At 33.4% G+C, this 121,896-nt stretch overlaps 6 protein-coding genes across 18 annotated transcripts; 4 read left to right on the top strand and 2 right to left on the bottom strand.

Annotated features, from left to right (window-relative positions):
- Positions 1–836: 836 nt before the first annotated feature.
- On the bottom strand, positions 837–5,850 carry LOC131848485 (NECAP-like protein CG9132). The gene is made up of 5 exons (XM_059198365.1): positions 5,472–5,850; positions 5,184–5,389; positions 3,705–3,886; positions 3,097–3,287; positions 837–1,592 (listed from the first exon to the last, which is right to left on the bottom strand). Exons 1-5 carry the CDS (start codon positions 5,555–5,557, stop codon positions 1,520–1,522), a joined length of 738 nt encoding a protein of 245 aa, XP_059054348.1. The 5' UTR covers positions 5,558–5,850; the 3' UTR covers positions 837–1,519.
- A 411-nt stretch (positions 5,851–6,261) lies between these two features.
- LOC131848395 (peflin) lies at positions 6,262–21,821 on the top strand. The gene is made up of 5 exons (XM_059198226.1): positions 6,262–6,448; positions 6,679–6,714; positions 19,663–19,897; positions 20,515–20,658; positions 21,413–21,821. Exons 2-5 carry the CDS (start codon positions 6,703–6,705, stop codon positions 21,634–21,636), a joined length of 615 nt encoding a protein of 204 aa, XP_059054209.1. The 5' UTR covers positions 6,262–6,448; positions 6,679–6,702; the 3' UTR covers positions 21,637–21,821.
- Positions 14,348–18,250, top strand: LOC131848394 (leucine-rich repeats and immunoglobulin-like domains protein 3). Its single transcript, XM_059198225.1, has one exon. It carries the CDS (start codon positions 14,565–14,567, stop codon positions 17,247–17,249), a length of 2,685 nt encoding a protein of 894 aa, XP_059054208.1. The 5' UTR covers positions 14,348–14,564; the 3' UTR covers positions 17,250–18,250.
- Positions 21,822–22,725: 904 nt separating the features above from the next.
- On the bottom strand, positions 22,726–28,313 carry LOC131848476 (DNA primase small subunit). Of its 2 annotated transcripts, none has more exons than XM_059198353.1 (7): positions 28,013–28,313; positions 26,977–27,236; positions 25,767–25,936; positions 24,920–25,118; positions 24,264–24,474; positions 23,050–23,389; positions 22,726–22,794 (listed from the first exon to the last, which is right to left on the bottom strand). In XM_059198353.1, exons 1-7 carry the CDS (start codon positions 28,013–28,015, stop codon positions 22,775–22,777), a joined length of 1,203 nt encoding a protein of 400 aa, XP_059054336.1. In that variant the 5' UTR covers positions 28,016–28,313; the 3' UTR covers positions 22,726–22,774. The 2 variants fall into 2 exon arrangements, with proteins under 2 accessions (XP_059054336.1, XP_059054338.1); XM_059198355.1 differs by lacking the exon at positions 28,013–28,313 and adding an exon at positions 27,939–28,000.
- A 4,397-nt stretch (positions 28,314–32,710) lies between these two features.
- LOC131848550 (trafficking kinesin-binding protein milt) lies at positions 32,711–75,435 on the top strand. Of its 12 annotated transcripts, none has more exons than XM_059198461.1 (15): positions 32,711–32,749; positions 33,139–33,228; positions 42,121–42,225; positions 50,369–50,473; positions 63,331–63,407; positions 63,745–63,909; positions 65,087–65,288; positions 67,874–68,004; positions 68,616–68,705; positions 69,615–69,820; positions 70,367–70,564; positions 71,082–71,224; positions 71,633–71,788; positions 72,501–72,651; positions 72,971–75,435. In XM_059198461.1, the coding sequence occupies exons 5-15, from the start codon at positions 63,357–63,359 to the stop codon at positions 73,659–73,661; spliced, it is 2,184 nt and encodes a 727-aa protein (XP_059054444.1). In that variant the 5' UTR covers positions 32,711–32,749; positions 33,139–33,228; positions 42,121–42,225; positions 50,369–50,473; positions 63,331–63,356; the 3' UTR covers positions 73,662–75,435. The 12 variants fall into 12 exon arrangements, with proteins under 12 accessions (XP_059054444.1, XP_059054437.1, XP_059054435.1 ...); XM_059198454.1 differs by lacking the exon at positions 32,711–32,749 and adding an exon at positions 36,321–36,365 and having other exon boundaries at positions 33,210–33,228; XM_059198452.1 differs by lacking the exons at positions 32,711–32,749; positions 33,139–33,228 and adding exons at positions 36,033–36,145; positions 38,857–39,044.
- A 954-nt stretch (positions 75,436–76,389) lies between these two features.
- On the top strand, positions 76,390–94,876 carry LOC131848415 (intraflagellar transport protein 81 homolog). The gene is made up of 11 exons (XM_059198259.1): positions 76,390–76,595; positions 78,150–78,355; positions 88,449–88,636; positions 88,845–88,966; positions 89,441–89,572; positions 90,318–90,449; positions 91,560–91,760; positions 93,285–93,404; positions 93,498–93,671; positions 93,753–94,139; positions 94,595–94,876. The coding sequence occupies exons 1-11, from the start codon at positions 76,449–76,451 to the stop codon at positions 94,760–94,762; spliced, it is 1,977 nt and encodes a 658-aa protein (XP_059054242.1). The 5' UTR covers positions 76,390–76,448; the 3' UTR covers positions 94,763–94,876.
- Positions 94,877–121,896: the final 27,020 nt, after the last annotated feature.

The following is a 121,896-nucleotide window of genomic DNA, read 5'->3' as shown; positions in this document are numbered from 1 at the left end:
ATAATATTAATACATAAAAGAATGTTAATATAATTGATATACTGTGCAAGTTAAAAAAAAGTATGTTATACATATATTTAGACTGCCTTTATTTCATCGGATACTCTTGCGACATCATATTGCTTGGTTATAGCAACCACGAACATCTCTTCTACACCTATACGAAAATATATTATAAGCATATTTGTACTACAATGTTGGTAGGCATGAAACATATTGTCCGCTCATAGGATCAAATCTTTACATCTTTACTTGGTACATGGTGTTGCTCCTAAGAGCAACACCATGTACCAAGTACTAAACGTATTATTTGAGACTGAAAAAAACTTATTAAAAAACCTTCTTGAGAAACTTCAAATACCTAGTCTTTAGGAAAGAACCACGCCCATTGCCCTGTGTAGTAATTTAAATTCTGATAAATTTGCACAAATAATTCAATATGTATGATTTTTACAGTATAATTCTTGGTATTATTATTTATAGGAGGTAAAGTGGAACTCTAATGGTATGCCTGTTCTATTCGTCGTAAATAAATAAATTATTATGAAAGAAAATAAAAACATTATAATTTCGGAAACTCTTTGTGCGAATACTACTTTTTAACACACGCAATGTATGTCCATTGTGGTTGACTGATAGAAAATCTTTATTTTAATATCTTCCTTTAATACCTTTTTCTAATATATATATTTAATACAAATTAAATGTTTTCTACTAGTTATAAGTACTTTGCTTATGTAGATTAAAAGCAAATATTGTTACCATTTGTTATTCATGAAGATAGTCTCTTAAATTATAATTAAAGTATAAACAGTAAACAAATAAAACGATTGAAAAACACTAAAAATACTATTATTCATAAAATAAAAAAAAATAAGTACGAATCGCCTCTGTTTGTATGATACAGAAAACGACACTAAAACAATACAACAAAGTTGAAAAAAAGTGTTTTAAAACCTAAAATAATCAACTATAAAACCTATCTGTTGAAATTTATTACAACAAGAGTTTAGTAATTTGTACATCACTCACGAATGTAAAAGCAGATCTACTGTAATTAAAAGCAAAACAAGTCGATATTTGTACACGTCTCAACTATTAAACATTTATTTTTATATCAGTAACTATTTACATAGAAACTATGACATGCTTTTAACAATACTAATAATTCTAACTACAATATAATTAGTAGAGCCAAAGATATTCTAGTTTAACTATGGTCTAAATATAATATAGAATTATCATATAAGTATTACAACATATACAGACAATAAATGTTACAATGATGATAAATATTATTGCATTAACGTGATTGTGATCTGGTGTCTGTACTTTAACACAACTAGCCTCACACAATGAACTAATGTGAATCATACTATCATATATCTAGTGATACTGATTGCAAGCCGTTGGTTCCTACTCGTATAACATTAAGTATATCTATGTAAGTAATGTGCACACACTGACACACACCAGACATTAGAAACCAAATCACAATTGCACAGTTTCAGAATAATTTTCAGAACTGCACCCAATTCTGTTGATTAGCTGGCGTGATAGGCTGTTGTTGTTGTTGTTGTTGGTTTGGAGTGCTGAAATTAAATCAATAAATTACTGTTAATATAAATGATAATTCATAACTATTCTAGTGGCCGTAAGTGGTAGAACACGCAGTAGGACCACTTTTGGTTATTATATAGCACGAATGGGCCTACTCGAACAAGGACCGTCTTCAGAATACGTGCGTTATTCTGAAGATGACACATGCATTCGCATCGTGGTCCAAATTCCGGATGCTTTACCTACCCACCCCCTATTAAAACGCCAGGCCTTCCCCAGACGTTTCGGGTGCCTGTAATGATTTACCATCAGCTATGTTTTTTTAACATAGCGTGCAAACTACGCAAACTACTTCATGGTTTTTTGTGTGTTGGTTCCAGGTTACTTCACCATAAGAACCATTCTAGATTTTTTTAAAATAATTTACATGTATGTTGTATATTGATACCATGTTACAATTACTCTTACCACATTTATAATTTTCAAAGTTGTGTGGTTAATAAATCGGTAAAAATCATTTATACCTTTGCCAAATATCGCATTGCTATTCCCTATTGAGAACAAATCAAAATTTATTGTGTCAATATGTAGATAAACAGTGCCTTATTAGCGGCGCTTACGGCGAATAATGTAACTATTATATGATAGAACCATAATTATTACGAAATAACCTTGGTACATTGTATAAATCGTGAAATCTTTCAATATGTATATATATATATATATATACACTAGCTGACACCGGAAACCTTTTTTTGCCATATAAATTAAAATCGCTATTAAAAGATAGGGGTTGATAGGGGTAGGGGTAGAAGGGTGAAAATTTTGAGTTGTATGTAAATTATTCCTAGAACAAATATTCACCTCAATATTGTTGATTATGACAATGAGAAAAATATACATCGATGATAGAAAAAACAAATAATGCGTTAGGTAGCCATTACCATAATTGTTGGGTGTTTAGCGGCAGTCAAGATTGCAATAATTAAATATGAATAAGCAAAAATAAGAACACTACATGATTATTATTTTACTGTATTTAGGTATTGTTTGTTATTGCATAATTTGCTATTATGCTTCTATATTTCTACATACAAGTATGGGCCATAGTTTCTTCAAACGTTAATAAAATCCATATGGTATATGAAATTTAAATTGTGTCTCTATTATATCATTAGCATATAAAAATAAAGCCAATTTGTCGCCACAGCGACAATATCTATAAAAAACATAATAGACGCTTCTTATAAGCCCGTTCGGGACTAAAGTACAGTATGCAATACTTCTACTTTCTATTATCAGGTATTCATCTCCAAAAATCACTTCCTCTAAATATTGCCTAAAGTTCTCTTATCCTCTGATTCCATCTTAGCGTTCTGTTTATATTTTCTACTGCAATCTAACTTTTTCCTTCTTTATCATACATTTATTTCATGATTATCTATTAAAATATTATTTCTTTTCTTTAGACTTTAAATAACTGTTTTATACACTACAATTCTAAATAAAATCATTTAAATCGACTTATTTCCTCACCTTGCGGAATTGAAATCACCCCAATCCGAATTAGCCGTTCCAGGGACCATGGGAGCAGATGGTGAAGGTGCATGCTGCGGCGATGGTGGCGGAGGAAGGCGGGATCCGCCTGGTGGTGGCGGCAACAGTCCTCCTCCTCCACCTATGCCTCCACCTCGACGCGTCTTGTTACCTTCACTTCCATCCTTCTTCTATAATAAAATAAGATGATATATTTTTATTTCTTTGATATTTAGGGGTTTTTGTACAAACTAAAAACACATTCCAGTTCCATTGTACCTTAAAATTAATAACTACATGACTTCATCAGTGAGCAAATTGGTCATAATTTGCTCTGTATGGTATATTGGAATGCAATGTGGCAGGGAGCAATTATACAGTAAAGAACAAAGGCATTACATTTTGTAATCAATGTTTCCACTTTAGACACAACTAGGACTATGTAATAGTCTGATTAAATAACCATTGTTGGCAATATAGTTCCACATCCATTTCTTAGACACAATATGTTAATAAAAGTAGGTTTTCATTACATAAGTACTTATTTTTCTTTGGGTGATTATAAATAACATTATATTATGATTTTTTAAATAGTGTAATTGACTTACAGTTATTTTCATGTTTATTTTTATTGTTTCTCCTTCTTTGAAACCCAGATCAAGCTGCTGCTGAGGAGTCTGCTCACCTTCTTGCTCTTTCCGCAACCATTTAAAATGATCTTGTAGAGCAACATTGAGATCAAATGAATCCGATCTGTCCCCAAATCCTAAACCTATATAAGCACTTCTTCCTGGAAAATAAAAATAAAACATAAAATATTATCATTTCATAAAAAAATAGTTAGTAATTGAAAAAAATTTTTTTTTAATAATATTAAATTTAAAATACTGGCTATTAAGTTTAAAATCAATACTGAAGTATTGGATTTAAACGAAATTATGAAATACAGTGTAATTAGAATATCTATCAAAAATAAACTTTTGTAATCATACTCATACTTATACAATTTATAATCATATATGACAAACATGGGCACTCGCAACAATACGCATCAATAAAGTTAAACATGTCACAATCCTAAGAAAATGAGTATTACAAGGAGAAAGATTTATCTGATGGAATATAAATAGAAACTATTAAAAACATACAAAAAAACAAAAAATGTCATAAGAATAACAATAAAGTTAAAATGAAAGTTGTCCACCATACAATCAGAGGGGAAAGAAAATGTTCAAAACTCATCATGAACTGGTTTAAAACTCACAAGAAAGGAACAAGTCACAATAGGAAATGAAGAAGACTATTTAAGATGGGTTGATGAAAAGCTATAGTGTAATGCATGAAGAAGAGTAGCTAAGGATAATGGAAAATATTGAAGGAAACCTTTGCCAATTAGTAGCATACAGACAGGTTGTCAATGCATAAGTTTTTAGATACATAATGATGTAAAATGTAAAATGTATGTTGGACTCCAGTCTCCGCAATTAGCCTACATAATGATGTAGTTTATAATGTAAAAAAGATACATACTGTACTTAAATATAGGCTTATATTTATATTATTATTTAGCAAATGAAGGTCTCAATTGGTGGACAAAATGTAATGGACAAAAAGAAACAATGTACTGTTTAACTAAGGGGCTACCCCCTTTAACATTACATTGTTTCTTTGTCACATTAAAATTTTTTTTATAATAAAGGAATGAGAAGAATTATATGCCCTGCATTGTAGTTGTACATTGTATGAAACAATGTACAACTACACATCCATTTCATTTTGTCCACCAATTGACACCTTACAATGTTAAGAGACATGTACAACGGTGTTGCAATGGGATTTTGGATCCTGGTCTTCAAAACCACACAAAAATAGGTGCATTCACAATTTAAAAAGAGCATATACAGGGATATAAGCAGGATTAGACAATATAATTTCACAAATTTACTACTATTTATAATTAATGTAAAGTTTAAAAAAATATTTCTAAATGGAAATGCTACATTTAAGCTCTTTCAGAATTAAATATATTATGTGGCACAATTAAATAAGTAATCCAAAGGGAAAATAATAGAACATCATATACCCACCATTGTCATCTTGAATTCTGACAACAAAATACCGTGAGCTATCGGTCACGGCTTCCAGGGCCACTCCAGGGTACTTGTCTATAGGACATTTAGCAAACAACTCGCCAGATGTCTTATCTTCCAACTTCATTATTAATTCCTCCCCCTTCGCCACGAGCCTCATGCGACCCGTCCATTGAGGTTCTTGTAGATTCCAATCAGCAGCCCTGAAAACGCCTACTTTTTAATACCTTTCACATTTTAAGTATCAAATCGAAGTATTGTTTATAATTGTAAAGTTTACTTTACCTATATCCTCTGTTAGATGTCCTCGGTGGTATTTTGAACACAAACACCTCATTTTTCACAAGTAAAACACTTTCATATGTTTCCATTACTATAAATAAAATCAACCTCCCATATAATTTATAATGTTACAAAATAAAAAGTTAAATAAATGATAGTGAAATCTTGGTATGGGTTGAAAATTAATTATAGAGTAATACTGGTAATCGTGCGTCTAGAAAGTAAGCTTTGTATATATATATTCAATTTCACTCTTGAATTGAATTATCGCTCTTTCGAAACGAAAATGTGATTAATTAGTTATTATGACGTGACAAATCCATTTGACTGACTTGACAAGGATTTCATAATGGATTTAACGTAACAAAAAAATATTTGACAAATGTTGGCTTGCAGCTTCACATCCAACAACACAATATATACAATATAATAAGCAAATAGTCACTACAACATTCTAGCCAACGAATCTTTCAGTGATAATAGATTAAAAAATGAAATGTGTCCAAATCTTTATAATCCGTAGAAAGAATAAAAATAAGAGTGTCTTTTTCTACTCCTTGATTTTTTATTTTACTTTATGGCAGGTACTACTCTTACTTCTTCGACCTATACAGTGCAATTTGTTTTACCAAAATTTATCATTCACTATAAGAATCTTCGTTGTAAATTATTACTAATAAATTCAGTTATTATAATTCATTAATAAATAGTAAGTATGCCAAGTATACTTCCAATTACGTAAAAATAAATACTCGATTAAGTGTCAATTTCTCTATCTAGTACACAGAACACATTTCTATGACCAAGTGTATGTCAAATTTTTGACTTTTGTTGTGTGTACATGTACATTTTTAATTTTGTTTTATTTCCAATTAGTATATTTCAAAAAGTATATTTGTCTATCAATTACTGTTCTTATTATAAATTCATTATTCTATATCATTGGAAGCGACAGAATATCCAATAGTTTCTCGTGGCTTGTGAGTAATTTCATTGTTTCTAGTTTTTCTTTAAATATGATAGATTATATATTAATTTTGTTGTTAGAGAAGTTAGTTTTTAAATAAAAATAATGAAAAGATAAGTGGTACACATATCCCGGTTCTTACTTACCAAATATTTATTTTAGTTTTGTTAAAAATAACTAGTATAAGTAATTTAATTACATCACTATAATATTTTATTATCCAATTATATTACTATTTTACAGGCAGGACTATTTATACTCCAAACAATGGCATACAATGTAAGTAGTTTTTGTATAAAATATTTAAAATGTGACAAACAAATACTTCAATATTGTAAAGTGCTAGCTGAATGGTCCACTGATATTTACAAACTTTGCAAATCCTATTGATATTGTTTATGCAACTAGACAACTAGCTATTTATTACCTACAACTACGTACCTACCTACAACTTTATTTATTTTTTACATGAAAGTAAACCTATGTTTGTGTTATGACACCATCTATATTCATGTCAAACTTAATTAAAATTAATTTTTTATTAATTTTAATTATTAGTATTATAGATAATTTAAATAATGAACTTTTAAATAGACCATTTTCTCATCTTTGTTTGATTTGTTTATTTCATGATCCATATCCAGGGGTTAGTTCTATATTTATCCTAATATAAATTTGTTACAATTTAATAATAGATCACAGTATTTCGGCAACCATCTTCATATCTCATGTCCATGGAATATTATAGAAGAAACATAAATAGTATCCCTGTATTCCTTCTTGCTATGTGTCTTGTTTCTTTGCATATGACATTGTTGTTTTGTACTTGTATTTATATATTTATATATGTATGTATATATTGCTTGTAATTATTGTAAATTTATATTTTTATATCTATGTATGTATATATTTTATATATAGTATATATGTGTGTTATTTTCTAATATTTATTGGTATTATTATCCTATCCCTATTATTACCTTTATATATATATTCTTCCATTCTATTCATGCGCCACCTACCACTTTTGTTATATTTTCTCTACCTAAAGGTTGTCTGGAAGAGATTGCTTCTAGCGATAAGACCGCCTTTTGTACTTCTATATCTCTTTTCTGTCTAATTCTCTTATGTATTAATTCGATTGGTGCAATAAAGAGTTTATAAATAAATAGGACAATATTGGTGTTAAATCAGAATAATTAGTTATGTATATATGTTCTTCAAAATATTAAGTGATTCATGTTTTTGCAAATCATGGATATTGTTTTATACCCTTTGTATAATAGTTGTGCTGAATTTGAGGCTGTTTTCTATAATTGGATTGCATAGGTCCAATCTACATGATTTCAATAAAGTATTGTATCTTTTGTGTTTTATATTCATTTAGTCTCCTTATAATTAAGTCGCTTTCCAATTTGTTGCTTGTTGAGTTTACCGTTGGTCGTGTGATCCTCTGTGAGATTCCGGTCCGCCGTCGAGTCTCCAGAGTGAGCCCCGCAACTGGTGCCCACTTGCGCAAATTGTTGAGAGCGATACAGTGCGTAATCCAGCTACACAAAGTGTACTTTGTCTAGCGAGAGAACGCGCTAGGATTGTAGACCGAATTTGTTGACGCAAATTCGTTGCTGCAATCCACTTGCGACTGTCTTACAGTGCGATCTCCTGCCCTTTCAGGGCGGAATTCCCTACTTTTCGGTAGGTTCGTCGTGGGGTTCCAGCCCCCACACCACCCTCTTCCACCCCTCCAGTCCCCTTTCCTAGTACATCACCCTTTCGTGTCGTGATGTCGCAAAGGGGCAAAGCCCCCAGGAAACCTCCTGACAGGGGAGCTCCCCGAACTGTTGTGCGTCGGGATTTAAGGAACCCGACCAAGCTGGTCCCCGCCACTGAGCTGGGGACCTTCCACGCTCGCCCGGCATCCAAGGGCACCCCCTCTGCCCTCGCGGGAAGCGGCAATGATGCCGCCGACCGGGAACCAGGCAGAGGGGAAAGATGCGCACAACCCGGCCCGTCTAAAAGACGCGCACCGCCGTCGCCGACCTCGCCCGCTAGAGGCGACAAACGGAGGGACGTAGAGGAGTCCCCCCCCCGCGACCTCGACCTAGTGAAGGCGCCGCCGACGCCGAGAATCCGGCTCGTGGACAAGGGCTACCAACCCCTACCGTCCCAGTCGGGTACCGTGCGGCGAAAGCCCTCACCCCCTCCGCGCTCACCCTCCCCCCCGCCGGATAGCGGGAGCGAGGAGGAAGGGGAAGACAGGCGTTTTTACGGCGACGTACATGCGTCGCCTGCGACCTCGCCTGAGCCTTCGCCAGCACCCTCGCGTGTGCCCTCGCCGCTACCTCGCTCCTATACGCTAGATAGGGGCGAGTATGACGCCACGTCATATGCGGCACTCGAACCGGTGCCACAATCGCCCGAGCCGATGCTCCCCCCCGTCCCCTCGCCGCGACGACGAACCCCGCCGTCCTTTGCGGCAGTAGTGGCAGGCCCCGCCACCCCGACCCCCGCCACCACGGCTCCAGCCCCGCAAATGCCCTCACAGAGCAAGGTCGCCGATACAGGCATAGAACCCGCCACAGGGCGAGGCAAATACCCCCCCATAGTGGCAGAACGCCTCCCTAACTGGACGCGCCACTTCGACCAGCTCAGGCGCGTACTGGGGGAGGCACCCAACGCAAGACCCTATGGCACGGGGGTCAGATTCCTGCCTAGGACGGACGAAGAATTCCGTGCCGTCCAAAGGTATTTAATAGAGGCCAGCGAAAAGGACCCAACAATAAGTTGGTACTTTTATAGTCTGGCCTCCGAACTGCCCACCAAGGTGGCGATAAGGGGACTCCCAGCCGACACGCCCAACGAAAAGATTGTGGAGGCACTGCAAGAGAAGGGGTTCGGAGTGCGGCTAGTGCGGGGCATACCCGCGCGTCGCGGCCGCCCCGGCTGCATTTTCCACGCCCAACTCGACCCCATGGACAGGGACGAGCTCACACGCTTGTACGCGACGGATGAGCTCCTGTACATGCGGGGCGTCGTGGTTGAGGCGTGGAAGCCGGCATCGGTGCTGCCACAATGCCACAGATGCCAGGCATTCGGCCATGCATCGGCCAATTGTCACCGGCCTGTAAAATGCGTTCGCTGTGGTGGGGAGCACCCGGCGGCGAACTGCGACAGGCCGCGTGACCAAAAGCCGACCTGTGCCAACTGCGCAAAGTCACACACCGCCAACGACCGGAAGTGCCCGGTTTATAAAAGAGAGGCCCGGCAGAGGGGAATCAAACCCCGTCCCCCCGTCCCCACTGCGACGTCGACGGCGCCCACGGCGCAGCAACGGCGGCGCAACAATCCCACCGCGGCGCCTCGTACATACGTCGCCCAGGCTCCCCCTCCCGTAATAACGGTCGAGGAAACCGCTGGCGCCAACCTAATGGCGCCGGCTAACGAACCGACGCAACGAGGCGCCGACGACGGTGTAACTAAAAAGCGCCGCCGCCGAAGACGCGGCAAGAAGAGGCGCGGAGATGAGCCCGTGACGGCATCAACCCCAATCCCCTTCCTACCTGATCCCACCCCAATATTTGCGTACAACGCACCCCCCTCCCTTCCCATGCATGCCGTCCCAAATCGGGGCCCGCGTGCAGCGCCACGTCGCCGCCAGGCGGCACCACCGGCACACAATGTGCCGAGAGTGGCATTCAAGCCGCTTTTGGCGGACGTAAGACGCGCACCTCCCGCGCCTCCCACATACACCGCATACCCCGCGCCGCGTTCGGCACACGCCGCGCCCGCGCCCTTCACACAAGCGCCCGTCGACAGAGCACTGAACATGCTTATTAGCCTGTTGACGGAGCTGCTAACTACGCTCGCGGCCGGCGCGGACACAAAGTCGGCGGCATTAAATGGATTGGCCAAAATCCAACAGTACACAAATGGCGGGTACTAGCCTGCGCATTGTGTACTGGAACCCCGGGGGAATAAAGGATAAAGTCCAGGACCTCCGTCTCCTAGCTCGCACCCAGGATGTGCACATCATACTCCTGGGTGAAACGAAGCTCACAGAAAAGGAGACGTTGAGGGTGCCTAACTACCACGTGTATAGACGCGACGAAACGTCACCGGCGGGCATTGCGTACCGCGGTACGGCGGTACTAGTCCGTCGGGACGTGGTCCACGTGGAGTTAGAGCGCCCCGAGTTCCGCGTCATGCGCTCCATAGGAGTCAGCATCAACGTCGACGGCGCGGAACTGAAGGTCCTGGCAGCTTACCGTCCCCCGGGACTGGAATTCAGCCCCTCCGATGTCCGGAACGTTCTGGATGGGAGGAGTCCCACCCTGCTTATGGGCGACCTAAACGCGAAGCACACGGCTTGGGGTTCCCGTCTGTGCTCGCCGATAGGTCGAAGACTCCTCCAGGATTCGCAGATCCACGGGTACGAGGTGTTGGGCCCAGCGCACCCAACACACGTACCCTCAAATCCCACACATAGCCCAGACGTTCTGGACATTGCCCTAGTGCAGGCTGTGCCTTGCCCGGTCTTACTGGAGGTGCTGTATGATCTAGACACACAGCACCTCCCAGTTCTAGCCACGCTTGACCTCTCCATCACCACCACACCGACGAGACCGTCGAGGCGGCGGATGGATTGGCGTGTTTTTCGCGCAGAATTGGAGCATCTACACCTCGACGGCGAACCATCATCGCCAGCGGGTGTCGAAGCCGCCTCCACACTCATAACGGAGCGAATTCGCACCGCAGTGGAGGCGGCAACTACCACAATAAACGTGGCTTCTCGCCGTCGAGAGGAATTGCCACACCATCTGCGCGAAAAACTCGCCCGGAAAAAGAACCTCCGTCGCCTATGGGCCCGAACCCGCTGCCCGCGGGTCAAGCGTGAGCTCAACTGCCTGGCTGCAGAGCTGTCGGAGGGAGTGCGGGATTGGCGTGGAGCCGCCTGGGAGGGTGTCATATCCCGGGCCGGCGAACACGATACCGACCTGCACAAACTCAATCGACAGCTCACCAATGCACGACCCCCCGTCTGCCCGTTGCTTGACGAGACGGGCAGACGTCGTTACGCAGCCCAAGACCGGGCAGAAATCCTGGCACAGCACTTGGAGGGGCAATTCACGGCCAATCCAATCGCCGCCGACGCACCCAGCACTGTCGTCGAGCACCACGAGCGAGTCGTACGTCGCGTAGGTGAATTCCGTACCGCTCCGTCGCCGGACGTTACCGAGGTGAACTTCGTCTCGCCCGGCGAGGTAAGGCGGCTCGTCACCCGCCTACCGAAGCGCAAAGCGCCCGGAGCGGACGGAATCAGCACCGCAGCGCTCGCACAGCTGCCCCGTAGAGCCCTAGCGTGTCTAGCGAGGCTCTACAACGGCATACTCCGGACCGGCCACTTCCCTACCAACTGGAAGTTGGGTAGAGTCATAGTCCTCCCGAAACCCGGCAAGGACAAGCGCCTGCCGGCAAGCTACCGGCCCATCACTCTGCTCTCGCACGTAGCAAAGTCGTTCGAGCGCCTCCTGCTCCGCCGCCTGAGACCGACTCTGTCGCCTCGCGACGAGCAGTTCGGTTTCAGAGGCGGACACTCGACGACTTTGCAGCTGACGCGCGTGCTCCACCATATGGCTGTCGAGCACAACCGCGGCCACTACACGGTCGGCGTATTTCTCGATATAGAGAAGGCGTTCGACCGTGTGTGGCACGACGGTTTGGTGTCGAAGTTGCTCGACACCAACACGCCGTCAGCATACGTGCGAGTAGTGGACTCGTTCCTCTCGGGCCGGAGCTTCTATGTTTCGGTCGAGAACTGTGACTCTACCACACGCCCAATTGCCGCCGGAGTCCCGCAGGGCAGCTGCATTTCGCCAGCGCTCTACGCGACGTACACAGACGACATCCCCACCTTGAGGGATGAGCTCCGAGAGGGAGAGAGGGATGTCGTCCTCGCTCTTTTCGCCGACGACAGTGCCTTTCTTTCGTCGTCTCGCCGAGCCTACGCAGCCGCTCGCAAAATGCAGCGGCTGTTGGACCTGCTCCCCGAGTGGCTGGATAAGTGGCGTACCACCGTTAACGTGGGTAAAACGGTGGCGCTGCTTACCCGCCCCGGGTGCAAACGCCCGCCGCCCCTCTTACTGAGAGGCCAGCCCATCCAGTGGGAGCGCACAGTGCGTTACCTAGGGGTGGAAATCGACCGGTCGCTGCGTATGACGCCGCAGGTGGACCGGGCTGTTACCCAAGCCAAGGCTGCGCGCGCTATGCTGCGACCGGTCTTGCAATCCAGGCTGCAGCTGCGGACGAAAGTAGGCATTTATAAGACCTACATTCGTTCGCGGCTCACATATGCCGCCCCCGCATGGTACGCACTGTGCTCGGCCTCACAGCGGCGGAGACTGCAGGTCCAACAGAACGCCGCCCTCCGTCTGTGCACAAATGCCGGACGGTACGTCCGTAATGACGTGATCGCCCGCGACCTCAAGGTCCCATCGGTGGAGCAGTTCGTCGTCCGGTTGACGCGCGCGATGTTCTCGCGCGCGGACAGCGGGCGCGAAGCGCACCTGCGCGACCTCGCCCCTCTCCACGCGCGCCCACCGGACGCCACTCGCGCGCTCCCGCGCGACCTACTCTCCACCGAGTGATCACGTCATTCACGTGACGTGGCGGCGTTAAGCCGGCTCGGCGAGCGACATAATGATTCCTGCCACACAACGCCCACAGGCGGCTGCTGGGAAGCAGCCGCCCTCCGGCCGGCCGGCAGGTCGGCCGGTAAAAGAACGACGCTGGGGTGGTTCACCCCAGCAGAATGCCCGGGCAAGGAGCGCAAGCTCGGGGCCCGTACCCAGCGGTCCAGTTAGGACCAGCGGACGACCCAATAATAAAAATCCTTATAATTTTATTATTTTTCTTGATGGTTATACATTCTTGGTGGTTATACATTTGAAGTATACCTCATAGTATTCATTATGGGGTAAATATTAGCTCCTTGCTTATTGTGGGGAAGAATTTTTAAAAAAAAACAGGATTGCTTGATAATATTTGTTAATATATTTTCAAAAATTGAATCTCTATCCAACTTGTTTTCTTCATATATTTTCAGTGGTCTAGCGGTTTAAGACACCACCTTTCCCATGACCATGGATTCAGTTCCTCACATGATACAAACATGTGTGTATAAGAGCATGAGTGTCTGTATTGGTCCGGGTATTTTATATATATAATCTTTTAATGTAATTTGAATGGCAAATAATCTGACAGCCACTCTAATACTAAGCGGTAATGAAATTAAATTAACACACAAACAGCACTATAGACATCACCTTATGTGTCTGACACATGATACAACTTATATTTTGCCAGTCAAAAGTACTAAGAAATTACATTATAAGGGCATGATGCTACTTATCCTGCAATTTCACTACCTATTCGCTTCCTACTACTGAAACAGCTTATGCAAGCAGGGTGCTTGCTGGTTGAAATAAGTGAAATAGATGAATCTACCCATGCAGACGATTTTTTACAATCTTTTTACATCTGCTATGTGTGTACAAAAAAATATATCTACATATTTAGTATTTCTCTTAGATTGGAATTGGACGGCTCGGCGCTGTTTGAATTCTCATGTCAATTTGTTTACCACTTTACCATCCAGTTACATAAAAAAAAAAGCTACTTGATAATTGTGATGGCAACTCTGCCTAAACTGTTCTATTCAAGACTATATAAATTTACTTCCACCACTGTGAAGAAATTGTGATTGTTTTTAAGTTTTTGTACTTTATGTTAGGCTAAAAAGGACTTTTATCCAGAGCCGTAAAAGATTAATAAAAAAAAATTAACTTTGTTACGCTTTGCATGTGAACGATTGAATGAATGATACGAACGGAACGAGTGGAACTTGATTATTTGACCGAAACTAAAATTACAAAATAAAATGGCGACCTACTGTAAATTCGGTTGTTTCTTGTTAAAAGCACCGTTTTTGTTATTAAAATGCTCAATATATATGAAGTAAAGTTAAGTGAAGTGAAAATTTACATGAACTCTCTATGTATTTCGTTATTATTTGGAATTATGTAAGGACAAAGACACAAATCCTATGTTTTCTTCAATGAATCTGGCAGCTAATGAGTATGATAATGGGAGACTCGCATTTGTTATTGTTTATAACTATTATCTCATTGTTTCGATATACTCTAAATGCTGAAAGTTATGGGTGCCCACAAAAATGTGATTGCCTGGAGCAATATGTGGATTGTTCTAAAAAGAATTTCGCTTCTGTGCCAAAAATTCCTAAGTGGGTGGAACAATTGGATCTCAGCTACAATAGATTGAGTGAAAATGTAACTAGAGGATTCGACAAATTGTTAGATATGAAAGTATTGAAACTTGATAAAAACTCACTACAACACGTACCTAACTTTCTTCAGCATGATCAAATACAAGAAATAAGTTTCAATAGAAATAATATTACATCTATAGACAGAGGTCACTTTCCAGCTAATTGTTCTCTGAGAATATTAAATTTAAACAGTAATCATATTAATGTAATAGAAGATGGAGCTTTGGACAATTTGACAAATCTTGTTAGTTTGAAACTGAACAGAAATGAAATAAAATCCCTTCCTAATCACCTCTTTAAGTACCAGTCAAATCTAAAGATATTGGAACTCAATCACAATAGACTTCATGTTATTACTGGGTTGCTTTTCCAAGGATTATCAAATCTAACCACTCTTAAGCTGAAGTTTAATAATATTGACAACATAATGGATGGAGCTTTTTTTGGATTTAAGTCTGTCAATCAACTGCAGTTGGATCACAACAGAATAAAAAGCATTTCTAAAGGGTGGATGTATGGACTAGAATCTTTAGTGACATTATCTTTATCAAATAATATAATATCTGTTATTGATATTGGCAGTTGGGAGCTGTGTTTGAATTTAAAAGAATTGGATTTGTCACACAACTACTTGCTTGAAATAGAAGGCCGTACTTTTCAACATCTGAATAATCTACAAATTCTAAATTTAAGTAACAATAATATCTCTTCAATTCTTCAAGAAGCTTTCAGTCACATGGTTCTCTTACAACGATTACATTTAAATAACAATAAAATTTCCTGGACAGTTGAAGATATGGCAGGACCATTTTCTAAATTACATAATTTAATCACTTTCAGTTTGGCTGCTAATCACATAAAATCTATAAATTCAAGGGCATTTGAAGGACTAGGTAATTTGGTGGAATTGGATTTAAGATGGAACAATATTACATCAATTCAACAACATGCATTTGATTCTATGCCAAAACTCAAGAAGTTCCATTTAAATAGCTCATTGTTATTATGTGATTGTAACATACTGTGGTTAGTGAAATGGATAAGGGAGAAGGTTGAACAGAAATACATTACCGCAACTTGTGCCTACCCTACTGAAGAGAGAGGGGTGTCAATATCCAAACTTAAAGAGGACAGTTGTGGTGATTCTCCAAAACCAAGAGTAGTTGAACATCCCAAAACACATCTTGCCATAAGAGGCCATTCCACCAATTTAGTATGTTCTGCAACATCAAATCCTTTTAATACCTTAACATTTTTATGGAAAAAGAATAATGGTAATATTAGTAATCCTACAGTTTTTGAAAATATTACAATGTCTGTGAATGGTCAGCCGCGTGCTACATCAGTGCTTGTGATACCAAATGTAACACATTCAGATTCTGGTAAATACCAATGCATTGTTAGCAATAATTTTGGTACTACATATTCTTCGAAAGCAAAATTGAACATAGTTACTTTTCCTCGATTCTTAAAAACACCTACTAACATTACTGTGAAAACTGGCGAGACTGTGACATTAAACTGTGCTGCTACAGGTGATCCAACTCCTGAAATATCTTGGAAAAAAGATGGTGGTAATGATTTCCCTGCAGCAAGAGAGAGGCGTATGAATGTTATGCCAACTGACCATCTATTTTTTATAGTAAATGCAAAAACTTCAGATATGGGTGTTTACAGTTGTGCGGCTAAGAATCCTGCTGGTACCATAATAGCTAATGCCACATTGTCAGTATTGCAAGAACCATCTTTTGTGAGAGTTATGGAGAACAAAGAAGTGACAAGTGGAGATTCTGTAGTATTACAATGCATGATATCTGGTTCACCAAAACCAGTATTGAAATGGTTAAAAGATGGTTCTCCAATAACTCCAAAAGATCGACATTATCTGACAGCAGATGATCAGCTCTTGATTATTATAGGGGCAGAATCAAGTGATGCTGGCCGATACGAATGTGAAATTACTAATGAGTTGGGAACAAAAAAAGATATGACAGAGTTGAGAGTGTTACCCCCAGTTGCTATTATGGTGAATGAGGAAGATATGACTGGAATTATTATTATAACAGTGGTTTGTTGTGCAGTTGGAACTTCTATAATTTGGGTGGTTATAATATACCACACAAGAAGACGCACGGCTAGTGCTGTGCGATCATTTCCCACCGAAAATATAAAAATGACTCAAGTTGTGCATAGTGATAGTGAATCGCCCCAAATGTTCTCAGACAATTTATCTGAGCATTCATCATGCAAAGATAGTGGAACAGGGGATTCAGCTCAACAAACAAGCTTTGATGGTGTGCCTACAGATAAGAGTGATCAAATGCATTTTGACCCTGTTTGCCGAAGTTATTCTCCAGTGCCAGAAGGACATAAACTTCTTCCTTCCTCATTTAAACCGTCTACTCAAATATGTGTAAATACATCTGTAACACCAGCTACTTATTTTTCTAGTCACAGTGGTAAAATGTAGGGTTAATTTAAAAAAATATTTCTGATAGTGATATAAAGATTTTTACTATGCATTTTCACTAAGTTACAATTTTTTCTTCTAAAAACTGTATAATGGAGATTCTATGAATAGATTATTTAAAAGATACTAATATGTATTGTACATTATTGTATTTATATTTATTTAGACATAAATTACCAGGATAAGTGATTTTATTTAGGTGTGTATTTAGTGAAAAAGCATTGTCATTAGGCATCTGTAGACCTACTTGTTTGCTTAGTACAAAATAGAACAAACTTGCCAGTATTGGTTTGATGCAAAAGACTGAATGTCATTTAAGTGTATGTATACTGTAATTTTCATATATGTAAAAAACACTATTTATAAGGGATGATTTGTATGCAAGCATTTCTTTCATCTTTATTCAATTTGATCTATATGAGTATAAAAATGTAGTGTCTGGTACTTTGAGATTTTGATGTTTATAAAACTGTTTTGTATGTAATTAGTATTATCCACTAAATATTTTCACTTTATTTTCCTTAGAAAATTATAAATGAAAAATTAAACAGGATTGTAATTTAAATAAATAAATAATTCTTAAGGAACGAAATGTAAAACTGAACAATAATTTATAGACTCAATATTAAAATGTATTTGTACTAATGTAGTGCTTAATATTACTGTCTAGAATAAGTGTTAGCTACTTAAACATGTACACAATGATAGAATGAGAACAAGTTAGTTTACATTTTAATGTCTATAAATGTAATGGTGTTGATGGCAGTATCCTATAATTGTAATCTAGATGACATTGTTTTCTGTGAGCTTCGTAATTAATAAATCAACCTTAGTTATCTATCAATCTTATACTTGGACCTACCGTAAACTATTTATTGCATATGATAATATTGTTCATGTTACAATAATTTATATTTTTTGTGCACAATTTATCTTACTCGGGATGTATCTAATTAATTTATTAGCTGGTGTAGTGATGATTTTTACTCTGAACACCTATACACCTATAGTTATAAAATATTTTCTAGACACTAATTATGTGAACTAACTGTTATTGTGAACAATAATAATATAAGTAGTATATTTCTGTGAGTACATATATGGAGTGAGATTAGAGAATGGTGGGCACAAATAAAAAACTCAGATACCTAATTTGACATTTAAAATTATCTTCTCTTTATATTTCATTTGTTACGTCATATCATCAGCAACAACATTTTATGTTTACAATTTATTTAAAAAAATCTCTGTATTCATTATTTAAAATATGAATTCGATGTTTATTTACCTATTGTATGAGGCGAATGTTGTATCTATCGAGACGTAGCATCACCAGCTCTAAAATACAATAAAATTTGTAATTCGAAAAAATTACTGTTAAACATAGTAGCTTCTAACCTAGTATAGTCTCTGGGTATAAATGTGTTAATATCTCCAGTTCATGATATTATATTGTATACCTATATTAATAAAATAATATTAGACGTTCTATGTAAAGAAAAAATCTATGTAAACAAATTATCGATACAAAAGTTTCAGTAACTAAACAGAAAAGTTTGATATCATATATTGACACTATTTCTACAATGTCATTTAAATAAAGCCACTATTTTAACCCATTGATATGCTACAAGTCCATAGTGTGTTAACAGTACCATCCAAAGAACTATTGCCCTATTTAATTTATAAATTTAGATACTTACCTTTCTTTAACATGGCAGCTATTTAGAATATATCATTCAATTTCATGGGTAGATTAATTTGATGTATGTAACACGGTTACAGTCGTCAGATCTCTAAATAGATATGTAGGTACGTGTAATCCAATGTGTCTTGTCTTGTATTACATAATTTAAGCATATTTTGCATGATGTGAAGGTACTAAAAATACGGTTTTATAATGTTTATACAATGTATATATACGTAACTATTTAAACTTTATTGAATAAAGTTATCATTAAGAATATAACGGTAATATTATTTTTTAATTAACGGCATACTGTACACTACCTTTACCGTTACTGCACCTTGTTCCTTATGTTTAACTAGCTGTATCTGCAATTTTATTCCCATGTATAATTTAAATATTATCACAAAACTGTAAGTTGCAAATAGCTATTATTCACATTGAAAAAAAATCAATCATCTTTGATTCAATAACAAAAGTATTGACTAAATAATAATAATTACTTATACCATCGCTGTTACAATGAATTATTGCCTCTGATTAAATTCCTTTAATCACGGACATATTAGAGGATACAGTTTGTTTACTGCTATATCACATCTCAATATGCCATGCTCATCTCAAATGAAACGCAACTTATAAAAGAAATCTACAACGGGTGAAGCATATAGCTAGCCTAAGTCTTAACCAGTAACTGTATCATAATTTAAATGTATGTTCTTCCAGCCTGGTTATGGCCAACCACAGTACGGCGGGCAACCACCAACTGGCCAATTGGAAATGGGTCATGGGCCATATCCCAACGTGCCAGTGGGAGGAGGAGTATCTCCCCAAGTGCAGCAGTGGTTTCGAGCTGTTGACAAAGATCAATCTGGGTTTATTACTGCTCCTGAACTAAAAGGCGCTTTAGTGAATGCACAAGGGCAATCTTTTTCAGATACTGCTTGTAACTTGATGATTGGTGAGTAGAATTCTGATCTATGAGAATAGCAATATTATAAAAGAACCAAAACATGGTGTTATCAAAACGCTAAGAAATTGAGGTGTTAAAGTCTAACTTCGTATTAATTTTTATGATTATATGTCCGGTAATAGTAGGTACCTGTGTCCTGTTTTCGTACTAAAGTTTAACAATATTTAATTTTACACATTTTATGAAAATTCATAGCTAGGAACTAGATCAAGTTAGCTTTCAAACAGAAAACAACTCTTAATATATGGTCCATTGATTTAGGAGCTACGATGCCACAGGCAGGCAAGTCAAATTTATATCATTTCATTTTGCTAAGGAGTTTAAAATACGAGCAACAGCCTGCTGTTCTTTTAAACAAGTGGGTGGGAATCGAACCCCCGACATTCGGAAGTAAGGCGGCATGCTAAACCACTAGACCACCGTGGTCGACAAACAATATATCCTTATAGCTGTAAATATTATAATAAATTGTGATTTATCTTTCTTTTATTGAAATCTTAAATGTTATTACTTAAGAAATGGGTTAGAAGTCTAGACTAAGCTGGACTGTGATGTTAGGGATAACCTTGCTACGTATTTACTTTGACTATTTGGTAAAATTTCAGGTATGTTTGATAAAGATCGTACGGGTACCATAAACGTGGAAGAATTTGACAAACTGTATACATATGTAAATCAGTGGCTTACAGTATTTAAAACATATGACCTCGATCAGTCTGGTCATATTGAAGAACATGAACTTACCAAAGGTATATATATATATATATATACTAGCTGTCCCGGCAAACGTTTTTGCCTTAAATAAAAAAAAAATTGGGGTAGACTACATTACATCCCTCTAAATGTTAGGGCATTTAGGGGGATGAAAAATAGATGTTGGCCGATTCTCAGACCTACTCAATACGCTCACAAAATTTCATGAGAATCGGTCAAGCCGTTTCAGAGGAGTATGGGAACGAAAATTGTGACACGAGAATTTTATATATAAGATATTTTTAATATAATTAGTACGCAATGTATTAATTCTGGTAGATCATTGTCTTTGAAGATGAGTACATTTCGAAAATTTCTTCTAGGTCTAGGAAAAAATGGAGATTGTAATAATTTTTACCTGCGAAACTCTTATTGATATTATATTTTTTTTACATTTAAGGTGCATTTTGTTTAAATTGATATTTGCATTGAATTAATCCGCAAAACAAATCACTACATGGAGTTAGCGAAGTTTATGTTTTTAAAACGTAACGCTACTTTCAAACTCTTTCCAGTTCGTTATGTAACATCTGCTATTTTTGGGATAAAATAAACCTATGTATGGAATATAATTTATCTTTAGGGCAAATTTCATCAAAATTCGTTCAGCCGAAAAGATATCAAACAAATAAACATCCCGAAATACTTTCGCATTTATAATAATAGTATGAAATATGATGCACTAAAATATGGTATATCTCTCATTCTCGTTGACCTTTGTTGTTCTACATATTATTATATTTATTTCAGCGTTGTCACAAATGGGTTTCCGGTTCACACCAGAATTCATATCGTTCTTAACAAAAAGAAGCGATCCAAAAGACGGCAGGGTGTCTGTTGACCAATTCATCGTGCTCTGTGTTCAAATACAACGCTTTACTGAAGCATTCCGAGTCCGTGACACTCAACAGAACGGCACTGTAACTATTGGATTTGAAGATTTTCTAAATGTGGCACTGAGTTGTTCTATATGAGGTCGTTTTAAATAGATAAGATTATAAATATTACAAGTTGCATTGCTTTTCTAGTAAGAAATATTAATTATTTTGTATAAACTTACAAGTTTCATGTTGAGGTGAGATCTTAATATTTACGGAATAGTACATTTTATCGACAACATTACAGAGCAAATCGTATTATGAGTCGTGCATTGCACGACTCATAATACGCTACTCACAAAGAAATATTCATATATATGTAGACCATATTCGTTATAAATGGCGCTTTAGCAAATGTTATTTAGCTTTTAAGGAACTTTCAGACATGCCAATATTGCTTGTTTAAAAGCATTTTTTTATGTAATCTCATTATAATTAAATGTAAATCTAGTTGTAGACAAGAAATAGGTTTACCAAATTCACCTGTATCACCTATTATTAGATATTTCATACGTTGACCTACTTTGCATCCATAATTCATATTTAAGTACTATGTATGTACTACATATTATTGGTAAAAAATACACGCAAATGAACTGAAGTGTTCATCATTGAGATGAAAACCCTTCAGTGGGCTTCACCAGCAATATTCTCCCAGCTAAAATATTTTTTAGAGTCGCCTTGGTCACTCGTTACATATTGTACCTCTTGATAACACAAGTAATTACACGCACAACGGCTCAAATGAGAGGCTAACTGCGGAGAATAGGTCCACATTACATGCACTAGCAATACGACTCAATGTCAACATGCGATTTACTTTTCCTTTGTGATGGCAAACTTTCCATCAGAGCAGCAGTGACTTGACTAGTGTACTGTTTGTTTCATTAAACATATTTAGAATGCAATAGCTATGAAGACTTGTTACCTGATATTATCACAATAATTCCATTTAATGTAAGAGTATAAAATATTTTTATAAGAAAAAAATTAAATGAATCGTTGCTTTTGTTCTGAGTATTATTTTTCAATCTTCCTACCAGAGGGCTGATTATGTAGTTCAATTAAAATTTTGCAATTATGTACCAGCTACTAGTATTAAGCAGTGCATAACCTATATATATATATAACTGGTCCTGCCATATTATATGCTATTGTAGAGTTAATTAAAACAACAGTATTTATAAAATTATTTTATAATATATACGCGTTGGAGACGTACATTTGTGATTTTTCAAAACTCGATAGATGTATCTGTAACAATTGTAAAAAATTAAAATCGATAAAATATTAATAATATATATTAGACCGATTAATTTAATTTGACATCTTCATGTTTAAAACATACATTCAGAGTATGATGATGGCAAGATTAAATATATTTTTATATATAAGAGAAAAAGTAGCATAAGGATTCTTTGGAAACAGGCTGTTCATTTTTTCATGTTTCCATAATGTGCCTGCAGCATTTTACATATATCAAAGTACCATCCATCCCATTCTACTTACTAGCATTATTTCTTCTTCTCATGGCTCCAGTTTTCTCACACAAAAATACAACTTCTTGAAAATTCTTTATTGCCTCTTTCATATTATTTTGATGCAGAGAACTATTTGGAGACATATCATCTAACAATGTATAAATTGTAGGGACATCATCCAACTTGAAATTTTTAATATTACTAGACTTAAATACAATGGACACTTTCCCTGTTTTAGGATGTATACTGAATGGAGACTTTAACAAATGATTAAACCCTGTGGTAACATTCACATCGAGTCTAGGATAGCAGTATTGTGTTTTGATTTCTTCTATCAGATATTTCAATTTGCGCATAGCATTTCCATTCTGAAACAAATTATTCCATTAATTATTTACAATTTGATTTTCATTAGACAACAATGAATATTACGTAATATTTCAAAATCCAATGTTATTGTTTTGCAGACCAGTGACGAGTTAACACATCTCACATCCAAATATTGCTGAACGGTGTTGAGTTTTTGCACTTTCATTATCTATTTCAACGACAGTCACCATACAAATATCCGGTAGCCATAATAATAATAATAATCTCAGGACAATTCACACAACGCCATCTAGACCCAAATTAAGATAGCTAAAGCTTGTGTTATAGGTACTAGACAACTGATACAAATACCTAGATTTTTTTTCATAAATACATACATATTATTCATAGAAAACACCCAGACTGATACAAACAATCAACTCATGAATACAAATGTTTGTGCCGTGCCAGGAATCGTAACCGGTCGTCAAATGGTAGGTAGTCATAAGGTAGTACAAATAAGATTTTAAAAGTAAAATTTACAGTTAATCATTGTCATGTTGCAGTATTAGTAAATACAGACTACTAAGACATGGCACTAAAATTGTATGAGTATTTGAATGTAAATACTATGATGTAATACTTTATAACAGGTTCAGAAGATTAATGAACTTACTATGTTTTTATCTTTCACCATAATTGTTTCAACTTTAGCCAGGAGTCTTAAAAGTCTGCTACTATGTTGACATCGCGGGCATTGAGAGCTACAGCAATTATGGACGAGTCCTATAAATAGTCCTGAAGAAGACAGGATGCGATCGAAACAACGAAAGACAAAAACATTACTATATTAGTAGTTCATTAAATTCCCGTACATAGTTTAAATTATTAGCCTAAAATAATCCGATTTTAAAAATACTATGAATTACTAACTTCTCTACAATATGCTTCATAAATACTAATGAACGAGGTCCACCTCTCGAGTGAAGATTGTGGTAATTTATCCAACTTTTTTCCTACTTGTGACTTCAGTGTTTCATCAGGTATTAGTTTCAAAAGACCACTTAAACCTTCTGGAGTTGAAAAAAATTCTTGTTCTTCTAGCAGTTGTAGGAAGTAATTATCAATGACAGTCAGGGCTCGTCTGAAATTATGACATCTTAATTATTGAATCTGGCGTTCGCCACAAACTTACAAACAAAACAAGTATATTATTAAGAACATACTTTTAAACAAATATATCAACAATTTATTCCATAGTTATTTGTGAATACAGGTATGATGAATACTTTTTTAATTTAAAAAATAAACATCTAAAATATTGTAGTACCTAAAACTTTTTGGGAATTATGATGAACTGTTACTATCAGATATATAAAATTATTGACTTTATTGGTTACTTTAATGTCAAGAGGTATCACAGAAGGTAACTGTTGGTCATATTCGAAATATTTTCGTAACAGAAGTTGCACTAATATTACAGATTATGATAATATGATATAAAATCCTCATGGAATAAGCAACAATAAATGAGCTATTCTAGAATAAAGAACTTCCAACTTGACAGAAAAGTAATATCAGTGACTTACTTAATACTTGTGTGTAAATTTTCACTACCAAAGTGCACCTTTTTACTTTGGTTCTCTCCACCTGTTATTAGACACAGATAGTCAGCAACTGCTCCTCTTCCAGGGCTGTCCAATACTCTTGCTTCATAATCAGAAACCCAACAATGTATACCACGTCTTCCAGAAAATACCCATAAGATGCATTGAAAACCAAAATCCTCTAAAACAATAATCAGATTACACATTTTGCTTCCTTATATTCTTTAACTCGCGACCCGGCTTCGCACGGATGCATTACTATAATACACATGTATTATACATATAAACCTTCCTCTAGAATCACAATCTATTAAAAAACCGCTTCAATATCCGTTTAGTAGTTGAAAAGATTTAAGCATACATAGGGCTGTCCCAGACACCGACAACTTTGTGTTATACTCTGTAATAATGATTAGACACTAGAAATATACTAATTACATATTTCTTATTTAATTACAGACAGAAGTTTAATCTTTTATAAAGAACAGTATATAAATGAATATCATAACAGAAGATTAATTGAAATCAAAGTTGAGATTCTTCATATCCTATGCACTGACAATGATTCAAATGAGTGTAAGATTTTTAAAAATTTGCATTGGTTTCAGAATTCTGGAGAATACTGCCATTCTAGTGCTTTTCTATTATAATATTAGTGTAAAGTAAACCTCAAACTCATTTTGAAAACAGTCCTTGATTACTTAAGTGAATGAATTTTGGAAGTTTTGTGAGCTTTATTTGTTTTGCACCCACCCTAATATTTTTTTAGACTACTGTAACTAATTGGAGTTATTATTACTACTTAAAATATTACACACAAAAAATATACCTTTTAAAGCTTTATCTATGATTTCACAGGCAATAACCATAAAGAGCCAGCATTTTTCACACACGTTAGCCTCTTGACAACAAGTTCTGACTTCATCATAGTCAGTTAAATCAATATCAAATACCAGTTCTCTAGCAAGTACCACAGCATCATAACGTCCCACTGAGGGTCTGGAAATACAATTACCATGATTTATGTAATATGTACTAAATATGTAATATGGATTGTGTGAAAGATTAAATGAATAAAAGAAGTGTATGCTCAGATATGACGACCGATAGAGAGCAGTGGAAGAGAATGACATACTTCACCCAAATAATGGGACTTTATCCCATTATTTGGGTGCAGTAGTGTACAAGCTATATAGCTTGTATCAGTTTATATCAAGAACATATTGTGTCTGCCTACATTATTAGATTTTATTAATAAATAACTTATGTACTAACATTCATATACTTTACCAAAGCTCAACTACACTTTTAATTTCATATTTGTAATCAATAATTATATAAAACTTACCTTTAATAGCTAGGCTATTGACACTGATATGTAATTAGTCTCTATATGCAGTGATGAAAAATCATACATTAAAATTATTATATTAATTTAATGAGGAATATAATTATATATGTAGCAGTATAATTGTAAATAGATATAGAAGTAATGAGGAAAATATTATAACTGTAATTATGGTTTTATAATGAAACAAACTTCTTAGCATTCCATTGATTGGTGTAGGGGAGCCACGCCATTGAGAAAGAAACTTGCAGCAGTTCCCGGAACTTGTGACCCAGGTGTATATTAAGGGGCTGCACTCACCTTCACCTTCACCACTTGTATTTCTCTCCCTGCCCATTCAAGTATGGTACCAGCTTTTGATACTCAGATTACTCAATACTACTCCATAATCAATTAATTATATCAGTAACAATACACTACATGTTTCAGGCACCAACTGAGTCAACATCTTGAATGAATTCCATTTATCAAGCTGTGATATTGTTTCATTCATACCATCTGTTGGCATAGTTCCCAACATTCCAAGACTAAACCAGTTAATGTCAAATATAGTAAATTTGTATTTAAATGTTATTAACAACATAGCAAAATTGTAATTACAAGTCTTTGTAAATCCAAAAAAGTTTTTACTGTTATTCAGTACCTAAATGTAAAAATTGGAATTGCATACATAACATTAATAAGTCCTTACTTTGTATTATACACAGCACCAATATCCAACTTATGGGGACATTTTTTCTGTAACAAGTCTTGCAATTCTTTCTGATTGTTTATAGACAAATACCGCAGATACACATCATCTGCTAGTGTAAACGACATTTCCCTATTTGAAAGTGGATGAGGGCTACATCCACAAGCTAGCCATCTGCAGAATACTTTTTGTGGGAAATGTCTTGTATAATAAATTGGTAACATATCTGGTAACAGATTAGGATCATACTGCTGGTTTACCTGTTAAATAAAGAGATTTATTTATCAAAATTTATGTTATGTAGAGAGAATTATTAAAAGATTCTAACTAGAGTTGCATACAGATGTTGAAGGAATATTTTATTTTTTATTATTTTAATTAGACCGCTGCAAAATTTACAAATTATTTTCATTGTATAGTTGTTTAATTAAAATACGTACAAACAGTAAAAAGATGTGAAATTATTCTAATTGCTGTAATAGCAATAAAATGTATTAAACTTATTTGCTTCATTTATATCTATGTATATATTTATATGTTATTCGCCGGTTCGCATCAATCAATGCCTTTATCAGCATCAACCGGCTTTCCCCAGGGTGGTGCATCTTCGACATCAAAATTTCCAGATTGAAATTTAGCTAACCAGTTCTGGCACTGGCATACTGTTCACACACATCGGTCAATTTCTTTCTGGCTTGAACAGCATTTTTAGTAAAACAGTAAGATATGTCGAAAATGCTGCTTATGGCTCTTCATATTTAAAAGGGCACCAACCAAAAACTACTGCGTATCAGTAATTGGAATTTTTCACACACAAGCCTCGCTATATGAGCTCTCAAAGCACATTAAAATTATACGGTTTAAGTGTGAAGTTGAGTGCAAAAAATACAATTAAATCCTAAGTTAGGAAAAAACTAAATTACTTTCCGAACAACCTAATAGTATTTGATTCCATGGTAGACCTGTATTTAATGACGTGCAGAGACCAATTCACTAGAATTTGTTTATAAACTATATGTTGTATAAGTATACCAACCATGTTTCGAAATTTAATTAGATGTTTTCAGTCAATATAAACTATTAGAAAACAAATAACAAAATATATAAGACAGTAATTTTGTATACACTTTAGATTTCACTTTTACACTTTACAACATTCAAAAGCAATAAACTTTCTCATTTGTAACAAACACAATACACTGTAAGTGAGAAATTAAAACAAATAATAGTTCACGAAGTATAACAATATACAATATACATAAATGTTAATTAAGAAATAAGCATTCAATAGGATGTTAAAACAAAAAATAATAAATAAATAACGCGGGAAACTGCCTAATTGTCTATGTATGTTTTTTTTTTATTTGAACAAAAGATGAGTGTTGCCGCTAATACCACAAACAGTGCCACAGATTAGACAATCTAAGGTTATTTGATATTTAGTAATGTGATTACAGATTATATTTACAGGTTAAAGAATCATTTACCTTAGAATTGACGTATTCTTAAGTAACGGATTCGTTTTAGTTCGTATAAGTGTAAATAAATATATTTTAATATTAAATTATTTATCAATTTACCTAAATAAGATGCTCTACTCGTTAAATTATTCTAAATAACTTTACAGTTATGTATGAATTGGTGTCAATAATTTCAACATTACAGATTTTAATTTAATCTGTTTACAATAAGAATATATTTCTAAATCGAAATAGGTACATAAAAAGGGTTCGGTAAGCATTTATTGATTCTAGGGATTTCATGCATATCAACAGTTTACTATCGATATTTATATTATCGAATATATGACGACAAGAGAGACATAAGAAGAGAGAAGAGAAGACAAAAATAAATTTGTAATTAATATTATATTATTATTTTGACCCGACCCTGCATAGTTGTAACTATACAGAGATATTATGTGTATAATTAAATATTATATTAAATGTCGCTGTTAATGTAAATAATATTCTGTTTAAAATTACAACAATATTTAATTTTGGTAATACTGGCAAGATGAAGGGAGGGGAGGGGGGATTGTTAGCCTGTTGTTCAGGCATATACATTTTACCATTTAGTACTTACTTCCTACCCACTTTATAATCCCTGAACTTTCTCAGTAGTATTTAGGTGTTTATTGTAGAAAGAAAGTCGATACATACTATATACATACTTGCTAGAGTATACCTTCTATATATAAAAATATGGAAATAGATTTAAAGAACTCGTTTCCTGTAGCTATAAAATATACTTGGAGTAAGTACTGTGATCTACTTTTAGGCAGTTTCATATATACGTGTATTATGCACTATATTGAGGTTATTTTATACTACTAATTAGGTACACCTAGTTTCGCCATAAATATTGTAACAAGGAAATATATTTATGTTTTCCATTGCATGTAACATTTATTACTGTAATGTTTATGTTAGTTTAAACATTAAAAATATAAAAAGCCTATTGGAATTTATTGGCTGCAATATAGTCCTTTAAACAGTGAGGCCAGTTGTCAGTAGAAGCATACACTCTTTCCATGGGAAAATTCTTAACTGCCATCTTGTGGATTGCTTTAGGAATTCCAAATTATAAAATAATATACAGTACATCTTATAATTTGCATAAACCTAACTAAAACTGATCATAAATCATAATCCAGTGGATTAAGGTTGGGACTAGATGTCGACCAGTCTTCAGCTTTGGTGAAGTCTGGAACATTCGGTTCGTTTTCTATAAACTTGGGTGCTAGCTACTATTAGTATTAAAAAATTTAAAGAATCTGATTTGTTCACAGGGATATTTTGCACCGGTTTCTACGAAGTCTTCATTAACATTGAAAATGTATTTTATGCAGTAATACCGTTTTTACTGGATAACCCACTTTTTACATCCTCACTTACTTTGGCATTGTTTCTATTTCTTATAATTTTACTTATGATTCCATTAATCGCTATTATGAGCGTGTTCAGTTTGATTTTGATTATACTATTATTTGAAGGTTTGTATATAATTGTGAAATTCTTTAATAGAAAACATATATTTTAATAATAATTTTGTCATAGGTGCAATTTTATTTAAGTAATACCTTGTTTTTATTCCAGGTTACATTGGTATAATTATTGCACTTTCTATTTGTATATTGATGTTATCGTCAACATTTATTTTGATTATTATCATTATATTTATTGACGATAGATCAATGTAATTGTTAATTATCGTGGTAAAAGCTCAATCACGTAATGGTTATAACAAATAAGAGTTAAATTATTTTTATAATGATTTAGATGTTTAGAAACCGCATACCTAATCATAATTTTGTTGAAAAATAAAGATGTTGGATTTATTTACTGTCGTAGTTTGAGTATGTTGCTGTAGTTGTTTAATTACTTACAATACATTATCTATTTAATTTTCATAGAAGTAAGAGTTTAAGTTATTTAAATAAAACTTTATATCAATTAACTACATGCTATTTTATTTCATACGTTATTGATACACACGTACTTTATATTTCCTGTTCTCATACAAGTAGGTAAATATTGTTTAAATAACCGTTATTATTTAGGATTAAATTCGAAAGACCTGAAATTTTCATACATTATACCTACTACAAATGGAAAAAGAGAATTTGTACAAAGAGTGCATTGTCAATTATTTAGCGCTATAATTTATAATAATTACATTTAATAGAATTGTACAGAATTTCTCATTATTTTTCAACACATATAATAATAAATTGGTTTCAAAGCCAACCGATAAATATTGTTGATGTCGATAAATATTATTCATCGACATCATGAAGCACTAAGAATAGTGACCGCCATTTTGTATTTGAAGTATATAGAATAGAAGTCAGGCTTTAAACAAAAATAGGCCTTTATTTTATATGATGTTGTATGATTTCTAATGCTTTCTTTCTATTTTTTTTAACCAAATTGTTTTTTGTAGTTATATTAAACTAGCCAACCTGCTCAACTTCGTTTGCATTACACTTATTTGACAGTATATTTCGCCCAATTCACATATTATTTTTTTAAACTATAGCCTGTGCTTTATTTGTCCAACCATCCACACAAACTTTCGCGTTTATAACATTGGAAAGATAGTAAGTTTTTTTTAGCAAGACATATTTATATGCAATTGTGTGCAGATTTAATTTGATTTGCCCGCCTCAATTAAGAAATCAATTTTTTGTATTACTTGTAAACTTTTCTTCTTTAGAAATAATTTATTTAATTCAGTTTATTGACACAATTAATGACACAATTGTTTTTGAATATCGTTCTATAAGCGATCGTTGATATTTGCTTTCTATAAGACTGTTACTGTTTGAATTGATTCCTAAATGTTCATTAATTTGTTTCTCAATATTTCCCTTCAGAGCCGTTAAAACCTATTAAAAAAACCTTCTCCTTGTCTATGTTTTTAAACTGTGGTTAAATCATCTGTTCCTATGGTCTGTAATCTGTCTTAAAAAAAACTAGTAAAATTATATTCACTTATTTATTTAGTTAATTTTTTCAAAGCTCTGTAATATTTTTTTATGTGCCGAATTTGTGAAATATTTTTATTGACAAAATAAGCGACGCAACTCAACTGATATGTGAACTTCCTAATACGTTTTTTACCTTACACAATTAGTGAAATTATGGCCTGGAGACTCGAGGGCCAAACGTATTTTTGATTTTGGTGACAAGGTCATATTGTTTCAGAAATGTTATAACAAAGTAAGTAATTTTCTGTCATAAAATAAACCAGTACATTGTTTGTTGTGAATAATTACTCAAAGACATGAGTCTTTATGTAATTAATTATAACTAAATAAATTATGATGTCTTGAAGTATATCTTCAAATTATGTGCAAATTTGCGATACTGCCATAAGAAACCTCATTCATCGAGCTTGTTATAAATATTTTGGGTCTGACCCAGTGTAATTACACCCATTTCTGAACACCATCTATTTAATATAAAAATCCAAAATAGTTTAATAGTTTCAGATAATTTATTCTGATGAAAAATGAAATTTATTGTAGTGCATAAAGTACTACAATAAATTTCTGTTTGGTATCCTAATATTGAATATATACTATCATCTGAATAATTGTATGAGCTTTTTTTCTTGATATATCTTTTTTTTAATAGTAATTTTTGGGTATCATTTAGACCAAATGGTGTAGTTTCATCCCATTATATGTAATACTAGCAGTGACAGTGATTGCACCGATAATAAATTTCAATAAAAAATATAGCCTATATATATTATATATATAATATTCTGAAGCATAGTAGTTTTTGTGTGAAAGAGTAACAAACATACATACTTACAAGCTTTCCCATCTATACATATAAATAATAATATACCAAAATAACATTTTTTATAATTTTTGTCTGTCTCTCTGTTTGTTCCGGCTAATATCTGAAATGACTGGACTGATTTTGACGGGATTTTTATTGGCAGGTAGCTGATGTAATAAAGAGTAACTTATTTTAGAAAAATAAAGTTAAATTCTATAAGGACAAAGTCATGGGTACAGCTAGTTTATAATAATATTAATATGAATGATTAAGACTTGTAGTGTAACAGCTAATTGCAACTGGTATTACGAATTTTGACTTTCATATCTATTTCATAAATGATGTCTAAAATATATTTTAGTTTATAAAATACATATAAAATTCTACATATTTTCATGTCCAATGTTGGATGAAACATTTTGTTTTCTTTTCAGATTACAAAATTCATATTTGGACAGAAAAGTGCACTGAATTGACCTGTAAGTATAATTTTAAATGTGTTTTTGTTGCCTAAAAAAGGTTTCAATGGTTAATGTAGCAATTAATGTATAAAACATGACATCGTCTATAACTTCCTATGCTTTTTTACCTACTTTGTCTTAATATATAGTTTATCTTTACATGAAATGTCCTTAAGATCTATTTAGTTGTCTTTTCACAACTAATACATTAATGAAATTTGATCTGAACATAGATTGTAATTTGACTCATGTTGACATGGACTTTGAAAAAATGAGATATGAATGAAACTGTGTGGAAGAGGTAGTAGCTTGTATAATAAATGTAACAAAATAACAAGCCAGTTCCAATCTGTCTTAATGGGGCTATAGAGAATCAGCTTTGATTTATATTATTATTTTGTTTATAGGGCACTCCGTCAAGCTGGCGGCCCTCCAGGATGCCGTTCGCGCGCCCTCGCTAGCACCGCGCGCAACTCGAAACGTCGCAACACTTACCGGTTAGTAATAATTACCAGTATAATTACATATCACTTATGATTATGACCACTAATCTTATCTGATACACTCTCCTGTAATACTTTACAAATTCATAAAAGAGGAAATAATGATATCGACTATGATTACAACTATACTATGTTGAATTATGCAAATCAGTTTCTAGTAACATAATAGGAAGTCTTTCAAAAACATTTAATTTGATTTGGTAACTTAAAAAACCCCATTTCTCATGTAACCATAACTCATTACGTAAAGAGAAATGCCTAAAGGTAAATCACTCGAGTAAGTAACTTAATTCATAATATTATGAACATTATAGTATATACTCATTCATATACATATTAAACAAATTTTATACAATGTATTGAATGAAATATTTTTTGACGTCATCGACAAAACAGGCAGACAGATGAACTGGTCTGTTTTTGTATCTACAGTGCTGGTAGAATGCTATTTGAAATGAGTCATTTGGTAGTGCTAAATATACATTAGACTAAAAAGGACTACGCAGTTTAATACCATACAATGTAATTAGTATCTGAAGATCTACAAGTAAGACGGTAGTTTGCTGTCTTTGAAAGGTACGCAGGGCTAATATCGTTGTAGGTGATATTCATTCAACTCATGCAAGGTGTTCTGGGCAGATATTGTAATAATATATTTCGGAATCTATGTATCAGCAATATCGGTCACATGTATACAATATTCTGATAGACCATACTGATATAAAGTGTGAGTAACCGTTACTGAGTACTACTGAGGCAATGTGTCCTTAATTCACACATCACTAGCCCAATGTATCCTTAATATGATGTATGGTGTCGCACGATGGAGGATGTTTATATATTATCGTCACTTATTGATACGCATAACGCATCCTACGTTATAGAATTCGCGATTGGCGTATCACTCGATAATTAGTTAGTGTTAGGACAGATACTTAGCTTTTTTAAGTGTAGGTACGATTTCTATACCTAATTTAAAGTACTTAGATCATACACATTATTTCATTAATAACATGAGTAATATTTGGTTACATGCTTAGTTCATCGTATGGGTATTTCCTATTAAATAAGAGTGTTTGTTAAGTTTATGTGATAGGAGAGTATATGAAATGGACAAACAATAAATTTTGCAGCGTCATCTAGTCCCAAACTCAGACGAGCTTGTGGTGGATTGATTTAAATATATACTACATATAATATATATACACGGAGAAACACAGAAACCAATTGATGGTTACAAATGTATGTACGTATGTAAATGTATTGTGTAGACATCGCACCTTCGGTGTGCAAGTCCGGTTGCACTTTACTGGTTTCCTCTTTATAAAATAAGTATGTAGTTATTCATACAAGCGATTCTAATAAACTTATCTTCAAGAATAATGACATCAGATTCTCCTTTGTTTATCTCACATATGTATTCTTAAATATTCACATCCAATGACTTATATACAATTATAAGTCATTGGATGTGAATATTTAAGAATTAAAATACATAGTTTATGGAAATTGAGAAATCTTATTGACTAGATGTTTACTGTTGATTATCATTTATCGTAGTCACAGAATACATAATATATAATTGCAGACTTCTCCGAACGACATACCTATACAGATAGGTCGAAAAACACTTAATTCCTCAATATAGATCGAGGATTTAAGTGCTTTTTCGAGGCCATACTGTTTGTTTAATAGACAGCGGGCCATTATTGTACTTATTTTTCCCTATCTAGCATTAATAGTAGTCTAGATATATGTTGATTTATCTTTTTTTAGAATAGAATAGAAATAGAATTATGTTTTGGTTTTGTTATATAGTGAATATTTATCGAATCCATAGAAGAGCAAGGAAAGAAGTGAATAGAGGGGTTTCGCTACCATTTCTTTGTTAATTTTCGTTAGCATTAATCGTAAGGAGTAAATTAATCGTAATGATTACGTATTTATTTACGTTTATAGGCCGAAGGTACAGTGGTAGACTAAAACCGTATAGGCCTACACAAATTCTGATGCATACCTCATTTACCCCATTAATATTTTGCCTTGACCAAAAAATACACATGTACAGCTACACAACATTATATATTGTAAAAACTGAACAAATATTGTCTCTTTAGGACCTTGGTAATACAATAAATTTTAATTACAACGACATCCATACGACTCTCTATCCATGCATATAATGCACATAAATTTTTATGAAAGTGAGTAATGAATACAAGGATGATAATTAATTGAAGAAAGTCAGTTGCATTTTTATAAAAGTATATCTTAAATATGATATAGAATAATTTGTTATTACAAAACTATGATTATATCGTTAATATGAGTAGATTCATAAATTATTAATATTAAGATAGCTTATGCTTGTAGATTGTGAGAATTTAGAAAATTAGATAACGTAATAAAAAAAGTAATAGAGATGAGTCTTCGTAGCTCTGTGCGAGAATCATGTGACTAAGAAGTTTCAAAACGATATAACGAATATTTGAGGAGATATATTTGAATTCTGAGAACGACAATTGTTAATTGTATGATAAATTGAATGTCTGAATTAGGATCAAAAGAGAAAAAATATGTTTTAGTGACTCTATGTTTTGATGATATGTAATAAACTAATGGAGTAACATAAAATACTATGTATCCTGAACAATGATGATAGAGAAGATAAAATTGTAGTATTCATGAATGGAGAGAAATTATCGTGATGCCACGTGATTGGTTGCGCGCGAAGTTGGTGGTTATTCTGGGCGGGCGGGCGGCGCATGCGAGTTGCGAGCAGTATTCCGCCGCGCGTCCGCCGGTTAAAAGTCGTTTGCGAGACTCCCCTGACCACGCGCACGTCACGCACACGGCCTCATTGTCTTTATGTTTACTGTCATATCCTCTCGTTGATCTTGTCCTTATTTTGGTATTAGTTAAGATTTAAGAAAATAACCACACATTATTACATAATTCTGTTATCAATGAATGTCTGGTAGATTACCTACAATTATATGTATATAGAAAACAAACTACCAAATTCTTATATAAGTTGAATTCTTATACGATGTAATGTAATTAATAGTGATTATTTATTTGGCAAGGTCCAGTTTGGAACAACCATCAATTACAAGACTAAGCAATGAAAGGTATTGCATCCTATATATTTTATGGAATATGCTAGTCGGGCTTGCTACATAAATGTACCGATACCTATTTACATACAATTTTTTTCTTGTAAACTTTAATATAATAAAATGGTGGTAATACTTTTTAATTCTGCACCGATTATCATATTACAATAGAATAATTATGTACTTAACACTATAATGTTGCAATTGTGGTTCTGGGTACACATACATAATCAACTACTTACTAGGTTCCTATTCTTACTAACTAACCCACTTATTTTACGGTCCATGAATCTTAATTTTGTATGTGGAGAACTAAAATTGAGTGACTTATCAAAATTGTGTACATTCGCATACTTATTAATTTTTTTCATTTGTAATAACATTTAAACACCTTTGTTTCCTTATGATATATTCCTTATCAACTGATTGTGATTTTGTTAACGTCTGTTTTAATAGTAACAAGAGAAGACAAGTTGGAAACGTAAACAGAAGCGAAAGTGGAGCAGGTTTTGTGACTGACATAACAAGAAACTATGAACACTATTCATTTGGTATAATCTATAGTCGTGACTTAGGTATTATGTAACGAATTAATATTGACTATTACTGATTAGTAACTTGACTTGAAATGATTGTAATGTGTAGAAATTATAATCATTTTTACTATTAAAAGTTGTGAACAGATCTTTGGATCTCCGGAACAAAGTAATTGGTGTATATGCTACGTGTGAATAAAGTTCTACGCGCTGCACTGTTATGTAACTTAAAACGTAGATATTATCAAACGTTCCAATTTACAATCTAGTAAAATTCCCAATTGTTGGCGGCGCGTCAGTGCAAGGTCACGGATAATTACGTCACAATATTCGCCATCTAACGGTGGCATTCCATAGCAGGGCAAGCCCGGAGGTGACCCTGCTATGGTAGCGATGCCAACATATTGACGACATCCTTATTTTTATTGGTTATTCGAACGAGTGCGACGACCGTACCATCTCCGCTGGCGAACAGTGCGTGTGGCCTCGTGCTGCTTCTATTTACAGTCGTTTGACAAAACGAAAGCCCAAACGTTATGGTACGTGATAATTTCTTAGTCGACGCTCAATAAATAGACAGTTTAGGTGATAATCTGAGCAAACATTGGTTAAATATTTAGATTAGCTTTTAATAAAAAAAAAAACTATCAATGTCCCGCTGCGTTATCTGTGGTTCATAGGACTCTCTGATAATCTGTGTTTTAAAAAGGGTCTAATAATATTTATTTGATCTGACAATAGCATACACAGATAACTTCTATGATTACTTAGTTTATAACAAAATTATCTAATTATGGTTATCTACCTACAGAAAAAAAAATCTCTTGTTATTACATTACTAAAGTTTTGGTAGATACATAATATTGTATATATTGTTATTTCTTTATTTAATTTTCTACAAATAAATATACTTTCACGACTGCTATACTATGGATAGGGTAGTGAGATGCACTGTTGCCTTTTGCTAAGAATATTTGAAACTAATGTGGCAGGGGCCGAGCTCTACTTGTCTCTTATTCTATCTGCTGTATTAGTTTGATTCCGTCACTGGAGAGTTAATCAGAAATATAAACTGACATTCATTTTTTTTTTGTTGGTCAGAATCTAACTCATGGCCAATATTATGGGTTTACGGTTTAAGTTTATTTTTTTTTTATGAGGTTTAAAAAACAAATAGGCCTCTACGCTCTATAATACTAGTAGTTACTTTTAAATTGAATAAAAATTTAATGTTATGTAAAAAAATGTTAATCTAGTGCATATTTTTGTTAAAGTTTCTAAGTAGGCCATGAATTGAGTATCATATATGTACTCATCATATTATCCTACTCTAATGTATACATTGTCTTTATAGTACTTTCTAGTTTATTATAATACGGTATTGACTTCTGGGAGTAGGTACCTATCATGTTTATTTTATTTTAAGATCATCGATACTAAATGTAAGCAGTAAAATTACTATGAAATGTTCCATTTTTGCATACATATCTGTAGATCTTAAAAAGTATATATGAATCAGTTACGTAAATACGATAGCATAAAGTGTTTGCATTAACTACAGTAAAAAAAGCAAAGTATCTGACGCAATTTGAATAGCTATATCTATAACCACAAACGGACATTTACCTACTATCAGTGTACTAATCCCGTCTGGGCCTTTGCTAAATTCACTAATGTAAGACTGCTTTATGAAATAAATATATAAATATTCCTTTGTAGAAAGCATAGAATGTGATAATTTCAAGACGTCGACCAAGTATTTGGAGTACTGCGAGATGGACGATACATCATTCTTTTACTCTGTGTTAGTGTCAAATGTATAATCGCCATAGAGAGAGATCGCGATGTTCGCCACTGACAAAGACCGTTTCTTATCGATTATAATATATGACGTTTAGTATTTATCTACCTTTATCATTTGACATTACACCGTTTGTTATTACGAGTTCATTGCTTGTGCACGTACACAGGTCTAGGTGAAAGTGTTATGTTTATATATTTGTTGTGATGTGACTTTTTATCTGTGGCGGTTTACCGGTGAAGGTTCAGTTTTATATTGTAAAATTTGAGAGGATGAACGAGAAAAAACGAACGCGCCCGCGGCGACGGGAGACTTTCCGCGAACAACGCCAGGACTTGCTGCTGGCTTGGAACGATGGTAAGTCCGGCGTGGTTATAAAAAGCTATTCATCAAAAAATATCATAGTAGTCCATACTAATATTATAAATATGAGAGTAACAATTTTAAAGATTACTTCGTTTTCTCTACTAAGCGGTTCAATGGATTATCATGATACTGGGATACGGAACCTTGAACTCTGAGATATCCTTAGGTTTAACACGAACATTAGTATAACGAAGTGCTATAGTATTTACGATATTTTCAAAGGTATAGATAATTATATTATATAGGATTTTGTCTTTAGCGTTAGTATTATAATCTGGAGAGAAATAGATTCTCTATCACGATTTTGAACTTTTTCTGTAGGTATTAAGTTAAATTGCTGCCAGAATCGTTATTTGGATACGTTTTTTTGGTACTTTTTGTAACAGTATTGTTATGACATGTTTCTAGAGTTTCAATATAACTGTCAGAGCTACGTGGGGGATACTCATTGCGGTTTTACATGTGGCCGCATATGGCATGCTTTGTTTAGATTTGAGAGTGTTCATGGGATTCTGCAAAACGTTCACCATCACTCGGGCATAACTATTAATACGTGAAGAGTCATAATCATAATTATCAATCCATTAAAGTTTATTTGCTTGAGACGGCTTTCTTAAGAGAAGGATCTAGCTTACTTTATGTTACACCATAATCTACTTATTTTTTTCTAAGTGTTTACTTAGGTTTTTATCATACCAATTTATCTGTGATGTATTTCCGTAGTCGCTTTTTACCACGTCCTGGCAATGAAGATGGTGACATATTGTATTCATACACCGTCGCTACACAGATGGGTAGAGAGTAAAGAGGGTGAATTACAACTAACGTTACTTTACATATTTTATGATTGGGAACGCTAAACACCTTAATGTTCCACTTGGTAGAAAGTTGTAATGGCCTATAGATATGAACTGCACTTTGGAATGAAAGATTAATAAAAGTTGCTACTTCTAATGAATAAGGGAACGTATTATGCTTCCGTTTCAGTAATTTCTGTGTCGCTAATATATCTACCAGTCAGTGACAGATATGCACGTTTTTATCTGCTGCTCGAACTTATTGGTCATCACATCAGTTAACTACGTGTACTATAGTAATTGTTAGTGCCAAAATACAATGTTTGGGAGAATAATTGATAATGGTTTAGTAGATTTGGATTGAAATATAGGAAATGGGAAACAATAAATTCATGTTTGTTTGTACTTTAAATTGTTTCGGTGAAGACTTCTTTACGAGCATAGCTTTAGGTTTTTTTATACTACTATGGTCGCAAACCAGCATGCGGCCCAACTGATTACTGTTATCGTATGCCTCAATATGGATAGGTAATGTGTGAACCTGACATTTTCTGTTCTATTTTGTTACGGAGTATAATAAATATAATTATACAACTCACAATATTAAAAACAAGATATTATTGTGATTAATATTAAATAATCACAACAATTTTACAAACTGCTCTACATTGATTACAACGAAACAATATTTGGGGAACCTAATTGTTTCTTATAAGTATAGTAAGTCACTAAACTGAGTAGGTTACTTCTATGCATGTATAGAATTCATGTAATGTATTTATCACTATATTTATACTATATACATCATGTCATATGACTCCCGTCTTTCATTGAGGTAGGCATGCATATATTTTGTATATGGGCGCCAAATGCATTTTATTCATTTCTCCTTTGCTTTCTCTACATTCATATAACCTCATAAATTACGAGTACTTTTCTTACAATATCGTAATTTCGTAATTCGTCAAATATAATTTCTGTTGGTATTATACTTACATAGTATTACAGTAATATAAGTACGTAATTATTTAAAATGAATTTGGAAATAGTCCAACGGATATATAAAAATAATATTGTGTAGAGGACTGCTTTGAGTATTTGCGCATCTTTCTATTTTCTCTTGTCTCTTGATTGGCCACCGATTGTCTTACAATGCTATTGACTAAACGTCTCTTGGCTCACGTAATCCACTATTGAAATATAAATTCGCGCATCCTTATCAACAATATTGATCGTTCCAGTCTTGATAATAACTTTTATTTCATTCAGTGGAACTTTCTGTTGATGTAATTACGTAATTGAATTATCAATTTAATGTACTTGCTGCCTTATTGGTTGCATAGAGTGGAGGATATGACTTCTAAAAACATCATACATACATAATTATAAGAAGGATTAACTACGTCTACCCTAATTGCGTTCTCCATCTACATCTCACGTAATTGTCGATGATCGACTAAAACAGCGTCACTAGTTACGTCACATATTTATAATAATTAGCGACATCGCATATTATTTTATCCAAATCAAAATTTACTGATAACATTATACATAATTATTATTATAGACTGCGTCACTGACGTTTTTAGATCCTGCACAATTTAAGTACAACAAAATGTTTAAGCGTATATGAACAATTTTACAAGTGTGAACTATTGATACAGAATTAACTAGACACACACATGACAACCTTACACTTATGTATCTAAGTACTAAAATCAAAATTTGAATAAAATATCGTTTATTAACTTAATTTTGTTACCACGAGTTAAGGCCATCAACATATTTTGACTGATTTTCATAGGGCAGAATCTCGTACAAAATTTTACAAAACGAAATCGTCCACGTACCGAAGGCCAAATATCTCGTCTTTGTACGAGGATCCTTATATGGTTGGCATTTCTGCATATGACATGTTGATAGTAAGTTTTCATAGTGTGTAGAGCACGAAAATTGTCGGGGTGCATGCCCTGCAGATGGCGCAGTCACCCGCCGTCGGGCAAGGATCGCGAGGAAGCTATTGATTCTGTCTGCTGTCTCGCCTCTCTTACTATATACGGAATGTAGACACAGTGTTTATACACTATACAGTTAAATACCTGCATTGCGTTCAAGTTCACTAGTCACGACATTACACTCTTGTTGCTTTCCAACGAATATTTATAGCAAGGTTCTATGATTGTACTTAGAAAGTTTAAAAGATATTTCTTGTTGTACTTACCTAATAATAAAATTTATTTATATTAATGTAGTGTTTCTTTTGCCGACAGAGGTGTGCAATAGCGAGGAGGTGCCCGAGGTAGAAATTGTTAGTCTGCTACAAGAACATATACCAAAATATCGCCTGAGAGCCGACAGTCTTACGCAGTTTGGAGGTAATTATAATAGTTATCTATTAAATTTTTCTAGTGATCCAAAATGGTTTAAGGGGGTCTTCCTATGTGACGGCCTGTTTTTTAGGGATATTTTAGGATTTTTTTTCTACGACCAGTAAATATTTAGAGCTTCAAGTTTTTTATCATTTATTAACACATATTTGGACAGTATAAATATAAAATTTCAGCTAAAAATATTCAGTCAAACTAGAGTTACAGCGCTCTGAACACCCCCGCCTCGAAAAAAAGAGCTCCCACTTCCTCCACGATTCCGGCTGATCGGCTTATCTGAAAAAAAAAAAAAAAACGGCGTTTTAATTTGTAGGCTTAAAAGCACGGAATGACCTATAATCAAATGAATATAAAAAAAATTGGATTTTTGATAGACATTTGAAATAAAAGTTGCAAATTAGGCGTTTTTTTTTGTTTTTTGCTATAAAAAAATCGAAGTTTTGAAAATTTTCGATTGATAATAGTTCATTCCATGCGTTTACATATATTGAGTGTGCCCTGTAAATTTCAAGTAATTCGGTCCAGCCGTTTCTGAGATACAATGGAGGAAAGTTTGAAAAACACAGTTTTGAGAAAAACGCGTTTAAAGTTTCAAGTCCGTTAAAAACTATTAAAATATCAACTTACTCTCAATCGGCGATGCCTGGTCCATAGAGTATTCCTTCCTCTTCCTCGTGAAACTCTTTTAAAGCAGATTGTTCAGCTCTTGAGTCAATCCTGGCTTGTTTAACGACATCACTTACGCGCCGCTCAGAGCGTAAGATTCGCTTTTCATCCCGTTTCTCAACATACGCTTGGGCTTCACGACCAACAGGGCATCCCATAATCGACATAACTTTTAAAATACCTTGAAAACCTTCATTAAAGATAATAACTGCTAAGTAGCTAGCAATTTCAACAACTTTGGGACCAGAATGAAGATGTTTAGGAGCGAAAGTCCAAATCAAAGAATTCAAAGATTCGTTATTGTTTTGTGTCTCTGCTCCTAAACAACGAATTAATAATTCGTCTTTCGATAAATCTTCGAAAACCGGTTTGATAGCTTCTTGGACTTGCGGAATTAGAGGTGGTTTATCGTGATGAAATTGGTCCAGTTCATTATTAGCTTCAGCCTTACGCCATTTACACCAACTGTCTTCGCCTTCTGGACAAAATTGATGCTGAGGGTTTTCATCAGAAGAACATTTGTGATAGTACGTTGCCCAAACTTCCTTTCTCATATCTTCAAGCGAATCTGGATGGCGTCGAATTGCTAATCCGTAGAATTTTGTAATTTCTTGGATAACTTTATCAGTAAGTTTACCTGCTCCTTTTTCTCCTATTCCTTAATTTCTGTTTAAGTCTGTAGAAACGTGTCTAAACTTGTATAAACAAATATATTAATAAAAGGGAGGCCAGGTATAAAGCCGACGGTACACAATAGGCCCGGTCTCTAACTGCCAACTCACCGCTCCGAACCGCTCTTTCTTTTACCTGCTGTATCTTTAAAACGACTTCGAATTTTCTAAAATCGCTTTACTACCGTATTCTAGACATGTTAAGGGAGCAATTTATGAAAAAAAAAAAATCGATTATTTCAACCCATCACATAGGAAGACCCCCTTAAAGTATATATCCATATGCTGCAGTAATTTTAACATCACCATGAGACAATGTTATTCATCATCATTCACAGCCAATATTAAGTGTATTAGCATTATAATTTTTATAATACTCCATTAATGTATTATTATATCGTTTACTCAGTATATTTACGTCAATAAAGATATAAATACAATTATATCAATAGACAATAGCAAGAATAGGATTTAAGATCATGAATCTGTAAAGAATGGAATGCTATTTTCATACTTCAACATTTTTTCACTTCCTATATATAAATTGCGACGACCCGACGCCCTACTTGCATGGTTGGCCACAGTGGTTTTGACTCGCGTAAAAAATATCTTTTATTTATTTTGGATAAGATAAACAGTAATGGAATCTAATTTAAGAAGTTGTTCCAAAATAGCACGAACACGGTAAACTATACAGTTACCAAAATCTGTGTGGAAATGTTGAAAAAAATCTGTATAGTTTTTGAGCGTATAGCTATACACTCAGATGTATAACCGCTATCAGAAGATTCTATTTGAAGTCTGGGAAAATCTTTTAAAGCATAAATAAAATCATAAACATACGTGATAATATAATTTATTTGGTATATAAATAGTTCAAATTTTTAGCTGGAATAATTGTTCCAATTTTCTTTTCAGCCAGTTGTAAATTATAGCAGGTCAATGCTCACATGAAGTAGAACGTGGTCTGTTTTTTCAGTCTCCTATATTTTGTGAAGAGAGTCTTTTTTTAAATGTAATAATTCTATGCACAATATATGCTTATTATACGAGTATGATAACGTCATACTTTCTATTATGACAAGGATTATTTTGATATTACAAAGTCAAAAGGGTATCTGTCTGTGCTTTTGTGTAGCCATTTAGTCGTAACAAGGTAACAACGTTTTCGCGCTTAAACTGTTGAAGGAATATTACGGAAATTTGATATGATACATTGTATCAGCAAGAGTACATATTCTAATTTTTATCTAAAAAAAGGGGCATTTTCAAGCAGACTAATTCGCAGGTAACATCTACTCATTGATATCTACATTTTATTTTAATATACATTAATATACTTTCGTGTTTAATATACATTATTTAAATTATTAACCGGGTTATAACACGAATAATTTTATGGCAAATAAAGGTATTTATCTCTCTCGACGTTTCCACTAGGTTGCACTAGCCGTGGTCACGAACTGACCACGGCTAGTGCATGAGCATAATCTACAACTTATACATTATAATTAGAGGCATTATCATTTGTCGACGTTATGGTGAGTGTAACACTTGATATGCTCACGTCAATGAACAATATTTGAATATGCAATACTACACAAAACCAAAATATTATATATCGGGTTAATTTGCTTTGATCAGACTTTCTATCACTACAAAGTTTCTTATAAATAAAAAATTGAATAGCAATAATATTTGTGTCAGATTCGAACTCATGGCCTTTGAGCTCTATAAATCAAAGTAGTATATGACGCTCTTTTAGTGTAATGTGGGACTAACTAGATAGTTATACCTAAGTACGCTCACGTGAACTCGTGACTTTTAATAAACGAAAAGTTCAACACGATCTGTTGCGAGATATGTATGTATATGCAAATGTCAACTATCAAGACCGAATCGGCGAAAGAAATGTAGATCTAATTGCACGAGTAAGAGAGAAATTCAATATTAGAATTCAAACGCTCACAGTTTTAATTAAATTTTAATAGTGAATCTCTCTACTAGTACATGTAGGTCTAGATTTCTTTTTATATGCTATTAGATTAGATTTTTTTAGGCTTTCATGATGAAATTATGATTTCGCCTGAAAAATGCATGTACCTATGCTATAGCTGGGCACTAGTGACTTTTCACTTTACCCTTCATGATTTACCCGGAATCAACAATTTATAGTTTTCAGAGTGTCCTTGAGTAAGACGACCTGACATTTCTAGCAATGAAGTACATCACACTAGTGATTAATACATTTTGATGTAATAGTATTAGTGATATTGATTTCTCATATCCGTTAGTGTTTATACGTTTATACCAATAAACGTATCATATTATCTGACTAATATGTTTCGGGGATGACTGAATTAGCAGCTTGTTCATACCAGCACTTTTATCTATACATATAAATAAAACTGGAGTGTCTGTTTATAACCGTTTTTTACTAAGTACATGCATATGAATATAAATACGTACACCAAAATAACATTTTTTACAATTTTTGTCTGTCTGCCTGTTTTTTCCGACTAATCTATGAAATGGCTGGACCGATTTTGACGGGACTTTTATTGGCACGTAGCTGATGTAATAAGAAGTAACTTAGGCTAATTTTATTTTAGAAAAATAAAGTTAAATTCCACACGGACAAAGTCGCGGGAACAACTAGTAATAAATAAAAATGCTGGTGTCAACAAGGAGTCAAAATCCTTTTTATACCTAGGTTCTATGTTTTGTATATTGTTTCTAAACATAAAGAAATTCTAATAAAAATTGTTAAGAAATGGGTACATACACATCAAACTCGCATAGGCATAGATACACATACTACTTTATATACATTTCTTTATTTTAAACAGCTTAAAAGTGTAACATTAAGAATAATACCACATACATCTTAAACAAGCTATATGCATATATACAACAACAACAACATACAGTTATTACATTAAAATATACACAAAGTAAAATTAAAAACCTATATAGTTTGTTGGCAATATTATATTTGTTAAGGTTCATAGCTTTTTAGGTCGTATTGTGTCTTTCGTAACCTGTTTTTTAGGGTTGTCTATTTATTGATAATGCCATTGCATTTTAACTTATTTTGCACTAAGTTAAAATGTTATTGTACTCATACAATTGACACATTTAAATTTTTACTTAATGGTCACAGCAGGAAAGTAGTATCTCCTCTACAGACTCGACCTATTTTAGATGTGTAAAAAGTGGTAAATTCTGTGAAATGTGTGCTGCGTATTTAATACGAACGAAATACTTTGTGAAAATGACTTCTGTAAATTTGCCTGTCAATATTATTATTATTAGAAATGAGAGTATCTATGTGAGCTAACATAAATATTTGACATAAATTGACAGTGAGTGAGCTATAGTCTAAAAGTTGCAGAAGCTACACTGATCTGTGCTGTGTGTAATGCTGTAAATTGCTGACTGTGCATTAAAAAATAAAATTCTACTATATCTATATTCATTTTCTAATTATCACAAAGAAATATCTTATTACCTACTATTATGACTAAATCTATGGATGTGAAGTTAGAAGAAGGTTTCAAATATATGGTAATCAAAATGGACGAAATAAGTAAGAACATTGAATTAACTGATTCACAAATGGAACAATTTGCGCTGCGTACTCGTCATATCTAATCTCTATCTACTCGGAACAAAAACTTGTGAATCAGTGAGTGGTGAAAAGAAATGTGATGACTCTTCTTCTTCTTAAAATCGAGATACACAGTTAACAATATAGACCAGTGATTTCGGAAAAATCAATCAGTAATTAGAAAAGAATTTAAAAGAAAGTGAAGATAACATTAGAGAAATGGAAAAAGCAAAGTGAAAAAACCAATTAAGTAATTCATATATGCATGTAAATATTTTTACAGTAAGATGGCTAATAAATATTCTTTTAATTTTTTTTTATATTTAACCCTCATGCTTCTACCATGAATGATATTTAAGTATGTAGCCTCCAATAAAGGTTTTAGATATTTATTCCCATTGAGAATTACAAATAATTCCACTAAACACGATAACTAAAAATATTGACTTATACAAAATGAAATATAAGTGAAAAAATTAAATAACACCTATATTATATACTAGCTGTTTCCGCGACTTCGTCCGCGTAAAAGTTAACTTTATTTTTCTAAAATAAAATATGTTTTCTGAAATAAAAGTAGCTTAAGTTACACCTTATTACATCAGCTACCTGCCAAAAAAAGTCCCGTCAAAATCGGTCCAGTCATTTCAGTGATTAGCCGGAACAAACAGACCGACAGACAGACAGGCAGACAAAAATTGTAAAAAATGTTATTTTGGTGTATGTACCGTATTTATATTCACATGCATGTAGTAAAAAACGGTTATTTCAATATTACAAACAGACACTCCAATTTTATTTATATGTATAGATTTATAATGAAATCTGCAGCAAGTACCCGCATAAATAATAATATTTATTTATTGGCTTAGATGACCAAACATATGTAGATGGCCTTAGCGCTAGCGGGTTTATACACATATGCATGTACCAATCTAGATATAGCTTGTTAGTTACATTATTTTTCTTATTCATTTTGAATATTATAAATAAAAACAAAACCATTATAAAATGCATAACATATACATATGTATATTTATAGCTATGTATTTTTCGGTGATTTTACTGGTATTATATATAAGAAAGCTGTTCATTATATGTTGTTTAAATATATTTTTAAAAGTAATTACTGATTGAGATTCTTTAATGTCTTTGGGGAATTTATCTGTGTGCATATGAAAATATACAAGTTTTCTTCCATAGTTAGTTCTCAGTGGCCCTAAAATTTGATTATTTGCGTTTCTCAGTTGCATTATTTACACTTGCTGCTTATTAGTTAAACTCACGTATGTATGTAAATTTTTGACAATATTTTCGTATTAATAAGCTAGTGTAATATTTGTATGTTCGTGTGACATTTCATAATTTTGTTTCTTTGTATATTTCATGGGTATATGTAATGAAAGCTTGTACTTTGTAGTATGTCACAACACGCATAGCTATCTATTAGTAAAAAAAATAATTATCAATCACATTTATTATACTTGAAGCATTATAAATTTTAAAAGGTCTGTGCTCTATTTACATTTACCATTGCTCTTGTCTATTGTTACATAATAAGTAAAGTTTGTCCAACCGTAGCGTGTATGACCTTCATAATTATAGTGAAACAAGTGTATAAAAAACATTATTTCGTTAATGGAACAGTCTCTCGACTGCGGTCTCTGTTTATGACTTATTGTTGTTGATGACATCGTATGATTATATAACCTCATCGTTATCACGATGAACTATATCCTCAGTTCTTACTAGACCCCACACATACTCAGAATATCAGAGAATTTTTGTTAGATTATTTCTGGCAATGTGCGTTTTCGATGAATTATGTTACATGTCTACTAGATGCCGCCCACCGAAAGCTGATTTGATTGAACCTTTCTGACAATGTGCGACCTTGTCAATAACATTATTAAGTTAGTATTTTGGAGTATAGACAAAGTTTACCGAAAAAGGCAGATACTATGTGACTCGTACGCATACATTTATCAGCTGTATGCAGTGAATAACAATGCTTTTTGAAAGGTCGTCAAGTAAATGATAATATTCTAAAAAATCCTATTAAAAATGGTACTTGAAAATAATACCTTTATAAATTCTATATAGTTTACATACAAGTAATGTGTATTTATTTAGATTCAGTCAATTGAAACAATAATTAAGTATTTATAAATGTGTGTACCTTGTTCCGTCCCAATAAGTGTGCGAGGCGCGGTTTCCGGCGCCGGTGCTCGGAGACGCTATAAATAATGGTGTCTCATCGCTCGAGTCATCGTCCGGCGACCACTATGCGCCGTATGCGTCCCCAACCAGTCTCATGCATTCCATCTGTCAGCTAGATGCACTAGGCAATGTCTTTAGCAGGGTCAATACCTTAGGCCAAATCTATACAACAACTTATAAAAAAAATACTACCATATTTTTATGTATGTAACGCTATCTAATCTTATATTCTGAAGATACCTTTTAAAAGGGGTGCTTATTCCTGTGTTGTTTGGTGCAATGCTAATTTTGTCTGTGTTGCTAAAATTATAGTACTGCTAGGATAGGGAAACCCATTATAGTCAGTACTAATAACATGTACAGATTTGTGAAATTTCTTAGATTTAAATGAAAAGATCTAAGAGACTATTGTATACTACGTAAATTCCTATTGTAGAATCTAGTATTCTACATTAAATTACAATGTCTTTGACCCTGGTAATAGGTTTAAGTGATATATTTTATATCCATCGTCGTTGACTACGTCATGAGTCACGAGCATGTACCTACATGTATGTTTGATAATATTCCAAGTATTAGGTATGATATTATATATAATTATATAAAATAGTTACTGTGCATTTTATAAATAAAGTAATATTGTAAGTCTTGAATCGTTTATTTTCTGTTGATCAAGTATCAACTTTGGTTGAATCTAAAGGAGCAATTTAGTGTGCAAATACAGTGTGTTGCCGAATTGAGTGTTCTACGCTTGCGGTTGTGGAATTTGCTGGATATGATTCAGCACGCACATTCAGCACACACGTCCCGTGACATCAATCATCCAGCCCGGGCCCCTAATAAATTGTTTTTATTAACAATTCCTCTTTGTTGAACTACAAACGATGTTTGTTGAACATATCTGTATCAGCTAGCTATATTTGTGTAAAGCGTTTAACTTGAAATAAGCATCTTTATGTTTCAGGGTACGAGAATCAAGACTGGTTTATTCCATCGCCAGCGCTACCCTTGAGTTCGGACGATCTTGCACTAACGCCTGACCAGATCAGGGAGACGCTGAATTACTTTCGTGAGTACTAATTGTAGACGCATATTATTTTTATAGTGTTATAAATAGAATTACTATTTCATTCATCGTTGTACTGGCCAATCGAATCATTAATGTATGTATTGAATACATGTTATATGGAGTACACGGAATGCATCTGTTGTGGGGAGTTCATTGTGCAGCCAGCAACTTTGCTTCTTTACACGCTTGTCTTTTATTAGTGTCAATATTTTTCCTTATTAACGGAAATTGAAGTGAATTAATATGTAGAGATCACGGTACGTACTGACTATTGAGATTTGTGTGAATTGGTGATGTTTAATATTAGACGGTATTCGTTTAAACAAATAAATCATTATAGTAAATTTAATAAAATAAATCATTATAATAAGTTATATTCACTAAAAATATATACAAGATCTTTTAATATATACTGTACAGATATAGTTCAGTGTATAAGTTGGAAATTCACTATAAAACGAGTTCATTCAATTAATTATTGCTACTTTTATTAGTCTGCTAATTAAATGTATAGATCATATTCCGTATTAAGATGAGATCTTATACGTTCCTAAATACTTATAATTAGTTGCTTACATCCCAATGTTAGACATAATTAAAATACAATACGAAGTGTCTATTTAAATGCTGCTTGGTTTTATTTCATTTATTTCATATGTTGTAGTCCCTTGTAACTTTTTCTTGTATATATATATATATATTATTGTATTCCGTTCCCCTAATCGCCTTTTACGGCATCCTGGGGATAAAAATAAAAAATAAAAACAATATTTTTCATTGACGTTCTGCACTGTATATTGATAGAGATATTCAGTGGATTACTTATACAGTTGTAAATATAATTTATTTCGTTCCGATTGCAGTTGCACGTTACACACAAACTGTTACTTAGCAACAATACTTATTTTAAATGTGATGGATTATACTTTTTCTACTTCAATCAATGTGCCTAATACGGTCCCTTAATCCATTACATTTAAGACATTCTACATCTCTACATTTAAATAACATACATAATATAAAACAATATACAGAAGAGTAAACAATAGAACTACTAGCAAAAAACATATCCAAAATTAAATCTGTTAAAATACTAACAATTTCTGTTGGACCTATACCGCCCCCTGATAGAGATATTCAGTGGATTACGTATACAGTTGTAAATATAATTTATTTCGTTCCGATTGCAGTTGCACGTTACACACAAACTGTTACTTAGCAACAATACTTATTTTAAATGTGATGGATTATACTTTTTCTACTTCAATCAATGTGCCTAATATATATGACTTACTACTATATACGCTTATGGTATTGTCCGTATTGTTATTTAAATGTTACACAAGTGTACACTACGGACAATGAGCAGCTGTTGCAAATTTGCAATCAGTATCCACATTAACTACACTGAAGCATTTCGCAAGATATGTGCCTATCAGACAAATTATTAATTTATCACATTATGTTTGTCTTACAACTTTGACCTATAATGATTAGCTAGTTTCATTAATGTCTACGATACTTCACAACAAGCAACGGTCACCATCTTGTTTTGACCGGTTCATAATTATTAATTACGAATAGAAAAGTGTAATATTATGAATATTCAGGCAATTCAAGTTTGATAGATGATTAAATAATTATATAAATATTTTAATGTATTTGGTATTTAAATTTATGTATTATACGAATACGAAGTGGTAATTTAAATATTATTTAATATGAATAAAGCAAGGTAGGCAAAATGTTATGGGTATATTCTCTAGTCTAAAGAGGTGGGCAAGGCGCTTGCGCGAAATGCAGACGGCCAGTATCGGTCGCGCCGCGCCGGTAGCCACGCGACACGCGTGCTCCTTCAGTACAAATCGATACCGAGACACCGCGCCCGACCGCCCGTCGCCGCACGCAACGCATTCGCGCACCCACTGCCGGCGGTCCGTGCTAAACTTAGCAGAGGTGCAGCGCTGCACCCAACTCAAAGCACACTCGTCCATACCGCACGTGTCCTGATCCGCTGCCAAAAGTATACCATCGCGCTCATTATTCCAACAATTAAAATATCGATCAAGTGCTTCTAATTATGTAAGATAGTATAATGCATTCCTCGTATCTACTAGTGTTAAGTTATCTAAATATATATACTTACTATAAAAAGCACGTGTGTTGGTATAGAATCGAATAGGGTGTAAAATCGGTGTATCGATTAGGGGGTGGCTTGGGCGAAGAGAGACGCGTTGCGACGGTGACGCGGCGCCGCATCGCGCAACAGCTGTGAGCCAGATCTGTTATCTTGACCGTGAGAATATAATTATTACGTTCGTTATTATCTTTGTACTTACCATACAATTATTGAGTATTAATTACAGAAACTATTACTTGATTTTTCTAGAAGATATTGCTTTTCAGATTTGCAGTTTTTACTTGTGTAGAACTTATGTACCTAGCGTTGTAACTGCTGCTACTACTACTTTTATTAAATTATTATGTTTTAAGCTATGTTTGTTAATACATCATAGTCTTCAATTAACTACTGGCTATAATAGTTTATTATTATAACCACTCGTAATTCTTATTATTTTGCTCATGTACATGTATTCTTATTAGCTTTTTTTCTCGTCGGCAGCATTGTCTGTAGAAGAGTACTTAACAATAAATATGTATTTTTTCATAAACTAAATTGTGTACTATTGTGCATTCTGTGGTACCTGCTTACTTACTTTAGGCAAATAATGTATGTTATATTTAAGAGTACAAAAGTTCTTAAGTGTCCCATTACGTGTATAATGAATGTATATTTAACCTGTGACCTACGTATCTTGAGACTATCCGTGCTCACAATAATGTTGAATATTGAATACTCAACATCACTTTGTTAATAACATAAAGCAAACATTATACAAGATTGTAGATTAGTACAATAGTGACGCCATTGAAGTTTTTAAGATTACAATTGTAAGTGCCACAACTCATCCCGGAGAAACAAAGCGAGGGTTGTTGCAGATCTTTGTCTGAAAACAAGTTATTGATATTACCGTTCATGTGTTCCAATATACTTTTTATACCTATATTTATTTCCGGATGTGGTGCTGTAATGTTATATCAAGGGTAAGCCACGAATCTTCTCATATTGCTTTACAATTGATTTCTCTAGTAATTTTCTTTAGTATAAACCATTATTCACAACTTTTCGATCTTTATTATCAATCCGTTAGGTAATTTGCGACAAATTGTAACCCTATGTATCGTAAAATAAAACGTCAGAATGAAATTGGAGTCAGTTTGTTATATAGTTGAACTGTTCGGTATATTTTGCATTTGAAAATACATGACAGAATTAAATTTAAATTATTTTGTTATTTGATTCGTTGAATATTTTAACTGTCGCTATATGTCAATAGATGACGTAATGCGTTCTCAAAGTGATGCCACGTTTGGTAATATACTATTTCGAGATGTCATATAAATACTAAAGGATGAACATTTCGAGACGAGGGACGAATTTAAATATTCTGGTCTCTGTGAAGCAATGGCAACGAAGGCTTTAAATTCACTGTTTCTGGAAGCAATGATTTCATGTGATGCAATGGCTAATGTGTTTCCTGAAGAGGTTCTACTTGATAATTTCTGTTGTTATGTTATTGTAAATGTAAATACTAGAATGCTAAATTCTGAATAAATGTAGTTACTAGTTTTATTTACATGCAACGCCATCTAGCGGTATGATTTATAATCACAATTCAGCAAGTGTCACACAAAGATAACGTCAGAATGTAAATACTTATAGTACTTATTTGCTGTTGTAACAAATTTTATACAGTGTTAGTTTTTTTTTTCTTTCGATAACCAAGATATAAAAAAAATTCGTATGATAATTTTTGCAATATATAAACTACATATTTTCGCCATATAATTTTTGTGCACTACACAAAAATCAGGGAAAATATTCTAAATGGGTTGTATGTATGTTGTGTGGTCTGTGATTGTGCCTTCATATTAAGTAATTGATCAGCCTGTTCCCTATAGTATATAAAAATAATTTTATATAGTTATTATATTATTTTATATAATTACTAGGTTTATTATAGTTTTACATTACAAACTTTTGCAACCGTGTATATAAACAATTATATAATTATTTCTTTGCCTTTTGTAATTTTTAGTCAGTTTATCCGGATTATACCAGGTTAATGTAATGTGTTATAAAATGCGTGAATGGTTACCATTACAGCACGGAATGTATTAAGAGTATTGATAGGAATGTTTAAAGATCAGTCAAACGAATGAGTTATCCCTTGAAAGGCGTGTAAAATCCACACAGCAGCATAGTGGCGCTTTAAATATAATCACGGACATCCGCCTGTGGCCGCCTATTTTTGAACTAAACCTAACACTGCTATTTTTGTATGTCAAAGTGATGTATTAGTAGTTTGGCGTTAAAACTGTTCAGTTAAATCAATCGCGTATAGCGCCTATAAGAACACTTTGAGCACGTGCTAGTTCAACAGCACCCATGAGTTACTACTGGATCCGTTTTAGTTAATGCTATGGTATCGCCGGCAGTGGACGCGGTGAGCCGGACGCGCGGGCCGCTCGCGTCGTGAATTCTTTATCAAACACTTCGCGTGTGTCGTGATCGGACTAAACTAATCGTGTAGTTCTTAGTGCTACAGATGCTTGCACTTGATCGTGAAAGTTTATCACTGGCCTCAAACATTGGACCGTTACTAAAAGAAATCGCATTACCTTTACTGAAATATTATCGTTTAAGTGTTTGTAACATGTGATTAAAGGTGTGATTCGTATACTAATGTGCCGTTAATTTTAATGTGTTACATTAGTATGAAATTTGATAGTGTTCGTAATTAAGAATCCGGCTGTTATCTATGGATGGCATTGTAATTCTAGTGTGTACCCAAAATGGTGACTTATCGAAATATGTGTTTTCGTCTTGGTTAAAATATAATTGTAGCTCTATCGAATAGCCGCAAATGAAGGTAGCCGGAATAATAATCACATTTGGACCTCTTTACACAACGTAACAACAGTGTGTAATATTATTCAATTTATTTATATCATCGAAAACATGTTTTCTATATACCTGGGGCGTTATTGGTAGAACGAATCATGAATGTACAGGGTCGACTTTACATTATATTACAGCGGTGACCCACTTTCATATTGAGTAGTATTAGCATTCTTATCGTTAAGGGCAGATTCGGTTAAAATAAACAGCATATCAAAAATAAAATTATAAAAATATTAATATAATACTATAGGCATTGGTATTTTTAGGGTTCTGCTAAAAGGTGTAACGGAAACCTTGTGGTGGTGTGCTTTGCTCGTTTATCCGTCAGTAAAAATAATGTTGTCTATTTGGAATAATGCACACACCTGCGCTAACGGATTATGCTGACTGGGGGTACCAATGGAAGATGATAAAAGAACCATGAGGTCAGGTCATTTTGTGCCCATTGTGACAAATTCAACAGAAACTTATCATGATGGTTCCAAGAGGAACCGCGTGGAGGTCAACTTGACATGATATATTGTGGGTTTGTATGGTTATATAGCTAATGTGGCTATCATCCACATTCGCTATAAAACTATTATATAAACACTTAAATAAATTATATAATAATAATACGAATAAAAATGTTACGATCACTTTTGTGCGACTGAGAATTCCTTAATTTCCTTCAGAAATAATTGTAAAAAATATTAGAATATTGTTGCCCTTGGAAATAGTTATTTAATACCATGAATACTGTCGCGTAATTTTTGGTTATTTTTTCCGTTTTAGTCACACCCTATGTCCACATTTATACGTAGGTAATACAACAATAATTTTAATGTTGAATTTATAAGGTACAGCATGCACAGCTGCAGCACAAGCATAATTTTTTTTTTAAATATTGTGATCTGAGTAGATTTAAGAACTTTTATACTTTAGTTTGACTCTATACATCTTTCTCATCTTTTCCCTGTGTATTGTAGTAAATTTATCCTTAAGTAATGGATTGTGACCAAGGTCATTGGTACTTGGTTCACTCTGTCTACAACGTAGGACCTGCCTTGAAATCGAGTGGTATATTGGCGTAACTCAAAATGCTTTACTGACTTTACTTCGGTACTCTCTTGTTATTGTAGATACCGTAAAACACAACGTGATATTGCATTTTGTCCGTCATTCGCGAAAGGAGAACGAATAAACATTGTAAGTTTCAAGTAGGTTAAGTAGAATTTTTTTTCGTTTCTTTACCATACCATTATATATACATATATTTATCTACGTATAGAGCTAATATATCTAATTTATGTAAGCAAATATTATATTTGTCTATATAATCAATTACATGCTTATTCAAGTGAAATTGATTATGCAGATGATTAAGTTGTTTTATTGTAATCATTCCATTTAATAGGTAAAGCTATTTACGCTAGTATTTCTAATTGTATTGTGGCATTTGTAATAGTTTTTGTGACATACTTACTTATGTGTCTAAAATATTCAATGTCATGAAAATAGCAACAATGTTGAACTCGAGGTTACATTATTTTTCGAAAAACATCTGCGACTTTTAAAATAACGAAGGACATGTAGAAGTATTTTTGTGTAGTTATCATCAACATATTAGGTGTAAACTAGACCTATTGTTAATTTTTACCAAAGAACACGTATACAAAATATTGATTCACTCATTTTGCTGACAATATCACCAATTTTAGTTGCTTGTAGATTTATTATTTATCTAACTTGCAAGGGCCTTTTGATAGGGAACTTGTAAAAAATTGAAGAATTACGGATTATTTTTTACAAGTTCCCTACTTGTAAAAAATAATCCGTACTAGTAATAAAAATAACCTTGGTGTAAAAAAAGAATCCGTACTCGTAATAAGAATAACCTCGGTGGTCTAGTGGTTTAGCAAACTACCTTGGTCCGAAGTTTGTGGGTTCGATTCCTCGCGCGGTACATACATTTGTGTTCCTGAGTATGATTGTTTGTATCGCTCTAAGTGTTTTCAATGTATAATATCTATGTATTTAAAAAAAATGTGTTTAAGGATTTGTATCAGTTGTGGGTACGGGTACTAGTACTACTATCCATAACACAAACTCTGCTTAGCTTAGGACTAGATGTGGCTGAGTGAATTGTCCTGGGTTATTGTATTATTTATATTATTATTCATAAAAATTGGTTACATAAATGCCAAAGAAATTATACATAACAATTACTATACTTAAATAAATATAACAAATAAAAGTAAGTCTTTTAAATACCTGTTAAATCGGTTTTCCTCTAATGTCTGATACATTAGAGGGTTATACTAATTTATTGCAATTCTTTTTATATATGTTCTTAATTTTTATTCGAGTGATCTTTTTTGCCTTTAAAATTGCAAAGAATTTTCAGCCGTATACGAAATAGAATTACTTATTTGTGGGAGGAAATAACTTTCAATGTGTTACCAAGATACATGTCTTGTAAATGTATACTACGTACAAATATTTCATACGTAGCTTACGATTGCGAATCTGGTATGTGTTAGATACGAATAACCTTGGACGGAAATCTTTACTTTTAAATAGTAAATCTTAAAAGCGTTTGTGAATGTCTTAGCGTAGTAGGCATTTATATAATCAGAAGACTCCATAGTCCGAAATGTGCTGTGACGATTATCGTTTTTTTATCAATGCGGTCATATACTCTTAGATACCTGTTTAATATTCGTAGTGTCCACGAACTGAAATTACTCTGTAGATATGAGTCGAATTGAAAACCTCGTTCTTTTTGTAGTTGGTAGAAAAAAGTAAACTAGTTACTCATTAAAATATTAATCATGGTATTATATAGCACTTGTATTGTAATGCTTTTGTGCTATTAGATAATGCTATTTATTGATAAACAAAATTTATTGGCGTGTGTATTACTACTCATTTGTCATGGTTATAAAAAAATTAAACAAATCCAATTTAAATGAAAAAAATATTATTTGATGTTATCCTCGGTTAAATAACAATACAACTTCATATTTAAAATAGCGTATCCTTTTAATATTTAAATATATTTCGCGTAACCTCAATCTGTTAAGTATTCTGTGCCTCGACGCGAGGTGATTTGACGTCACTTCTGAATCACGTGCACAACGACCTAGCGAACAGTTGCGTTGAATTATGACTTGGTCATGTCAGTAAAGTAATTACAGATCTATGAAAATTGACATTCTATGTAAGTATCTAAGTTCCGTACGTCCTATCAGACATAATGGTGGCATCAATACTTAGAAACTGTTTCGAATTCCCGATTAATATAACTGTACATGACTAACTACTTTTAAAATATCGTGGATAATTGATTTTGTACTTTCTTGTTTCGTGTTAGTGTAACCATGTCGACTAATTTCATGTTTAAACATAAATAGTAATCTTACTGTATCTAGTTAACAGGCTAATTAGTTTATGTTTGTATACTTGTTATTTTATGTTAAAATTAACCATGACGAAGACAAGTAGATTGCGACGATTTACAATCCATTCAATATGATCTCAGCTTTAGAATGTAGTTAGAGCATTGATTGAATAGGAATTGTCTTTGATAAAAATCTATTGTTTGTAATGCTGTATTTATTATACGGTATTAGGGGTCATTATGCATTTATATAAGTATAATACAAGGGGATTTAAGTGGATTGAAATGTTAACACTTGTTTTTTCAATTTACTTGTTTTTTTCAAACGTCATGTTAAATATTGCTAATTATGTTACTTTCTGAATAGTAAATATTGAGTTAATTTTCTACTAGGTACCGTTAATTTTAAATTTAGCCATCTCGATATCTCATAATCTTTATATCAGGCTTATATATCTACATTTACTCAGATTATAACATTATGTTATTGACAATAGTTTATAGTGACATAAAGTACGAATGCGAAAATATTTACATGTAACGAACTCAATTTTTTCTTGTTTTAAACACCACAAAACAGGCATAATCTAATGGATTTATAGATATAATGTACCACCTACTTTTAACTTTAACGTTAGTTTAAATTTTCTGATAAATTTGTTTAATCTCCTTTCTGTTACACGGATATCGCTGCGTTTTTCTTTCGATTATCTGAGTAGCTGCACTAATGGTCTAAAAGCCCTTGCAGTAAGTGTACACGTTTCCGAGTAGTGTTGCAACCTTGTTCTTTTTCTATATGTATTCAGTGTTCCTGGATAATCAAGAGTTGTTAAAACGTTGTGGTTTAAATTCCATTTATAAAAAAAGATAGTAGATGTGCCGTTACTTGACTAGGTGTGGGCAAAAAAGGGGCGCGACTAGCTTTGCCCTCAATCCTGCGTAATCAATATCAGGCTTAATGGAAGACTGTCCCTTTTCACCATAATTGCATGTTACTTTCACTGAAAAAAATAATGTCATAAGTACATATTTAACGTATAACGATCATTGGTGGTTACGTTGTGGATGGAGTTCGTGCCAAATTCATATTTGCGATTTCATGTGAGTTAATTTAAAGCAGCTCACTTGGTCACCCGAGCGTACGGAGTTTTTAGTTCGCGTGCTTATTATTAGGTATGCCACGTCAAACGTGTTTATTCTATTACATGAAATATAGTGGCACGATTCTGGCGGTTTTACAGGTATTATGCTAAAATAAATATTGGACTTGGCGAAGTGTAAAATGAATTGTCAGTTTATTTCACGATAGACGTCGCAGAGAAGAACATTTTTAATAAAACTCAACTGAAATAGTAGTGGAGTATAAAAATTGGAAGTGTTGTTGCGCGTGAAAGGATATTGAGGTATTAGGCGGGCGGAGCCGATGGTCGCGGCTCGGGCACGTCACGGAGGAGGCCTGTGCGGGCTCGGGAGCGGGGTGCGCGAGCGGCTCGCGTGCCTCGCCACCGCCCGGCTTTGATCGCGAGCTCTTCCAGGAGTTAAGCTATCTACCCGACGCGGAACTGCGCGAGTGCCTCGGCGAATATCCCGACTTCTTGTACCACGTGGCGAGGGACAGATTTGGCCGACTCTACTTTCGCGTCATCCGGACTTTGCTCCTAAATAGAGGTACAGCATTCTCCAGAACGTGAATTGTATTCGCGATCACTGCCAGAAGCTACGATTCTCATATCTTGTCGCTCATATTGCTTCTTTATGTAATTTTTCCTGTCATGCGCGTTTGTCACCTTTCATGTCATGCTTTACTCATGCTTACGAATTTTTCCAGAACGCTTATCAAAGCATTAATGCTGACCGACAATCTTGTTGTATAATGAGATTTTTATTTGAATTTGATGATACCATATCTAACCAAATGTAGAAGTTACATGATGGTTGTTTTTCTATCAAATATTTTTTGTATAGTTTACACCACTAACATTTCACAGATAGAGGAAATGTGCGTAACAAAACCGAGAAAGTCTTTCTGATTCGTGTGAGAGAGACGTAACTACGAGCACAATCAATATCCGTTGTAATCGTTAGGTAAGAGTGGGAAAAAATGCCACCCACCATATAGAATGCAACAATTGTTTACATTCTCTCAAGCCATTTTTTATCATGACTGGAAAGCAAGCGCGGCGTATTCTCGTGTAAAAAATATTTTATTTTAAATTGACTAATTAATTAACCTTTATTGATTGACCGAAAATATCGAAATAAAAGAATAAAATACGATATGTTTTTTGCAACCTAATTTGTGTCCCTAATATGTTAGGAAACTTATTACTTAAAAACCAATTGATATGTTTTATACATATATACCGTATATTTTATATAATACCAATATACATAGTTTTAAATAAAGAGTAAAGAAATCAATATATCGATAGCTGTACGGTTTCTTTTTATAGTAAAATATTAAATAACGCCTAATGTAATAGATTTTTCTAGACAGCCCATGTCATGATAGTACTGGCGGTACTTACTGCTGTAGTGATATGTGAAAAATTATTACATGAATAGGATAAATTGTCTATTATACTCCATTTTCCCACATAATGAGTGTACAATGGATAGTATGTTTTGCGTGCCCTCCATTGAACCGACATTTAACCTGAAGTTCTCTGGTTGCGTACGTTACGCAGTCGTTGGCCCGATTGGTTGATTTGCACTAGTGTTTGTCGCCGGTAACTATACGCTTCGCTACTGTTTATTGATACAACTCTGTGCCGAACACTATAACGTTCCTCCGAAAATTTGTGTGTTCACATAATGCTTAATGACCTCGCATTCATATAGTGATTCAATGAACGCACGAAGGCTGGATAAGGTTCCGTTTGGTCAGTATTTTTGCATAATAATAATTGATATATTAATAATGTCCCTTTAACAAGATTATACTATCTTATCATTGTTAGTAGCCGGCGAGCTCGTACTATTTTGTCTTTACAGTTGAGTGCGTTTCACTTATACGCTGTTTTACGACACAGCTTTGTGGTCGTCTAAGTGTTCATTGAATTTATGTATCTATTGTGTCGAGTAAACCCCTGTACTATTGTATATTGCTTCATGGACTTTCAAGTGCAATATAAATTCAGTTTGTGAAGTGAAAGATCGTTTGGTCGAGACTCGTGTATACAGCTTACAATCCACCACAGTTAATCGATTATAGTGTGGACGAATAAAATGGATTTTTTTTAAAAAAACAAAATATATAAATACTTGGTTTTAAAGGTATGGGTAATTTTGTTCTAGGGAATGATTCTTTTTAAGGCATAATTGATATAAAATATGTAAAACTTTGTACGAAATAAATATCTTCAGTATATCACATAGTTTTTGAAAATATGAATATATATTTATTTAGTTTTGTATATATACATAACTTACTCTAAATGAAATTTCGTATTGCAATCGTTGCTTATTGTAATCAATAAAATATATTTTATAAAATCAAATAAAATATATATCATTTTGCATAATATTTTTTTAATTTGTGATCTTGTCTTTTTATTCTTAAGTTTTAGTAGGCTTCATAAGTCATAATTCGCTTTATTAAGCATTTGATAGCCCGATTAAAAAATAAATGAAAAAAAAAATTATATTAATAATTAAAATCTGACCTTTTTGTTGAAAGCAATACATTCAAGACATCCGTAAGAAACAACTTATGTCTTACTTACTATTTTTACTTTATTTTATTAAAGTTGTTGTGGTCACACAATGTAGCGTAAAGGTTTAATAATCATATTAATTAATTATACTAATATAGAAAATGTATTTTATTATGCCGACGAATTAAATTCAAAATTGTTTAGGTTTGTGGGTACATACTGTAATCAATAAAAAATGTTTTTAAATATTTCAAATGTATACATATATTTTTCTCATAGAATCTTCGTTGTCACTTTAGCTATATTGTGTTGCTGGCTATGATCATGATCGTGTTTTGTTTATTTCTTCAGATGGTGTCATACTAGCATAGTTATAATGTATATGTGTACATATACAATGTTCATACGTACAACATTTATTTTGTTGTAAATTTTAATATGTTTTTTACTCATTTGTGCATGTTTTTTTCACTTAACAAAAATTATGTTCAATGTATATACATATATTATTTTTTACATATTTATTCGATTGGCCATAAATCGAGTAATAGGAGTTTAAAGCACTTATTACGGATTCAGGATCTAAAAGTAATCTATTCGTGAATCACGCGTTTAATATTATTATTTCCAATAAGATTCATTGAAAGAATATGCTATGAAAGTTACAAGTTAGTTGATATCTATCTACTTTCTTATCGAATTCCATTGTTCCAACATTATATAGCAATTTTCGATAACGCGTAGGGTGACCACGTCGCTGTAGCAGTACTGAACAATTGTTTTTCCCTTACAGTTCTATGCAGCAACAGAGTGAGCCAAATGACAAAAACCTACAATGACATCGAAGCGGTAACAAGGCTCTTAGAAGAAGTAAGTTGTTTATTTTTTATATACCAAAATCACACAATTAGTTTTCTTTGTTCTCTAGTTATTAATTCTTATGGCGCTAGTATCTCCATATGTTCGTCAAATATCAAGCAAATTTCAGAAACAATTAATTACATTATTAAGTATTATGGCATAGTTTTGAACACCTATTTGTTGCAGAATTATTTGTCTGTGAGTAGATCTGGTTATTACCGCGCCTTCATAAAGTGATGGAAAACGTACCATGTAAATTGGACTCTATTTTTCGCTTTTAACGTCGCATTTGCGATGGTGTACATATAATAGTAAAAGGTTATAGTAACTTGCTGTTATTTAACAGAAAGAGAAGGATTTGGAGTTGACGGCACGTATCGGCAAGGAATTATTGACTGCTAATGGGCGTCTGGAAGCTCGTGTTACATCGCTCGAGGGCGACTTACGTAGCGCTCGGGACCTCATCACACAGCTCAAACACGATCTCACCACTAAAACAGATTTACTGCAGGTAAACTTCAGAAATTTCTTATATAATATTTCATTACTGTTTGCAATTATAAAATTTTCAAACCCGAGGAATTTTAAAAAGCGCATAGGAATGATTATGTTGGCATATTTTTACTACCGAGACTCCCTGGCTTAACAAGGGTAGTAGGACACTATATTATATTATACACTTAAACGTCTTCATCTCTCAACAGAAAGTACACTATTGATAGATGAAAACGCCAAGAATATTGTTCAGTTTTTGAGATTATCGCGAACATACAACATTTCCAATAAGTACACATATTTATTATTGACAAAAAATTTGGTAATAATAAGTAGTGCATATAATCTAGCTTACATAAACAGTAGCCAACTTTTAGCCTTCCACTGTGCCACGCCTAACGTGGCATAGTAGAAAACCATAGTAGCCAAGTAACAATTCGAAGCTAGTGACAACCTTGGTTTCGAATTGACACTTGCATATTCTAATTAATTTAATTAGGTTTTACTCCGTAAAAATGTAGTCAAATATATACGGTTTTTCCTGTTTTAATCATGATTCTATGTTACTTTATACTGGCATAAAGTGACAAAGATTAATTTAGAACACTCATAACACAGCCTTGAACAGATCTTATGGTTGCGTTTATAAATGCGGAGACTTTCTTGCACTACAGACTGAAATACGACAACGGATCTATTGCAATTGCTGCGAGAAACCAAGTAGGTTTCTTGTAAGATGTTTTCACTTTCCCAGGCGAGTCACCCTTTCTATATTCTGACGGTGATCTTGATGATGAACCATGTACAGAGATCGTTCACATATAGATACATATAACAATACACATATCTATTCTAGCCTATGTCTCCCCTGTAAACGACAAATCTAAGCGAATATTGCGTGTATGTTGAAATGATTTATGTATATAAATCCATGCTATTCACTTCGGGCATATATATCAAATCATATTAGCGTATAGTTTTATTATAATTACATAAACATGTTTTATATAGTCTACAGTTGTTTTATCATATCAAAGTTGTACTTGAAAACATCTAAATAGTAGATGTAACTTAACATATAGCTAATATTCAGTTTAAAATTCTTTGACATATAGTCGACGGAATGTTATTAATTAGAGTCCAATGCGCTCATGGCTATTCGTGATGTATAAGTATTTCACGTGTGGACCTAGGTGTTAACAAATGACACAGAGGAAGGTACCTCCACGACGGAGGAGCAAGAAGCGGCTTGCGCGGCAGCACTGCGCAAACGCACAGGCGCACTGGAGCGAGAAAACAGGGCTCTACGAGAGGAGGCCGCGCGGCTTGCCGCCGGCACAGATAGCGCCGAGCTGGCTGAGCAACAGCTATTGCGGGATATTGCGCACCAACTCGGTAAGCCTATTGTTGTATCTACCATACCTTACAAGTTTTTACATATTTCTTTTATTGCCATTCATTTGCTTAATGTCAATTTTCATAAATGTTAAAATGATTACTGTTGTTAATGTATTAAGTGTGATCGATGAATATAAAAATGTTGCTTTAATCTAAGACTAATAACACATGGAGTGCCTGATATATCGCCTTCGTCGCAGTTGCGGAAACGGCGTGTGTTGTTGTGCTGTATAGACATAAGTTGTTAATCACACAGGTGATATATAGTGAAATTAGTATTCGTTACTCCACTTATAAATGCAAAAGTAACTGACTTCTTACTTTCGTTGTTTTTTTGGAATTTATGATGAAAGTATAGTGGGTGAATAGATTTTTACGAAGTCTATCCCATCATCTAGAAACGAATACTGTATTTATTAATTAAAATATTAAGACTATTTTTGTTAAGTATCCTTTGTCACTGATTTACGGACGCAGCATATTCATGGCGGTTAAATGACTATATACACTGCGTTCCCTGGAGTCTAGCACGTTATGGTTAATTCGCTGCGTGAGTTCTTGATTTGATAATGATTCCAGTGATGCTCATTTAAAAGGATGCACATATAAATTTTTATTACGAATTAGGTACATTCATAAATAGGATTACACTTATCTTTAATTGCAAACTGTATATTATTTATTGTTTAGTAATATCTATTTATAATTATTAAATAAATTAGGGGAGCTATTAACGCATGTGCTATTGATTAGTTACTGATAACTGTACTTATAATAGAACACATGATTCATCATTACGAAATGCATTTATATATTAAAACAATTTCTGTTTTCACTTTCTATAAATGTTTTTGGTTTTAGTTAACATAGTGATCAACTTCAGCTTCAAAACTATGGTTAAATATATATTTTTTAGACTATTGTTGACTAATGACATAGTCGTATAATTTATTCATCACAGAACTGATTGACATTGTAAGAAATCATGTACCTATATCATAATTTCGTTTCAATCAGTAATTTACTTTATATTTTTTACATTGTTTAGAACTACTACAATCGAACGGAACTTCATGTATGCAGATCGGTGTGTGTAAATAAACAAGAAATAATTATGATAGACAGCCATAAATTTTCACATCTGCACTATATTTTTTACAGTCTTAAATTATAGTTCATTTACGAAAAATATAAACACATCATGCCAATTGATTGATGGTATTAACAGTTTAATTGAAGATTTGTTAAGTTTGAAAAATTGTGATATGTGTATAAATTTCTTTATATACGTACAACATTGTTCATATCTTGATGAATATCAATCACTGTTCTGCAGATAAGCCCATTCGAGTAGATGGCTCAGGTTTATTAGTTATAAGTTTATTTAATTTGTTTTAAAAAATAATGTTAATTGTACAAAAATATCATCAACTGATTACTCATAAGTGTTACAAGTGATTTAATAGTAGGTAAATTATTAACTTCAAATATTCTGCGTACTTGATATAAGTGTGTAATATGGCTTATCTACAGAAGAGCGGAGTAATTTTGATAAAGAACTTTATCATAATATGTACATGTGTTATTATTATATTGCCGATTAATGTGTTCCGCATCAAGAATATCGAAGCACCGAATACCTAAGGGTTTGGTGGGGCAAGGTGGCCTAGCAGCGTGTTTTCTATAAGGTTTGCACCCTGTCAGACCATACTTGTTTCAACTTACCCTCTGTCATCGTTTTGTTCAAGCCAACGTGGTTGAAGAAGATGCACTACTTGTGAAATTTTATTTGTATTATAATTTTGTATACATTTATACATACATTATTAAACAACTGGTACACCAGTTTAATAATGTATTATTAATTATTTAGTATTGTTAATAATATTATTGGTTATACATATTTATATTAAAAAAGAATTTGAAGCTGTAGTCAATGTCGTTTTTATAATAAAAGAGGATCATTACTTCGTTTTCCTTATTTAAGTGTCTTAAAATGATAATTGTATTTTATTAAATTAACTGTGTTACATTAATGTTTTGTAATGTAATCGATCACGCGTTTTATAAAGCTGTAGCAATATTTCTATTTGTAATACTAAATATTGATTATCTCCATGTAAATAATTAGTTGCTCATTGAAACAATTGGACACAAACTTGCAAGGTGATATTGAAGGTATACATTTTTTACAGATTTTCATTTGATCATTAATAATATGTTATTCCAGATTTCATACATATAATATATATAAGAAATTCATATGTAATTTGAATTGTTTCGTTAATTGGGATTAGATGGCGTTGTGTAAATTGTCCTGGGCGTATTATAATAATAGTCCAGGACATTTTTATTATTATTATTGCACAATTCACAACATACAGTTGATTAGATTTTGTAGTAATGACATAGACGGGTTTTTAGCGCCATGTCGCTTGTTTTAACAATTGTATTTTAAATGTTAGTTAAAACAACTATTTAAAAAAATCCTAACTATTGAACATGTATCTAACAGTGTGGATTTCTGTAGTTCTATGTTATTATTATTATTAGTATTAATTACTATATTTATTTGTGTGTAGCAAGTGCAAACTCGGAGGCTACCGTCTTGCAAAATGAGTTGGAGGAGGAGAGACAACGAAATGCGGATCTGCAGCACCAGGTTGATAGCACGAACGCAAGGCTCGCCGTCACTGAAAGAAATTTCCAAAAGGTAAATAATGCTACAATTTAACTTATTTTCAATGTTTTCATTACTTTAGTCTCATTATCAATAAATAATATTATTTGCTGTATCGTAATATTTGTTTGATAAAATGTGATTAAGTGTAATTTTCGGTTACCTACTTCTTATCATATTACTTTGTATGCATAAGTTTCATATAGCATATGCATTCCACCGAGAAACTGTCGGTATGTTAATGTGAATAAGGTTCTTTTTATAATAGTCTAGTTTAATCTAATAATCGCAACAAAATTAAGATAATCTTGCTAACGAAAGTATTCGATTTTGAAATATGTAGAATGTGAAATTGAAATCGATGAAAAATCTCCATTTGGGTAATGGAGATTTTATATCGATTTTGTATGCATGGATGCATAATGTACCCATGTTAACATTGGATAGTCTTAATTGCCCTCATCGTTCCATACATACAGCCGTAGAAACATATCGAATCACTTTCGCTTTTATGTTATGAATAATTTAAACACTAGAATATCAAGTTGTCCATTTCGTTAGACCTATACCGCAATTCAAGGAGGTTGTGTCAAGGTCGCGTGTAGACCATATGCATGTAATATTTGCATAATGTTTGTCCACAGCTAACCGCAGAACACGAGCACACGATAAGAATATTAGATATCACTAGAGAAAATCAAAATTCTCTTGCAACTGAGTTGGCCGACACGAAGGTAAGTCAAGCTAGCAAATCTAGTTGAAAATATTGTACTATCATGTATATGTAGGTACTATAAGAAATAACGGAGGTTAATTTTGTATTATGTTAATTTTATATAAGAAATATATTATATTTTTCAAATATAATATATTTCTTATATAATAACTGTAGGAAAAATTGAACTTTGTAAGTTGAGTACTAACAATTTTAAAGGAAAAAACGATAGGTATTAAAAATGTATACTTATTGTTGTTTATTTACATATATTATTAATTTCGGTTTTTAAAAGATATCTAAAGTCGCTTAGATTCTTATCAAGTTAATAATAATTTATTGTTATCCTTACATTATCAATAACCAAAAAGTAAGGTATTTTGACTTTACTTGGTTTTTAATAATCTTTTAACTTTTTAGATGATGTCAGTTTATCGATAACAAAGGAGTAATCAATCAACTTGAACGTATTTACGTTCTTAGTATTTATCTAACAATGCAATTATATTGATCGACCTTTAACTCTATATGCAACAAAGAGGCATGGCGTAGTATTTTTTAGTATAATTTCAACATTTGAAATAGATAGAAATTTTCAGTTTTGGGATTATGTATAGTAAAGTTTATATAATTAACTTTATTGTAAAGTAAAATATTTAATTAGGTAATAAACCTTTGCTGATGATTTTATAATTTATATCTAACCCATTAATGGTAATAGTAAAATAATTTATAATTTTCCAACGACGTCATGCCGCCTACAACTATTTCATTACATTTGTTGAATTTGATAATATATAAATATATTATATATGATAAATATTCTTCGGTTAATTTATAAACAGCGTAATAATGTTAGTTTAAGTGCAATTTATATTAATTGCGTGTATTATGAGTTTAGTTTAAAAATAGATATGTAACTGTGTAGGAGCGATATGCAGAAGTGGCTGCGCATTTGGCGGAAGCGCAGGAGCAGCTGCGACAGCTTCGCAAGCGCGGCGAGCCGGTGCGCGGTCTCATGCCGAGCGTGGCTGCTGCTGCGGGCCTGCTGCCGGCCAGCCTGCACCGGGAGATGCATTCCTCCGTCTTCTCGGAGCTCAGCCTCGACTCCGGCATCGGCGATCCGCTCGCACAGTTAGTAAAGTCGACGTTACACAGACAAAACCAGTTTCGAGTTACAGAGAAAATCAGTTCAAGGATTGGGGGACAACATTGAATTTTATCATACGATTGTTTCATGAATCTTTTCGGGGGTTTAAAGTGTTCTCGTCACCTATTGCTCCAGCTGTGGCCAGAAGCATTATAATAATATGAGAAATAAAGCCGTTCTACATAGGGGTCTCATATGAGCAAATTTCAGAACTACGAAATAGTAACATCATGACGGCCTCGGTGGTCCAGCGGTTTAGCATCCCGCTTTAATTTTGTCGGTCGCGAGTTCGATTATTCGCACGGTACAAACATTTGTATGCATGAGTATATTAGTTATTGTTTGTATCAGTCTGGGTATTTAGTCTTATATTAAGTATGTAATTAAAAAAAATCTAAGTATATATATCAGTTGTCTAGTACCCATAACACAAGCTCTTCTCACCTTGGTACTAAACGGCTCTGTGGGAATTGTTCAGGTGCATTATAATTTAGTGACAATATATAATAATGAGTTGTGTATACGAACAGGTCAAGTATGCAGAAAGTGTTTGAAACCGTGCAGTGTGCATCGCGGTGGTCGGGCGCGTCGCTGCCCGGGTCGGACGCGGCGGACGCGCCGGACGGGCCGTCCTCCGCCGCCGTCTACCTCAAGCCGCCGCCCAAACGCACCTCCAGTGACTCCTTCTTCGACGACGTCTCCGATACCGATTCCGATGACCTCTATCCGTGAGTTCTTTTCACTATCCTCTCATCTGCGAAGTAACCAATTGGACTCGGACACTGACCCCATCTGTGAGAAGTCGTGCAATTGGTCTCACAGATGGAACGTTAATATCATTTTGATAGCTAACAATTGGAAGGCTATTTTATATTACCTGCCCTTAGACGATACGTTATTTCATGTGCGATCAAAAGCGCGCACGATTTAGCTCGGCAAAGCCAGTGTGCACAATCGTGTATGATTATGTTTTACTCTTTATTGTGTTCACTGTTTCGTGCGTTATACTGAATATGTCGCATGTTACACAAATTATTTTACACAGACATGTTTAGGCTTGATTAATTTTCAATAACTCTATCTTTTTGCTGCAAAGTCAGATGTGCGCCATTTGACAATGAACGAGCGCGATCTGGCGGCGCGAACGGTCTTTTTCATTCCCTTTGTTTACATTTACCTACACATACTTTCTTTCGTGAAGGAGCATGCCTGCAAAGGCAGCTATTAGAATGAATTGTTTCGCAGTGGGGGTTCTGGCGTTGGCGTACCAGGAGCGCCGGGTGCAGCAGAGCTGGCGGCTGCTCTACGCCGCCTCACGCCGCACGAGATCGACTCGCGACGCGCTTCACTCACCGCCTCGCATGCACTGCGCCACCGCCGTCATGCCGGTACGTGTTCACATGTGTCAGCTGCCTCATAGACACGAGATCATCATGAGCCGTGCGTCATTCATTCATGTTATAGAGGATTCTGGTACAACGTGAAACTCAACAGTATTCATTCCGAAAACACATGGCATCAGCTGATCTCAGTTTCCGATTACGGCATTTTCAGAGGCAGTTGTACATCGTTGTACTGTCGTACATAATTCGAAATATATTTTTTTATGGGGGGGTTTGTCTTTTAGTACAGGTGCTTGAACCTATAGCACTATTAATAACTAACAGAAAGTTACGACAATTACGGTTGGAGATTTTAAGTTTTAATCCACTAAGTAATGTGTCCTCCTGCCTGAATTCTGTTTAATTATATTTCGAATTTCGAATTCGAATTAAACACTGTATCTACATTTACAGACAGAGACCTCAGCGAGGAGAGTGCGGTGTGGGGCGCGGGCGCAGCTGGTGGTCTGGCACGATTCCGCGCTCCACACAAACTACAGATAGTGAAGCCTCTGGAAGGATCCCTCACATTACACACGTGGGCGCAGCTCGCTAAACCCACCATGTCAGGTAAATCATCTATATGAAGGCCAAATTGTGAGGATTCATGATTGATATCAGACAGATTAACAACTGTTGATTGCATTTTTTATATTCTACTGCTATAAATGCTATTACAAGTAGCATTTTAACAAATCCTATATTTCTTTTTAAATACTTGTAAATATTTCATACTAAAATTTATATTAATATTATTAAGTGACCTTAAACCATTATTGTTTGAGTAATATGTAACCATATAAATAAAGCACAAACCGTACTAATTACACAATATATTATCTTGGATAAACAGAAATATCAGGCATTCACTCGTATTGTAACACTTCAGAAGCAAAACATTATACTTGAAATATACTAAGTGATAACACTATTATTTATTATATCTTTCAAGGCAGTCGTACACAATGAAAGGTCTAATAGTTCTTAATAACAGTAAGTTATAAATAAACATGACATAAAAACATTGAATTTACATTGCTAATTTATTTGGATTATGCAATATAGATATTATTGTTTAATTAGTATCTAATAAAAATAAGGAGATACGACCTAGGAGGCGAATTAATCAGATTTCAATGTTGTCTTGCTAATGTGTAACCATTATTCATGCAACATTTTATTGAACTATTCATATTAATTGTTTGCGGCTACCTTAATAATTAAATATATCTATTTCTTGTATCCTTAATATGCAGCGTAATATGTTGTTATTCATTTATAGGTCTTCTAGAAGAACAGGAGGGTGTAGGTGTCCGTGGCTCGAGGTCTGCGGCCGCGCTCGGCTTGCAAACGTACCGGCTGTCTGACGTGGAGGAGGACGACGACATGCTGAGATTACCGCACTCAAGCCACGTATACACTTTCACAAACAGGTACAGTGGATATTCATAATTAGAAAAATCTTCAATAAATTACTATAAATATATTTATTGGTTTTGAGTATTATAGTGCTATAAAGGTATTTTTAAACTTGATTTGTTATTGTAGTATGATATTTTGATTTTAATAGGTGAAGATTTTAATAAGTAAAATATATGTATTTATGTAATATTATGTACTGCTTGATTTCGAGATATTATTTTTTTATTTCTATAAAAATATAAAAAGAAATAAAAGGAAAATAAGTTGCATCTGGTACGATCTAATAATATTGTTTATCGATTATTAGCGAACAATATTGTTTGTCGACAGTACCGTGCTCCACCCGAACGACGGCAGCCTGGCTAGCACGAGCGTGAGCAGCGTGTGCAGCAGCGGCATGAGCAGCCTCGCGAGCAGCGTGCTGGGCAGCGCGTGGAGCTCGCGGCGCACGTCGCGGCGCACGTCGGCCGCCGTGTCGCCGGTGCTGTCGCGGCGCGAGTCGTTCTGCGCGCCGCACTTCTCGCCCACGGCCACGCCGGCCAACAGCCCGCTGCTGGGCTCGCCCGACGCCTCGCCGCCCGCCACGCCGCGGCCCGGCGACGCGCCGCCCTCGCTGCACGCGCTCATCGCCAGCGGCACCTCCATCCTCCGCCGTCGGTACCGCGGAGCCTCCTCGCCCGCCGCGGACGCCGCGCCCGCGCCGCTCGCGCTTCAGACGCCCGGCTCGCTCTATACGGGCCTCGTGCACCGCAGCCCTATGGAGCAGCTCACCTGCCTGAAGCGCACGCTGCGCTCGCCGGCCGCCGCGCCGCCCGTAGACGTCGCCGCGCTGGCGCCGCCGCCGCCGCCGCTGGGCGTGCCCGCGCACCCGGGCGAGGGCGCTCTGGACAAGGGCGGGCGGCGGCCGCGCCCGCGCGCCGACCTGGGCACCGTGGAGCCGGCGACGCCGCCCGGCCCGGCAGTGAGGTCCGCCTTCGGCACGCTCAGCCTACTTTTCGGCCGGAAAGGTGGCTTGCTATAAGAGCGGCCTCGACGCGATCGAGTCCATCTCATCAGTTTTTCCACGGACACGGCGGTTTCGTTCTTTGTGATTTAGTGATAAACGTCCGGTTGTATAATGATTCGTTTTCTATTCGATACGGTTTATATCGGCGACCTCATTATATTTTTATTTCGATTTCGTAAATAATTTCGTTTTTCGATTTTTATTGCCTTTTGACGTGTATTTTTATTAGCATTTTTATAGAGAATCGCCATGTGCATTTATGTGGCTGGCCACGGGATTGAATAATGAATCGATAGTTATGTAAAGTCCTTCCTCCAGTCGTTTTCTTCTCTCTGAAACATTCCTATTATTATGAGTTGAATTTCTTGTAGTACTTGTTCATACATATAGAGAGAAAAATTGCAAGGGCCAAGTGTGCGATCCAAAAGCGCGCTATTTGGAAAATATTAAAATAAAGAAAACGAAATAGAATTCATTTATATTAAAATTGATTTAATTATATCAAATTATTAAATACAAGTACCGCGACCCATTTTAAATCTTTCACATATACTTAAAAAAGTAGTGACTTAATTATATTGATTTTAGAACTGAGCATGTCCCGTCGCTGAACACCTTAGTATTATGTGTAAGGGTTGTATTTATATTTAGGTAGGTGAAATAGTGAGACTTAACACTTAGGTTATTAGAAGCTTTGAAAAAGAATCATAAATCAACACCGATATTCAACATGCAATTATGGCAATATTGTTACGATGCCTTTGATTGTTTTTAGTGTTGATAAATATGTATCATTGTAAATAATCAATTTTCCATCAATTTAGAAGAGTACAAATTATTTATGTTTATATAATAAAATATGGTAGTGTGTATATTATTCTTGATGAATAATACTATAAATGCAGGTATTTTTTTTTACTTGAAATTGTTTTATTAATTGAGATTGTTAATGTTAACATCAATAATTTTTATTATGTATATAAATAAAAGAAGGCTTGTTTCATGCCATCTTGACGTTTGGATTATTCCTTTCACAAAGGATTATTCGTAATTTCTGGTCTTTATTATTTTAGGTCTGTATAAAAAATGGTGCATGCCATAGTATAGTAAGTATTTTTCAAAATAAAGGTGCACCTAGTGAACTGCCGATTATCAATAATGATTACAGCTATCTCAAACTTAGTAAAATGATACTAGTTTAATTTATTCAATTATTGTTGTTAGGTTACTCAAACTGGTGCTAGTATTATTATGTCGATGATGTTAATTCACATGTTTTATCTTGCTTTACTTAGATTATTGTAGTTTTGGTTTCACATCGTATATACTTAAATAAAGTATAAATACAAATTAATATGAAAACATTGTCTCATGAGAGTTCATTCTTTACACACGACAAATGAAAAAATCGATATTAATCGACATCGCTCATGTGATTCAACAAGTGCAATTTTTGCATCTTTTTTTGTTCTATATCATATGTACGGTATCAATTACTTCAACGATTTTTTCGTTTACCAACTGTCAAGGAGACAGAGAATTTAAGTTCATTGTTATATTCAATAGTAAGTTTTGTCATTGCATTAATTTATTAATATAGTATAATCAATGGAGAGTAAATTTCGTAATCAACAATGTTAGGCTGTGAAGCGATCAAATGTTGAGATGTTAAAAGAATGATGCCTAGACCTGAAATCTACTTAGCAAGTAGGCACAAACTATGGTGTAGTCATAAGGGCAATCTGATGAGATTTGACGATTACAATAAATAATAATGAATGAATAATAACAGAAATATAATTTATTCAAAAATGTTTTTTATTATTATACCTTTGAACCAAAATCGAAGAAAACATATTGCTATACATATTAATTATAACAATTATGCCAGCGATAACTGGCTATGTATTTAGCCATTAGTTTTTGTCTGTCGCTGTTATCATGAAATAAAAAAAAAACTTGTTTAAACTATTCATCATTAAGGGAAAGTATGAACTATTCCGTATATTATACTGCGGGCAATATAGGCTATACGCCCATTAAGAATCTGGCCTTACAGATACTTTTCAATCTCTCCCCACCATTCTGGCTTATATACAATCGTTTACAGTCACTGCATTTAGTCTTTGCAATAAGATATAAACGTAACGCACACAGTAACCAATTTTCAATAAGGAAGTTAAAAAATGTGAATCGAAGGAATAACAATACTACAAGGATAAAGTCGCTGGCATTTATATATATAATGCTACATGGCATTAAGCTTGCTTTTTGTACAAGTTTCATTGTGCAATAAAGAATACATAAATAAATAAAATATAAGCGGTAACCGTGCCAGCCTAACAGCCGAATTTCTTCACTAAAGCTTATTGGCAGTACCTATTATGTGACAAATAATCACTATGCTATAGGGAAATATTTATTTGGTCACATATTAAATTGCACAATACATTTTTTTCCGTTTTGTATATCTAAGCACTTCACAAAAAAGCATAGTGATTATTTGCTCAGCGGAACTTATGAATTTAATTTTAGAAATACATATAATAGAATGAGTGTTTTACTTAGTACATCATCGATTGTGTTAAGATATCAGCAAATATAGTAATTACAAAATCGTTTTTCAAACGCTATGATAATAAAATTTTATAATGAGGGATACGCACAAATTTGTTATTGAAAATTTTCACGTTGCTATGACAACGATGAATGTAAACATATTTTTCGAACTGAATTACAAAGCGATAACTTCTTCAGTAGCTAGGTAATAAAATCGTACTATTGTAAAGTGGGATAATTAAAATGACGGAACAAATAAAGTTTATTGTGAAGGAATTGAATGCAAATCTTGGTCGGAACTATGACCTAATAAAGTTCGACGCCTTGAACGAGAAGCAATTGCTACAGCTGTTGGTCGACTTGCTCGTCAATTACAACGCTGGTGAAAGGGTAGGTATAATTTTTTTTGCCCATGGTACACTCTTTTGTCATTATGGCAGTAATTGACTCAATCAAAGAACTGACTTTGAGGTGCTCTCGAGCGGCTGATGATGACCGCAATTGAGGATGTTCTAATTAATTTCCGTATTCTAATACGGAAATTAATTAGAACATTAGCAAGCAAGGTCTGAGTAGCCAGATGTTAAAAAAAATACCATAAACAGTGCTGAAATATAACTGTTCAGGTGAATATTTTATATCTGGCAACCCTGGTTATATGTGGAGGAAGGGGATTGTTAGTAACAGGGAATAGTGACCCCATTCTTAGCAATATACAATGTCAGAATGACTTCCACATGGTCCGCGCTGGAATATTATCCATCGTGGTTAATTCTTGGTAAATGTATTATGGTAGGGTAACTGACCTAACTTTACTTTCATACTATCACCCTTTATTGGTAGCTCGCCAGTGTCATATATATGTAAGTAAGTTTTCTCGCTATTTACATAGATATACCGGCTCGTTTCGTTTACATCGCTGGTGTTTTATACAATATACCCAAATATACACGTATATTATTAGGATACATTATGTATGAAAACCTCCTTTACTAGTTTACAGCAGTTCTATAATTTCTTGCATGGTGTAAAGGAAATAAACGAAGACCAATTAAACAAACTTGAGCGTCTCCAAAATATATGTATCAGGTTCATATTTGGACTTCGTAAATATGACCACATTTCTCATTATCGTTCACAGCTCAATGGCTATTCGCCGTGGCATATTCTTTCTCTTCTCTACTCCATTCTTTTTAAACCCACTACTCCTTAAAGAAAGATTCTTATTTCTCGGTGAGGCACAAAGTCATGGGCTACGCAGTGCTACAAACCTTAGTTTAAAAACCCCTATCCATAAATCCTCATTCTATACTAAATCCCTTTCTGTACTAGCTATTCGTTTGTGGAACTCACTTCCATTCTCTATTCGTAGCGCACCATCACTGTCCGTTTTCAAGAACTCTGTTAAATGTTACTATCTCTCCAACTAAACTTTTCTTGATCTGTCAGTCTTCATCCACTTAGCTTATTCGAAATTGCGTGTTACATAATTACTCTTATACAATAATTTACTTATATACAAATACAAAATAAACACTCCTGTGTGTTTTGTATTTGTATATAATATTTGTGTGTATGTATGTATATAAATTGTATTATATATATATATATATATATATGTAAGTAGTATATGTAAATTATTATTATTTAGTATTAATATGCCTTTTATATTTCTCTAGTCCATTCTTGCGCCATCTACCACTTTCTGTCTTCTCTCCTCTACCCAAAGGTTGTCTGGAAGAGATTGCTTAAGCGATAAGACCGCCTTTTGTACCTTATTACTTATTACTTGTTTGTTCTTTATTTAATTGTTTGTCTTTCTGGTGCAATAAAGTGTTAATAAATAAGGTATTAATAAATAAATAAACGGAGAACTAGTGAAATGCGGAGGGAGGACATCTTGTTTTAGGTATAGGTACCATTGTAATTATTACTTACTTTCAGCTTGATATTAATGAAGACGAAACTGAAACAGTTTCAATGCGACTTCTCGAGATGTTGGGAAGTGTGAAATACCGTCCACCGGCCAACGTCGAGCCGGCTTATTTTAGGACGCAGCTGTTAGCAGGTGATTCTCGGACCATACACCACGTGTTGCACTGGCTGCTAACTAATAAAGAACAAGTTAAGAATACAGCTTATCTCGCTAAGTAAGTTCTTTAGTGCAATTTTAACAAAGCGGTTACTAGTTGAAAATTATAGATAGTTACTATCATTATCTTTACATAGCACGTATTAGGTACCTACTGTAATGTCCTTTGTGTTATTTGATTTTCCGTGATGTAAGTAGGTACATTCAACCAGTCGTAGGTATACGAAGAATTGTCAATATTGTTTTTTATACAAAATATTAATAATTGATTAGTCTCCTTTTTATCGTCCAAAATTGACGATAATATTCAACGTGACTAATAGTAGTATCTACGTCTAATAACAGATTACTGCCAGATTAACGTAGTAGCAATAGTAGCAAATGATACAACTAAGTACCTACCTACTTACAACAAAAACTTATTAACAAAAGAGGTTAAGTATTTTGTGTACAAGATTTGTCATTGTGAGAGTTTTTTTTAACCCAAAACTTAAATATAGAAAACAAACCATGGACCTCTTGAAACAATAATAAAAAGCCCCACGTTGTCTTAATCCGGCACTGACTTCTAATACCCACCAATTAATCATTTGATTACCTACTTGGATGTAGGTAATCGATGACTTTAGAACCCAAAAAATAGGTATAGGTGAGTAGGTATTCGATAATTTTAAATGCAAAAATATAGGTACCTAACTATATTAAAACAAACAAAAACTGCGGATTTTCTGTTGCCTAATAACGATTGTACTTTTTCTATCGATAGGCTACACGCTGTATCTAGTAAATTAGAAATAATTTATACCAGTATTAATCATCCAGTCTTGATGAAATTAATGAGTCTGTCGAGTTCGGCAGTACGTGACGTGAACGTATATAATACGTGTGCGGACTTTTCCTCAATGAAATTATTATTTGGAACTCGGTATCAAACGTCAAGATATTTACGCACAATGCTGTGTTTATTCTGACCTATAGAGTAGGAAAAATATTAATAGAATAAACTGTTACATAAGCTAAATCACAGTGTTGCATTACGAATCCGTATAAAGAATACATAAAAATAGAGAGTAGGCTGTGTTTTACTGAAAATAAATTAATTAATGGAAAAGAAAGGAGAAATACGATTTCGCCCAGATGTGTAATACCTACAGTTCAATGGCCACGCACTCTAGAGTGTATATATTTTAATAGAAACAATTATTTTATATTAACTAACTAAATAATTTTCTTGTTTAATAATAGTTGAAATATGGAGCGTCCTTTTTCTTCTAGTTATTTTTTCAATTGCTGTTTTATTCTATATTTGAAATTTGTGGTGGCCACATGTTTTTATTTGTGGCCAGTATAACCAAGCGCCCTTTGCTCCAATAATCAAGCCGGAGATACAACCTGCTTAGACAAAGGAAGTTCTAAATACGGATCACACAGATAAGTGAACACATTTTAAATTAACATTATAAACAGTTTTTTTGTTTACACTAAATATACTCAAAAAATTCTGTCAGTGATATAGTAAGCTTATGTAGCTTACTATATCACTGATAGATTTTTTTAATGAGCGACTAAATATGTATTAATTGAAAAAATGAGAATATCCTACAATAGCCGAAGCCTAAATGAAAAAATAGAATTATAATAATGATGCTTGATATTAACAATATACTTGAAACTATTTTTCACTATACCACACTAGATGTGGTTTGCCAATTCACATGCTCCAAAAGGATGGACATACTAGATCCGCGTAATTTCTTTAGTTGGCGTTAGTGCGTTTCATCCTTGCCTAAATATATCATTGCCCTTGCCAATACACAATAAATTATAATACTTTAAACAGGTGTCAGGTACATCCGTATTGTTCCGACGCTTTTGATCCGATGCGAATTTCTATCTGTGAATATTTTAAGCGGCGATACTGGCAATATTCAAATTGGAAAACGAGCAATTTATTGAAATGGTGTTATCATCCTGTGGTCTATTGATTTTGCATATTCAAGGCACCTTGATAGCAATATGGATCAATGGATTATGGTCCATCGTCACGGCGTCTATTGCTTTCCGTTCTATGCCCTCATAGTAGTAGTTATGTTATCTGTACCTTCTATTGTAAATTGAGATTCAATTAACTACATATATGGCGAAATGAGAACATCGTTTTAGCTATGAACAAGTCAAACAATTCTTCGTTTGCTTCGTTTATCTTTAATAAACAAACGTGGGAGCTTGTTATAGTAGATACCTAGCAAGTATTACGACACATCCTCAACGGCGATCGGATCGGACCACCAAGCATGACGCAAGAAGGTGCGCTACCGAGAAAACCACCTGCGTCGAATCAGCATTTTAGTCCCCACAGCAATAACACCCATTTCCCTGATTTTTAATTTTATATAATTGCACTTACGGATCACACATCGATCCGAAGACACCTATATAATTGTAATAATTAATTTTTAGAATTAAATTTAGTTTACTTATAAAAATTGGTTTTTTTTGGGTCTTCCGCCAGCGACTTCAATAACTGGCGCAGTCGGTAGGATACTCGAGACGTATCGAGAATAGAAATAGGGTATATCTCACATCGATTACCGTGTCGTCTATGATCGCTATCGTCGTCGCGAGCGATTCGCGTCCACGAGTATCCAGAAAGAAGAACCTGAAGTTTCCTGGCTGGAAGAGAAATCAAGACATCGATCCTAGAACTACCAATATGCAGCGCATGTGAGTACACTATACATTTTTCCTGTAAAGTTGCTCTCAAGGTGTAAAGTGAATAGTTATATAGTTTAGTTGCAACCATTTTCCACCCTAGGAAAATCACCCCTAGAGGGCCTGCGCGCGATAGACTATCCCGTAGGCTCAATTTAGATAGAAATAGAGATTTAACTTTAGAATCAGTGTCCGAGGAGTCGGAATATAGTAATATGGGTGACGTAGATAATATTCTGAAGGCCATGCGCCTAGTACCAGAATTTGATGGTAATCCTCACGTCTTACCTAGATTTATCCGTCTTTGTGACCAATTTGTTAATGAGTATTGTATTAAGGAAAATCCTGGCAACGAGTTTGTTAATTTATGTATTGTAAATGCTATTTTAAATAAAATAACTGGACCAGCCGCGCGCATAGTAAATTCTAACGGATTATCTGAGAATTGGGATAGCATTAAAAAAGATTTAATTAATAATTTTTCGGATCAAAGAGACGAGACCGCTCTTTACAATGATCTTATGTTAGCTACACAAGGAAATAGGTCTCCACAGGAATTTTATGACCATTGCGTTAACATGTTCAGCACTATAATGACTTATGTGACTTTGCACGACACTATTAGCACTACTGTCGAGGCGAAACGTATTTTATATAGGAAACTAACTAAAGATGCATTTGTTCGAGGCTTAAAAGAGCCATTAGGTTCTAGAATACGTTGCATGCGTCCTGATAATGTCGAGAAAGCTCTCGAGTTTGTACAAGAGGAATTGAACGTCATTTATTTGCAAGGCCGTAATGAAAATAATGATAAAAAGGCACATATGCATAATCCACTACCTAAACCGTCTTCTTTGGCCTTACCATCTAGTACTATACCTATTTATAAGCCGATCAATTCCTTAGTACGACCACCTCTTTTGCACCAGTGGCAATCACCGCCCATGCAACAACCATGGAAAGCTAGTTATCCGCCTAACCAGCCTGTACAATACAGACCTCCAGGTATACCTTCACGCACACAACAGATATTTAGGTCAACACCCCCAAATTATAACCCTCAATTTAATAAATTTCAATTACCTTCAAGGCAAGCTCCGCAAACTCAAGGGCCTAAACCCATGAGTGGTGTAAGCCATTATGTCGCTAGGGAAAGACCTATACAGGGTCAATTAACTGGACATGATTGGCATAGACATGGAAATCCGCCTCCATCGAACTATTTTAAGACTAGGGATATGAATATGAATGAATGTTCTGACTATAATTATAATGATTATTATTACTATACCGATTTTTCTCCATACTACGATTATGATAACTATTATTTCGAACATAATTATGATTTAGAAAATAAGACGGATTACTTTAATTATAACGACCAAGATTTTAATAACTTGAATGAGGATCATACTTACCCTGCGGATCCTCAACCTTCAACAAGTTCTATTGAGGAGCAGGATTTTCCCAAGCGGGGGAAATCAGAAAAATCAAAATAGAAATTAATATGCACACTCAAAGGCAATTACCATTTATACAAATTTCAAATCCACCTATGAAATTTCTTATAGACACTGGAGCGAATCAATCATTCATATCTCCAGAAGCTGTAGACCGATTTTTCTATAATGTTCACTTAAACTATGAACCGTTTGAAGTAACGAATGCCCATACTACGTCTAGACATAATTATTCTATTACTATTCCTTACTTTAAAGAGTTTAGGGAGCCAGATGGAATGAAATTATTCATTTATAAATTTCACAAAACTTTTGATGGTTTAATTGGATATGATTTACTGGAACAACTAGAATCAAATATTGATCTTAAAAATAAATTACTTAAAACCCGTAATAGTAGTATCCCCATTAATTTATATAATTCTTGTAACGTTAATTTATACGAGGATGTTATTCCTGCTTATTCAAAGAAATTGCTAAGACTTCCAATTAATTTACAAGACGGTGAAGCTTTTATTAAGCAACAATTTTTTTCTAATTGTATCGTTAGTGACTGTGTAACTATGGTAAAAAATAGTCGCGGATTTGTTGAAATTGCAAACCCAACAAATCATGATATAATATTTTCCATGGATCGTGCTATTCAAGCTGAAACATATAACATGGAATCATTCCGTACTAAGCAGTTACCCTCGCGAGTACAAGAAGTCCTCTCACGACTACGCACAGATCATTTAAATCCGGAGGAACGCGCTAACTTAGAAACATTATGTACTAAATATGCGGATGTGTTTTATATTGACGGAGAATCATTAACTTTTACGAATAAAGTTAAACATAAAATTAGGACTACGGACGAAATACCAGTGCACGGAAAGAATTACCGGTACCCATACGTACATAGGGATGAAGTTAGAGATCAGATAGGCAAGATGTTAGATCAGGGTATTATCCAACCATCAGAATCTGCATGGAGCTCACCTATTTGGGTCGTACCCAAAAAGGCTGACGCTTCGGGTAAAACTAAATGGCGATTAGTAGTAGACTTCAGAAAATTAAACGAAAAAACATATGACGATAAGTACCCTATTCCTAATATTACAGATGTTCTAGATAAACTCGGAAACTGTCAATACTTCTCTACTTTAGATCTTGCCAGTGGGTTTTATCAGGTCGAGATGGAACCCAGTGATATTGCTAAAACAGCATTCAACGTTGAGAACGGACATTATGAATTTTTACGCATGCCCATGGGTTTAAAAAATTCCCCATCTACTTTCCAACGGGTAATGGACAATGTTCTTAAGGACCTTCAAAACGTTGTATGCTTAGTATATTTAGACGATATCATTGTATTCAGTACCTCTCTCCAGGAACACATGATCAATCTTGACAAGGTATTTCAAAAACTACGAGAATCGAATTTTAAAATCCAGATGGATAAATCCGAATTTCTCAAGCTTGAAACCGCTTATTTAGGGCATATAATCACCAAGGATGGAATTAAACCAAACCCCGACAAAATTACAGCTATTCAGAACTATCCTCTTCCAAAAACACCGAAAGAAATCAAACAATTTCTTGGTTTGGTTGGATATTACAGAAAGTTTATTCCCGATTTCGCTACTATTACTAAACCATTAACGACATGTCTGAAAAAAGGTAGGAAGGTAATAGTTAATTCAGAATATGTTAGTTGTTTCGAGAAGTGTAAAACTCTCTTAACTAACGATCCGATTTTACAGTACCCGGATTTTGCAAGAGACTTCATTTTAACGACTGATGCATCTAATGTAGCTTTAGGCGCGATATTGTCCCAGGGTACATTAGGTTCAGACAAACCCATTTGCTTTGCATCGCGTACCCTTAATGACAGCGAAGCCAACTATAGTACGATTGAAAAGGAGCTTCTTGCTATTGTCTGGGCGACTAAATATTTTAGGCCGTATCTATTTGGTCGTAAATTCAAAATTGTCACGGACCATAAACCCCTCCAATGGGTAATGAGTTTGAAGGAACCGAACTCGAGAATAATTCGTTGGAAGCTAAAATTATCCGAGTTCGATTTTTCAGTAGTTTACAAAAAGGGACGAAATAATACTAACGCCGACGCCCTTTCTCGTATTGAAATTCACAACGAGGAAGCTAATTCACTGGTTGTCAACCCATCTGAACGCCCTCTTTCAAATTCATCTACTCTATCTGCTCATACTAGTAGAGAAAACCCAATATTAGAGATTCCAATAGTTGACCAACCACTGAATAAATTTCATAGACAGCTCGTCATTACCGTAGTTAGTGACATCAGAAAGCGTGCTACCACATCGAAGCCTTTTGAAACACACACAAGGATATCTGCTCAAGTATCCGAGACAAATTTAGAAAGCGATATTGTAGAAATTATGAAAGAATATGTTAATCCTAAAATTAAAACCGCACTATTTATTAACCCACGGTTAGCAATGTATGATATAGTACCAATTATTCAAAATAAGTTTAAAAGCTCTGCGATGCAACTTGTATTGACTACGTCTGAAGTTGAGAATGTAAAAGAATACTTAAGACAACAGGATATAATTAAAAATTATCATGAAGGGAAAACTAATCACCGCGGCATTAATGAGTGCTACTTAGCTCTATCAAGACGTTACTACTGGCCTAAAATGAAGGACCAAGTAACAAAAATAATTAATGATTGTGCCATTTGTGGTCAAGCCAAATACGATCGTAATCCTATACGACCACAATTCCGTATAGTTCCACCTGCTACAAAGCCCTTTGAAGTAGTACATATAGACCTATTCACCATACATCATGAAAAATATTTAACTATCGTAGATGTGTTTTCTAAATATGCACAGGCATACCACATACGGGATAGCACAGCTATTAGTATATTACAAGCCCTTTTAAAATTCTGCACACACCATGGTCTACCGTTATCGATAGTATCTGATAACGGCACAGAATTTACAAATATGTTATTTAATGAATTTACTGTTTTGCATAAAATAAATCATCATAAGATTTTACCGCATTCCCCAAATGATAATGGAATAGTAGAGAGATTCCATAGTACTTTATTAGAACATTTACGTATCCTCAAATTAAAACATAACGACGAGGACGTAGTTAATCTAGTTCCGTATGCTATTTTAGCCTATAATAGTTCTATACATTCTTTTACAAAATGCAGACCTTATGATATTATAACAGGCCATTTAGATCCCCGAGATCCTCTCGACATGGATATAAGTAGGCACCTATTTCAACAGTATATACAAAATCATAGAGAAAGAATGCAGTTAGTTTACGACACAATAGGAGAGGCATCGCTGGAAAGCCGCACCCGTATAATGGAAAATCGTAATAAAAATAGAGAGCCAGAATTTGAATATCAACCTCAACAAACTGTATATATTAGTAACCCATTAGCTAGCCGTCAGAAAATAGCCCCTAGATATAGTCAGGATACAGTTCTTGCCGATCTTCCTATACATATATATACCTCAAAGAAAAAGGGACCCGTCGCAAAACGCAGATTAAAGAGAACCCCTAAAAGTGCCCAATTGTTACAGGGTGCTTCTGATCCTGGTTGCTCCTTTGATAACTCCTCAAGAGATCAATCAGGAGATAACACTTGAGAGTCTCGATGATGGTCCTGGACTGCTACCATTCCGACTTGGAACAACAAGGCTTATAACCCATTACCATACGTTTCTACAGCACGTACAATTAGATAATATTAGTAATACGTTAGAATTAGTACAGAACCAGCTATTAGATTATAAAATTATGTTAACTAATGATACATACATACTATACGAACTTCAAATAGAATATTTATCTAATAAATTATGTAAGGTTAAAGATCAGTTAGATACATTACAGCCAAAGCGTGTACGGAGAGGTCTCGTCGATGGTATAGGCTCTATAATAAAAAGTATCACGGGAAACCTAGATCAATCTGACGCTATTAAGTATGACAATGCTATCAAAATTCTCCAAAGTAATGACATAAAAGTAAATCATGAGCTTGAAAGTCATATCAGCCTCAGTAAGGAGTGGATGGCTCAACATACGGATATAGTTAATAAATTAGTTGAAAATCAGGTAAAAATTAACGAGACTTTGCAGCTGTTATACGATAACGATGCTCACTCAGATAACGACCTAATAAAATACGCTAAATTCGCTCAATACTTAGCAATTATAACTGAAAATATAGACGACGTATTAAATGAACTATTTAGAATCGAAAATATATTAGCTTTCATTCGCGCTTCTTCTATGCATCATTCTATGATTAAAATCGATACTTTAAACAAAATGGTCCAGAAGTTAGTTAAGATTTATGGTAAGGATAGAATATTAAACTTAGAACTTAGGGTATACTACGATATAATTAAGCCAGGTTTCTATTATTCAGATAATCAGATAGTTATTAGTTTTAAAATACCCATATTTTCCTCAGATAGTTACGATTTATACAAGTTGGCTGTAGCTCCCAATAAATATAAGCAGGTCCTCATTCCTCCTTATCCATTGATTGCAACTAACAGGAAAGGTTATGTGTATATAGAGGCAGAATGCCCGAAGTATGAAAATTGGTATGTCTGCGGAGATAAGATGGATCATCAACTTCGACAGCATCCTGACTGCATACAGAATCTTATATTCAAGCAATCTATCGACCCAGTCTGCGAAGTAGCAACAGTTAACCTATCTAAAGTGGCTATGGAAGAGCTAGATGAGAGACACTATATAATATCATTCCCCAATGCTACTACAATTCATACACTATGTGGAAAAGAAACTTACAGTATTCTGAATGGAAGTTATCTCGCAACAATCCCAGTAAACTGCTTTCTTTATACCCCGGAATTCACCATAACTAACATTAATAATAGAGTGGAAGGACAACCTATGAAGATACTGCAATTCTCCCAGAATATGCAACTCCGTGACCATAAAATACCTCATGTAAATCTTAAATCAATAGACCTTACAAGACTTCATGAAATTCAGCACAAGGTGATCTTGCAGCATCCTACACACGAGCAAACCTCAAAATCGTTCCTATTTCATACTACGATTCCACTTTACATCATTATATTGGGCTGTCTTATAATAATTACAGTATGGAAATATAAGACTAATCAAGGTACACCTGAAGAACTGCCCCCTGAAACTGAAACCCCTACCAGTATCGAGATGCCACAGTCCGCAATATTCTCTCAGCTGAAGCTTCAAAAATAATTGCTAATCTGAACGGGGAGGTGTTATAGTAGATACCTAGCAAGTATTACGACACATCCTCAACGGCGATCGGATCGGACCACCAAGCATGACGCAAGAAGGTGCGCTACCGAGAAAACCACCTGCGTCGAATCAGCATTTTAGTCCCCACAGCAATAACACCCATTTCCCTGATTTTTAATTTTATATAATTGCACTTACGGATCACACATCGATCCGAAGACACCTATATAATTGTAATAATTAATTTTTAGAATTAAATTTAGTTTACTTATAAAAATTGGTTTTTTTTGGGTCTTCCGCCAGCGACTTCAATAACTAGCTTATAAATATGACGTGTCGTATTTATGCGTCAATAATTATCCGTATAATACTTTATGAATCAGTATTGAACAATTAGTAACAATAATTTTGACTTTATTTTAGAAATGATTAAGTTTTATCTTTAGTACTACTATTTCTGGACTTATTTTTACTTTCTACGTTTGCAGTAGTTTCTGTCTCTTTCTTTCTGTTTTTTTATTTTACCTACAGTCATTAGCATTTATTAGAATGTTTTCATATGTGCATATGAAAACATTCTAAGTTATAGTTCTATGTATTAAGAATTACAGTTAATCATAAATGGGGGAAATTAAATGTTTATTACGTCATATCTAATAAAAACAATATAGGAATAAAACCTGATCTTATTACCTATGTTCTGTTTATTAATGTCAGATATTTGAAAATTCCTGACATACCGACTGAAGTGGCTCGAAACAACACTATTCAGGACATGTTAGATTTATACCAAAACCTGATAGATGAATTCAAGGACGTACATAAGAGAACAAGAATGTTGAGGAAAGAGAGCGCAACGGAAATTATTAATGATATAAAGGAAATGGCCGTAGAAAGAGACATTGGTGTGTATTAATAGTAACATTTCAGTTTACTTTTATGCTTTGTCCCATTAACATTCTGTTAGGATAGTTGTAAAACACGACCCCCGATTACGCAAACTTTTGACGTTTGCTTACAACTGGCCCACCAATTTCAGCTTTCGTATACTCAATGTTGAAAGTAGGTAATTACTACCTATATGAATATGAATTCAGATCTAATATGTTTCAGTGATAAAACGTTTAGAAAATGTTCAAGTAAATTTAATTGACGTAAGTAATAAGGAGGAATTGCTGAATGTGAGTAAAGCATTAAGATTTCAGCAAGAAAAGGCTAAGGAATTGGATAGTCAGGTATGGATTTTAATTTATTTCTTCTAGTATTTTTACGATCTTTAATTTTATAGATCATTCAAATATTTTATCACTTAATTTTCTTAAGAATAATTTTATTAAACTCAATCAATAAATATTAATCTACTAAATCTACATTTGTATCTCACATGTAAGAGAAATAATATATAACCTGACGCTTTTTTTAATGGAAACATTACTAACTTCCATTAGAAGAAGCGTCAGGTTATTGTACACTGTCAATTTCGCACAATTGTCACAAACGTCATCACATCGTCAACGTCATCATCATCACAATATCATTGCCATTAGAGTGTATGCTATGTTATTATATAGTATCCTGTATCTAATGACCTGTAGGTATTACCTTAATTGAATGAATGTTATGTTGAGTTCATGTTTACATATTTGTAGCAGATTTACAATATACATTGCTCCCTTTTAGTACATATAAGGCATAAAAAATATTTACAGTATGAGATACAACAATCACAATTGAAGTTAGCTTCAGATCAATTGAAAAGATATTTGAATGTTATTCACGGACAAAGTGCTACTCCAAAATCAGCACATGAAGCTATTAAACACCTGCAAGAAGAAATTCAGGTAATTATTTATTTATTATCTTAGTATTATAATAGTAATAGTGAGAGATATCGAATAGTAGGTAATTATTATGGCTAATGAATAGGTGTTGAGGTCAAACGTAAATCTATAAGATTTAAAAAATTTCGGTCCTTCTGTTTCTTCATCTCTAAAATAGCTGTACTGATATTTACGGGACTTTCACTCGCTGATGTCGTTGATTTCAGTAAATGTTATAGCATTAAATTAGACTACTTTTATTAAAAAAATTATTTAAATAATAAAATAAATTAAATACCACGCCCACGAACTCGTGGATAACAACTAGTGCTTAAATATATTTATAGTAGGTATAGTTGTAGTAATAACAAAAAAACTAGGTAAAACGGAGAAAATATATTAATATAGACTACTGACAATTAGGTAACTTAATTAATGTAATATAAAAGAACTATAAATTTAAATACAAATTTAGAATATAAAATATATATCTGATTAGCCAGTTACAACAACATCAGATTAGATTAGACACATTGTTAACTTTTATAATAATATATAGGTATTCATTTATATATTTAAGTCACAAATATAAAATTTAATTTTTGTATAATATTAATCTCTGCTTAGTGCAGAGATTAATATAAAAAATTATATGGAACAATAGTCGTGAAGGTGCATATTTTATATTTTGATTCTAGACACTACATTATTTGTTTTCTAATAGTTTAATTATTAGCGTGTAATTTTATAAAGTAATTATTTACAGCTCAATAGTTATCTCGTAAAAGAAAAGCTACCTCAAGAGATGGCGAATCTTCAGAAAGAATTAAACATAATGCAAACGATTGCTGTGGAGCACCACCCGACGCGGTCCGATCTCGTATTGGTACAAGATAAGGTGGGGATTCTATAATATATATCTATTATATTTCACCCAACATTGCAATTCAATAAGATTTCAAGAATCAGTGCTATTATTTTCAGCGTAATAAACTCTGATTCTGCAGTTTTTGTTACCTTTATCAGCTCATTATTTTAAAGGATTACGAAGTTCAAGGTAACTACATAAATTTAATAAAAGCATTTTACGTGGATGCTTCTACTTTGATTCATATTGTATTTTTATTTATTCAATTTAAATTTGTACATAGGTAGTTAGGTTCATTTTAACGTACATATTTGACTGATATGAACAGAAAACATGGAATCTTATTAGAAGTTAATATCCTTTGACGCTTTGATGTTCATATATCTACAGAAAGGAATAAGTATAAATGTAAGTAGGTACTACGTTTATACTTATTCCTTTGTACATTTATACAGCTCAGGTATACTAGAACTGTGTAAATGTACAAGGCCAGAGAAATGGTGAAAATACTAAAAGAAAAATGTACAGGTAAACAACATTCAGGGGTTATGTTCACGTTTGTAGTAAATTCAAAGGATTCCATCAAAGCTCGAGCATAACTACAGACGGCGAGGTTGGTAGCCTTTAATACGACTTGCATGTGGCACATAAATATTTTAATGTTCTGCTAATTAATTCAGTTTCTCACGTGATATTTACGACTTCTAATATCGATACTATTTTATTGAGTTAAAATTTCTATGTACGTAAATAAATTATGTAGTGATTCAGATGTTCCACGAATAAGCGACATACCTATTATATTATCATGCATCTTTTATTCTTAACCTTATCCAGTAGTATTTGCGTGAAAGAGTAACAAATACCCATCTTGACATACATCTTCATAATCGTTCGCGTATGGTTATAATGTAGGCATATATCATATAATAATTTATTTGTTTACTACTTCTTCGCGCTTTAACATTTTACATGCAATTGGCTTTCAAACAGATAGTACCTAAGTATTTGAAACAAGACATAGTATTTATGTCAAGAATGTTATTGATATAATTATATTAATATTTAAAATCTATCTATTGCCTGTATCTTTGTCCGTAGGCAAGTGATGTGTTACGAAAACGTGCTTGAACATTCTAGATAGCTGTTGTAAACGGTGAACTCGAGCAATTGGTCCAACGTCGACTGGCTGCTGCCGGACCTCAAGAGGACAAATTAGCGCCATTTCGCCAGCAAGCTGCTGTAATACGACGTAATAAGGATGCAAGTGCCGCACGCGTGCATGAGCTCGCTGCCACGCTCAAAGAACACGAGGCTACCCTCGCTGATCTACAGTCGCAAGTATGGTCTTTATTAGTTGCGAAGTATTTTATAATGGTAGATAGTATCAAATTTATCTTACTTTTTGGATTAAAGAAATCCAAAACTTTAGTATCAGATAACGAAGCAATGTCGTATACTATGTGCCACTATCTTAGATATTTGCATTAGCACAAGCGCCAAGTACCTAATACTGGTACCTATCTATCTATTTATATATATTATAAAATGTTGACCCTCCCCTGTCGCAACTCTGTATGTTCGCTATAATCTATAAAACCATTGTATGAACTTTAATGCGGTTTTCATTTAGGAGATAGGTGAACTTCTTAACATACCATAATAACAATGTTAATAATCTCAGGACAATTCACACAGCGCCATCTAGACCCAAGTTAAGCTAGCTCAAGGTTGTGTTAAGGGTACTAGATACCTAACTGATACAAATATATAGATATATTTTTTTTCGTAAATACATACATAACACCCAGACCGATACAAAACAATCATACTCATGAATACAAATGTTTGTGCCATGCGAGGAATCGAACCCATGATCATCGGACGTAAAGCGGTATGCTAAACTGCTAGACCACCGAGGTCGTCGAATTGTTGTAGTGTTTACCATGTATTCTCCGTGGTAAAAACCACTGTAAATCGTCCAAAGCCATTTACAAGGATGCAGTATTAATCATAATCAAAATAAATATTATACTTTACTAGTTATATATTAAATTAAATATTGTACTTAAGTAATTCATACACATAATGATAACTATGGAATAATGATTAAATTTCATACCATACAATTAAAACATACTTTAGAGACATAAATTAAAATAAAAACTTAAAATATATTGAAGTAAATGTATACACGCACATATATCACATAACTTGGTATATGTACTTCCTACCCCTGTGAAGTAAATTTTGAAAGTAAAATATAATTGTGCTATAATCAGTGAAAAAAACATGGTTATAGGCACTACTTATGGTTACTTACCTTAAGAAAATTGTGATTTCGTGCGAAGATAAAATTGGAAATCTCGTTAATTCCCGATTTTTGCACTAAAATAGAAGCCGATTTTCAGAGTGGCGTTGATTAGTGGTTGGGAGTTAATTGAAATCTTCAGGCTATTTTGTAACATCTATCAGGCGACTTACGTAATCGCCCATCTGATAAAACATTTTTCTCATTTCCAATAATGGGTTATTAAGACTAAGAAGTTGGTCCGCAATAATGTGATATTTCCTTTGAGATGTCAAAAATAATTTGATCTCATGTCAGTTATACCTATTGGAATTAAGATATATTTGAAATGGAATAAGTTAATATTCCCTTATAAGATTATTAGAGTATTATAATGTACAAATCTTGGCATTATTTACTAAACAAGCCTTTGTTGTATGTATACAGAGGATTATTCAACAAATGTTGGTACTTTCATACAGTTCCCAATATCAGTCATGTTGAATGTGTAGGTAATAAATAGGTCTAAAATGTCACTTATCTAAAAGTAAAGTAAGTATGCTTAAAATATTCAGGTTAGGCAGCTCCTGGGAGATACAGTACTTAGAGGGGAAGAATTGAAAAAATATGTCAATTCATTACGCACAAAAAGTACTGTCTATAAACGGCAGCGTGCGAATCTTTCTACGTTCAAGGTAATGATTATTTTATTGTATAAATTATGTATTGAGATAATAGAAATATTTAGGTAGTATTTATATTAATATTCCAATCGAATTTTCATTTAGGTCGAGGCTGGAATTTTGGCCAGAACTTTACATATAATCAGTACAAATGACCCTACAGTTGAAATGGCATTACTGAATCACAAAAAGTTAAAAATTGAGGACGATCAAGCTACGGATAACGATGAAATAAAATCGGCAGACTTAAAGAAGAAATCATTACATGATTTGTCTCAGGTATTTCTATCGTAACAATATTTCATGTTAACATTCCTATGCTTCAAATTTTTCAACTACCTTTTATTCTTAATTTTATAGTTGGTTGCACAAACTGCACAAAAATTATCGCAAGTACGCCAAGAAATTCAACCGCTTGCAGACAAAATAAAACCAGTAAAAGAGGAATTTCAGTCAGTTCAACAGCAATATGAACAAAAGAAGCGGGTGTATGAAGCGACTTCTATAAATATAACGTCACAAATGGAACCCCTCAAGAATCAAGTGAAGGAGTTGACTGACCAGTTGAGCAATAAAGAGGATGAATGGAAAAACTTGAGGCAAAAAATTACCAAAGCGGAAAGTTTGCAAGAAGTTGTGATGTTTGAAATGAAAAATTCTATGCAGTCTCCTAGGAAACCGTCTAAAATGGAAGCATTGAAGAAAAAAGTTGTTGATGTGGAACATATAGTGAAGAATTTGGAGGAGGTACTTGAATTTAATTTAAAGTTAATAAGATAAGAAAATAATATTAAGTTTCTCTCATTCATTATATATATACCTATATAAAATATTTATTGGTACACATACAATAAAGGTGGACTTTATCTTGAGGAATTTTCTCCCAGTCAACCATTGTACGAACAGAGATTCATCTGGGCGGTAAAATAGTATAGTAAAAGTACTTTTACATTTCTTATGAGTTCTATGTCATATATATTTACTACATACCAAAGCACATACATTTAGCTACATCGCTAGAGATAGTTAATTGTATGTAATTAGATTCGAATTTTTAATCGGCATGCGTAAATATTATACACTATTGACTTTGACCTATGTTCAAATGTAACATCTCCCACCCACCCTACTACTTACTACCTCGGATGTAACTCTATCAGTCATCATGTGTTACAAGCAACTATTTGTAATTTTTAATCCAGGAACAACGTGTGATTAGTTCTCGACAAGGGGAGGTCGAGGAGCAGACCAAGCTGTGGGAGAACACGCTGCAACTGTTGAGATGTAAGGCGCGAGCACGCAACGAACCTGCTGTGCGCCAGGGTCGTATGCATATAACTCAGCATTCACAAATGCTGACACTAACCTGAATGTCTAATTTATATATATTTGCTTCAAAATAATAGCACTTTTGTAATAGATAGCAATCACGAAATTTTAAAATATCGTTATCTTATTATATGTACGCGGATAATTCAACTCTGTTCTGTGGTAATACTACAGTGACATAGTTACCTAATATTATAAATTATTATTCTCATACTAGTTGTCTATTTGGCATATTAATATAAAGAATTTAATTATTTTTTTGTACTTTTATTTATCAGGCTACCTTTGTTTGAATTCTTATTGATAGCTAAAATTGAGAATCTTGAAAGAAACAGGTTTTGTGGTCGATATGTTGTATTATGTAACTCTTATTTATGTAAATAACAAAAATAAAAAAATTACAAAAAAAGAAAACAATAAGAATGCTGAAAACTATGACTGTGACATTGTAATATTATTATACAGGCGAAATTTTGTGAGGACAATGAATAGATCTCTCCATTCACGTGTAAAGTTACTTCACAACAAGGACTATTGAAATGATTGGAATGACAAATACTCAGATAGACATAAGTTGAATAACTTTTTATCCGAGGATATATAATAGCTAGTAGGTTACAAAACTGAAAAACTGTTCAACCACTACCATCCACACATTTCTACTGTTAGTTGATATATAAATTGTTAATATTTACACAAATTGCCTGCGACCACACAATCTTTTTTTTATCTGATGAATTGTATCAAATACATGCTAAAAATCAGTCCAGATTTGGGCTGATTACGGGTCCGCAGCAGGTACAACTACATATCAGCTGTTTCTGAAGTCGAGACTTCATCAGCATTTTTTGGTAAAAGGTAGCCAAGCTCGTCCTCTTCATACAATTTATATTCATATACAATTTTATTAAGAACTATTCAACCATTTAGACATCAAAGGGTGACAAAAAGACAGACACTGTCGAAGTTATAATGTTAAGTATATATATGTTATGGACACATATTATACACATAAATGTAGATATAACATTTTTATAAATAAATACATTCGGATTTTTTGAGGGAATCTGTGATATCTTCATCATTATTATCATCATAGTATAAAACAAAGTCGCTGTCGCTGTCTGTACCTATGTATGCTTAAATCTTTAAAACTACGCATCGGATTTTGAGGCTGTTTTTTTATCGATAGAGTGATTCTAGAGGAAGGTTTATATATAATACTTGTACACATGGGCGAAGCCGGGGCGAGTAGCTAGTTCTATATAAAACACTTAATTATTGGCAAAACGGAATGTCTAGTATGTACAGTTCAATGTAGAAAAAGCTGTCATTATCTGACATTTATCCTAAATAGAAGATGGAAAAGAAATCTGTTGATCTCGTAATAATTTACTATCTTCAATTATCTACGACAAAGAAATTTATTTTCAATCTTGACCTAATAATATTATTCATTCTTTTTTACTCTGTTATTGACATTCTACGAACAAAGGTCTTATGCAAACAATCTATTTTCATTTAAGACAGATTGTGTAGTCCTTTTTATTTTTTTGAAATGCTTATATTTAACTTTGAGGAAAATTTACATCACTCATAAACAATAAAATATATTTTATTTATATGTTATAAAAATAAATAAATATGAATTAAAGAAGATTAAATATAGTTTAAAATATTTGACATGGGCATGTTTGGTCTAAAAATAAAATTATGTGCAGTATTATTTTAAATGGGTCACAATGGAATGGTGTTCCTGCTTACGCTAAGATTCCATTATTACCCCACCAGAGAATGATAGATATATGATCGAGTCATATTAATTGCTCATTTTGCCATAGTATAGGCAAGTACTTAATACCTACTGCCTCGTAAACTAGTTTGTGCAATTTAAAACGTATATATTTGTAGAATCGTATAATTGTAATAAAATTACTTTATCAGCAAAATACTTGATTTTTAGCAAAGTATTGTAAAACATAACTGATCATATAACAGACTCTGTAGATTACAGTTGCATTTTCTTTAACTCAGTTTATGTAAATTTATGAAAGGTCTGCAGTTTAGTATTATTGGAAAACGAAGTTTGAAAGTAAGATTATTTCAAATAATAGACAGGTGACTACTTGCTTTATAATACTGGTATGTAGTTTTTCGACTTCAATATAAATATATTATTAAAAAATTTCTATATTTTCTGTCATGTGCAGAGCGTCTGATCGGCTACAGAGCATCGAGATCGGTATGTTCAGAGTTGGATTGCTAGTTCATAAAAAACTTCGTTTGTTAATTCATATATTTCTAACTTATTCTTTGGTAACGGAATAATCGATCATAAAACAAATTTGGTAGAGACAGTGGTAGACTCTCTTTAAAAATTAGATTTCATTATACCTACCTATATGATAGCGCATAAATGTAAAGCGTTTATTATTTAATTTTATACTACTTGAATGTTTTTTTTTTTTGTGACGGCAACTATTTACTGCAAAATATATGATTTACGACATTTAGTGTGAAAGAACTGTTAAAATACTGGCTTAAATAATGAATAATACTACATTTATATCTACAAATGACACGATGTGAAAAGTGTGTAGTATGTAAAATGTGCACAGCTTTTCAGTGGTTAAGTTGCGCAGTTATTTGAACTAATATTAAGTTGTTATTAAAAGTCAGAATTTAAACATTTTATGAATGATAGAGTCAAGATGGAACTTACAAATTACAATAATGTCTGTTGGTAAATGTAACAAACTCCTTTGTTACGTCAACGACTTTCATTTGTAATATCCGTTGGTAAATTTAACAAACTCTTTTGTGTCCGTTGGTAAATTTACCAAACTCTTTTGTTACCTCAACGAGTTTTATTTCTAATGTCCGTTGGTAAATTTAAAAAACTCTTTTGTTACATCAATGACTTTCATTTCTAGGCCATTAATTTACATATTATATGTAAACTTTGATATGCAAAATGTAGGAGTTAATAACTACGCCAGACGGAGGAAACATGAAGGTTTAATTTCAAACCCTTCGGGTACGGGGAATGCTTTAAAAAGGACTTTTATTTTTTAGGTAAAAATATGATCTGTTATATCATATATAGTACTTTATTGTAGAAAACTTGAGGGACCAGCTTTCGGATAAATTTGCAATGCAGATGTCGTAAAATGATGTACTGTGAGAATCGCTTTGCTATTTTCGTGAATAACGTTTTGTTGTTTATTATGTGTCTTAATTTAATATATTGAACCTCTCATCAGTATTCAGGTTTGTATATTAAGTACAACATCTGTGCCTATTAAAAGTGTAAACTTATTTCTAAAAATAAGTATATGATTTCCTTGATTAGCATAGCAATATATTTGGATTACTATAAGGTAATAGTATATTAAATTACATTAGTAATAACTGTAATCTTTCCCAGGGTTAATCAAAGAGTGATTTACATAATAGTTCGGTATATATACATATTGGATAAATATGCATTTTACCTATTATAAATAAATAAATACAATTTCATTATTATTTAAATAACTATGGTGAACTTATATGGTATATTTTCTATAAACAATATTTTTTCTCTTTGCAGCCAAGTAGATTTTAGTCTATACTATGTGGTAATATAGTTACGTCTACATTTCAGAAACTGCTATAACTTATGGTAGCAGCGGTAGTGCGCTTCCCTTACTATGTGTACTGTCTCTCTGTACATATTACACACACACATATGTACATATGTGTACACGTGATGACTAAAGTGCTAAGAATAATAGCTGAAGTTTGCTCTGAGATAAAGGTGTTTAAATAAGGTCCTTTATCTAGAAGTCTAGAATGCACTTCACAATCTATTCAATATGTCAAGGGATGTTAAGCGGTTCTTGCTTTTTTGTTTTTGTCATATATTTTTGTATATAACATACGTTTCATATACAATAATACAAAATGCTCTATTTTTGTACTGTGGTACAATTCAGGAACCATTTAGCATGGAAGCCCTAGTTCTTTATATATTTGTTTTTATATCTAATTTTGTAACTATTGTGTGACACTGGTTTTTGTGAAACAAAATGTCTTCTAGGTAGAAATACGGCGGAAATGTGCTTAAGGGAATCACAAACCATTTTTACTTTCCATTACCATTACTATAGGTATTGTATTTCTATGATATCTCAATTATACATTACATTATTGCACTGTATTATTTTTTTTTACACATATTTGCAATCTGTTTGTTTATGTTGAATGTTGATATTCGCGGAAGGTTTCGATTGCAATTTGGGTTGCAAATAAATACAATTTCACGCAAACATAGACTCGAATATATTGTATTTACTACAAACAGGAAATTAGAAAACTTAATTTCCTTCTCGTCCAAGTTTGATTGGATTTTATTTATGCTACATTCATATGATGCTTAATTAAGCGCGTTGGTGTACAGAAGTTGTCTTTATTGTTCCTTGTTTACATTTTTGGGTAAATGTATTTGGTTGGACGTCACAGACGATAATATTTTTGGCAATAAACATCTCTCACGTACGTATTATTCCTAAGCACGCACCACTGAAATTGTTCATGAGTTTGTCATCAACAAACTTTTGATGCCATGTAATTAAGCATGCTTGTGAATTTTCTCAATAAAAGATAGATGGATGTAAAATTCTTTTGCTGAAGTTTTATTTGCAATATACATATTATGTTTACCAGGCTGAATAAAGATCTATTTCCAGGATCAACGTTGTACAAGTCGTCTTACCTATATACACATCTGTACATATAGTGTTTTTTATTGTAATGTTACCGATATGATGCGACAATTTAATGCTTAAATTAGTAGTAGATGTATAAAATTAATGAAGTAAAATTTATAGGCATTGAACATAATAATTAATTACAGAAAAGATGAAATAATTTTAAAAGGCGTTATTATTTATACTTAAACCATAAATTACTAAATCATAAAAACATACTATAATGTTACATTAATTGTAATGTGAAGTTTTTAAATTTCCGTTATTATTAAACGTACCTAATGTATACGATATTGTATCAATCGAACGAAGTATGTCTTTATTCGTCACTGTCGAACACGCGTACAATAGCTACCTTTTACTTAGAACCGTGGAGTGTTTGGTAAAGAACTTAAAGTTTTTGTTTTAGCTCACAAACTCATTACCAAACTGTCAGCTGTCTAACAGCAGTTCAACTTCAGTATAATGACTGGCAGCCGGGACAAAGTTCGGCGTTGATGCCATCGTAGTAAGCTGGAGTACTCAAGTGGCTGGACGGCAGGCATGCGGCCTATCGACAAAACCGCGAATGTTTTGCTTTAAACTTTTTACTTCAATTAAAATATACCCTAACATATAAATGTATGTAAAATTCTGTTATCTGTGATAAATGTCATACTAAGAAATATATCGTCAAGACTGTCATGTCAGAAGGGGTATTATCATCTATCGATGTCGTAAACGCAACATTTGACATGCCAACATGGCAGGTAAGTATATTATTATATTAATTCAACATGGCAGATGTAGAGATAACGCTCATTTTTTAGTTTCATGTTAGTATTCTCTTAATCGGTGGTTGAGTTAGAAACATCCAAAAATTTGATAAAGATTTTTGGTGTCTATCAGATTTGAAGTTATGTCCTGTAAGCTGGTGTAGTAAAACCATAGGTCATGATGCTCTAAAATGTATTGTACCGGAGTCTAAAACCGATATCGTCAAAAATGAAAAAAGTAAATCGTCTAGATTGAAAAATAATTAATAAAATTGATTCAGAATTGTCATAATTTTAATTTGAAATCCAACTTGATGACGTAGTGGAAAAGTTTTCAATTAAATATTCGTTCTTTTTCTTCAATGTTATGACAGGCTTTCGGCTTGTCTTTATGATGAAAGGTAAATAATATTTACTAAAGTTACATCTACCAAAATTATTGTAAAAGTTTTTGAAGTACAATTTGATCATTTTTAAAAAGTCAGACTGGTGATTCAAGTTCAAATATTAAAAAAAAAGAAAATAACAAGAAGTAGATATGAACATGAATATGAACTTCCGTAAACGTAGGCGCCATTTTATAAATGTTTAGGTGGTATTTTTATAATTGAAGGTAGTTATTTCCGCCAATCGTACGTTTTTGCGTGGGAAAATTATTGATGATGAATGATCGAGGTGCCGTGACTTTACGGATTAATGGGATCGCGAAACTTACAAAATCTTATTTTTTTTAACCTATAAGTATAAAAATATGGCCTTATTTTTATTAATAGTACAGATATAATACTAAACCATGTACCCCAGCAACAATATAAGTAATATAGAGGAAGGAGATTGTTACTAATGTGGACTGTTGACCTTATTGCTAGTAATGTACCATGTCAGGCTGACCTCCACGCGGTTCCCCCTGGAATCCCAACCCAGCATGACATATTTGTGGTGAATTTGTCACAATGGACTAACTGACCTGACCTAATCTTCATCTTATCATCCTCTACTAGCGCTCCGTCAGCGTAAACCATTAGCAGGCGGGTGCCCCATTCCATGATCGTCTATTAAAAAACTAAAGATAAGTAAATTACACATTTCAACAATAACTAATTTTACTTTTAAAATAATCAACGAAGTTTTCACTTATATCACCATACAAACCCCAAAACTGGCCACTTTACAAGGATAGAGTTAAACCGTCTACAATCCCTTGGGACGGATCTGTGTTAGAAATGCGGCCGACTATGATAATTATGTTGAAATAAAAGCTACTGTCAGCGTGAACAGTATCTAAAATATGGATACGATACAAGTAAGGACGTACTTAGTAGAATAATAAACAATTTCGGATCCCTTCTATTACATTTGAAGAACGCTACCTGAGAAGTTACTCAGGTATAACGTACCTGAGTAACTTGTATGATTTTATAAATATATCTGTGCAATTTATATTGCGATCTTATTATTAAAGATGATCCCATTAAAATTAAGTTAGTAATAACTTCATATAAATAATTGTATAGTACGTATTATATACTATGTACAAACTTAATATTAGTATCTCGTAAACTAAATACGTAACTTTTTATATTGTTTATTTCTGGAAACTAAGTTGAGAGTAAGAAAAATAAGAATTTATACCCGAAGGGACGAGACCAACTGACGTATATAAAAAATAAATTCTGAAGCTTTTCTTAAGTAGCTTAAATGGAATTCCCTTGGATTTCTGAAACAGGAATATTGCCGAAGCCGTAGTTACAATACTTGGCTGGCGGAATAATAATACACAATTTGTTGCTTTTTGTTTTTTTGTGAAATTAAGAAAATTATTAATTTAAACATTGACGTTCTGAATTAAATTAAAACTTATCACTGACCTTTATTTAGTAGAGGTGGTTGAACTGTGCGTATGGAGGACAATATTTAGTACTCTAAAAATTGAGTAGACATTCATTGTCTGACTTTGGAATAAGGATTTAAAACTTTTAGCCAAGATTGTTCAATTTAAATAAAGAAAGTTTTTTATTTGATCATTCAGTCTGATGCTACGCGAAACTTTGTGGTGGAGTTATTATATGTATATGATCATTATATATATGATGGTATTCATACTGTCCGTGCAATATAAGTAATATGGAGCAATGAATGCAAACATTGATAAGTCTTTAAGATCCACCAAAAACTGCAAATTATTATACCTATCTGTAGTTTATCAAGATATTTAGTAGTTTCCATTTCCTCTAAGCAACATAAGAATAAGAAACATCTAAATGAGTCAAAATTTTGGTACCTATGGTAAATGTGGTGGTCGCGTGTGTGCTGCTATTATTTCCGCTTGAAGCCTCACCTTGATTGATATGGGAAGGTCAACATAGAACCTTAGTAGTAAATTTGAGGCCGTGACCCTGCTTTTCAGTTCGCTATCGACTTTCCCCGTAGAGGTTATTTACCAGTGTCAAGTTAAGTCTTTATCCGTAGACGAATGATGGATGGAAAAATCGCACGGTAATATTTTTACATCGATATTCTTACATAGTACGTCTAATATATTAGTGTAATATTTTTTTATTCTGTTGCTTTTACCGTATATAGATTTTAGACCGGGTACCGTTACGTCTAATGTTATAAGAGCAAACTCAAAGCCATGCAAAAATGGGGCGTTATTATGTTTCCTTTTTCACGATGATAGAATGCAGTTCCCGTGCGCAGTAATACTGTTTACTGGTTGGCACCAGAGAATAATGAGGATGATAGTTGAATACTATCACTCACTAGGAATGCAGTGAACTGCATTCCTAGTCCCTTTTACAATAATGACTTTTAATGATTATGTAAAAATTATGTATAATAAAATGATGAATAGGATTCTGTATCAATTGTATCTTTGTAATAATCAATATATATAAAGGTAACTGGAAAATATCACATTGTAAAAGTTACTTAACATGTTATTGAATATTTTAAATAAGTCCTAATATTCCGCTTGATCTATGTTAATATCGTTTTTCCATTCGCACGTTTGTTATATATATGTTTGCCTTTTAAATGTAAAGCTTTTCTTGCATAATTGGTAATACTTTTTCTATTTGTTTTTGTAAAATAATATGATAGATACATTACTATTTTATTAGACTCGAGTTTACCTCATTTTGATATCTTAATCTCCGCTCCGGATCATTCCGAAATGATCACAATAATTTTAATGGACATTATAATAAAGTTGTTGGAATAAAACAATGCCGTTGACTCACGAAATACCAAATATACGGGGAAAGCACCAAAGGCTTCCGCTCTATTGAAATTGTTTCAACGCTTTAATTACAATCGTCAATTAGGTCCAATTAATGAATAATGGCGCCAAGTTTTTCATGCTAATTAACACTGTGCAAATAATTTAGTGGAGTTATATAAATATTTGGTTAAGTTTTGTAAAATGGAAGCTTTTAACCGCAATTTATATTTTGTAGACGATAGAAGTACTAATGTGTATAAAACTGAACGGTTTCTTTACTTATTTGGTTGAACGCACTAGTCTCCGGAACTCCTAGTCCAAATTGAAAAATTGTTTTAATGTTGAATATATTTCTGGTTAACAGTCCGACATTGTGTTCGGTAGTTCGGGGTTGGTACTGGAACTACTTGTCTCAACTCTTTAGGGCTGCTTATTCTGTTACTTCGAATTGAAATAAAATAAAATCAAAAATAGCTTTATTCCCGTAGGTCCATCACAGACACTTATGACAAGTCAAATTAATCTACAGCATGATAATAGTGTAATAAATACACTATTTATTGGATACTCTAACATGACAGCTAATACATCCAGTAACAATTCTTTGTTGTTGTTTATATTTACAATTCAATTTTAAATATAAACAGCTTGACGTACTTTATACGATCTACTACAGCATTTATGATTATATTTTCGTCATCAGTAGTGTCACTGGTTTATTTAGCGGTAAATTAAGTACGAAATATTATAATTATTTCTTTGGGAACTATATGAACGTTTCTCATACATTTTATATGCAATGATCAATGTGGCTCCTATTTCATATTATGGACAATTTTCGCACACACTCTTCCCCTCCTCAAACGATAAAATTCCTCTGGTTCATGTAATTGGGGTCGTGGACGATATTAATTAATTTTATAAATAAAATTGGTCTTTTCTGGGATAAGAATTTACATATTATTATGAGTTTCCAGTTTCTATTTAATTTCGTTTAGAAGTGCGAATTAGAGGCCTGCGCTAGACGGATGGACATCTTTGTCACAACAATAGGGTTCCATTTCGACTTTCAGATACGGAATTAAAAAAATCAATATGCCTCTCACACCAAGACTACTTTTTAATAATGGACGGCCATCTAAGAAAAGGCAGCTGGGTTTGATGGCAAAAGGCAGACCGAAGCTATAAATAATGAAGCAAATATTTTATATTTTAGCCTTTGGTTATTATTTTTTATTTTATATGACTAATATGTCTACATACTAGTTACAATTTGAATAAATTCAGCAACTTAATATTTTAGACATGGCTATTGAAAAATTGGTTCATTTGTATACTAAAAAGGGGATAAAATACTATGCAGATGTGGGGTAACTCATCAAGCCTATCTTCAAACAATATTTATACTGTGAGGCGTTAGGTATGGTGTATATACGTGTCTATAATGATAAGGTAAATAAAAGAATCCAAAAATCAGATATATTTAAATAAATTATCTTTGTCATGAATTGAGATAAAAAGTACATATCTTATCTTATTAATAATGTAAATACGAAAGTTTTTAGATGGATGGATGAATATTTGTTACTCTTTCCGCAAAAACTATTCAATGGATTTTGTTTAAACTTTACAGTGATATAGCTTATACATCAGAATGATAAGGCTATAAATTTCATGCGGACGAAGCCGCGGGCACAGCATGTAAAAATTAATTTGCGATTTAGTAGAATATTAATTACAAATTGTTAAATTAAAAACTTATGAAATTTATTTTCAGTTAGCGTGGTTTTAGATTTCATAAACATACTCCAATCATATTCATTGTAAATAACATTTCTTCTTCTTACTTTAACTATATAGATTACATGGTTATTTTATTAACAATAACATAATATGCAAATGTTTTAGAAAATAATTTGATTACGTATAAGGAAAAAATGTACCTATATACGGAAACTAGAAGCTATTCGAACCTTCTTTCTAAGAAGGGTTAGAACTATTTATACGAGATTTGGAGTGAATATTAAATAGAATTTAATTATTTTGTATTTAAATTATTATATTGAAAGTACCATTCTGGAAAGACTCTTGATTACGAGCTGCAGTTTTTATTAATCATCGAGAATTTATTAAAATAAAATTGTTGTCATTTATAATTCTTATATTGTTTACATCATTATTTTTACTATATCTATTTGCATGTTACCTACCATGTCCTACAAATGTATCAATTACCCTAAGGTTGTCTTGAAAAAAATACTTTCTGCAATAATAGAATATATAATAGAGTAGAATAGACTGCCTTGTTGTATTTATACACTTGTTTTATTTTGCTGTTTAATTGTCCCTGTCTTCTATCATTTTATAATGAAAATAAAGCATATTCTATCTATCTATAAAATAAATCTACATATTGTGACATTTTAATTTTTGACATTTACTGGACAATTGAGATGATTATGACAACGTTGACGTTATTTAATCTGACTAAAGTTGAAGTCAGATGACACCAGGGAATCGGATGACCAGCGTGACTGAGTGATTGACCAATTTACGGCAACAGACAGCGATAGGATGACGCACGCGCGGCCTACGCGGTACACCATCCATCACGGGCCTAACGAGGACTGGATACATGACACGAGCTACTAAACCTCTCTTGTATTTGCCATTATGTTTATGACGTTTGACATATGATTATATGCCATTTTGTACACAAAATCATAAACTTGTAAAATTCACACGCACTGGTCATCCGCGCACCTCCTGGCGGTAAAGGTTGGGGCCACGGGGTGATCCCCTTTGCTCTGGGATCAATTCCAAAGGTATCAAGCGCTGGGTAACTGTAATAAAATTGAAATGACTTAACCTAATTTAAGACGCAGTGCCATACTTGGGGACTAAGTTTTATATTTTTTTTTATAATGTTTTAAAATACAAAGTGTTGAAAATAGAGTGATTTTATTCAAGTCGCAATTATTAGATTGTTTTATGTAATTGGAATCAAATGGCTTGCATTGTAAGGCCCACCTGATGGTAAGTGTTAACCGTCGCTTCTATATGCATATACTGTTCGTGATTTAACATTCCGGAGAACTGATATGTAATGCCTTTTAACATTCAGTTTCTGTACTATCTCATCCTTCAATCGACACACAACCTGTAAAACAAGTGACTGCAATAGGTGAGACAAAGTTAAACTGAATGAGAAATAACTAAACTGCATAAAACTAAATAAAAACTAAATGGGAACTTTAATTTTTATTTATTTCTATATATTTGGCTTATTCCTTGCCTTGGCAAAGCTATATAAATACAAGTAAAAATACAGGTAAAACTATAAACAGAGAAGCAATTTAAAACTTTTCTAGAAAAACAACCATGACTTTCAATATCCGTAATCAGTTTAAAAAGTTACAAACATTATGTATTATAGGCAAGAGAAAATATCATACATATACGTCGCGTCGTAATAAGTGAAGATAATGAGTTCACTACTGGCCGTCACAATATATTTAATACTAGCTAATTTAACCCCATACATGTTATACCATATTGAATTGAAATATTATTTCACCTAGTTAAGTTTAATAATAATTCTATTGTTTATAAATAAAATATGTCATTAAATTTCTTTTTAATAATCCATAATATAACAAATATAATATTCTTCTAATATCTATTCTTATTTCAAACTAACTCAATGGGAATGTAAACATCAATAACAAACTTAATTAATGCGGCAGATGTTTGCAGGTACGTTCAATGTGACTGTGAATTTACTCGAAGATGAGCTGAGGCTTGTTTTATAATAGATATATTTTTTACTATCACTATAGGTAACTATAAACCTTCCCGGGGTACTGGAAAGTTCAGGGTTCTCATGAATATTAAAATACATCCGTGAAACTTGAAGTATTATTTCCAGTGCAGCATGCTAATTTCACCAGGGTCAAACACTATTTTGTTGTGTCGGGCAACAACTCAGATGGCAAATTATTATCAGATCAAATTATATCTGTGGCATAGCTAAAAAGACATAAAATTTTAATATCATTTTCAAACAATGGATTATTTACGACCCGCCTTTGCTTCGCGTTATAAATACTTTAATCATACCTATTTAGGTATAGGTATAATTAAAATCGTAATTCATGAAGTAGCTTATGAATAATCTATATATTGTTGAAAACTAAATTGAAATCCATTTCGTAGTTTAAAAGATCAAAGTCTACGACAGCGTCGGCAACATTGTTTACTATGTAAAGACGATTATTCACTAAGTTCCGATACTAGATAAATTGTATCTAATGAATGTTATGCTAAAAACCTATTTTAATTATAATTCTTGGCATATAAATTTGAATTTGACAACAGTCTACCACTGTTACTTATTCCTTGTGTATTGTATAAAGATAATATTTTGATATGATAGAATACAATTATATATAACTGCTTCACAACGCTTTCTGTATGCCTAAAGGTTAGCTGGTGGATAATGCCGCTCGCTTTTGTACAAGTTATATTGTGCATTAAAGAATAAATGAAATAAATAAATACAAACAAAATTCCCATTTATTATATGAATATATATATATATATATATATTCATATAATAAATTATATATATATATATATATATTACTATTATTTTGGAAAATTTACATGCTTCACTCGTCTGGGAATGATCTGTATTAAAAATACTTTATTTAAATATTTAATAATGTATGCAATAATCGTATGTATGTAACGATCCGTGAGGCAATATCGCTATATTTTTTGTGTTCACTGTAGGTATATCGGTATGCTATTAAGATTCCGCCGCGGTAGCTTTCCCTCGTAAAAGAGATTGCCGACGTGGATTGAATATCACAAGCTGAATACAATCACAAATCTATAGTCATAATAGCGATGCGTATCGCTCTTTACCATTTTCCAATAACATGTTACATATATCGAAAATTTTCAATTCACTTCTAAAATCAATAGACTTGCTGAAATTTGCTTTTCCAAGTCAAGATTACTTTATACCTTATATACTTTATTTTGCTGTTTATATTTAAGCTTGGGATTATACTTAGGCTTAGCATCTTTGTTTCAGTTAACTAAATTCGTTATTTAAATTCGTATCTCTACGTCATACTAGCGGGGCCACCGACGCCGCGACGGTCTAATTAACAAAGACCGCTACGCTATATTCTGTGCGAATTAATATATAGGTACTCGTATAATGAAGGGGTCAAGTTGTATATCAATCTACTATATATATATATATACTATACAAAAATCAAACTACTTACACCTATAAGTTAAATTGGGCTGTAATAATTACTTACACAACTATAAAAACTTAGGGTTATGTTAAAAACTGAAACATATTAATAGATCACAATTATATTGATACGTTGGATGTAAATTAGGTACATTTAATATACTCAGTGAAATATGGGCATGTCAAGCGTTGCATACACTGTCTAGAATAATACTCGTAAAGGAATATAATTTAACAAAATTATAAAAATAAATATCATAAGTTTTTATTACATTACATTCACAAAACATTTTGCATGTTAGAAGACATTTCTGCAATGTTTTTAATATATTATGAACTTTAAAAAAATATTAGTACGTAATGATATATTCCAAATTTTGTATTAGTTCGTGTAATATTAATATCTCTAGTTTATGGTAAACGATTTTCCATCAAACTGATAAGTTTTTCAGAGCCCCTTAGTGTATACCTTTCATTAGATTAGTACTACATTAAGGTAGACTTTTTATAGAGTCGTCTGCTTGGATACCTCTGTCTTATCTATGTCTACATCCAATGAGCTTTCTTTGTAAGCTTATCACCGATAGCGAATAAAATTACAGAGTTTAACACATGTTTCTAACACAGTAACAGTTATACATACTGCACAAATATCTATAATAATATACCTTACAGTTCCAAATCTCTGTTTAAAATGCTTCAAAGGCAAACTAAAGAAATGGTTGATTATTAAGTGTTTTTACTCGTTGTAAGATTATTTTATATGCAGAATGCATGATGTTATATGAATTGCTAATCTTAATATTATAACGAAGATAAATAAAGTAACGTTAATTAATATAAATATAAATGTTTTTTTGCATGTCGAATAAACTGAATGTCAGGACATCAACAAGTACATTTCACAACAAGTACATTGTATAAATACCACATTCACTGCAATAAATAATTTAATTTCACTTCACTAGGTCTCCCAAATGTCAACACATGAGCGGTACCAGGAGCATCTTATGATTATGTGCTATCCGTGGTGCTTGTCATGATCCTGTGTAAGGAATGGTTGTCACCGTGTGGAGGGCGGTTAGCTTGTTTGCCGTTCCAGTAACATAACATAAGTACCTATCACTTTCATATTATTGGCAAATCTGTTTTTTTTCTATCTCCTATAAGCCCTTCATTTTCTGTCTAATCTTGCCTCTTGGTGTTTTTTTCTTTTTAAATACTGTTCTTTTCAAAAGACTCAAGAACTATTTTCTATTTCATCTAATTCATAGAAATAAATTAATATTATTGTTATTTGTTTACATCGTATGTGTATCGCTACAATTTTATGTCTAACAACACCAGCTATTTCTTCCTTTGTCATACAAACAAGATCGCATCATATTTCACGAGTGGCGTGCGACAAGCGGAAGCTTTATGGACTACAGCATTACCTGAAGGAAAAGTCGTAATGTACTCTCGGGAATATCTCAAATAAATCCATTTATATACGCGAAAATACACAATTTGGCATGCTAAGGAAATATTGCTTATTTTGTATTTTCTTACGCTATATTAGACATTTATGTCTGACTTGTAGTCGATCCAAGTTTGTTCACATAATTTAGTATAAATCATTTAGATCTTACTTGATTTGACGAGTAAAGACTGTCTTACGTGTTCAATATAAGAGAAAGAATGACAGCCGATTAGAGAGATGTATATAATTTTCAACTATTTTAAAAGATAAAAGATTCTTAATTTACCTATATTCTTTTTATTTATACTTTGATAATTATGTCTAATCCAGAACTAATTTTTATTGAAAAATATTTCGTTTTAGATATAATTGGTTTGACACTTTGATTTTGATTTTGCTATTGTTAAAGTTATTCCTTTGAAGGACAATAAAATATTATTATTTTGTTCCACAAATTGAAATATCATAAACAAGTAAATAATTTTCTTTAACTGATATCATATAATGATGTCAATTAAGAAAAGAACTTGAAGAACGGAATTAACTTTTCTTTCACACGAATCAACTATTTTAATCGTAAGTATTTAAGTACTGTAATATGACTGAATATAGCTGTGCGTGGCTTTGTAAGGTGCGGCTTAATTAGCGGATTTGTAATTCTAACGAGGAAAGATGCCTCGTAAGGGACGCGAGACCGTAATTACGCAACACAAGTGACACTTGTGTATTATTCTCTTGATTCCCCAAATGGGTCAAGTCATTGTTATTTGGCATCACTGAGCATAATGAAATAGTCACATTGGGGTTACGTATTTTCCAACTTGTTTTGTCAGGCAAAGAGGATTAAGTGATCCCCCTAACAGAGCAGTGGATAGTAATATGCCTAGGTATACATAAACCACTTTCCGCTACAGAGAGTTGTGCTTACCTTTACAATAGTTGTGCTAATTTCTGTAACTTATTTTCGTAAGAGATCACTTAAAAGGTACAATTTATTAAAAAATATTACTATGGTACAATTTTTTTTTAAAAATGACGGGCCAATGGATAGTTATAATTTAATATACTGATAACTATAAAAATACTTTTATTTAGGTCCTTTTGAATGTCTCAATAACTAGTTTTAGTTGATATACCTATGTTAAAAGAGTTGTTCACCTCATATACACATATATGTAGTAGGACTAATGAAATAATTTCTAAAAAAATTATTTTTCGTATTGAAAAATGAGAAATTTATATAATAATAGTTTATTAGGTCAGTATCTGAGTGGATACTCAGTTCAGGACTTCAAACTAAGTATCCATAACTATAGCAGCTACCGTGCTACAGGAGAATTGTAAATTTAATGCCTTCAAGCTAGGTAGGGTGGCTCTTAACCTTTGCACGTTACAGGGTTGAACAAATATTGGCTCCTCGAAAATGCTTTGTCGACATGTTACCGTCCACGCGTACGTAATCCTATTCACGCAGATTTCTTCCTCAGAGTTTCTGCGTACGCTGAGATTGCTCTTATTCTTCAGGCTGATATGTTGCAAACTTTATAATAAAGTACATTAATTAAAAAATTACTAATATTATTTTTTCCATTAAAGAGGGGTTTTCAAAATTTGTAACTTCTAAGTTATTTCTGTTTAATATTAGGCACACGACATCAAATATATTTTCTGTACCTACATTAAAATGTAAAAAATAAAAGGAGAATAAAAAACTACTGTAACTATTAACCACCGGTCAAGTCAATATTGGTTGCAAAATATTAGTTACAATTATAGTGATATCTTCAAATGACATTATACTATTTTAGTTGTATTAAAAGGAGTGATGGTTTCAAATTGTTTGTTAGAAACTTATGTATTGAGTAGAGCCAATTATAGAACTCGAAGATCGGCACCGGCGTCTCATTTCCGCTAGATAGTAGAATTTGAGTGGGATCGAGAAGGTTCTATGGCAGCTGAATGTAAAGTGATTGAACTCTGTATAGTCAGCTATTGGACTATCAAAGATTAAGAGGTTCAACTACCGGATTTAATCTGAATTTTGCTCTCAAATAGTTTAAAAAACAATATTTTGAATATCAAAGCGTTATGTACCTATTTACAAGTGAGAAGTGTCAATTTCGATTACAGTTTTAGGGTAATAATGCATTTAAACTGGCCTGAAACGAAAGTTCAGTAGGACATAGAAAAAATCTATAAATTAAATTTATAAAGTATACACTTTGAAGAGAAGCTGGAAACAAAGTAAAATATAGTTCTATAAAATTGAATACAATTATTTTTTAAGCAAAATTGGTACAAATTTCGAAACAAACTCTCAACTAATTTTTGGTAATTATTCATTGTTTGTTCATTATAAACAAACGCCAGCTGTTTGTTTGAAAATCGAGCTTCAGGAAAGTGACTGTATGTCGAGAATTTAAAGTAGGGGCTGTATATATAAGTATCAATATAGTTATTATGTAGTTATTCAAATAATGTAGCACTGTAATAACTTACTAAATTTATATACAGTTCATGAAAAGTATTGTAAATTAAAAAAACAAGAAAACAAAAATTGGATTTCGTATTTATAAATAATCGTTTAAAAACAGTAGAAAAAAGAAAAAAGTACAGCGAAAGAAGTTACGAGAAGGAATTTGCGTTTAATATGGTAATGGGCCGCCCAGTTTGGTCGACAGGTGGTCGAAAATAATAACTTAACATTATTAATAAACAATGTCTAAACTTGCAAAGTAACGAAGTATAATATACGCAAAGTTACATTTCTAACAGTAACAATATTTAGCTTGCAAAAGTCTTAAATCTTATACAGACTTATGTATGTTAAGGAAAAATATACTTCAAGAAATTTATGGCGAAAAGGTACAGTGCATTTCCTCATTATATTTCATTCTTCAATCTACTTATGTAAAATATATAACCTTCTTAACAAAGTTTGGCCAATTTTATGGGGCTGTTTATTTTGCAGCGTTTATACTTTATGGAGGAACTGAATTGAAGATGTCGTGCCTCACGTAAATTTACATAAAATGTTTATATCGTTAGGGTGGCTTCCCTCTCTTATTTAATTACATACGTCCATCTAAATCCGGTTGAATGATGTAGGGCGCTAATTTATGTTTAATATTAAATTTTAGTCGGCATGTGATGAGAGAGAGAGAGAGATTAATTTTGTGGAGAATTAACTCAGATATGATTGCAGATAAGATTGCATTCTCAGTTTCATCATATATTCAATTTGACTTTAAGGAAATGTTAAGATATTAGTAATTATGTATTTCATTAATCTGTCTTAACAAATACTTGAAATAATAATGAATACTTATATCTATAAGTATATCTATCTATTGTTAAAGTTAAGGTACTTACTTATTCTCGTAAATATTGCCTAGAGTGAGGTGTGACCTACCATGATTATTATATCTATCTTTTATAATATAAGATTTGGATGTGGTTATAATTATTAAATGAGTCAATAATTAACCAGCATTTATAATAGTTATTTTCATAAATGCTACTTTAAATATATCAAAGACTCCAAATCAAACTTATATTACATTGTAAATAAAAAAATTATATCAATAGTCTAGCTGTTCGTTATATTTTCATAACTAAAGAGCTGAACGAATCCTAATGAAATTTGACGTGAAGATTATTGTGTGTAATAATACATGTTACGAAAACGATCATGGATTATCTTTTGTCTAAAAATAGCAGAGGACATGGCAGGTAACGCCTAGTAAATTATAATCGTCTTTTTTACTCTCTTTGAAATAAATTTCTATAAACAATGTGAAAAATTAAAAAAAAATTAAACATTTTTTAAACACATCGAGCACATTATCCCAATGTAGCACTAATATACTAATAACATTTTTGATCGATAGTTGTACATACCAATTAATCACTTAAAAATTTATCTCGGTTCTGTGATTGACTGGTTATAAAAATGGAGGAAAATATTAACTGTTAATTTTATTTTCATCATAGTTCTATCATGGCATGGAAACTTTCTATTTTTATATAGGATGTAACAATTACATCCCATCTTATCTTATTTTTACCAAGTGAGCTTAGGCATGGCCATAGCCATGGCCACTTTTGGCAATAATTTGGTTATTAAAATGATTTTTGATTTCCTGTACAAACCTAGCTAATAAACCTATGAGCTGCGACATAGATACCTAGATTACCTTATTCCTAAATTTAATTTTAAGCAATATTAATATTGTAATACGTAAATGGTTTATTAAGGGTAGATGACTATCCTTGATAAACAATATTAGTGTATAGTATCTTTATGTGTATGAACTATATCAAAGTTATTAACATGTATAGTATTCATAATTATTCATATGAATTGTGTGTTAACTGTTGAAATGAAAATAACTTTCTGTGTTTACAGTATTTATATTGTAGGTATCTTCTATGTAGTAGTTTGTTATGCGTGCCGAGTTCAGAACATGGATTAGTTTATGAGTCGCGAAACGAGTTCATTTGAATAGTTTCTCGTTGTTTCATACATTTCTGGTGCTTAATTTAATTACAAAGGGCTGTTGTTTGTTTGTGGAACAAGTCAAGATTATAAGCCCAACATAGGCAGGTACTGCCTGTTTACCTTTTTAATAGGTATCACAATTTAATTTTAGTACATACGAGTGTACATGGGAATTTGAATTTTTTTTTTTCTAATTTTCCAATTTATATGTAATTAGGTAAGTTAGATATTAATTTGGTACATAATACTACATCAGTTTTTATGTTTTTTGGGATACTTGTACACTAAATGTGACGATGACAATCCTATCGTACCTATACTAAACAACAAAAAAGACTACATTAGTTATTTAGAACTATATATATGTGTTACATGTCTTACTGTAATGTGTTATTTATTCATGTAGATTTTATATACAATTAATTGTGATTAAAACTCTTTTCTATGGTATGACCTTCTATTAAAACGCCGTTCAGGTCAGATTTATTCGGGAATTAAACACAAGGAATGGCGTTGAGTTCAATCATGGTACGAGTACATTGCTAGCAATAAGGTTTCTAGTCCCTATTCCAAACAATCATTTTCCCCACGGTACAATGGGTTTCATTAAACTAGTTTATGGGTCATAGAAAATATTGATGTACCTAGGTACTATCATTAAAAGGAATAACAATTGAATCTTATAGGGTAGACTTTATATAACATTAGGTGGGCTATTAATATAACCCAAAGAATTATGGTTGACAGAAAATTTTTGGATTATTCCCTTATTCGGACCCAAAACGGGATTGGAATATTAACTATCTACTTCCCTAGGTCCTCCGACATGAAAATTATGTCTTCATGCTTATAAAGTAAGAAATAAATTCAATTTATGAAAAAGGTTTTACTTTGAAATTTAAGTTGATCTTAAATTGATGCGGTTTGTATTATTAATTGCACTTAGAAATAGTAACAATAATAACCCTGGACAATTCACACGGAGCCATCTAAATACAACTTGTTTTATGGGTGTAGTTGAAGTAGAGAACTGTTATAAATACTTAAATACTTTTTTGTTAATACATTTTTTTATATACTTACCTAATATACATGGAAATTACTCAGACCTATGCAAGTAATCATACTCGTGAATACAAATGTTTGTATTATGCAAGAAATCGAACCCGCGACCAAGTAAGTAAAGTGCTGTGCAAAACCGCTAGATTCCAAGGCTATCTCATATTAAATATTTATGAGAAACTTAGTATACCTACCCTAAACACACAGTAAAAGATCTTTTAAAATTGCATTTTTAAAAAGATGAGTCATGTCTGTATTTTTTCTAAGGTTGAATTTTTTCGTTCTGTAACAAGCGCATATCTTTGGTGTAAACTTCTATAGGCTATGGTAATACAGTAGTTTCCCATCACAAGAACCGTATGCTTAATTGCCATAATATTTGTATTAAGATTATTAGAATATCGTGGGGCATCTATTCTGTATACGCATTCTATCCTAACAAGTGATCTTTAGTAGTTAAGTATCTTTAGTAGTTTAGTAAGGTACTCCTTCACTTGTAAAGCGATGTACTTTCACACTTAAGTCCCCCTGCGATCGATCCCCTTGTCCAATGCAAACGGGGATCGATATTACGACGGCCTGAGCCAAGGTTCGAACCCCTAGCGGTGCCCACTGACTAAAGTCGTATCCATCAGGCGGGAGTTGGCCTTCAGCCACTCCATAAGTCCTTCCGCGGGTTTGGAGTGCCATCTGCACTCGCCCCCTATCGTCCGGTGAAGCTGTGAAGGCCAGCTGCGGCCAACAGCATTACAGTAGTCCTAAAAGAAACTTATAAGTTAAATTGCACAAATAGCAACGAATTGATTTTACAGTCAACACGTAGCTGAAATATCTTTTTACTAACGAATCCGTCATTGAACCATGTACCATATGTACCTGAAGGTACTCTTGTGTGCAAGTCGTAATAGACTGCAAGGGCCGGCGGTAACCACTTACCATCTTAAGCTAAACGTCAATTGATAAATAATACTCTTTCCTAAAGAAATAATAGTAATATCTCAAAACAATGCACACAACGCCAATAGTCCCAAGCCAAGCAGAGCTTGTGTTATGAGTACTAGAGAACTGATATAAATACATGGATACATTTTTTTTGGAAATTAATACATATTATACATATATAACACTAAACCGATACAAACTATTATACCATGAATATAAATGTTTATCTGTGCGAGGACTCGAATCCGCCACCATCGGATAGTAAACCACTAGACTATCGAAGCTGTTCAATTTGTTATTAAAATATTACTTTAATTTTATCCATTGTTAGAGTAATTTTTAACCTTAATTTTAAGTGGAAATTGATATCGTTTTGTTCTCTGGGTTACAGACGGGTGCGACCGAATGAGAAAGCTGGCCATACAAAGTGCCGCCCTTTGCTACCATTAACCCGTCGACGCGACGCGTCCATTAACTAATGGCACGCTGCGTTGTAATAGCGCGCTGGGCAAACATTGTCCTAACTTGACTTAACTTTCGACGCATTTAGCTTCCACAGTTATGTCACAGTCTAACAATATATTTTAAATACAAACTTGTCATTAGACATATACCTCTCGACTTTGTCATTGAAAATGTTTGATTAATTTTCAGGATTGACCCAGAATTGAATTAACTTGTAACTTATTTTAGGTATACATGTAAACAAAGTCGCTGTCGCTGTCTGTCCGTCCCTATGTATGCTTAAATCTTTAAAACTACGCAACGGATTTTGTAGCGGTTTTTTTAATAGATAGAGTGATTCAAGAGGAAGGTTTATATGATAATATTGTAGAGAAATACTGATAAATTTAGAGGTTTCTAATGTGATTCGTAATTTCGTAAATAAAAACATTTTTTTGCGCTTACATTGCAAACGCGGGTTTAACCTTACGAGATATATCAAAACAATATACTACAATATTGTACACCTTTAAAAGGTCAACAAAACAGTAGATGGTATATGTCTATCTCATAAGAATAACCCACAATAACAATTTTTTACATTTTACGGGATAAAAATGGCTTAATTACGAAGTGATTTTGAATAATACAGCATTAATTTTTAACCAATTAAGTACTTGTATGTTTGTACTGTCTAATGACAAAAGGCTGTAAACGTTGTTTATAAGGACATTCTGTAGTAGATAGGTATATTTAGTATTGGCATTGTACCCGTGCGAAGCCGGGTTGGGTCGCTAGTATCAAATATAAGAAATAAATGTTATTCCATTCCAGTTAAAGTTATCTTAAAAGTTAGTAATGAAGCAGAATCCGTCTATGTACTGTTGAACCGATAGGGGTAGATATTCGGCGGATTAAATCTGATATTTGTATATAAAATTAAAAATGAGAAACAAAATTTGAGTATTTTGCATACTGTAAAATGGTCCTACTTTGCTCCTACCCCGGTTAACTAGGTTCCATTTTAGCAAAACCATTTACTCCCAAGCAAGTCGCTTTTTATAACACTTTTGATAAAATTCTGAATGCTCTCGAAATGTTACATGAGTATTGCAACACTAATATATTTTTAATAGTATGTATATTTACTGTTTATTATAAGTTTTTTATTTTAAAAGTATCTGTAATATATTTATGTTTCAATGTTAATACTTTTATATCAGATAAAAATATTAACATTGAAACATAAAAATATTTCTAAAATAATTATTGTTAATTTATTTATGATCTTTAAACATTGAGAAAGGTTATCTAAGGTGACTCTTATTTGAGCATAGTTTAAGTGAATAGAGTGTATAAGTGCGAGAGAAGTGAGACACCGGAGAGCTGTAGGCTATAGCTATAAAAATATTCTGGAGCTAGGAGGACGGTTAGGAGTTCAAGAGGAATGACTATTGGTAAAATTTGCTTATCATTTACATATAGGTATATAACAAAATATGTAAACACGTCAATTTACCTTTTTATATATTTATAAAAAGGTAAATTGACTACTTATTTTTTCAAAACTTTGGTCGGTAAAATTTTGTTTGGTTATAATTATTACAGAAATCATAGTTTTTTAAGTTTGGTTTTCTAAATTTTATTAGAGAAAAGTAGGACAAATCTAGACAAATTTATTGTTTCATGTACTCAGAGTATATTTGAACTATTTTAAACCGTTTTCACTAAAACCATATTATGACGAGTAATATAAGCTGTAATCCTCACGGGCAGAGCTACAGTTGTTACTGATAATATAAATATATTTAGACTAGAATATTTTTTGGGTTTGCGTATTTGTAAATCTGAAGGGTAATTTACAGAATAATTATTGTTCTGTAAATTACCCTTCAGATTTACAAATACGCAAACCCAAAAACAGCTAAAACATTAAAGATGATTTACCATTTTAAAGCTATATATTTATTGTAGATAGACCTTCACTACGCTTATGGTCAAATATTAAAATATATTCAATAAAAATACTTTAGATTAAAATTTAACTAGTTTTCTATAAATTGGGGAAGATATATCATGTATAGTATACATATACATAAAAATACCATTTAACCGAGAACGTATTCATCTTTGAAGTTTGCTTACAAAAGACAAATTCAATTCATTATTTTCGCAAACCTGAATAAGAAACTACAAAAGTTACGTCGTTTCCACGTTGTATCGTAGTTAAAGGCTTTTGAGCGAACAACTCGGAATATTAATTGTTCTCGAGTAGTTCCTTGTAACTTGCAGTGTACTGGCTGGTTCTATGCTTCTATTCGCGTACTTTCTTCATTTCTTTGGCTTCAGCGAAGGACTACTTGAAGCGTTCCAGTTACGAAGTATGAAGAAATCTTTCATTTTAAAATGAAAAAATAGTCATAATTAAAGGAATATAAAACTAAAGGTTACATGTAATCTAAAGTGTTGAGTGTGTGGAGTGTTACTACTCTGTTCAGTTCTCAACTGTGAGTGTCGAAAATTATTACCCACTATTGTTGTACTTAACTATGAATAAAGGTCTCATGGACATTGGTACACCACTAAAATTATTAATAAATCAAAACAAAAACGAAAAAGTTAAATCTATTAGAAAGGATAAACTTTAACTCCAAGAAACCATATTTTGTTTGTAAAAAAATACTGTCGTAAAGTCATATATCAATTAGTTTCACAGTATTGTGGTTTGTTCAAATCTACTCAAAAAAGATTGATTTTTGACTTGAATCTATATGTGTTACGATATAGGTATGTTACCATATCTTTATAAATTCGGTACTGATTTAATTGTTTTGTTTTACATAAGATAGGAGTTATAGCGTGAGTCCCACACTAATTTCATATTATTATTGAATACAATCTTAAATAAATTCCTCCTTCATCCTTATCAGAAACAATGTATCACGTTGTTTTTTATACACTGAGTAAAATATTTTCATATTCTTTTGTCGGAAACTGCTACGCCGTGACGGCAGGCTGACATTTATTTCATTAAATAATATTCTTCTTTGTAACGATCTCATGTTACATATTGTGCTTTTTACGTTTAATTTACCTTTCCCGTACCCTGTTGAGGTAATATATCAATTTATTATTTATTCAAAACAAAGCTTCATCGTTGTCTAGGTTATTTTCTTGGAAATATGACAATGTCGTGCATTGTACAATATTTTATATTAAACTAGTGATGCCAGCGACTTCGCACACGTGTGCATATTAATATACTATATTATTATATTGACTATTATATTGTTTGGTTTTCAAACAACAAAATTTTATAAAGCATTTGTGCAATGCCACTTTTCAATTTGTTAATAAATTTACCTAAAGACTAACTACATAAACTACTGATTTAATCCCTTTTGGCGGCTATTTCTTAACATCATTACCTTGCCTTTATCTTATTTGGGATTTAACAAAATACACCCTCAGGGGTCTTGCGGTTCATCACCGTTTTGATTATATTGGCCGTTCGCCGGTTCTATTCCACGCACTATGCAATCATTTGTATTCATGAGTATGATTGTTTGTATCGGACTCGATATTTTCTATGTATATTATGTACATATTTACAAAATATTTAGGTAGGTATGTAAAGATTTCTATTAGTTGTTCCAATAACACAAGCTAAGCAGAGCTTGTGCTATCCTGGGAATAGATGGCATTGTGATCCTGATTTTTTACGTAAAATCTGAACACTCAGACAAATCTCGTAAAAGATGTAAGTAAAGGTAAAATATGTATTTTATTGTGTATTGTATTGTCATGTATTTAATTATTACTAGTAAAATTTATGATATTTCAAACTGGCATAATTAATGAAAAAATTTTAATTAACATTCACAAATCGCAATGATTGGGATGTATGTGTTTCTTGTAATAAGTAATACTATATATGGATGTATGTACATACCTATAGACGTCTGCGTTGAGTCTTACTGTTAGAACAAATGTTGCTTCTCTACCTATCGGTTTATATTTAATGTAATAAAATACATCTACATAAAGTAGATTACATCATATGTGAATCGGCCTCGACTTGTGTATGTGAAACTACTATTGTAGCGACTAGTACGTAACATTAATCATAATAGTGCCATATGAATTATTTCATCTCATAGGCGAAGAGTTATTAATGTAATAATTGATATAGGAATAGTAACAGTATGTTATCTATTTTGACGTTATACTGTAACAGTTGTATGTTATTTACATAGATATCTTATACAGATGGGGTAGTCAGAAGGATTGCCAATTGTCCTAACAACATATTTCTACATATTATTGAACATATATTAAAATCCAATATAGCTCAGGGCGAGTTGACTACCGGCTCACGAATTAAATGACTTTCTTATTGATTTGATTTTTATAGTTGGCAAATTAGCACTCGCGACTTTTGGCGTGTAAGGCAATGCTGACACTCTCTAAAGCCTTTTAATATTATACTACAGATAAGATAATACATAGTTATAATATGTGTTCAATTTCGGTATCACACAAGTCTATATTACATTAAGTTGACATCAAACCTGACAGTATTCGAGTAGGTCTCTACGTAGTACAATGTCCGAGCTCGCTCATGATAAATGAACATCGTCTCGTTGACACGTTATCAATCAATTATAAACTAGCCTGTTGCTGGTACCAAGGACTTAGGTATACAACAAATATGTTCTATTACATTAATTCTTATTTATTTTAACATATATGAAATAAATAGA

This window comes from Achroia grisella, unplaced genomic scaffold, assembly GCF_030625045.1.
Source record: "Achroia grisella isolate CSIRO2021 unplaced genomic scaffold, CSIRO_AGI_Agris_v1 utg558, whole genome shotgun sequence".
In the NCBI taxonomy this organism is placed as follows: Eukaryota; Metazoa; Arthropoda; class Insecta; order Lepidoptera; family Pyralidae; genus Achroia; species Achroia grisella.
The sequence above is the reverse complement of the archived record's forward strand: the minus strand, read 5'-3'. Positions and strand labels throughout refer to the sequence as shown.

What these genes read in the sequence shown, in the direction of transcription:
- LOC131848485 (XM_059198365.1), bottom strand. Translation starts at nt 5,557, where the DNA reads ATGGAAACATATGAAAGTGTTTTACTTGTGAAAAATGAGGTGTTTGTG. An exon ending in AAATAAACATGAAAATAACT is followed by an intron (nt 3,288 to 3,704) that starts GTAAGTCAATTA and finishes ATTTTATTATAG; the next exon opens with AAGAAGGATGGAAGTGAAGG. An exon ending in GGTGATTTCAATTCCGCAAG is followed by an intron (nt 1,593 to 3,096) that starts GTGAGGAAATAA and finishes ATTTAATTTCAG; the next exon opens with CACTCCAAACCAACAACAAC.
- LOC131848415 (XM_059198259.1), top strand. Translation starts at nt 76,449, where the DNA reads ATGACGGAACAAATAAAGTTTATTGTGAAGGAATTGAATGCAAATCTT. An exon ending in GGCCGTAGAAAGAGACATTG is followed by an intron (nt 88,637 to 88,844) that starts GTGTGTATTAAT and finishes AATATGTTTCAG; the next exon opens with TGATAAAACGTTTAGAAAAT. An exon ending in CGAATCTTTCTACGTTCAAG is followed by an intron (nt 93,405 to 93,497) that starts GTAATGATTATT and finishes ATTTTCATTTAG; the next exon opens with GTCGAGGCTGGAATTTTGGC.
- LOC131848395 (XM_059198226.1), top strand. An exon ending in TGCTTGTAACTTGATGATTG is followed by an intron (nt 19,898 to 20,514) that starts GTGAGTAGAATT and finishes GTAAAATTTCAG; the next exon opens with GTATGTTTGATAAAGATCGT. An exon ending in AGAACATGAACTTACCAAAG is followed by an intron (nt 20,659 to 21,412) that starts GTATATATATAT and finishes TATTTATTTCAG; the next exon opens with CGTTGTCACAAATGGGTTTC.
- LOC131848476 (XM_059198353.1), bottom strand. An exon ending in GGTGCTGTGTATAATACAAA is followed by an intron (nt 25,937 to 26,976) that starts GTAAGGACTTAT and finishes TTGTATTTCCAG; the next exon opens with ACCCTCAGTGGGACGTTATG. An exon ending in GAGAAGAAGAAATAATGCTA is followed by an intron (nt 22,795 to 23,049) that starts GTAAGTAGAATG and finishes CAATTGTTACAG; the next exon opens with ATACATCTATCGAGTTTTGA.
- LOC131848394 (XM_059198225.1), top strand. Translation starts at nt 14,565, where the DNA reads ATGAGTATGATAATGGGAGACTCGCATTTGTTATTGTTTATAACTATT.
- LOC131848550 (XM_059198452.1), top strand. Translation starts at nt 38,960, where the DNA reads ATGAACGAGAAAAAACGAACGCGCCCGCGGCGACGGGAGACTTTCCGC. An exon ending in GCTGCTGGCTTGGAACGATG is followed by an intron (nt 39,045 to 42,120) that starts GTAAGTCCGGCG and finishes TTTTGCCGACAG; the next exon opens with AGGTGTGCAATAGCGAGGAG. An exon ending in CAGTCTTACGCAGTTTGGAG is followed by an intron (nt 42,226 to 50,368) that starts GTAATTATAATA and finishes TTTATGTTTCAG; the next exon opens with GGTACGAGAATCAAGACTGG.